This window comes from Ranitomeya imitator, chromosome 3 (genome assembly GCF_032444005.1).
Source record: "Ranitomeya imitator isolate aRanImi1 chromosome 3, aRanImi1.pri, whole genome shotgun sequence".
Taxonomy (NCBI): domain Eukaryota; kingdom Metazoa; phylum Chordata; class Amphibia; order Anura; family Dendrobatidae; genus Ranitomeya; species Ranitomeya imitator.
In genome coordinates, this window is record NC_091284.1 from 231,083,669 (window position 1) to 231,205,564 (window position 121,896).

The 121,896-nt window shown below is 43.7% G+C and overlaps 2 protein-coding genes across 2 annotated transcripts in view; both read left to right on the plus strand.

The window, feature by feature from the left end:
- The window catches only part of SRGAP2 (SLIT-ROBO Rho GTPase activating protein 2), a 176,383-nt gene extending 176,296 nt beyond the window's left edge, over nucleotides 1-87 (plus strand). Inside the window, exon 23 of the mRNA XM_069756261.1 lies at nucleotides 1-87. This exon is cut by the window's left edge and continues 3,438 nt beyond it. The gene's annotated coding sequence lies outside the window, so the exon portion shown is untranslated.
- Nucleotides 88-36,980: 36,893 nt separating this feature from the next.
- IKBKE (inhibitor of nuclear factor kappa B kinase subunit epsilon) lies at nucleotides 36,981-121,462 on the plus strand. The gene is made up of 21 exons (XM_069756262.1): nucleotides 36,981-37,096; nucleotides 56,975-57,221; nucleotides 68,932-69,072; nucleotides 69,235-69,364; nucleotides 77,400-77,581; nucleotides 78,622-78,782; nucleotides 87,224-87,334; nucleotides 88,276-88,455; nucleotides 88,583-88,779; nucleotides 88,988-89,052; nucleotides 90,380-90,471; nucleotides 94,355-94,456; nucleotides 97,342-97,414; nucleotides 100,670-100,779; nucleotides 102,011-102,087; nucleotides 104,444-104,483; nucleotides 104,574-104,675; nucleotides 109,129-109,225; nucleotides 109,497-109,603; nucleotides 112,583-112,654; nucleotides 120,870-121,462. The coding sequence occupies exons 2-21, from the start codon at nucleotides 57,135-57,137 to the stop codon at nucleotides 120,883-120,885; spliced, it is 2,142 nt and encodes a 713-aa protein (XP_069612363.1). The 5' UTR covers nucleotides 36,981-37,096; nucleotides 56,975-57,134; the 3' UTR covers nucleotides 120,886-121,462.
- The last annotated feature ends 434 nt before the right edge of the window (nucleotides 121,463-121,896 follow it).

Sequence of the window (121,896 nt, forward strand, 5' to 3'; positions counted from 1 at the left end):
ATTTTTGTGCTTTGTATTCTCCAAAATCCCAGAAGGAGGGAGGAGAAGTTATTGTGGGACTCCTCAATAAATTGTGTTTTTAGATAACAGGTGAGTTGGGTTCTCATTTACATGACACCATGTATGACAGATTCTAGATTTGTTTTTTTGTAATAATGAAACCTCATTGAGTTAACTTTGTGTCAACCAATTATATGGATTATTGGCCTGGCAAATGTGCGGACTAAAAAATGGGTGTACACTGCGTTTTTTTGTTTTTTTTTGGGGGTGGTCAAAAATGAGTCTAGCGGAAACTGCTTCTGTAAACGCTCCTTCCTGGGAGTTTTTGGAAGAGTTTTTAATTTCCTTTAGAAGTGTTTTTAAATTGTTTTGTAAGGTTAAAGGGTACCTGTCACCCCCAAAATCGCGGGTGAGGTAAGCTCACCATCATCATGGGCTTATCTACAGCATTCTGTAATGCTGTAGATAAGCCACCGATGTAACCTGAAAGATGAGGAAAAAAAGAGGTTAGATTATACTCACCCAGGGCCTGTCCTGCTCCAATGGGTGTCTCAGGTCCAGAACAGCGCCTCCCATCTTCATTCCATGACGTCCTCTTCTGGTCTTCACGCCGCGGCTTTGGTGCAGGCATACTTTGTCTGCAAAGTACTGCAGTGCGCAGGCGCCGGAAAGGTCAGAGAGGCCCGGCGGCTGCGCACTGCCGTACTTTGCTCTGCCCTCAACAGGGCAGACAAAGTACGCCTGCGCCGGAGCCGCGGCGTGAAGACCAGAAGAGTACGACATGGAATGAAGATAGGAGGCGCCGGAGCGGACCTGAGACACCCATTTGACAGGACCGCCCCTGGGTGAGTATAATCTAACCTCTTTTTCTCCTCTTTCAGGGGTTACATCCGGGGGCTTATCTACAGAGTTACAGAATGCTGTAGATAAGCCCCTGATGACGGTGAGCTTACCTCACCATCGATTTTGGGGGTGACAGGTTCCCTTTAAGATCTTGCACTGTGCAAAGAAAAAAGCATGGTTTTACAGTTCTAGCATTGTGGATGATATTCAAAGAAATCTTATGCCCAATGTACTTCTTTTTTACAAAGTGTAAACTTATCTGTAGTGTGTATAAAATATGCATTTCTCTTGCGGGTACACGGAATTATATTGTGCAGATTTTCCACGTAGAATTGCATAACATGTAGCTAGGCCAGAGGTAAAAATACCTATACGCTTCTTTAGTGTGTTTCTGCTCTGGAAATGTACTAAAAAGCCAAATAGGAAGTCCAAAAAAAAAAAAAATCAAAGCTACTTTATTTAAAACAGGACATACCAGAAAGAAACAAGAACAGCACCATCAAATATGTGATTAAAATGCATGTAAAACAACAACATTGGAACAACACAAGAAAAGAGAAAAAAAAATCAAATTGGACATTATTTTATACAAAACACCCAAAATGGGCCAGATAAAATTGTTGGCACCTTTTTCAAAAATTTGGGTAAACAACTTTGTTTCAATCATGTGATGCTCGTTCAAACTCCCCTGTGGCAAATAATATGTGGGCAATATGAAAATCACACCTGAAACCAGATAAAGAGGATAAGTTGTCTCAATCTTTGCATTGTTTGTCTGTGTGTGCCTCACAAAGCATGAAGAAGAGAACTGTCTGAGGACTTGAGAACCAAAATTGTTAAAAAAAATATTAACAATTTCAAGGTTACAAGCCCATCTCCAGCTCTTGATGTTCCTTTTTATCCAGCAAGATAATCGGTAAGTTTAAGTTTACAACCCATGGAACTGTAGCTAATCTCCCTGGACATGGACGGCAGAGAAAAATTGATGAAAGGTTGCAACGCAGGATAGTCCGGATGGTGAATATGCAGCCCCAATCAAACTCCAAAGAAATTCAAGCTGTCTGCAGGATCAGGGTACATCAGTGAATGAAATGAAACGCTATGGCAGGAGACCCAGGAAGACTCCACTTCTGACACAGAGACCTAAAAAGGCTAGACTGCAGTTTGCCAAAATGTACATGATTAAGTCAAAATCCTTCTGTTAAAGCGTCTTGTGGACAGATGAGACCAGTATAGAGCATTTTGGTAAAGCACATCAATCTACTGTTTACTGAAAACTCAATGAGGGCTACAAAGATAAGAACACAGTACATACAGTCAAATAGGGTGGAGGATCAAAGATTTTTGTGGTTTTGCTGCCTCTGCTACTGGAAATTTTGACTGTGAACAGGGCGTCATGAAATCTGAAGATTACCAAAGCTATTTGGGTCGCAAAGTAGTGCCCAGTGTCAAAAAGCTGGGCTTGCATCCTAGGTCATGGGTCTTCCAGCAGGACAATAACCATCAACTTCAAGAAGCACCAAGAAATGGATGGAAACAAAGCGCTGGAGAGTTCTGAAGTAGCCAGCAAAGAGTCTGGATCTAAATCCCATAGAACACCTGTGGAGAGAGCTTAAATTTGTTGTAAGGAGATTGTGTGTGTTGTTTCTATACTCACAAAGGCAATAAATCTGTAATTGCAATAATTTTCTGGGAAAAAGACTTCATTTTCTGGAACAAGGGTGCCAACACTTTCAGCCATGAGTGTATATTCAGTAACATCTTTAAATTCTGTTTATCTTTCCATTGGCAAATAGACGTGGAGATGGTCACTATTGGACATATAGGCTAGTGAGCAGATATCAGCAATAAGGAAGCCTTTAGGGTATGTGCACACGCTGCAGATTACTCTGCGGATTTTTCCAGACTGATTTTGGTAAATCCGCAGGTAAACCACACTGTGGATTTCCTGGAGAATTACTGTGGATTTACCGCATTTGTTTTTTTGCGGATTTTGTGTGGATTCCACCTGCGGTTTTACACCTGCGGATTCCTATTATGGAGCAGGTGTAAATGCTGTGGAATCCGCAAAAAGAATTGACATGTTGCGGAATAAACAACGCTACGTTTCCGCACGTTTTTTTCCGCAGCATGTGCACTTTGGTTTTCCATAGGTTTACATGGTACTGTAAACTCAGGGAAAACTGCTGCGAATCCGCGACGTGTGCACATACCCTTAAAGAGTTTTTCAGGATTAGAAAAAATGGGTCTCCTTTTTATACAGAAAGCGTGGCCTCTGTCTATAGGCATTGCCTGATATTGCAATTCAGCTCAGCTCAACTCAAATGAATGTGACAGAACTGTACTAAGACACCACCTCTGAGCAGACAGACCAGTCCTTTAAAAGATGATGTAGAACTTTGCACAGAATTTATTTTCTTATTTGCTTCCTAAATGTAACGTACAGCAACTTTCTAAATGGTATTAGTTAAAAATTGCCTGCTGCTTTTTCAAATGGAATTGTGACGCAGTGTGACTTCTCATGGACAAGCCGTGAGTCTGGATAGTCAAGTAGTTTGTAGTCAAAAGCCAGATAGGTATGTCATAATCAGAAGGAAGAGTCAAAGCCGTAGTCAAGTCCCTAGGTCAGAATACCAGGAGGACCGTGGATCAGGAAAAGGGGTTAAACAGACGGATGGTCAGAATGAGGTCCAAGGTCAGGCAAGATCTACAAACAACGCAAGGCCCAGAGAGACCAACAACACAGTAGCTGAATGTTTGTCTGGCAGAGGTCAGAATAACAGCCCAGTTAAGCAGCCTGGCAATCACCAGGGACAATGAACAGCTGGAGACAGCCAGCGCCTCCCAGTCTCAGATTGGACTGCCGAACTGTCAATCAACACACTGACCGCTCAGCATGCCCCTGCACTAGACTGGACGACGGAGTATAAGATCTAAAATAAACACTTTTCCTTTTAGGGGATTTGAACTTATGATTGTTGTTCACTTTTACGATACACTACAATACTGGGTTTAATAGAAGTATATTCATATCAGAGATAGGGGTCTTCTGTAGACCCTGATATGCAAGATTGCCTTGTGCAGGCGTGTACTACGGAGGACAGAGAATGAACTTCAATCCAATATTGCGGCCAGCATGCAGCCAGCGGGTAAGGAAAGGGTGAATCAAACACCCAAAAACTCCGCCCATATGACCCAAAACCAGTCCCGCCAAATTCAGGTGTCAGGTTCCCTTTAACACCCTGGGATCGTATAGCATGGGAAGGCGTGATAGGGTCTCTTCTGTGGCCTAACAGTTTGCAAACTCTTAAATGCCACAGTTCTGACTGAAAACAATCTAAGAGGTTAAACTGTTGTGATGAAGGGGCTTTCCACTTTGTAATCACTTATGAGCCATTTTATTTAATCAAGTAAAATAAAGCCAGATCGTACTCACTGGGGCTGGAGTCCATTCTCCGTCACTGCTCCAGTCTGTGCTTTAGCTGCTGTGCACATCAACGCTACAGCCAATCACTGAGCTAGGGACTCTTCTGATTGTAGATGGCAGACAAAAACCTAGAGAAATGAACTGGAATATAAAGTGGTATGGTGCATGATCACATTGGCCACTAGACAGAAAAAACCTTTAAAAAAAAACAAAGTGAGCAAATACCCTGCAGTAAGTAAATAGCAATAGTGATGAAAATAATATAGGGTACTGGGTCAACATAATTTTGATGAAAAAACAAAAGTCATCCCACCACGTCGGGATGGTCCTAAGCTCTAGTATTAAAACCTTATGCGTTAAATTTTGTAGATGTGAATCCCCTGTAGACTGTGAGCCCTCGTGGGCAGGGTCCTCTCTCCTCCTGTACTTGTGTGTGCCTTGTTTTAGTCATGTTTATTGTACTTGTCTAAATTTGCCCCCCCTTCCCCCGCTGTTCTGAAAATACCAAGCTTCCTCGTTGGCTGTCGCTGCTTCCTGTTCTGGCTGCATCTTCTCCTGTATGCGGTCACGTGGGGCCGCCGATTACAGTAATGAATATCCAGACCAGAAAAAGAAAAAAAAAAAAAAAAGTGAGCAGCACAGCTCGACTTAGCAGAGATTATAAACTCAATGTGGAGAGTTTCCCAACAAAAGGTAGTCCGATCAGGTGAAAGGCGGTGCTTGCGTGAAACAAAGTGTCCATGTAAATAACAAAATAGAAAAAACGCAATAGCACTCACCAATCAGTGGCAATTCAAACGTCCTTTATTAGAACATGCAGCAAATCATCTTCACGGTTCAAGGGAGGGAGTGAAAGTAGGAGTGCGACAGGCAAGACGACGACTATCGTTTCGCGCTAATACCAAGCGCTTCCACGGGTCCTGTGGGAGGTGGAGCCGCATATTCATTACTGTAAATGTAGCACTGTCCCCTGCACGGCACACGGACTGCACACGGACAACGTCCGTGTACGGTACGTGTTTTACACGGACCCATTGACTTTAATGGGTCCGTGTAATACGTGCACTCCTACAAACATTGACATGTCTCCGTGTTTGGCACACGGAGACACGGTCCGCAAAAAATCAATGACATCTGCACAGATGCATTGATTTTTATGTGTCTACGTGTGTCAGTGTCTCCGGTACGTGAGGAAACTGTCACCTCACGTACCGGAGACACTGATGTGTGAAACAGGCCTAAGACTGAGTGATTGGTGGTAATGTGCACTGTAGTTGTGATGTGATAGTTGTAGCCAAACACTGAGACTAAAGCAGTGGCACAAGCCAGTGCTGAACTCATGGATAGGAAATGATGTTATTTTACTTTATTAAAATTGTTTAGAGGACAGTTTGTTGATTGTATAAAGTAAGTGCACTGCCTTGTAGGGGTTTTAGCTGCTATTAGAATTGCACTATTCCGCCCACTGGTTTTGTATGACCAACTATGTCTTTCACATATAATTAACTGGGTGTGTGAATCTTTCAGAATTTCCCATATTTCTGCATAAATTTGACCTAAAACTGAGATTTTCATACAAGCCCTAAATGCCACAGTACTGTTGCAGGATTTCTCCGGTAAAGGGGATCCTTCCCTATCCCTCACATTAGGGGGTGTCCTAATCTGTTCCTGTGGAAAGGCCGTGATCATGTGCCTTGCTATGCTCCTGACTTACCCTTATCTATTTCCTCCCCCCACAAGGATGATGTGAGGTTGAAGTGTATAGGATTACACCAGTCAGACAAGGGAAGACAGAGATAATTGAAAACTGCACTCATACAAAATAAAATACACTCACCCAACAGAGTGGAACACCGGGGAGAGTAAGGGTACCGTCACACTATACGATTTACCTACGATCACGACCAGCGATATGACCTGGCCGTGATCGTAGGTAAATCGTAGTGTGGTCGCTGGGGAGCTGTCACACAGACAGCTCTCCAGCGACCAACGATGCCGAGGTCCCTGGGTAACCAGGGTAAACATCGGGTAACTAAGCGCAGGACCGCGCTTAGTTACCCAATGTTTACCCTGGTTACAAGCGTAAAACTAAAAAAAAACAAACAGCACATACTTACATTCTGGTGTCCGTCAGGTCCCTTGCAGTCTCTGCTTCCCGCACTGTGACTGCCGGCCGTAAAGTGAAAGTGAAAGCACAGCCGCTGTGCTCTGCTTTCACTTTACGGCCGGCAGTCACAGTGCTGGAAGCAGACGGCAAGGGACCTGACGGACACCAGAATGTAAGTATGTGCTGTTTGTTTTTTTTTAGTTTAACGCTTGTAACCAGGGTAAACATCGGGTAACTAAGCGCGGTCCTGCGCTTAGTTACCCGATGTTTACCCTGGTTACAAGCGAACGCATCGCTGGATCGCATCGCTAGATCAATGTCACACACACCGATCTAGCGATGACAGCGGGAGATCCAGCGATGAAAGAAAGTTCTAAACGATCTGCTACGACGTACGATTCTCAGCAGGATCCCTGATCGCTGCTGCGTGTCAGACACAGCGATATCGTAACGATATCGCTGGAACGTCACGAATCGTACCGTCGTAGCGATCGAAATGTTATAGTGTGACGGTACCCTAAGGTAGGTAAAACCAAATAGGAGAGGTTGAGGATGAACCTGCAAACATACGCCACGTAGAAATCACCAGAACAACTCTCCAAATGGCAACTCTAAACACCGAACAACTCCAATTCCAAAACAGACAAATGAACTATCCTTGGCAATTCTCGAATGCCAGTAGCAAGAATATATAGCAGAGTAATTCATGATAGAGAGCTCACTGAACTAATTAACCTTAACAATGCCAGAGCAAAGATAACCTGCACTGTTTAGTACAGTGTTCCCAACTCCAGTCCTCAAGAGCCACCAACAGGTTATGTTTTCAGTATTCCTTTCGTATTGCACAGGTGATAATTGCATTGCCTGCACAGGTGATAATTGCATTACCTGCACAGGCAATAATTCCACCACCTGTACAATACTAAGCAAATCCTGAAAACATGACCTATTGATGGCTCTTGAGGACGGGAGTTGGGGAACACTGGTTTAGTATGATGGTGAAGCAGTTCTAAGCAGTACAGGAGTTCCAGGAGAACCTCTAGGATGCAGATCATTTGAAGGTGAAACTGGAATTGGTTTTCAATTAATGGGATGACAATCTGGTGTGAGTGGGCAACTTGTTTCATTTAAAAAACAGGTATATCAAAGTCTGATCTTCACAATGCATGTTTGTGGAAGTGTATCATAGCACAATCAATGGAAAAAAGGTTACCTAACCAACTCTAAAGACTTTGGACTTTACCAAACGGGAGGCAGACTGTTATGACCTGGTGGTTAGGAGCACTCGGCACGACCTGATAGTTAAACTTACACAGGACAAGCTCTGGGAGGTGGGAGCTCTGCTGACCGCAATCCCTAATCCTATCACAACAACTAAAAATAGCCGTGGAGCGTTCCTGACTCTCCCTAGACGCCTCTTCACAGCCTAAGAGCTAGCTAACCCTAGAGATAGAAAATAAAGCCTACCTTGCCTCAGAGAAATTCCCCAAAGGAAAAGGCAGCCCCCCACATATATTGACTGTGAGTAAAAATGAAAGTCACAAACGCAGAAATGAAACAGGTTTCAGCAAAGGGAGGCCAGACTTACTAAACAGACAGAGGATAGGAAAGGTATCTTTGCGGTCAGCACAAAAAACTACAAAAGACCACGCAGAGTGTGCAAAAAGACCTCCTCACCGACTAACGGTGCGGAGATGCCACTCTGCATCCCAGAGCTTCCAGCTAGCAAGACAAAATCATGATAACCAGCTGGACAAGGAAACAATGAACAAATAATAACTATCAGGAACTTAGCTTTTGCTGGAGAACAGAGGTCACCAGAAAGATCCAAGAGCGAACTGAACCAATGCAGGAACATTGACAGCTGGCATGGAGTAACGATCTGAGTGGAGTTAAATAGAGCAGCCAACCAAAGGATAAACCACGTCACCTGTGTAAGTAACCTCAGAAGCAGCAGCTTCACTCACAGCCACCAGAGGGAGTCCATGGACAGAACTCGCCGAGAACTAACTAATGTAATAGATAAACCATTATTTCTTATTTTTAGGGACTCTATAGCGACAGGGTCTGTTTCGCAGGACTGGCGCATAGCAAATGTGGTGCCAATATTCAAAAAGGGCTCTAAAAGTGAACCTGGAAATTATAGGCCAGTAAGTCTAACCTCTATTGTTGGTAAAATATTTGAAGGGTTTCTGAGAGATGTTATTCTGGATTATCTCAATGAGAATAACTGTTTAACTCCATATCAGCATGGGTTTATGAGAAATCGCTCCTGTCAAACCAATCTAATCAGTTTTTATGAAGAGGTAAGCTATAGGCTGGACCACGGTGAGTCATTGGACGTGGTATATCTCGATTTTTCCAAAGCGTTTGATACCGTGCCGCACAATAGGTTGGTACACAAAATGAGAATGCTTGGTCTGGGGGAAAATGTGTGTAAATGGGTTAGTAACTGGCTTAGTGATAGAAAGCAGAGGGTGGTTATAAATGGTATAGTCTCTAACTGGGTCGCTGTGACCAGTGGGGTACCGCAGGGGTCAGTATTGGGACCTGTTCTCTTCAACATATTCATTAATGATCTGGTAGAAGGTTTACACAGTAAAATATCGATATTTGCAGATGATACAAAACTATGTAAAGCAGTTAATACAAGAGAAGATAGTATTCTGCTACAGATGGATCTGGATAAGTTGGAAACTTGGGCTGAAAGGTGGCAGATGAGGTTTAACAATGATAAATGTAAGGTTATACACATGGGAAGAAGAAATCAATATCACCATTACACACTGAATGGGAAACCACTGGGTAAATCTGACAGGGAGAAGGACTTGGGGATCCTAGTTAATGATAAACTTACCTGGAGCAGCCAGTGCCAGGCAGCAGCTGCCAAGGCAAACAGGATCATGGGGTGCATTAAAAGAGGTCTGGATACACATGATGAGAGCATTATACAGCCTCTGTACAAATCCCTAGTTAGACCGCACATGGAGTACTGTGTCCAGTTTTGGGCATCGGTGCTCAGGAAGGATATAATGGAACTAGAGAGAGTACAAAGGAGGGCAACAAAAATAATAAAGGGGATGGGAGAACTACAATACCCAGATAGATTAGCGAAATTAGGATTATTTAGTCTAGAAAAAAGACGACTGAGGGGCGATCTAATAACCATGTATAAGTATATAAGGGGACAATACAAATATCTCGCTGAGGATCTGTTTATACCAAGGAAGGTGACGGGCACAAGGGGGCATTCTTTGCGTCTGGAGGAGAGAAGGTTTTTCCACCAACATAGAAGAGGATTCTTTACTGTTAGGGCAGTGAGAATCTGGAATTGCTTGCCTGAGGAGGTGGTGATGGCGAACTCAGTCGAGGGGTTCAAGAGGGGCCTGGATGTCTTCCTGGAGCAGAACAATATTGTATCATACAATTATTAGGCTCTGTAGAAGGACGTAGATCTGGGGATTTATTATGATGGAATATAGGCTGAACTGGATGGACAAATGTCTTTTTTCGGCCTTACTAACTATGTTACTATGTTACCATTCACGACCACAGGAGGGCGTTCGACAACAGAATTCACAACAGTACCCCCCCTTGAGGAGGGGTCACCGAACCCTCACCAGAGCCCCCAGGCCGATCAGGATGAGCCAAATGAAAGGCACGAACTAGATCGGCAGCATGAACATCAGAGGCAAAAACCCAGGAATTATCTTCCTGACCATAACCCTTCCACTTGACCAGGTACTGGAGTTTCCGTCTCGAAACACGAGAATCCAAAATCTTCTCCACCACATACTCCAACTCCCCCTCGACCAACACCGGGGCAGGAGGATCAACGGAGGGAACCATAGGCGCCACGTATCTCCGCAACAACGACCTATGGAACACATTATGGATGGCAAAAGAAGCTGGAAGGTCCAAACGAAATGACACAGGATTAAGAACTTCAGAAATCTTATATGGCCCAATGAAACGAGGCTTAAACTTAGGAGAGGAAACCTTCATAGGAACATGACGAGATGACAACCAAACCAAATCCCCAACACGAAGTCGGGGACCAACACAGCGCCGGCGGTTAGCGAAACGTTGAGCCTTCTGGGACAATGTCAAATTGTCCACCACATGAGTCCAAATCTGCTGCACCTGTCCACCACCGTATCCACACCAGGACAGTCCGAAGGCTCAACCTGCCCTGAAGAGAAACGAGGATGGAAACCAGAATTACAGAAAAAAGGAGAAACTAAAGTAGCCGAGCTGGCCCGATTATTAAGGGCGAACTCAGCCAAAGGCAAGAAGGACACCCAATCATCTTGATCAGCAGAAACAAAGCATCTCAGATATGTTTCCAAAGTATGATTAGTTCGTTCGGTTTGGCCATTAGTCTGAGGATGGAAAGCCGAAGAAAAAGACAAATCAATGCCCATCTTAGCACAAAAGGACCGCCAAAACCTCGAAACAAACTGGGAACCTCTGTCCGAGACGATGTTCTCTGGAATGCCATGCAAACGAACCACATGCTGAAAAAACAATGGCACCAAATCAGAGGAGGAAGGCAATTTAGACAAGGGTACCAAATGGACCATCTTAGAGAAGCGATCACAAACCACCCAAATGACCGACATCCTTTGAGAAACAGGGAGATCAGAAATAAAATCCATGGAAATATGCGTCCAGGGCCTCTTCGGGACCGGCAAGGGCAAAAGCAACCCACTGGCACGAGAACAGCAGGGTTTAGCCCGAGCACAAGTCCCACAGGACTGCACAAAAGAACGCACATCCCGTGACAAAGAAGGCCACCAAAAGGATCTAGCCACCAAATCTCTGGTACCAAAGATTCCAGGATGACCAGCCAACACCGAACAATGAACCTCAGAGATAACTCTACTAGTCCATCTATCAGGGACAAACAGTTTCTCCGTAGGACAACGGTCAGGTCTATCAGCCTGAAACTTCTGCAGCACGTGCCGCAAATCAGGGGAGATGGCAGACAAAATTACTCCCTCTTTAAGAATACCCGCCGGCTCTGGAACACCCGGAGAGTCAGGCACAAAACTCCTTGACAGGGCATCAGCCTTCACATTCTTAGATCCCGGAAGGTATGAAACCACAAAATCAAAACGGGAGAAAAAGAGCGACCATCGAGCCCGTCTAGGATTCAACCGTTTGGCAGACTCGAGATAAGTCAAATTCTTGTGATCCGTCAAGACCACCACGCGATGTTTAGCTCCTTCAAGCCAATGTTGCCACTCCTCGAATGCCCACTTCATGGCCAACAACTCTCGATTGCCAACATCATAATTGCGCTCAGCAGGCGAGAATTTTCTAGAAAAGAAGGCACATGGTTTCATCACCGAGCCATCAGAACTTCTTTGCGACAAAACAGCCCCTGCTCCAATCTCAGAAGCATCAACCTCAACCTGAAACGGGAGCGAAACATCTGGCTGGCACAACACAGGGGCAGAAGAAAAACGACGCTTCAACTCCTGAAAAGCCTCTACAGCCGCAGAGGACCAATTGACCACATCAGCACCTTTCTTGGTCAAATCAGTCAACGGTTTAGCAATACTAGAAAAATTAGCGATGAAGCGACGGTAAAAATTAGCAAAGCCCAGGAACTTCTGCAGGCTCTTCACAGATGTTGGCTGAGTCCAATCATAAATGGCCTGAACTTTAACAGGGTCCATCTCGATAGTAGAAGGGGAAAAAATGAAACCCAAAAATGAAACCTTCTGAACTCCAAAGAGACACTTTGACCCCTTCACAAACAAGGAATTCGCACGAAGGACCTGGAACACCATTCTGACCTGCTCCACATGAGACTCCCAATCATCCGAAAAGACGAAAATGTCATCCAAATATACAATCATGAATCTATCCAGGTACTCTCGGAAGATGTCATGAATAAAGGACTGAAACACAGATGGAGCATTAGAAAGCCCGAATGGCATAACCATGTACTCAAAATGGCCCTCGGGTGTATTAAATGCTGTTTTCCATTCATCGCCCTGCTTAATTCGCACAAGATTATACGCCCCTCGAAGATCTATCTTGGTGAACCAACTAGCCCCCTTAATCCGAGCAAACAAGTCAGACAGCAGCGGCAAAGGATACTGAAATTTGACTGTGATCTTATTAAGAAGGTGGTAATCAATACAAGGTCTCAAAGAGCCATCCTTCTTGGCCACAAAAAAGAACCCTGCTCCCAATGGTGACGACGACGGGCGAATATGACCCTTCTCCAAGGATTCCTTTATATAACTCCGCATAGCGGCGTGCTCTGGCACAGATAAATTAAACAGACGGCCCTTAGGAAACTTACTACCAGGAATCAAATTAATAGCACAATCGCAATCCCTATGAGGAGGTAGGGCTCCGGATTTGGGCTCTTCAAATACATCCCGGTAATCAGACAAAAACTCAGGGACTTCAGAAGGAGTGGAAGGCGAAATTGACAGCAATGGAACATCACCATGTACCCCTGACAACCCCAGCCTGACACAGACATAGATTTCCAATCCAATACTGGATTATGGACCTGTAGCCATGGCAACCCCAAAACGACCACATCATGCAGATTATGCAACACCAAAAAGCGAATATCCTCCTGATGTGCAGGAGCCATGCACATAGTCAATTGAGTCCAGTACTGAGGCTTATTCTTGGCCAAAGGTGTAGCATCCATTCCTCTCAATGGAATAGGATACTGCAAGGGCTCCAAGAAAAAACCACAGCGCCTGGCAAACTCCAAGTCCATCAAATTCAGGGCAGCACCTGAATCCACAAATGCCATAACAGAATAGGACGACAGAGAGCAAATCAGAGTAACAGACAAAAGAAATTTAGACTGTACCGTACCAATGGTGGCATACCTAGCGAACCGGTTAGTGCGTTTAGGACAATCGGAGATAGCATGAGTGGAATCACCACAGTAAAAACACAGCCCATTCCGACGTCTGTGTTCTTGCCGTTCAGCTCTGGTCAAAGTCCTATCACACTGCATAGGCTCAGGCCTATGCTCAGAGAATACCGCCAGATGGTGCACAGCTTTGCGCTCACGCAAGCGCCGATCGATCTGAATGGCCAAGGACATAGACTCATTCAGACCAGCAGGCGTGGGAAATCCCACCATGACATCCTTAAGGGCTTCAGAAAGACCCTTTCTGAAAATTGCCGCCAGGGCACACTCATTCCACTGAGTAAGCACAGACCACTTTCTAAACTTCTGACAGTACACCTCCGCTTCATCCTGACCCTGACACAAAGCCAGCAAGATTTTCTCTGCCTGATCCACTGAATTTGGTTCATCATAAAGCAATCCAAGCGCCAGAAAAAATGCATCAACATCACGCAATGCAGGATCTCCTGGCGCAAGGGAAAATGCCCAGTCTTGAGGGTCACCACGCAACAAAGAAATAATGATTTTTACTTGTTGAACGGGGTCACCAGAGGAGCGGGGTTTCAAAGCTAGAAACAGTTTACAATTATTTTTGAAATTCAAGAACTTAGATCTATCCCCAGAAAATAAATCAGGAATAGGAATTCTAGGCTCTAACATCGGATTCTGAACCACAAAATCTTGAATGTTTTGTACCCTTGTAGTGAGATGATCCACACAAGAGGACAGACCTTGAATGTCCATATCTACACCTGTGTCCTGAACCACCCAAAGGTTTAGGGGAAAAGAAAGACAAAACACAGTGCAAAGGAAAAAAAAATGGTCTCAGAACTTCTCTTGTCCCTCTATTGAGATGCATTAATACTTTGGGCCAGCTGTACTGTTATGACCTGGTGGTTAGGAGCACCCGGAATGACCTGATAGTTAAAACTCACACAGGACAAGCGCTGGGATATAGGAGCTCTGCTGACCGCAATCCCTAATCCTATCACACACACTAGAAATAGCCGTGGAGCGCTCCTGACTCTCCTTAGATGCCTCTTCACAGCCTAAGAGCTAGCTAGCCCTAGAGATAGAAAATATAGCCTACCTTGCCTCAGAGAAATTCCCCAAAGGAAAAGGCAGCCCCCCACATATATTGACTGTGAGAAAAGATGAAAGTCACAAACGCAGAAATGAAACAGGTTTCAGCAAAGGGAGGCCAGACTTACTAAACAGACAGAGGATAGGAAAGGTATCTTTGCGGTCAGCACAAAAAACTACAAAAGACCACGCAGAGTGTGCAAAAAGACCTCCGCACCAACTAACGGTGCGGAGATGCCACTCTGCATCCCAGAGCTTCCAGCTAGCAAGACAAAATCATGATAACCAGCTGGACAAGGAAACAATGAACAAATAATAACTATCAGGAACTTAGCTTCTGCTGGAGAAGACAGGTCACCAGAAAGATCCAAGAGCGAACTGAACCAATGCAGGAACATTGACAGCTGGCATGGAGTAACGATCTGAGTGGAGTTAAATAGAGCAGCCAACCAAAGGATAAACCACGTCACCTGTGTAAGGAACCTCAGAAGCAGCAGCTTCACTCACAGCCACCAGAGGGAGTCCATGGACAGAACTCGCCGAAGTACCATTCACGACCACAGGAGGGAGTTCGACAACAGAATTCACAACAGCAGACAGATTGTGTACAAATGCAGGACATTCAAGACCATTATTTCCCTCCCCAGGAGTGGTCAACAAAGAAAAATCACTCCAAGAGCAAAGTATGCAATAGTCCGCGAGGTCACAGAGGAACCCAAAGTAACCTAAGCAGCTAAAGGCCTGTCTGACATTAGCTAATGTTAGCCCCTTCACAACTGATGATGTATATTTAAAGGGACACTGTCACCTGAATTTGGAGGGAACAATCTTCAGCCATGGAGGCGGGGTTTTTGGGTGTTTGATTCACCCTTTCCTTACCCGCTGGCTGCATGCTGGCTGCAATTTTGGATTGAAGTTCATTCTCTGTCCTCCGTAGTACATGCCTGCACAAGGCAATCTTGCCTTGCGCAGGTGTGTACTATGTAGGACAGAGAGTGAACTTCAATCCAATATTGCAGCCAGCATGCAGCCAGCGGGTAAGGAAAGGGTGAATCAAACACCCAAAAACCCCGCCTCCATGGCTGAAGATTGTTCCCTCCAAATTCAGGTGACAGTGTCCCTTTAAGTAATCAGTCGTGTGCCTGACTTTTATGTGGGCTTTGGCGCTGAGCCTGTATCTTTCCTCGCACTTGATGGCTGCTTCTAACAACTGACAAAAAAGGTGTTTTCTGGCCACTGACATCAAGCCCAAGGGTTACTAATGCAGAGGTGTCTATAAGACACCCCCATTACTAACCCCATAGTCATATTGTAAAAAATACACAGTCATAATAAAGTCATTTAATTGAAAGTCACAAACTTTCTAACATAGCGAGCAATAACTTCAGTGAGGTGACTGAGGTTCATCATCAATGAACTCCGGTGACCTTCTTCACATCAGTGCTAGACATTAAGTGTAATCGCTCTTATGTCTCAGTATGTTCTGGCTGGCTTGCTGAGCGGTCGCATCATGAGGTTTGGATTATGGTACGTGGGACAGCATCACATAGTGATTATCGGCAGACAGATAAGGAATAAGGTAGTTTATTATTTTTTATAATAAATGGGTAAAAGAGAGTTGGAAGTGTTTTTTTTTTTCAAGAAAAGGAGTCTGTCTTTCTATCAATTAAAGGACTTTATTCTGGTTTGTGTAGTTTTTACAATATGACTATAGGGTTAGTAATGGGAGTGTCTTATAGACACCTCTCCATTACTAACCCTTGGACTTGTTGTCAGCAGCCATAAAACAGCTGACATCAACCCCAACACTATCATCCCACTTGCCACCGCACCAGGGCAAGTGGGAAGAGTGAGGCTAAGCGACAGAATTGGCGCATCTTATGGATGCGCCATTTTTGGGGCGACTGAGGGCTGATGTTCTTAGTCTGGGAAAAGGCCAATATCCACGCCCCCATCCTAGTTTATTAATATCAGCCGCAGCTGTCTGCCTAGCCTTTGCTGGATATTAATTATAGGGGGTACCCCACATAATTTTTGGGGGGTTACCCCATTTGAATAACCAGTAAAGTAGACAGCTGGGAGATTTTAATAGCCTGGGAGGTTTCCATGTTTATTACCCCCTTCCCAGGCTATAAACATCTGCCCCCAGCGGTCGCCTTTGATTCAGCTGGTTATTAAAAATTAAGGGCACCCTATGCCATATTTTTTATGTATTTAATTATGAGCTAAATTCATGAACAGTAAGCTGCACTGCACTGATTATATATTTCAATCACATCTATCTATATCTAAGATTTTTTTTATTAGTTACTAATATCTTGAAATTACTTATCATATGGATTCTAAATGAGAAAATCGCATTGTACCTGCATGACACTCGTCCTACTTTTCAGGAACAACATTGAACTTATTTTATTAATGTTGATGAGTGTGAGCCCTAAAACTGTGATTATCATTTCAATAGAACTTCCCTCCCCTATACATAGAATTTTAAAGGCACCAACTGACGTTTCCTATCTGTAATGTGAAAATCTGTCTTTATTGAAGATTTTGAAGTGAAAGTTTAATCACGGAGCAGGAAGAAACCGATTTCTCTGATAAGATATAATGCAAAGTTTCTTATTTTCATGTGTACTCTTTAAACATACAACACAGGGCCCACAGTAGACACTCCACAGAGTGGGCCACAGGGAAAGGTGCGATCTAAAAGTCGGATCACTAGTGGGTGTAGTTACAGGGACTCTTGCCTGCTTGCTTCAATTTCTGCAATATTGAGAAACTGGGCCCACCATTGTGCTAAATGTCAGCAGAATCTTCAATCTGTAATGTTTAGAGGATTTGTTACAAAACAAACACAAAAAAAAACTGGCACATTTTTTGTTGTGTGTCTGGATCCCAAACCAGGGATTCAAGCTTCAGGAGGCTAATTTGCATATTCCAGGTGCCTTCTGGGAGAAGCGAAGTCTCCCTAAGCTAGAAGATCGTTGGGTACAGCCGGGACCAGCTGCTTCGAAAGCATCACCAAACCAGGGATTCAAGCTTCAGGAGGCTAATTTGCATATTCCAGGTGCCTTCTGGGAGAAGCGAAGTCTCCCTAAGCTAGAAGATCGTTGGGTACAGCCGGGACCAGCTGCTTCGAAAGCATCACCAAACCAGGGATTCAAGCTTCAGGAGGCTAATTTGCATATTCCAGGTGCCTTCTGGGAGAAGCGAAGTCTCCCTAAGCTAGAAGATCGTTGGGTTGAATTTTTGCCTGTAGGACATTATTGCAAGAGAGCTTGGCTGAGTAGATTACACAAGAAGGAAAACACACAGCAAGTCAGCAGGATCTAGGAGCAACATGGCAGATGTGACAACCTACATGGTGAGCTGCAGCATGTGCTACATGTTCACAGATCGACCAGAAGAAGAATCCAATTTCACCTGTCAGAAGTGTAGACTAGTGGCCCTTTTAGAAGAAAAGGTGCGGGGTCTGGAAGAAAGAATAGCAACTTTGAAACTCATCAAAGAGAATGAAGACTTTCTAGACAGAACAGAAGCATCTCTACTGGTCACAGAAGGTGCAAAAAGTGTCAGAGAACCTCCAAAAGCAGATGAGTGGAAGCATGTGACCAAAAGAAGCAAGAAGACCATGGAGAAATCACCAACCACACAACTGAAGAACCGATATCAAATCTTTGTAGAGGATGAAGATGGCACACCTAAGAATGAAGCAATACCAGCAAGCAAAAAAGAAAAGGGCACACAGCAACAAGTGACAGCAAAAAGTACAGCCAAGAAGCAACGAAGAGTGGTGGTGGTGGGAGACTCACTACTGAGAGGCACCGAAGCAGCCATCTGCAGACCAGACATAACTGCAAGAGAAGTATGCTGCCTTCCAGGTGCGATGATCAAGGATGTGACCGATAGGATACCAAAGCTCTTCAGCTCCAAGGACGTCCACCCATTTCTTCTGATACATGTTGGCACCAATGACACGGCAAGGAAGGACCTACCGACAATCTGCAAGGACTTTGAAGAGTTGGGGAAGAAGGTAAAGGAACTGGATGCACAGGTAGTTTTTTCTTCTATCCTTCCAGTAGACGGGCATGGCACCAGGAGATGGAACAGGATCCTTGATGCAAACAACTGGCTAAGACGATGGTGCAGACAACAAGGATTTGGATTCCTGGACCCAGGTGTGAATTACTGGTATGATGGACTCCTCGCCAGAGACGGACTACACCTCAACAAACCTGGGAAACACACATTCGCCAGAAGACTCGCTACACTCATCAGGAGGGCGTTAAACTAGAAGAAGAGGGGACGGGAAGAAAAACATTAGACTCGAACAAAGACGACCCAGGAAAACATACTCAGAAGGGAGGTAAGAACATTTCTAAAACAATCCACAGTGAGGAGATTGGAACAAAACAAAATCCTCTAAACTGCATGCTCGCAAACGCCAGAAGCCTGACAAACAAGATGGAAGAACTAGAAGCAGAAATATCTACAGGTAACTTTGACATAGTGGGAATAACCGAGACATGGTTAGATGAAAGCTATGACTGGGCAGTTAACTTACAGGGTTACAGTCTGTTTAGAAAGGATCGTAAGAATCGGAGAGGAGGAGGGGTTTGTCTCTATGTAAAGTCTTGTCTAAAGTCCACTTTAAGGGAGGATATTAGCGAAGGGAATGAGGATGTCGAGTCCATATGGGTTGAAATTCATGGAGGGAAAAATGGTAACAAAATTCTCATTGGGGTCTGTTACAAACCCCCAAATATAACAGAAAGCATGGAAAGTCTACTTCTAAAGCAGATAGATGAAGCTGCAACCCATAATGAGGTCCTGGTTATGGGGGACTTTAACTACCCGGATATTAACTGGGAAACAGAAACCTGTGAAACCCATAAAGGCAACAGGTTTCTGCTAATAACCAAGAAAAATTATCTTTCACAATTGGTGCAGAATCCAACCAGAGGAGCAGCACTTTTAGACCTAATACTATCTAATAGACCTGACAGAATAACAAATCTGCAGGTGGTTGGGCATTTAGGAAATAGCGACCACAATATTGTGCAGTTTCACCTGTCTTTCACTAGGGGGACTTGTCAGGGAGTCACAAAAACATTGAACTTTAGGAAGGCAAAGTTTGAACAGCTTAGAGATGCCCTTAATCTGGTAGACTGGGACAATATCCTCAGAAATGAGAATACAGATAATAAATGGGAAATGTTTAAGAACATCCTAAATAGGCAGTGTAAGCGGTTTATACCTTGTGGGAATAAAACGACTAGAAATAGGAAAAACCCAATGTGGCTAAACAAAGAAGTAAGACAGGCAATTAACAGTAAAAAGAAAGCATTTGCACTACTAAAGCAGGATGGCACCATTGAAGCTCTAAAAAACTATAGGGAGAAAAATACTTTATCTAAAAAACTAATTAAAGCTGCCAAAAAGGAAACAGAGAAGCACATTGCTAAGGAGAGTAAAACTAATCCCAAACTGTTCTTCAACTATATCAATAGTAAAAGAATAAAAACTGAAAATGTAGGCCCCTTAAAAAATAGTGAGGAAAGAATGGTTGTAAATGACGAGGAAAAAGCTAACATATTAAACACCTTCTTCTCCACGGTATTCACGGTGGAAAATGAAATGCTAGGTGAAATCCCAAGAAACAATGAAAACCCTATATTAAGGGTCACCAATCTAACCCAAGAAGAGGTGCGAAACCGGCTAAATAAGATTAAAATAGATAAATCTCCGGGTCCGGATGGCATACACCCACGAGTACTAAGAGAACTAAGTAATGTAATAGATAAACCATTATTTCTTATTTTTAGTGACTCTATAGCGACAGGGTCTGTTCCGCAGGACTGGCGCATAGCAAATGTGGTGCCAATATTCAAAAAGGGCTCTAAAAGTGAACCTGGAAATTATAGGCCAGTAAGTCTAACCTCTATTGTTGGTAAAATATTTGAAGGGTTTCTGAGGGATGTTATTCTGGATTATCTCAATGAGAATAACTGTTTAACTCCATATCAGCATGGGTTTATGAGAAATCGCTCCTGTCAAACCAATCTAATCAGTTTTTATGAAGAGGTAAGCTATAGACTGGACCACGGTGAGTCATTGGACGTGGTATATCTCGATTTTTCCAAAGCGTTTGATACCGTGCCGCACAAGAGGTTGGTACACAAAATGAGAATGCTTGGTCTGGGGGAAAATGTGTGTAAATGGGTTAGTAACTGGCTTAGTGATAGAAAGCAGAGGGTGGTTATAAATGGTATAGTCTCTAACTGGGTCGCTGTGACCAGTGGGGTACCGCAGGGGTCAGTATTGGGACCTGTTCTCTTCAACATATTCATTAATGATCTGGTAGAAGGTTTACACAGTAAAATATCGATATTTGCAGATGATACAAAACTATGTAAAGCAGTTAATACAAGAGAAGATAGTATTCTGCTACAGATGGATCTGGATAAGTTGGAAACTTGGGCTGAAAGGTGGCAGATGAGGTTTAACAATGATAAATGTAAGGTTATACACATGGGAAGAGGGAATCAATATCACCATTACACACTGAACGGGAAACCACTGGGTAAATCTGACAGGGAGAAGGACTTGGGGATCCTAGTTAATGATAAACTTACCTGGAGCAGCCAGTGCCAGGCAGCAGCTGCCAAGGCAAACAGGATCATGGGGTGCATTAAAAGAGGTCTGGATACACATGATGAGAGCATTATACTGCCTCTGTACAAATCCCTAGTTAGACCGCACATGGAGTACTGTGTCCAGTTTTGGGCACCGGTGCTCAGGAAGGATATAATGGAACTAGAGAGAGTACAAAGGAGGGCAACAAAATTAATAAAGGGGATGGGAGAACTACAATACCCAGATAGATTAGCGAAATTAGGATTATTTAGTCTAGAAAAAAGACGACTGAGGGGCGATCTAATAACCATGTATAAGTATATAAGGGGACAATACAAATATCTCGCTGAGGATCTGTTTATACCAAGGAAGGTGACGGGCACAAGGGGGCATTCTTTGCGTCTGGAGGAGAGAAGGTTTTTCCACCAACATAGAAGAGGATTCTTTACTGTTAGGGCAGTGAGAATCTGGAATTGCTTGCCTGAGGAGGTGGTGATGGCGAACTCAGTCGAGGGGTTCAAGAGAGGCCTGGATGTCTTCCTGGAGCAGAACAATATTGTATCATACAATTATTAGGTTCTGTAGAAGGACGTAGATCTGGGTATTTATTATGATGGAATATAGGCTGAACTGGATGGACAAATGTCTTTTTTCGGCCTTACTAACTATGTTACTATGGATAAGAGCAACCATGAAAGCAAATTTCTGTTCCAAAGGGCACGAGTCTCTAAGAATACAGAAGGGCAAACCAGAACTCTAGTACCCCCTTGTGGCTACAGTGTAAACTGGCATTCCGACAAGACACTTGACATAACACTGACACCTCCTAAAAATCTTGAACTTTAATGTGGGTGCTATTACCTTGGTATTGTTGTATAATGCAAATAGAAAAAGTCTCTCAATTGGCTTCATAGTGAGATGGAGTATGCTGTACGTCGGGACTCGTGACAACCCCTGCACTTGTCATTGCTCTGTTCACCATTCACAAAAATGTCTCTCTTCTCCCACATATGGACATGTATAACTGCAGAGGCCCTTGCTCCTCTGGACATTCACGGACTCCCCTTTGCTTGGTTTCTGTGTAGTTCTTTCTAGGCTTACTGTCAAACTATACTGGTAGCCAGTGGCGTAACAAGAGTCCTGTGAGCCAAGATGCAAAATATGGACCGGGCCCCCACCACCACTTTGGGCAGATCTATGGGCTCCTGTAATAATGTCATGTAATTGCCAATATTCTGTAATAATGATCCCCATTCAATAATAATGTCCCCTATCCTGGCACCTATTCTGTAATAAAAATGTTCCTCATTCTGGCACCTATGTTGTAATGCCCCCATTCTCTAGTAATGTTCCCCATACTGTAATAATGTCCCCCTTCCTGTTATGTTACCCATCCTATAAAAATGTCTCTTGTTCTTGGCTCATATTATAATAATGTCCTTTTATTTGTATTTTTATCACATTTATTTGTTATGTAATGTTGGTATTTGTGCAAAATTTGTGTCCTAATATTTTATGTACTGCTCTTTGTATTGCTGCTGTAATATCGTAATTTCCCCCAGGATCAATAAAGTGTATCCTACCATATTATGTCCCTCATCCTGGCCTACAACCTTTAATAATGGACCCCGTTTAGCTATAATGTTCCCCATAATATAATGGCCACCATCCTGTAATGTCCCCCGTCCTGGGCCCTTTCTTGAATAATGGCAACCATAATGTAATATTGATTCCCCACCTGGCACTCACTTCAAACAAATTTAAAACATACGGCAGCAGCGGCTCAGTATTTGGGTATCAGGTGCAGTAATAGGGACACATACGGCAGCAGCGGCTCAGTATTGGGGTATCAGGTGCAGTAATAGGGACACATACGGCAGCAGCGGCTCAGTATTGGGGTATTGGGTGCTGTAGGACACACATGGCAGCAGTGGCTCAGTATTGGGGTATCAGGTGCAGTAATGGGGACCCATACGGCAGCAGCAGCTCAGTATTGGGGTATTGGGTGCTGTAGGACACATATGGCAGTAGCCGCTCAGTATTGGGGTGTCGGGTGCTGTAGGTCACATATGGCAGCAACGGCTCAGTATTGAGGTATCGGGTGCTGTGGGACACATGGCAGCAGCGGCTCAGTATTGGGGTATCAGGTGCTGTGGGACACATATGGCAGCAGCGGCTCAGTATTGGGGTATCAGGTGTAGTAATAGGGTCACATACGGCAGCAGTGGCTCAGTATTGGGGTATCAGGTGCAGTAATAGGGTCACATATGGCAGCAGCGGCTCAGTATTGGGGTATCAGGTGCAGTAATAGGGACACATACGGCAGCAGCGGCTCAGTATTGGGGTATCAGGTACAGTAATAGGGACACATACGGCAGCTGCGGCTCAGTATTGGGGTATCAGGGGCAGTAATAGGGACACATACGGCAGCAGCGGCTCAGTATTGGTGTATCAGGTACAGTAATAGGGACACATACGGCAGCCGTCGCTCAGTATCGGGGTGTCAGGGGCAATAATAGGGACACATACGGCAGCAGCAGCTCAGTATTGGGGTATCAGGGGCAGTAATAGGGACACATATGGCAGCAGCGGCTCAGTATTGGGGTATCAGGTGCAGTAATAGGGACACATACGGCAGCAATGGCTCAGTATTGGGGTATCAGGTACAGTAATAGGGACACATACGGCAGCTGCGGCTCAGTATTGGGGTATCAGGGGCAGTAATAGGGACACATACGGCAGCAGCGGCTCAGTATTGGGGTATCAGGTACAGTAATAGGGACACATACGGCAGCCGTCGCTCAGTATTGGGGTGTCAAGGGCAATAATAGGGACACATACGGCAGCAGCGGCTCAGTATTGGGGTATCAGGTACAGTAATAGGGACACATACGGCAGCCGTCGCTCAGTATTGGGGTGTCAGGGGCAATAATAGGGACACATACGGCAGCAGCAGCTCAGTATTGGGGTATCAGGGGCAGTAATAGGGACACATATGGCAGCAGCGGCTCAGTATTGGGGTATCAGGTGCAGTAATAGGGACACATACGGCAGCAGTGGCTCAGTATTGGGGTATCAGGTACAGTAATAGGGACACATACGGCAGCTGCGGCTCAGTATTGGGGTATCGGGGCAGTAATAGGGACACATACGGCAGCAGCGGCTCAGTATTGGGGTATCAGGTACAGTAATAGGGACACATACGGCAGCCGTCGCTCAGTATCGGGGTGTCAAGGGCAATAATAGGGACACATACGGCAGCAGCGGCTCAATATTGGGGTATCAGGGGCAGTAATAGGGACACATATGGCAGCAGCGGCTCAGTATTGGGGTATCGGGTGCAGTAATAGGGACACATACGGCAGCAGCGGCTCAGTATTGGGGTATCGGGTGCAGTAATAGGGACACATACGGCAGCAGCGGCTCAGTATTGGGGTATTAGGTGTAGTAATAGGGACACATACGGCAGCAGCGGCTCAGTATTGGGGTATCAGGTGCAGTAATAGGGACACATACAGCAGCAGCGGCTCAGTATTGGGGTATCGGGTGCTGTAGGACACACATGGCAGCAGCGGCTCAGTATTGGGATATCAGGTGCAGTAATAGGGACACATACGGCAGCAGCGGCTCAGTATTGGGGTATCGGGTGCTGGAGGACACATATGGCAGCAGCGGCTCAGTATTGGGGTGTCGGGTGCTGTAGGTCACATACGGCAGCAGCGGCTCAGTATTGGTGTATCAGGGGCAGTAATAGGGACACATACGGCAGCAGCAACTCAGTATTGGGGCATCATTAGGATGAAGGGTTTGTGCAGGTTGGAAATAGATGGTGATGGGGCTGGAATATGAGAAGTGAAACGTGTCTTTGTTGTATTCTCTGCAGCAGAGTTCGGGCTGGAAGAAGTTGCCATGTCGGTCTGGGCCAGATGGAAAAGACGGGAGAAGTGAACGATTCCATCAGAAAGGACGTCAGCGGTAAGACACCATCTGTAACTGTGCAGTGATCTCTTATACTGTATGTTCTGTAGGGCTGGTATTTACCACTGACCGTATGGCGGTAATATCAATATTGGTCTTTATATAGAGATTATTTTCAGTAACAGCGCGGTCATCTGCTGAGGCTCTCCTCCAGTATTAGGGCACGTCACCGTGCTGTAATCAATGTTACCTGGTTAGGAGCCTATACAGAAGCTTCGCCCCCCCTAGCCAAAAGCCTAGCTACACCTATGCATCACTGTCATGTGCCCCCAGTCATGTGCACGCCGACGTTTGACCTCTGATTGGTCAGCAGCATGCATTGCCATGAACAGACCCGGTGGGTTTCTGAACTGCAATACACTTCAGCTGAATGTTCGTCCAAGGACAAGTTGTGCTGGCCTCAGCGGACCCCCACCCGCAGGAGCCCTGTTGTGACCTCTGTATCCGCAGTCGTTGTGCCCCTATTAATAACTGATTAAAAAAAAACACACCAGAAGAAAGGTCATGTCACTTCTTTTAACTGGCTGACGTTTTTAGAAACTTTAAGCATTGAAAAGACTCTCAAAAGCCTGAACGTATGAACAGCAAGTCATATTAACATGGAAATGCAGATGTTCATTATTTTGAATCTTTTTTTTTTATAAGTTTTTCAGGTGATTTGATTGGCTGCTGCTTTTGCAAGTTTTCTTTACATTTGACAGTTTTTTAAAGATTTACAGTATGAATGCCAAACTTTACAAAAGCTTTTTGCAACGTCTTTTACTAGTCCTGGTTCATTGCATGCATTATAGTTCAGAGCAGCATTCACAATTCTGCTGTTTGATATTGGACACTGTAAAATCGTTTGCTTAGCTGAGCTCATATATTGCAGAGCTTAAAGGGACACTGTCACCTGAATTTGGAGGGAACAATCTTCAGCCACGGAGGCGGGGTTTTGGGGTTTTTGATTCACCCTTTCCTTACCTGCTAGCTGCATACTGGCTGCAATATTGGATTGAAGTTCATTCTCTGTCCTCCGTAGTACATGCCTGCGCAAGGTAATCTTGCCTTGCGCAGGCATGTACTACGGAGGACAGAGAATGAACTTCAATCCAATATTGCAGCCAGCATGCAGCCAGCGGGGAAGGAAAGGGTGAATCAAAAACCCCCAAACCCTGCCTCCATGGCTGAAGATTGTTCCCTCCAAATTCAGGTGACAGTGTCCCTTTAACTCCTTCACGACTTTGCAAATTTCTGTTTTTGTTTTTTTTTTCGTTTTTAACTCCCCTTCTTCCAAGGGCCTTAACTTTTTATTTTTCCGTCAATATAGCCGAATGAGGTTTTGTTTTTTTGGAGGACGAGTTGTACTTATTTTGGGGCACTTTGCTTAATGAAGTCTAGTTTCTTAACTGCTTTACTACAGCTGAACCTATTCTACAGTTTCACTGCTCATGTCACATGACAGAACTGTTAGGTCGGGAATTTCCCACGTTACTATTCACAGGTTCTGTGGGTTTAAAGCAATAGTAGATTGAATGTTTCCACCTTCCTGTTCAGTCCTGTTGGGGCAATATGAGGAAGTTCTGCAGAAGGACTTAACTCTTCCTTGATACTTATTAACAGTTGGGATTTCCTGCTTCGACAAGTCAGATTCATATTTGTGACCTGATTCACTAAAGCTTTTGCATTCATTTCTGGCCGCAGCCCCGTTATCACAACACAGGATTTGATCATTATGGACAAGTGTCAGATAACATTGGACATCAGATCCTAAAGAGCTTAGAAATGAGTTCCTCTGCAGATCAGTAGCTCTTGAAAAGTCTGACCCTCATCCCTCCAAGTAAAAAGACAGTAAAAAGACTACTTATTTAGGAAACAAATTAAGTACAATATATAAATTGAAAATATTACAGCAGAAATATGCCAGAAATATAACCCCCTGCTATAGATGCTTCATTTTTATTTTTGCTATGCTTTGTTATTGCTATCAATCTGACAACTTATCTGCTTCATCCTCAGGTATGTCTGCTGGCTGCACCCCAAATCCCATCACCATCTCCCAACTATCCTGATCTTCCTCACCCAAATATTCCTGGTATGTCTGCTGGCTGCACCCCAAATCCCATCACCATCTCCCAACTATCCTGATCTTCCTCACCCAAATATTCCTGGTATGTCTGCTGGCTGCACCCCAAATCCCATCACCATCTCCCAACTATCCTGATCTTCCTCACCCAAATATTCCCCCCCCCCCTGTGTCTGTGACCAGTCTTCCTGCTGCCCCTCCCTCCTGATCACACCTGGCCTATTTCCTGAGCACCTAGCCTGTTATAAATTCAGAGACATAGGTCTGTCTGGACCATGGTCTGTCTCTAAAAGGATAATTGAAAATATTACAGCAGAAATATGCCATAAATGAGCCAGAAGTGAACAGAAGGTAAGACTAACCACTGTTAATAAATGTACTAAATTTCTTTCCCTTTCCGCCACACTTATTCTTATCATGCTGACATACGCTCTAACAGTTTTGGCTCCCTTACTCCTCACTCTCCTTCACTATCCTCAAACCCCAGCACCCCCAAACCAAGTAATAATCTCTCCTTCCCTCTTGCCTCCCCACCTGACCTCCTCTGCTGACCTGCTCCTCAACCTCAGATCTCTCCTAATAAAACACAAAACAAGCCGCCCACTCTCCTTCTCCCACCTGCTCTGTCTCTCTCTGCTTCTCCTCACTGCTGGAGACATATCTCCCAATCCTGGTCCCCCACATCTCATACCTCCTACCCCCTCCTATCGCTCTCAACCCAATATAAACACCCGAAATCTTGCCCACCTCAAATCCGTGCCCATGACGCCCACCCCCCTGCACCCTCTCTCTGGATCACTATAGAATGCCCGCTCCATCTGCAATAAACTTCACGTGATTCACAACCTCTTTACCTCTCGTAATCTTTTCTTTCTGGGCATCACCGAAACATGGCTGACACCCTCTGACACAGCCACCCCTGCTGCACTATGTTACGGAGGCCTCCACTTCACCCACACTCCTCGCCCTGGCAACAAACATGGTGGAGGAGTGGGCCTTCTCCTTTCTTCCAACTGTACCTTCAACCCAATCCCACCTCTACCCTCCCTTATCCTCCCCTCTTTTGAAGTCCACTCTGTCCGCATCTACTCCCCCTACAACCTCCAAATTGCCATCATATACCGACCTCCGGGCCCGACCACTGCCTTTATTGACCAATTCTCCACCTGGCTCCTACACTTTCTCTCTGCTGACATTCCCACCATCATCATGGGTGACTTCAACATCCCCATTGACACCCACCAGTCAGCAGCCTCCAAACTCCTGTCCCTTACTTCATCCTTTGGACTTACTCAGTGGTCCTCCTCAGCCACCCACACAGACAGACACACATTCAGGTACCGTCACACTAAGCGACGCTGCAGCGATACCGACAACGATGTCGATCGCTGCAGCGTCGCTGTTTGGTCGCTGGAGAGCTGTCACACAGACAGCTCTCCAGCGACCAACGATCCCGAAGTCCCCGGGTAACCAGGGTAAATATCGGGTTACTAAGCGCAGAGCCGTGCTTAGTAACCCGATGTTTACCCTGGTTACCGTTGTAAATATAAAAAAAAAACACTACATACTTACATTCCGGTGTCTGGTCACGTCCCTTGCCTTCAGCTTCCCGCACTGACTGTGAGCGCCGGCCGTAAAGTACAGCAGTGACGTCACCGCTGTACTTTACGGCCGGCGCTCACCAGTCAGTGTGGGAAGCTGAAGGCGAGGGACATGAACAGACACCGGAATGTAAGTATGTAGTGTTTTTTTTTTTTTTTTACATTTACAACGGTAACCAGGGTAAACATCGGGTTACTAAGCGCGGCCCTGCGCTTAGTAACCCGATATTTCCCTGGTTACCAGTGAAGACATCGCTGCGGGAGATCCAGCGACAAAATAAAGTGCTGGACTTTCCCCAGCGACCAACGATCTCCCAGCAGGGGCCTGATCGTTGGTCGCTGTCACACATAATGATTTTGTTAACGATATCGTTGCTACGTCACAAAAAGCAACGATATCGTTAACGATATCGTTATGTGTGACGGTACCCTTAGACCTGGTCTTCACCCGTTTATGCTCCTTATCTAACTTCACAACCTCCCCTCTCCCTCTATCTGACCACCATCTACTCACTTTCTCATCACTGTCCTCCTCACCTGTCACCGATATCCAGCACCATGCGCACCCACGCAGGAACCTCGCACACCTAGACACCAACACACTCTCTGACTCTCTGTCGCTCTTGCATCAGCTATTGACATGGTCGCCCCTGTCATGCATAGCAGAGTCCGACAAACCAATAGACAACCCTGGCACAATAACATCACTAAAAAGCTTCGGCAAGTATCCAGAATTGCAGAACGGCGTTGGAAGAAAACGCATTCACAAGATGATTTCACTGCACTCAAACAAGCAACACTGGCATTCAAATCAGCTCTCACCTCTTCTAAACAGACCTACTTCACAACCCTCGTATCTTCCTTATCCCACAACCCCAAACAGTTGTTCAACACTTTTAACTCCCTCCTCCGCCCACCACTGCCCCCTCCGAGTTCCCTAATTGCGATACGATACACTTTATTGATCCCGTGGGAAATTATAGTATCACAGCAGCACAACTTAAATCATAAAAATCATAAAAGAATTACATAGTTGACATGACAGTAGAGTTGACAGAAGAACATTATACATTATACATTAGAATAGGACATACACAACGAGTGAACTGAAATGTAGAGAAATAAGTAGACATTCACCTTGGTGGTTTAACCCTAATGTTATTGTTGTACATTCCCATGGCAGTTGGCACAATCGATTTCCTATATTTTTCCTTCTTACACCTCAGAAGTATTAGCCGGTTGCTGAAGGTGCTCTTCTGTCTCATGAATAGCTCATATAGTGGATGTGCATTATTGTTCATAATCGCCATACACTTTTTCAGAGTTCTTTTCTCCACTACCTCCCCAAAAGAGTCCAGATTACAGCCCACAGCAGAACTTGCCTTCTTGATAATCTTATTCAGCTTATTAGCATCAGAGGCCCGCACACTACTACCCCAGCATGTGATTGCAAAAAAGATGGCACTTGTCACTACAGATTGGTAGAACATTTCTAACATTTTGCTACACACATTAAAAGACCTCAGTTTCCTTAGGAAATACAATCTGCTCATCCCCTTCTTGTAGACAAACTCTGAGTGGCATCTCCAGTCCAGTTTGCTATCCAAATGGACCCCCAAATATTTGTAACTCTCCACCTGCTCTACCTCCTGACCAGCAATAGTGATCGGTAAGCATTCCATTCCATCTTTATCCTGCTATAGTTCGCCACCAACTCCTTAGTTTTCTTGTTAAATTGTTGCTGAGGACTTTGCCACGCACATCAAAAATAAGATAGACCAAACAAGGCAAGTCTTTGTTGTCCAACCACCTCAACCAGTGGCGTAACTACAAAGTTAGGGGCCCCGGTGCGAACTTCCAAATGGGCCCCCCCCCCCTGCAGCCCTGCCATACAACTCAATGTAACCCCCATAGAATAATGGCCACACATGATGCTCAATACTGTATAACGGCCACCACACATGATGCTGCATACTGTATAATGGCCACACATGATGCTGCATACTGTATACTGGCCACACATGATGCTCCATAGTGTATAATGGCCACACATGATGCTCCATAGTGTATAATGGCCACACATGATGCTCCATAGTGTATAATGGCCACACATTGCTCCATACTGTATAATGGCCAGACAGTGCTCCATACTGTATAATGACCACCCACACATAGTGCTCCATAGTGTATAATGGCCACACAGTTCTCCATACTGTATAATGATCCCACATAATGCTCAATACTGTATAATGACCACAAATGATGCTCCATACTGTATAACGGCCACACATGATGCTCAATACTGTATAATGACCCCCCTCCTGTATGCATGGCTCATCTCCCTCCTATCCCATATACATAGCTCATATTACCCCTCCTGCATGCATGACTCATATCTCCCCCTGTATGCATGGCTCATATTCCCCCCCTGTATGCATGGCTCATATTCCGCCCCTGTATGCATGGCTTATATTCCCCCCTGTATGCATGGCTCATATTCCCCCCCCCCGTATGCATGGCTTATATTCCCCCCTGCATGGCTCATATTCCCCCCTGCATGGCTCATATTCCCCCCTGCATGGCTCATATTCCCCCCTGCATGGCTCATATCCCCCCCTGCATGGCTCATATTCCCCCCTGCATGGCTCATATTCCCCCCTGCATGGCTCATATTCCCCCCTGCATGGCTCATATCCCCCCCTGCATGGCTCATATCCCCCCCTGCATGGCTTATATTCCCCCCTGCATGGCTCATATCCCCCCCTGCATGGCTTATATTCCCCCCTGCATGGCTTATATTCCCCCCTGTATGCAGGCTTATCTCTCCGCTCCTGCTCGGCGCGCCGGCTTATGTCCTCCTTCATCCCCCGTCCCCCCGGCCCTCATACTCACCTGTCTTCCCACTGCACGGCCGTGCCGACATCCCTCGCGCTCTGTCCCGACTCCAGGCGGCGGCGCCGGCGCAGCACCTTCTTCCTGCTTGAGCGGTCATGTGACACCGTTCATTAAGATCATGAATATGCGCATATTCATGATCTTAATGAGCGGTGTCACGTGACCGCTCAAGCAGGAACGAGCTGCAGTGCAGACGCCGAGACCATCGCTGGAGCAGGGTGAGTATTCAAGGCAGCGGCGGCGGCGGGGGGGGGGGCCCTGGAGCGGGGGGAGGCACTGCCAGTCCGAGCCTGCCTGCCGGGCCCGGGCCCCTGACCTGCCGGGCCCGGTCGCACTGGCGACCGCTGCGACCGCGGTAGTTACGCCACTGACCTCAACCCCTTTGTATGCCAGACCAATGCCCAAACCCCATAACTTCACTCTCCAAAATCTCTGAAGGGGAGCTTGCTCATCTTCTCTCCAAATCACACCTCACCACTTGTGCACTTGACCCCATCCCATCCCACCTCCTCCCCAACCTCACCACCACACTAATCCCATCCCTAACCCATCTCTTCAACCTTTCACTAACTTCTGGTACCTTCCCTTCTGCCTTCAAACATGCCACAATCTCACCTATCCTCAAAAAGCCATGCCTTGACCCAAGGACTATGTCCAGCTATCGCCCCATATCTTTGCTCCCATTTGCTTCCAAACTCCTTGAGCAGCATGTCCATGCTGAACTTTCCTCTCACTTTGCATCTAACTCTCTCTTTGACAACCTACAATCTGGTTTCCGTCCCCACCATTCCACTGAGACTGCCCTGACCAAAATTACTAACGACTTACTTACAGCCAAAGCTAACAGACAATTCTCTATACTCCTCCTCCTAGACCTGTCCTCTGCCTTCGACACAGTTGACCACTGCCTCCTACTACAGATCCTCTCTTCTTTTGGTGTCAAAGACGTTGCCCTATCTTGGATCTCCTCATACCTTGCCAACCGCACATTTAGCGTTTCCTACTCCCGTACTACCTCTTCATCTCGCCCCCTCTCTGTTGGAGTCCCCCAAGGCTCTGTCCTAGGACCCTTACTCTTCTCAATCTATACACTCGGCCTGGGACAACTCATAAGGTCCTATGGCTTCCAGTACCATCTATATGCCGATGACACTCAGATCTACCTCTCTGGCCCAGATGTCACCTCTCTGCTCTCCAGAATCCCAGAGTGTCTATCGGCCATATCCTCCTTCTTCTCCTCTCGCTTCCTCAAGCTCAATGTGGACAAATCTGAACTCATTATCTTTCCTCCATCACACATATCTTCCCTACCTGATCTATCTATCAAAATAAATGAAATCACACTTTCCCCTGTCCCCAAAATCCGCTGCCTCGGAGTAACCCTTGACTCTGCCCTGTCCTTTAAACCGCACATCCAAACTCTCGCTACCTCCTGTCGCCTCCAGCTCAAAAATATTTCCAGAATCCGTCCTTTCCTCAACCCACACTCTACCATAATGCTCGTGCATGCCCTAATCATCTCCCGCCTAGACTACTGCAACATACTCCTCTGTGGCCTACCTTCTAACACTCTCGCACCCCTCCAGTCCATCCTTAACTCTGCTGCCCGACTAATTAATCTCTCTCCTCGCTACACTCCTGCTTCACCTCTTTGCAAATCCCTTCACTGGCTCCCAATTTCCCAGCGTATCCAGTTTAAACTACTAACACTGACCTACAAAGCCATCCATAACCTTGCTCCTCTGTATATTTCCACACTAATCTCTCAATATCTTCCCTCACATAATCTCCGGTCCTCCCAAGACCTCCTCCTTTCCTCCACGTTTATTCGCTCCTCACTCAATCGCCTCCAAGACTTCTCCCGAATATCACCCATCCTCTGGAATTCAGTGCCCCAACACATCCGGTTATCCACTACTTTTGGATCCTTCAAAAGAAACCTGAAAACCCACCTCTTCAAGGAAGCTTACAGCCTGTAAAGACCACACGGCCACCTCAACACCATTGGAGCTACTGCAACCCTCGACCTACTGTCTCCTTCCCCATAATCCTGTAGAATGTAAGCCCGCAAGGGCAGGGTCCTCTTCCCTCTGTACCAGTCTGTCATTGCTAGTTTTGTTTACTGTAAGTGATATTTTTATTTTGATGTAACCCCTTCTCATGTACAGCACCATGGAATTAATGGTGCTATATAAATAAATAATAATAATAATAATAATAATAAAGTAAAGAATTCAGTCCTAAGTGTAAAAAGGAGCTAGCTGTGTCGGTGTTCAGCAGAAGACAGCCCAGAATATTATCTTAAAATATTGCTTAGATGAACGTTTCTTTATTAAAACCCCCACCCTAATTAAATCCATGCATGACTTGCATGCATCTATGGCATAATATAGCCCCTTCTGTAAATTATAGCAATATTTATAATAAAGTTCATTATTTCTCATACTATAAACCACAGCTGGTGATTTTCTTTCTTTACCATAATGGGGACATAATTGTAATGGGAACATGTAAAGATCGTCTTCAAGAAGTAGCCTTCCGGCATCAGAAAGGTGTGTGCCTAGCCGCCAATATAATCTAGCCTGTCAAAGCACGGACATCACATCTGAAGGTGTCCTGTGGTATCTGGCACCAAACGATGGAAGCAGATTTTGTATAGTGGTTTCCATTTTTCAGATAATCTTACACCCTGGATGAAGTTTTTAGTTACTGTTCCCAGGTTCATTGCCAAGTCTCCTAGTGTCCCAGTATGGGCTGTGGTGCTGACGCCATGTCAACAGCGTGGTCACCAACCATTGAGCTCAGCAGCCCTACTCCTGCAGATGGAATGCCCTTTCAGAACCGCTGAGCTCACTGTTTGGCTGATGCACTGTCAATGTGACGTCAGGGCCAATACCGGGCACCAGAGACTCCATACTGGACCCGGGGACAGTGAATAAAGTGCATTTGGCACAGAGAACAAGATTGTCTGAAAGGGAACCACACTTTTAAGTCCTGTAAACTGCAAGATGAGGCTTGCAGAAAGGATGCAAGCATGATGAGGGTTTTTTTTTTAAACACAAACATCGCTACTTTATAGACGCATTAAAAAACTATAATGAATCATTGAGATTATAACTATTGCAGGTCTACCTCTTAAAATTCTGATATGGACACATTAGCAGCAATGACAGGAAATGGTAAAATGATGAAAATTACAATCAAAATAATCTACACTACTTCCTCCAGCTTAAAAAGAAATCACGGACGCATCTATTTTTTTTCCATGCCCTATTTTCAGGGTCTATCCTGGAATTTCTAGACTGTTGGGGCAACCCCGGCCTGTAGGGATCTGACTTATTTTTCCAGCACACAGATGCACAATCAGATTGAGATCTAGGAGATTTTGGAGGCCAAATCACCACCTTAAACGTTGTCATGTTCCCATTATCCTGCTAGAAGAGGCCACTGACATTAGGGAAGAACATTGCAGTATCAGGGTATACTTGGCCTGAGTCAGGGCCGGACTGGCCATCTGGCAATTCTGGCAAGTGCCAGAAGGGCCTGTCTGATCATGGGCCACCTTGTCTGCTACTTTGTTAACAGAATCAGTGTTCTCAAGACACCCATACTGTTAAGGCTAGGTTCACATTGCGTTAGTGGGTGTTCGCTAACGGAATCCGTTACATGGCAAAATTGGCGCAATTAACGCTATGTAACAGATCCGTTAGCGCACCCATTGACCGCAATGTGCTAACGCATCGCTAACGCATCGCTAACGCATGCCATTTTTGGCATGCGTCAGCGATGTCCCGTTATTTTCGGACGGACCTCGAACGCTGCTTGCAGGGTCCATTCTTCGCTAGCGCAGATCGAGCATCTGCACTAGCGGGATCGCCAAACGCAATACCTTTTTGGACATTGCGTTAGCGCATTCCGTTAGTGTATGCGCTAAACGGATTGCACTAACGCAATTTGAACCTAGCCTTAGAGTTGTGATGGAGGTATCATAAGAAATATTGGTCTTGTAGTAAATCTTGCTTTCCTCCACACAAGATAATATTAGTAATATATCCCATCTGGTACTTGGGACGGGGACAACATGGGCCTGTGTGGTTTCAAATGCCAGGGCTGAATATCAGCCCTAGTCCGTACCTGGCGCTGAGTGATGTATATGTAGATGATATGTGTAACATCCACACAATTCCAGGCCCCATTGCTTACTGGCAGAGCATTGTCCAGAACGTTACACTGCATTCTTCCAATATTGCATCCTGGAGCCACCATGGACCAGAACTGATGCTCACTCGCCCAATGTAGGCACTTGATAGTAGTGGACAGGGGTCATCATGAGCACTCTGCCTGGTATGCAGCCAAGCAGTCCTATACCCAGCAACCATCTAATACTTTTCTTCCATAGTCTTTTCCATAATTGATACTATAGGATTTTTTTTTATAGGACCGAACCAGTCTTCAGTCACCATGCACATCAATGATTGCTGCCAATGGTTTTAATGTCATGAGTTATTACTGTATACTTTTGAGACTGAATATTTCTTACTGATACCTGGAATAATTTGTTCAGCCCTGAATATTGCATTTTTAGGTGTTTATTCAGCTATTATTCAAGGGCAAATTGTAAAGATTTTGGTGCAAGGTTGATAGGGTAATGTTAATAAGCTGGTTAACACACAGAAGGAAATTTCTTCTGAAAACAAGGCCGATGACGGTGCTTAAAAACCAGGCCAATACTAGAAATCTTGCAAAATCTAAATAGGGTATGACTGCTACCTCTGCAATCCCTGTAGCTAGAACCCTGGTTCCTTCCCAAAAATGAAGGATCCGTTTATGCCTTCCGACTTGTTTCAGTAAATGACTTCTAAGTGTCTTGTCTGCTTATCGGTGGTTGTTTAACAGCCTGTTTATGCAGGTAGCCCGCTTCGTCAGACGGCCTTCCAAATTGGACCAATATCGGAATGCAGTGCACGGACTGGTTGGCGGCTCTCCCGACCCGAGTATGACAGCTCCATTTATTTCTATGCTCGAGTTGGGAAAGCCGTCAGCCAATCGGTCCATTGCATTCCGATCTTGGTGTAATTTACACGGCTGTCTGATTGCCCCCTTAATCCCATGTGTAAATTATCAATGATTGGAGCAACAGTATATATAAATCAGTGTGACCACTATGAGGAACAGTAGAGATTTAAGTATTGTTCACAATACTTTCCATTAGGTTTTCTAGTATTTGTAAAAGAAAGAAAATGTGCCTGGGCCGGATATTTTCTACACCTATACAAGCTGGAAAGTCAGGCATCATATAGAGAGATGAAAACTAGTAAAAGGAAGCACTGAACAATACCAGTGTTCTGTAAAGCCTGAAAAAAAGTGATTCATTGGAATGTAACTTCTCTAGTTTGAGTGCTCTGTCCCTTTAAGAGGGTTGTCTCTGTTGATGAAACAAAAGAGAAACAAGGAAGTGAGTGTATTAGTGTGGATGTGACCAAGTGTTAGAGTAAGGGACACGGGGAAGCTGAGAAGTCCTAGGACAGAGATCTTCTCCTTGCTTATATGTGCGTCCACCATAAAGGTGAGTACTGTCCGTTCTCCCTGTGCCCTCCGTAGGATCCGGTGTCCCTCTACATGTCTGCACACAGAAGGTGGAGATGAGTTGTTACTATGTTCATTGTAGTTACATTTTGGATGATTTTTATCATTATTGTTTTATTTTCATTGAAGTCACATATTAATTTCTTTTTCAAATTCAAGTTTTTTATTTTTGTGTTTAGAAAGTACAAGAAAATGCAATACAAATAGTACAGGGGGTAAAATATAACTATAAATCTATGCATAACAACAGTACATTGGGGGTATAGGGAAAGTTTTCCATCAATATCCCGATCAAGCATGTGTTTTTCCATATGAAAGATAGAGAGGGAGCCGACCACGGCAGACCACCAATCAATAGAGTGTGATTATGAGCATTGTTGTGATGACATCCCGGTAATCTTAGTTGGGGGCTAGATGGTAGGCTTCAGAGTTTTGGAAATCTGTCCAATCCCTCCAAATCACATAGTATCTATCTACATCAGCCGGTGAGAGGGCAATTAGATGCTCTATCATATTCATTTATTTTTCTTAAAAGTTTATCTCCCTTAAAAGTGTAAGAAGCCCAGTGTGCATGCAGTTAACCCTAACATCCGACTACAGTAGATCCCGCTCATGGAATACTGAGGGCTGAGTCTATGATGCCACTCATGGTGTCTGATATTGGCGTCCAAGCAGGTGCAAATAAGTGGGTTCGTTGGCTCTGTGCTCCTAATCTGGCACTGAGAAGGCGCACTTCTTCATTTTAAATGTGTTTATTCCTCCTGGCACAACAGAGGTTAGTCGGCCATGTTGTAAATCCCTGTGCTCACAGCTGAACTCGGTTAGCCACTCCTTTCCCCTGTATAATCTGGGCTTTGTTCCTCATGGTGTCTGATATTGGCGTCCAAGCAGGTGCAAATAAGTGGGTTCGTTGGCTCTGTGCTCCTAATCTGGCACTGAGAAGGCGCACTTCTTCATTTTAAATGTGTTTATTCCTCCTGGCACAACAGAGGTTAGTCGGCCATGTTGTAAATCCCTGTGCTCACAGCTGAACTCGGTTAGCCACTCCTTTCCCCTGTATAATCTGGGCTTTGTTCCTCATCAGAGCTAGCATTTGCTGCATGGCTAACAGAGGGAGAGGAGTTCATATAAGAAGGAGTGCTGGAGGAGTTATCAGTGACTGTTGCTTGACTTGCATGTGTGGTAATTCCCTATTCTTCTCTATTTTGGTTTATTCTCCTACCTCCACTCCCCGGGGCATTCCTCTGTTATATGTGAGTGAATATTTTGTATGCCTGGAGTTTTCTGTTAACCCTTGTCTGTGTTGCCTTTTTTGTTGGGTTGGTGTACTACAGTACACAGTAGCGCCCCTCTTCCCTGGGTGGGAGAAGAGAACAGACGGAGGGCTAACTTGGGAGATAAGGCAAGGGTGGAGGCCCTGGCATCTTCACTTTCAGAAGTATCCTGGGGAGTAGGGCGAGTTAGGGCGTCCCATAGTGTTAGGGACAGGGAAGGAGCACCTGGTCCCAGGTCACCCAACAGCTGTGTACTGACATTAGCTATAACCGTAACCATTTTTTTCTGATCTATTATGCATCCAATTGCTGCTCTGACACTGAAAGAATTGACGTGCCACAAACTGGAAATAAACGATGATTCAAATCTTCAAGAAAAAATTAAGCAGCACGTGCTTGAGATTTTAAAAAGTGTAATTCACTTTCCTAGTACAGTAACGCACTGCATTTGTTTTCCCCTCGACAAAAACACATCACGTGAACAAGCCCTAAAAAACTTTAGACAAAGTTAGTTTTCCATTTCATATTGCAATTTGTGAATGGAGGTTGAAAAAGAAAGTGTAGTGGTTAATGTAAGTGCACAACCATTATTTCAGGGCTCTGCTGCTTTATGCCTTGGTGATTAGCTGGCATTCACTCTGCCAGTTTACACTATCACAGCTCTTATATCTATCTATGCAGAAGCCCCCAGTTTGCTCTTTATGAGCTTCATATTTCAACTGCACTGAAATCAGAGCTCCACTGACATTGGAGCTTTCCTGACGTGGGGGGAGGAGTACGGGATAAAGGAGGTACAGCAGCAAGAGGTTATGTAATTAAGAGCTTAGCGCTGGAGCAGAGGCGCATCTACAGAGTGACGGACGGTGCTTTCCCTTTCTTTTATGCGCTGCACTTATCAGACAGGTCAGTGTCTGTCAGGGAGACAAGGTTTGCATTGCATTGTATGCATCGCTGTGCTCCTCGGGGGAGGAGTACGGGATAAAGGAGGTACAGCAGCAAGAGGTTATATATTTAAGAGCTTAGCGCTGGAGCAGAGGAGCATCTACAGAGTGAAGGACGGTGCTTTCCCTTTCTTTTATGCGCTGCACTTATCAGACAGGTCAGTGTCTGTCAGGGAGACAAGGTTTGCATTGCCTTGCATGCATCGCTGTGCTCCTCGGGGGAGGAGCAGCTCTCTGAGCACGCTCCTAGATCAATCAGCACATAGCAGGGAAGGTCTGACCCTGCAGGAGGTGGCGGGAGAGCTGCCTCAGGACTATAAGATACAGGCACTTTTTAACATTATTTTTTTCTTGCTGAAAAGTGAGTCCTAGCCCACGTATACACGTTAAGTATTGGTTGAGTTTTTTACCTCAGAATTTGTGAGCCAAAAGCAGGAGTGGGTAAAAAATGCAGAAGTGGTGATGTATTTCTATTAGGCTATGTTGACAAGCTGCAATTTTGCAGCATTTCAGCATTTTTTTCACCAGGGAAAACCTGCTGTCTTGGCAGAAAAGAATATACTTACAAAAATGCAAGTTTTGCTGCATTTTTGCTGCTTTTTATTGCTGCGTTTTTGTTGTCACTTGTGCATGAGGATAAGGTTTAGTGGCCCCCAAAAAGCATGATTTAACTTCCTTAGATTTTTGCAGGAGAAACACAACAAAAACAGATACTTGCATTTTTTGTTGCGTTTTTGCACTTGCCTATTGTTTCCTATGGGTGAAAAAACGCTGCCATTACGCAGAAAAAAACGCCGAAAGAAGTGACGTGTCGCAGTTTGTAAAAGTGCAACAGTTTTCAAAATTGGTGGAGAAAAAAAAAACCGATGTGTACATGAGATTTCTGAAATCTCATAGACTTTGCTGGTACTGTAAAACGTAGCTTAAAATTTGCTTAATAAAAGTCTGCAAAAATGCAGCATGTGAACAGAGCCTTATACTTTTCCTCTGACTCTCCCATTCCTGATTTTGGCTTACAAATACTGAGGTAAAATACTGTTGTGCGCTTAGCCTTATGGTCCTAAAAATACAGTATATTTTACGCACTGGTCCCGTTCCGGATGCTTTATAAAAGTGCCACAGGCTTTGTGTGTTTTTATTTTTTTGTTTTTACGGACATTTGGTAGTTTATGGCAATAAGAAAATGTCTTAGCTGCTGGAATTTAGCCTTTTCGTTTTTAGTAGTCCTCTTTTTTCTTGTATACCTCACAACATTTCCAAGTGTGGTGCGAATCTTCCCTGAGTTACATGTTACAGTACATACACAGATATATTTAGGCTCTGCTCACACTTCTATTTAGCTTTTCCTTTTCTACATTCTGTTTAGGATCTATGTGGGGTTCCTCTGGTTTCCTTTTTGTTTATTTTTAGAATGGAAGAAAAATCTTTGCATTCAGGTTTTTTTTCCAGTCTAAAATTATATAAAAATTGGAAATTTGAGTTACTCAGCATAAATCAATGAGACCCTCTGCTTCCATTTGAAACAAGACTGCACAGGATGCTAATCCCATTTATCTTTTGTAAACGGAGAATAGAAATAGATAGCATAATCGGGCATGTGAATATATCTTTACATATACAGTGCATAGGCATAGTTTTCAATATACAGTACATATACATATTGGCACATTATTACACATCAGCATACAACCATAGACATACATAAAACTTAATATATTCACATTTATAGGTATACTACTGTAGATGGTGGCTCGATTCTAATGCATCGGGTATTCTAGAATATGTATGTAGTTTATTTATGAAGTTTTCAGAATAATGCAATTTATACACAGGATTCCGCCGGCCGGGCACGACCAATTAGCGAAGCGTGGTTCAAATTCCGTGCCAATTCGCGGCCGGACTGCGTCTGTCGCTGATTGTTCGCGGCCGGCCGTGCCCAATCAGTGAAGCCAGGGCCGGCTCCAGGTTTTTGAGGGCCCCGGGCGAATGAGTCTCGGTGGGCCCCCCTCTTTAACACATACCACGATTCATGATGCACAGATACAGCAGAGAAATATACCACAGCCAAGTAGTGTATAACACAGCCCACGTAGCATATAACACAGCCCACGTAGCATATAGCACAGCCAAGTAGTATATAGCACAGCCATGTAGCATATAGCACAAGCCACGTAGTGTATATAGCACAGGCCACATAGTATATAACACAGTCCACGTAGCATATAGCACAGCCCACGTAGCATATAGCACAGCCATGTAGCATATAACACAGCCACGTAGCATATAAAACAGCGATGTAGTATATAGCACAGCCCATGTAGTATATAGCACAGCCCACATGGTCTATAGCACAGCCCACGCAGTGTATAACACAGCCCACATAGTATATAACACAGCCCACACAGTGTATAACAGCCCACATAGTATACTAGAATGTGGCCCGATTCTAACGCATCGGGTATTCTAGAATATGCATGTCCCCGTAGTATATGGACAATGATGATTCCAGAATTCGCGGCAGACTGTGCCCGTCGCTGATTGGTCGAGGCAACCTTTATGACATCATCGTCGCCATGGCAACCATTATGACATCATCGTCGCTGTGCCCGTCTCTGATTGGTCGAGGCCGCCAGGCCTTTATGACATCATTGTCGCTGTGCCCGTCGCTGATTGGTCGAGGCCTGGCGGCCTCAACCAATCAGAGAGCCGGGATTTCCAGGACAGACAGACAGACGGAAAAACCCTTAGACAATTATATATATAGATAGCACAGCCCACGCAGGGTATAACACAGCCCACGCAGTATATAGCACAGCCCACATAGTATATAGCACAGCCCACATAGTATATAGCACAGCCCACGTAGTATATAATACAGCCCACGTAGTACATAACACAGCCCACGTAGTATATAACAAAGCCCACATAGCATGTAGCACAGACACGTAGTATATTGCCCAGCCATGTATATTGCACAGCTCACGCAGTATATAACACTGCCATGTAGTATATTGCCCAGCCACGTAATATATTGCACAGCTACGTAGTATATAGCACAGCTCACGTAGTATATAGCACAGCTCACGTAGTATATAGCACAGCTCACGTAGTATATAGCACAGCTCACGCAGTATATAACATGACCACGTAGTATATTGCCCAGCCACGTAATATATTGCACAGCCTACGTAGTATATAGCACAGGGACGCAGTATGTAACACAGCTCACGCAGTATATAACACAGCCCACGTAGTATATAGCACAACCCACGTAGTATATAGCACAGAGACGTAGTATATAACACAGCCAACGCAGTATATAATACAGCCCACATAGTATATAATACACTCGCGAGACCGCTACGTCATCATCTCGTGAGACCGCAATGCATGGCCCGAGCGTCGCGAGGATCGGGAAAGGTGCCAGAAGGTGAGTACATAATGATTTATTATGTTTTTTATTATTTATAACATTAGATCTTTTTACTATTGATGCTGCATAGGCAGTATCAATAGTAAAAAGTTGGTCACACAGTGTTAATAGCGTTAACGGACTGCGTTACACTGCGGCATAACGCGGTGTAACGCACCCATTAACCCTGTGTGAGCGCTGACTGGAGGAGGCACTGACAGAGAGTAGGAAGGGATGAATTCGCGGCCAGCCGCGACCAATCAGTGACGCGGGATTTCCGTGACAGACAGACAGACAGACAAACAGACAGAAGTGCTTCTTAGATGATTATATAGATAGATTTACTCCAGTATATACATAGTAATACACACAGGTCCATAGGGTTGTTTATAGCTACCGTATTTTTCGGACTATAAGACGCACCCAGGTTTTAGAGGTGAAAAATAGGGAAAAAAATATTTGAAGCAAAAAAAAAAAAATGTGGTAAAATTTAATACCATACTATTATATGTGGTGTTATTATATATAATAGTATGTAATTATGTTGGAAGCTACGGGTAGAAGATGGTGCTGTGGGACCAGTGTGGTGTCTGTAAAGTACTTAGTGAAGACGCTGGAGGCTGAGTACAAAACTGGGGGCACATGGCTTATATTTAAAGCACCACTCCAGAACTGAAAAATAACACTGGAGTGCTGATTTAAGATCCCATTGGGAGAACTATAACTCCCAGCATGTCCTGCAGATCCTATGGCATGCTGAGAGTTATAGTTCACCACAGGAGTGGCAGAGTGCTTTATTGTGTGTTGTAGTGACTAACCTTTATATTGTGCCAGCCAGCCGCATGGACCATCCCATGAGAGCTTTCCCTGCCTTCCCACAGCCCAGGTGTCACGATATGGTATGAAATATCATATAAGTAGTTTCTCTTGTTAGCAGGCTGCGGGCTAAAAAGCCCCCTTCCCTTTCACTGAGCCAAGAGCTGCCTTGCCAATGTACATGGGGGAAGAGCGTTTTATTGCCTAAAGGAATTTTTACGACCAGGTTAGAATCTTCCTCCAGCAAGAACTGGATTCTAAGTCTCTAGAACACATGGAAGTTCTTTGTTTTGTTTTTGTAAGATATTACGCAAACCGTTTACGTTAAGAACACGAAAATATGTATTTTTAATCTCCCTCGGTGGATCTGCCCATCCCTCTAAACACGGGCTTCTAACTCCATCTGGTAAAGAAGTAGGGATTTCCCTGTAAATATGTATCCCAGATAGGACATATTTGATCTCATTAGAATGCCCACGTTAATCTGAGATCAATGCTGGGTTTGTTATGACTATGACATTTTTTGTAGCGGAGTTATAGAAATTAGATATAGGTTAGGGTAAAACTAGTTAACTGAAGAGGTAGGAAGGACGAGGTGATCCAACCGCTTTCTGGGATGTTACAGGCTGCAGCTATAACTGTCTGCCCAGATGCCCAGCTCAGTCTTCTTGTCTTTTTCCTGGAGAGCCCGGAGCACGTCCCATGAACTGGGACGTATGGAAAATCCACTAGCCTGGGTGCCTCCAATGCTTTGAACATGTGAGTGTTATCTTTTCTCCTGTAATCCCTTTATGTTATAATTACCTTGTAAATATTTGCAATTGTCTCATTTGTAACATTATTTGTAAAATATTTTGATAAAACACTGCCTGAAACTTTTGATGGGGTATATTATTTAATACTAGTTCGTTCTCCTGTTCTAAACCGTACCCTAAGTCTCCTGAAGGGAATTACGCTACTGTTGTTTTTGGGTTAGCTTCGGACCCGTTTAATCGAAGCTGGTGGCAGCGACCGTGTGCAGGCTTTTGGGTGATGCTGTAGCGACTGCGGCGTTGATAATTATTGTTCCTGCCTGAGTGGGAGTAGTTTATTGCATCACTGCAGCGTGCCCAATAGCCAGTACATAGCAGGCAGTCTTTCTGGTGACTAATTACCCCAGGTGCAGTACCACATCTGACCTGAGAGTAAGGGGGGCACCAGAGAGCTGCAAGTTTTAAGTGGAACTGTAAGCGGGATATACATAAATCCCTGCAGTTCGTGGTATATTGCAGAGCAGTGGGATACCTAGAATAAGCCCCTGCTGTAAACTAAGAGGTCAATAGCCTTGTGTGTGTTTTTTCATCACATTGTGAAGTGGAGGGATAACTAAGATAAGCCCCCCTGCACATGTGATAGCCATCTGTTGGCCTAAAGTCACCCCAACCCATAACGTAGGGGTGACGGTCACGGTGTAAATCGTGACAAATTGGTGGCAGCGGTCAGTGATTCCTGATATGATATTTCATACCATATCGTGACACCAGGTCATAAGAGGAAGCATGCAGATTCTAGTGGGGAGTCTGAAGGACCTGTGATGACATCAGAAGAGGGAGGGCTCTGTGCTGACGTGATGCTCCAGCCCACCCACTTCATGACATCACACAGGTCCTTATGCCTCAGCATCCAGCACAGCCCAGGCAGGTATGCGGCGATCTTGTCTCCCCTGGCCCCTGCTGCTGCTGCCGCCTCCTCCACCGAACACAGAACTCCCCAGCTGCTGCAGGAATCCAGATGGGGAAACCATTTGTGTCCCTGTTTCAGTGAAGGACCATTCATGTGCTGCTCCCTGCTGACTGCTCAGCTGACAGGTGGGCGGGGAAGCGGCTAATGAATATTCACTGCACTTTAATCATGGGGACCACTGGTTTCCCCAGCCCAGGATTCAGGCAACTGGGACATTTTTCTGCCTCCTGCAAGTGGGATCACAGTGCGATCCCACTCGCTGCTGCCCCCTCCCCACATGCTACATTCTGACCATAAGACGCACCCACACTTTCCTCCCAAATTTGGAGGAAAAAAAGTGCGTCATATGGTCGGAAAAATATCGTATATGTTTTACATATACATAGACATACACAGTCATGGCCAAAAGTGTTCATTTCAAAAACCTGACCGGCACATCCAAACATAGACTAAGTGTGAACAGGTGCTGAACCTAGAGTCGCCAACTCGTATACAGTCAAGTAAATAAAGCAGCACACTGCAGCGCTAAAACATGCAACCATGAAACATGAAAATTGAACTGCATTACTGCACTAGAAATATGAAAAATGAGAGCGTTTAGCGCATAAAAATGGCCAATTTTATGTGTACCTGGTAGCCCCTTTACGGCATCTCTCTTATACCAGGTCCTAAACTTGCCTTACCTCGCTGAGAATAAACGTCTCCATCTGAATGGGTACATGTGAAACCTCTTCCTAGACTAAAATTCTCTCTCTCTATGGAGGGGTATTGGACCTGCTGTAATTAAAACACCTGTGGCTAGGAGGCGGAGTGCACGATCAGAAGGCTAAAGAATGCATTTCAAAAACCTGACCGGCACATCCAAACATAGACTAAGTGTGAACAGGTGCTGAACCTAGAGTCGCCAACTCGTATACAGTCAAGTAAATAAGGCAGCACACTGCAGCGCTAAAACATGCAACCATAAAACATGAAAATTGAACCTGTGGCTTGTTTTAATTACAGCAGGTCCAATACCCCTCCATAGAGAGAGAGAATTTTAGTCTAGGAAGAGGTTTCACATGTACCCATTCAGATGGAGACGTTTATTCTCTTCGAGGTAAGGCAAGTTTAGGACCTGGTATAAGAGAGATGCCGTAAAGGGGCTACCAGGTACACATAAAATTGGCCATTTTTATGCGCTAAATGCTCTCATTTTTCATATTTCTAGTGCAGTAATGCAGTTCAATTTTCATGTTTCATGGTTGCATGTTTTAGCGCTGCAGTGTGCTGCCTTATTTACTTGACTGTATACGAGTTGGCAACTCTAGGTTCAGCACCTGTTCACACTTAGTCTATGTTTGGATGTGCCGGTCAGGTTTTTGAAATGTATTCTTTAGCCTTCTGATCGTGCACTCCGCCTCCTAGCCACAGGTGTTTTATTTACAGCAGGTCCAATACCCCTCTATAGAGAGAGAGAATTTTAGTCTAGGAAGAGGTTTCACATGTGCCCATTCAGATGGAGATGTTTATTCTCAGCGAGGGAAGGCAATTTTAGTACCTGGTATAAGAGAGATGCCGTAAAGGGGCTACCAGGTACACATAAAATTGGCCATTTTTATGCGCTAAACGCTCTCATTTTTCATATTTCTAGTGCAGTAATGTAGTTCAATTTTCATGTTTCATGGTTGCATGTTTTAGCGCTGCAGTGTGCTGCCTTATTTACTTGACTGTATACTAGTTGGCGACTCTAGGTTCAGCACCTGTTCACACTTAGTCTATGTTTGGATGTGCCGGTCAGGTTTTTGAAATGTATTCTTTAGCCTTCTGATCGTGCACTCCGCCTCCTAGCCACAGGTGTTTTAATTACAGCAGGTCCAATACCCCTCCATAGAGAGAGAGAATTTTAGTCTAGGAAGAGGTTTCACATGTACCCATTCAGATGGAGACGTTTATTCTCAGCGAGGTAAGGCAAGTTTAGGACCTGGTATAAGAGAGATACCGTAAAGGGGCTAGCAGGTACACATAAAATTGGCCATTTTTATGCGCTAAACGCTCTCATTTTTCATATTTCTAGTGCAGTAATGCAGTTCAATTTTCATGTTTCATGGTTGCATGTTTTAGCGCTGCAGTGTGCTTCCTTATTTACTTGATGGACAAAAGTGTTGGCACCCTTGAAATTCTTCCAGAAAGTATTTCTCCCAGAAAATCATTGCAATTACACATGTTTTGTTATACACGTTTATTTCTTTTGCTTGTATTGAAACAACATAAAAAAAAAGAAAAAAAAAAGTGAAATTTGACATCATTTCACACTAAATCCCTGGGCCAGATAAAATTTTTGGCACCTTTCCAAAAATGTTGGTAAGCAACTTTGTTTCTAGCATGTGATTCTCGTTCAAACTCACATGTGGCAAGTAACATGTGTGGGCAATATGAAAATTACACCTGAAACCAGATAAAAAGGGGAGAAGTTGACTCAATATTTGCATGGTGCATCTGTGTGTGCCACTCTAAGTATGGAGAGCAGAAAGAGGAGAAGAGAACTGTCTGAGGAGTTGAGAACCAAAACTGTTGAAAAATATCAAGAATCTCAAGGCTACAAGTCCATCTCCGTAGATCTTGATGTTTATTTGTCCGTGGTGCGCAACATAATCAAGAAGTTTGTAACCCATGACACTGTAGCTAATCTTCCTGGACATGGGCAGCAGAGAAAAATCGATGAAAGGTTGCAACACAGGATAGTTTACATGGTGGATAAGCAGCCCCAATCAAGTTTCAAAATTCAAGCTGTGCTGCAGGCTCAAGGTGCATAAGTGTCAGCGATATCTATCCATCGACATTTGAATGAAATGAAATGTTAATGCAGGAGACTCATGAGGACCCCACTGCTGATAGAGACATTAGAAAGCTAGACTGCAGTTTGCCAAAATGTACGTAAATGAAAATCCTTCTGTGATAGCAGATTGTGGACAGATGAGACCAAGAAAGAGCTTTTTGATAAAGTACATCATTCTACTGTTGTCTAGAGATGAGTGAATATGCTTGGGTTCCCTCTTATTCGGCAAGCTATAGCGCTTGCCGAATAAGCTGCAGAGGAAACCCGGCTTCCTGGATCGCTCCGGCCGATCAGCGCCACAGCTGCATGTGTCACGGCTGTGTCACAGTCATGACACATGCATGGAGAGCCCAACAAACAGGCTCTCCATGCATGTGTCATTACTGTGACACAGCCATGACACATGCAGCTGCGGTGCCGATCAGCTGATCGGCTGGCGCAATCCAGGAAGCTGGGTTCCCTCTGCAGCAAATTCGTTCATCTCTACTGTTGACCGGAAATGGAATGAGGCCTACAAAGAAAAGAACACAGTACATATAGTTAAATATAGTGGAGGTTCAATGATGTGGGGTTACTTTGCTGCCTCTGGCACTGGGTGCCTTGACTGTGCGCAAGGCATCATGAAATCTGAAGGTTACCAAAGGATTTTGGGTTGCAATGTAGTGCACAGTGTCAGAAAGCTGGGTTTGTGTCCTAGGTCATGGGTCATCTAGAATGACAATAACCCCAAACATACTTAAAGAAGCACCCAGAAATGGATGAAAGCAAATTGCTGGAGAGTTCTGAAGTGGCCAGTAATGAGTATGGATCTAAATCCAATTGAACACTTGTGGGGTGAGGTCAAAATTGTTGTTGGGAGAAGGCACCCTTCAAATATGAGAGACTTGGAATTTGCAAAAGAAAGTTTGGAGTTTGCAAAAGAAAAGTGGTCCAAAATTCCCACTGAGGGATGTAGAAAGCTTGTTGATGGTTATAAGAAGCAAACGGGTATGCAACCAAATATTAACTTTTGTCCATGAGTGTATATATTGATATCATTTACATATACACATTATTTACACCAACAGTGGAGGATGTTCATAATTACACTGGGTAGGACTCGATCAGATCTTATTAAGCCAGGAGAAGTTCAGAGAGTGACAGTGGTGTGAAACTGGAACTTCTTTGGTAGCCATCAAAGCGCATGGCATAGCACGTCCGGACTGTTAGCATCAGATGTTCTGTGCACTGTGCTGTCATATGCAAAGTTTTGTTGCTTGGGCAGGCTTCCAATGACAGTAATAAAATCTGGGATTGTGGCACTGTTATGGATGATATATGCTACTTATAGGTGCATCAAAGAAGTGTAGATAATGAACGGTTTGGTCGCCCAAAATCCTCACTGGATCCTCCGGCCCAAACCACATATATTATCTGATATCCCTGCTGTAAATATACACCGAAGGACTGGAGTAGGGAAATGTACCCTCCTGCTTCCCACTCAGCTCACTGCTGGTATTGTTATACCACCACCACAGAGAGGGGGGAGGGGGTTGGTTTATAAAAGAAGCTTTAATCTCTTTCAACCACTGAATCGTAATGACATTGAAGATGCCCAATACAAATGATGAGAGAGGGAACATGACTATCCCAATTAGTCAGAGGGTCACCCACCCTACAAGGGTCATGTACCCTACATTCAACCAACTCCTATAAGTGCACAACTGGAGTGCATGATGCAGGCATGCCTTCTTCATATTCTGTGATCCCCTGTCATGTAGTGACTAGGGACTGTGGTTGCCTACTCAATCCCTCGAACTAGGGACGCCCTAGTCTATTCAGATTTCTTCTGAAGGTGGAAGATGTTGTGGTCACGTGCCTTGCTATGCTCCTATATTAACCCTAATCTCACCCACTCAGGGAGCTGTGAGGCCAAAGTGTGCAGAATAACACTAACCAGACAAAAATGCACAGGGATAAATGAAAACTAAAATCATACAAAATACACTCACCAAACAACAGAGTGGAACAAAGAGGTGAAACCAAATAGGAGAGGATGAGGATGTGCACACAAACAAACTGCACGCAATTATCTTCTGAACAGCTCTCCAAACGATTACTCCTAACACAAACTTCACTTCCAACTCTAAACCAGGCAGTAAGAACTTTCACTGGCAATTCCTAAGTGCCAGTGGCAAGCATATGTAGCAGGAGTGGTTAACACTGAACAGCTTACATAATTCAGGTTCGAGAGCTCCAGGAGATCAACTGAACTGATTAATTCTTGCACTACCAGCAAGGAAAAAAGATGCATTGTTTAATAAGATGGTGAAGCTGTTCTAAACAGCGCAGAATTTCATGAAACCAGATGCTGCGATCTTATGGCCCTTCTCTGTCACGGTATCTGTTGTGAATTCTGTGGCTGAATTCACTCCTGTGGTCACAAGTGGTACTGCAGCTTCTGAGCTTCCTCCCTCAGGTGTTCTGGTGAGCTCGTTAACTGCTTCATTACTTAACTCCGCCTGATGCTGCTATCCTTGCTCCTTGTCAATGTTTCAGTGTTGGATCTGAGCTTCTCCTGATTGTTCCTGTGACCTGCTGCTCTGTATAGCTAAGTGCTTTTTGCTTTTTTGTTGCTTTTTTTCTGTCCAGCTTGTCTTTTGTTTTGCTGGAAGCTCTGAGACGCAAAGGGTGTACCGCTGTGCCGTTAGTTCGGCACGGTGGGTTTTTTTTGCCCCCCTTTGCGTGGTTTTGCTTTAGGGTACTGTTGTGAATTCTGTGGCTGAATTCACTCCTGTGGTCACAAGTGGTACTGCAGCTTCTGAGCTTCCTCCCTCAGGTGTTCTGGTGAGCTCGTTAACTGCTTCATTACTTAACTCCGCCTGATGCTGCTATCCTTGCTCCTTGTCAATGTTTCAGTGTTGGATCTGAGCTTCTCCTGATTGTTCCTGTGACCTGCTGCTCTGTATAGCTAAGTGCTTTTTGCTTTTTTGTTGCTTTTTTTCTGTCCAGCTTGTCTTTTGTTTTGCTGGAAGCTCTGAGACGCAAAGGGTGTACCGCCGTGCCGTTAGTTCGGCACGGTGGTTTTTTTTTGCCCCCCTTTGCGTGGTTTTGCTTTAGGGTTTTTTGTAGACTGCAAAGTTCGCTTTACTGTCCTCGCTCTGTCCTAGAATATCGGGCCCCACTTTGCTGAATCTATTTCATCCCTACGTTTTGTCTTTTCATCTTACTCACAGTCATTATATGTGGGGGGCTGCCTTTTTCTTTGGGGAATTTCTCTGGGGCAAGTCAGGCCTATTTTTCTATCTTCAGGCTAGCTAGTTTCTTAGGCTGTGCCGAGTTGCCTAGGTAGTTGTTAGGCGCAATCCACAGCCGCTTTTAGTTGTGTTTAGGATAGGATCAGGTGTGCAGTCTACAGAGTTTCCACGTCTCAGAGCTCGTTCTTGTATTTTTGGGTATTTGTCAGATCACTGTGTGCGCTCTGATCGCTAAGCACACTGTGTTTCTGGATTGCCTTCATAACACCTGTCATTAGCAAACATAACAGTACAAGGAGCCTAACTAATGATTCTCAATAGAGGGAAAGAAAAAGTTCTGACATCATTTTTTTTTTTTTTCTGCTCTGTGTTCACTTTTTTTTTTTCCCCTAGACATTTGGGTGATTCTGGACACAGGTGTGGACATGGATATTCAGGGTCTGTGCTCTTCAATGGATAATCTCGTTATAAATGTACAAAAAATTCAAGATACTATTGATCAGAAATCTATGTTAGAACCAAGAATTCCTATTCCTGATTTGTTTTTTGGAGATAGAACTAAGTTTCTAAGTTTCAAAAATAATTGTAAGCTATTTCTGGCCTTGAAACCTCATTCTTCTGGTAATCCTATTCAACAGGTTTTGATTATTATTTCTTTTTTGCGCGGCGACCCTCAAGACTGGGCATTTTCTCTTGCGCCAGGAGACCCTGCATTGAGTAGTGTTGATGCGTTTTTCCTGGCGCTCGGATTGCTGTACGATGAGCCTAATTTGGTGGATCAGGCTGAGAAAAATTTGCTGGCTTTGTGCCAGGGTCAGGATGATATAGAAGTATATTGTCAGAAATTTAGGAAATGGTCAGTACTCACTCAGTGGAATGAATCTGCGCTGGCAGCTTTGTTCAGAAAGGGTCTCTCTGAGGCTCTTAAGGATGTCATGGTGGGATTTCCTATGCCTGCTGGTTTGAATGAGTCTTTGTCTTTGGCCATTCAGATCGGTCGACGCTTGCGCGAGCGTAAATCTGTGCACCATTTGGCGGTACTGCCTGAGGTTAAACCTGAGCCTATGCAGTGCGATAGGACTATGACTAGAGTTGAACGGCAGGAATACAGACGTCTGAATGGTCTGTGTTTCTACTGTGGTGATTCCACTCATGCTATTTCTGATTGTCCTAAGCGCACTAAGCGGTCCGCTAGGTCTGCCGTCATTGGTACTGTACAGTCCAAATTCCTTCTGTCCATTACCTTGATATGCTCTTTGTCGTCGTTTTCTGTCATGGCGTTTGTGGATTCGGGCGCTGCCCTGAATCTGATGGATTTGGATTATGCTAAACGTTGTGGGTTTTTCTTGGAGCCTTTGCGGTGTCCTATTCCATTGAGAGGAATTGATGCTACGCCTTTGGCCAAGAATAAACCTCAATACTGGGCCCAGCTGACCATGTGCATGGCTCCTGCACATCAGGAAGTTATTCGCTTTCTGGTGTTGCATAATCTGCATGATGTGGTCGTGTTGGGGTTGCCATGGCTACAAACCCATAATCCAGTATTGGATTGGAATTCCATGTCGGTATCCAGCTGGGGTTGTCAGGGGGTACATGGTGATGTTCCATTTTTGTCGATTTCGTCATCCACCCCTTCTGAGGTCCCAGAGTTCTTGTCTGATTATCAGGATGTATTTGAAGAGCCCAAGTCCGATGCTCTACCTCCGCATAGGGATTGTGATTGTGCTATCAATTTGATTCCTGGTAGTAAATTCCCTAAAGGTCGATTATTTAATTTATCCGTGCCCGAACACGCCGCTATGCGCAGTTATGTGAAGGAATCCCTGGAGAAGGGACATATTCGCCCATCGTCATCACCACTGGGAGCAGGGTTCTTCTTTGTAGCCAAGAAGGATGGTTCGTTGAGACCGTGTATTGATTACCGCCTTCTTAATAAGATCACTGTTAAATTTCAGTATCCCTTGCCATTGTTACCTGACTTGTTTGCTCGGATTAAGGGGGCTAGTTGGTTCACTAAGATAGATCTTCGTGGTGCGTATAATCTGGTGAGAATCAGGCAAGGAGATGAATGGAAAACTGCATTCAATACGCCCGAGGGTCATTTTGAGTATCTAGTGATGCCGTTCGGACTTGCCAATGCTCCATCTGTGTTTCAGTCTTTTATGCATGACATCTTCCGTGAGTATCTGGATAAATTCCTGATTGTTTACTTGGATGACATTTTGATCTTCTCAGATGATTGGGAGTCTCATGTGAAGCAGGTCAGAATGGTTTTTCAGGTCCTGCGTGCTAACTCTTTGTTTGTGAAGGGATCAAAGTGTCTCTTCGGTGTGCAGAAAGTTTCATTTTTGGGGTTCATCTTTACCCCTTCTACTATCGAGATGGATCCAGTTAAGGTCCAAGCCATCCAGGATTGGATTCAGCCGACATCTCTGAAAAGTCTGCAAAAGTTCCTGGGCTTTGCTAATTTTTATCATCGCTTCATCTGTAATTTTTCTAGCATTGCCAAACCATTGACCGATTTGACCAAGAAGGGTGCTGATTTGGTTAATTGGTCTTCTGCTGCTGTGGAAGCTTTTCAGGAGTTGAAGCGTCGTTTTTGTTCTGCCCCTGTGTTGTGTCAGCCAGATGTTTCTCTTCCGTTCCAGGTCGAGGTTGATGCTTCTGAGATTGGAGCAGGGGCGGTTTTGTCACAGAGAGGTTCTGATTGCTCAGTGATGAAACCATGTGCTTTCTTTTCCAGGAAGTTTTCGCCCGCTGAGTGTAATTATGATGTGGGCAATCGAGAGTTGCTGGCCATGAAGTGGGCATTCGAGGAGTGGCGTCATTGGCTTGAAGGAGCTAAGCATCGCGTGGTGGTATTGACTGATCATAAGAACTTGACTTATCTCGAGTCTGCCAAGCGCTTGAATCCTAGACAGGCCCGTTGGTCGTTATTTTTTGCCCGCTTCGACTTTGTGATTTCGTACCTTCCGGGCTCTAAAAATGTGAAGGCGGATGCTCTGTCTAGGAGTTTTGTGCCCGACTCTCCGGGTTTATCTGAGCCAGCGGGTATCCTCAAGGAAGGAGTCATTGTGTCTGCCATCTCCCCTGATTTGCGGCGGGTGCTGCAAAAATTTCAGGCGAATAAACCTGATCGTTGTCCAGCAGAGAAACTGTTCATCCCTGATAGGTGGACTAATAAACTTATCTCTGAACTTCATTGTTCGGTGTTGGCTGGTCATCCTGGAATCTTTGGTACCAGAGAGTTAGTGGCTAGATCCTTCTGGTGGCCATCTCTGTCACGGGATGTACGTACTTTTGTGCAGTCCTGTGGGATTTGTGCTAGGGCTAAGCCCTGCTGTTCTCGTGCCAGTGGGTTGCTTTTGCCCATGCCGGTCCCAAAGAGGCCTTGGACACATATTTCGATGGATTTCATTTCTGACCTTCCCGTTTCTCAAAAGATGTCAGTCATTTGGGTGGTCTGTGATCGCTTTTCTAAAATGGTCCATCTGGTGCCCTTGGCTAAATTGCCTTCCTCCTCTGATTTGGTACCTTTGTTCTTTCAGCATGTGGTTCGGTTGCATGGCATTCCTGAGAATATTGTTTCTGACAGAGGTTCCCAGTTTGTTTCAAGGTTTTGGCGAGCCTTTTGTGGTAGGATGGGCATTGACCTATCCTTTTCCTCGGCTTTCCATCCTCAGACTAATGGCCAGACCGAACGAACCAATCAGACCTTGGAAACATATCTGAGATGTTTTGTTTCTGCAGACCAGGATGATTGGGTGTCCTTTTTGCCGTTGGCTGAGTTCGCCCTTAATAATCGGGCCAGCTCGGCTACCTTGGTTTCTCCATTTTTTTGCAATTCTGGGTTCCATCCTCGTTTCTCTTCAGGACAGGTTGAGTCTTCGGACTGTCCTGGTGTGGATTCTGTGGTGGATAGGTTGCAGCAGATCTGGACTCAGGTAGTGGACAATTTGATCTTGTCCCAGGAGAAAGCTCAACTTTTCGCTAATCGCAGACGCCGTGTGGGTCCCCGACTTCGTGTTGGGGATCTGGTTTGGTTATCTTCTCGTCATATTCCTATGAAGGTTTCCTCTCCTAAATTTAAACCTCGTTTTATTGGTCCGTATAGGATTTCTGAGGTTCTCAATCCTGTGTCTTTTCGTTTGACCCTCCCAGACTCCTTTTCCATACATAATGTATTCCATAGGTCGTTGTTGCGGAGATACGTGGCACCTATGGTTCCATCTGTTGAGCCTCCTGCCCCGGTTTTGGTGGAGGGGGAATTGGAGTATATTGTGGAGAAGATTTTGGATTCTCGTGTTTCTAGACAGAAATTCCAGTATCTGGTTAAATGGAAGGGTTATGCTCAGGAAGATAATTCCTGGGTTTTTGCCTCTGATGTTCATGCTTCTGATCTTGTTCGTGCCTTTCATGCGGCTTATCCTGGTCGGCCTGGGGGCTCTGGTGAGGGTTCGGTGACCCCTCCTCAAGGGGGGGGTACTGTTGTGAATTCTGTGGCTGAATTCACTCCTGTGGTCACAAGTGGTACTGCAGCTTCTGAGCTTCCTCCCTCAGGTGTTCTGGTGAGCTCGTTAACTGCTTCATTACTTAACTCCGCCTGATGCTGCTATCCTTGCTCCTTGTCAATGTTTCAGTGTTGGATCTGAGCTTCTCCTGATTGTTCCTGTGACCTGCTGCTCTGTATAGCTAAGTGCTTTTTGCTTTTTTGTTGCTTTTTTTCTGTCCAGCTTGTCTTTTGTTTTGCTGGAAGCTCTGAGACGCAAAGGGTGTACCGCCGTGCCGTTAGTTCGGCACGGTGGTTTTTTTTTGCCCCCCTTTGCGTGGTTTTGCTTTAGGGTTTTTTGTAGACTGCAAAGTTCGCTTTACTGTCCTCGCTCTGTCCTAGAATATCGGGCCCCACTTTGCTGAATCTATTTCATCCCTACGTTTTGTCTTTTCATCTTACTCACAGTCATTATATGTGGGGGGCTGCCTTTTCCTTTGGGGAATTTCTCTGGGGCAAGTCAGGCCTATTTTTCTATCTTCAGGCTAGCTAGTTTCTTAGGCTGTGCCGAGTTGCCTAGGTAGTTGTTAGGCGCAATCCACAGCCGCTTTTAGTTGTGTTTAGGATAGGATCAGGTGTGCAGTCTACAGAGTTTCCACGTCTCAGAGCTCGTTCTTGTATTTTTGGGTATTTGTCAGATCACTGTGTGCGCTCTGATCGCTAAGCACACTGTGTTTCTGGATTGCCTTCATAACACCTGTCATTAGCAAACATAACAGGTATCCCCATGACACCCACTTTTTCTTTTGCATTTTCCAGCTTGGCCCCCCCTGCACTGAGCTGAAGCTTCCGGTTTATTGACGCGTGCACCTTTCACATTTTACTTCGGTGTGAGCGCTTTTCCGTACTGTAGGGGAGCGCTCATTACAATGCACTGTATAGCCAGCCACTTATATATGGCATGTAGAAAACTGGATAGTCAGATATTTTTCTTCATGAAATTGTGCCTCCTGGATTTTATGTTAAATGGCGCCCTTGGGTAGTACCTACTTTCATCTAGCCCTTTTCCTGGCCCTGTTTTAATTTTATTCTTTTAATTAACTGAAATGCATTGCTCATTTACTCTTCACATATATTGTATTTTTTTCAGAATAAGTATCAACAGCTGCATTGGAATAATCCGCTTCTGCTTGGAATCTGCCTGAGCTAATAGGATCCACAGTAAAGTACTTTGATGTATTATCCGAGTTGCGTTTTTCCTCATACTTTACCACAGATTCCCATTTAATAAAGAGGCTTCATTTTGGAAAATGCCAAGTACCCCAAATTACCTGTGGGAGCTGGAAGATATATTGGGTCAAGGTGCTACTGCCAGTGTGTACAAGGCACGGAATAAGGTAGGAAACGTTTATACACCTAAAATAGTTAAAATGCTATTCTAAAGCCACAAAGTACAGTAGCGAAGCAATCCATAACCACATGTAATATTTGTATAAACAAGAAATACCTTGACTGCATGTACTTCATCAGTACAATTAGCACAGGCGATCCATGTTCATTAATTTGGCCTATTCATTTTGTATGAAATGGTACAAACCATGGCAGTTTATGAAAAAGCTGTGTGAAAATGCCCTATGTGGCCTTACCTGGAGAGTTAAAGTCTATGGACAGCTCTGCCCTGAATTTGTTATTGTTCATTTGCATTTAAGAGGTGTAGTTTCTAAAATGGAGTTACTACAGAGACGTTAAGGTGGGTTTCCACTAGCTGGCCGGCGGCATCAAGCTGCAGCCGAACAATCAGTAATCATTAATCAATCATTCAGTATGCTTAGGCTGCCTTTGTTCTCAACAGCACACAGGTCCTGTTTACCCAGGAAGATGTGCTGCCGAGTACGATGATTTTTAAGCGAAGCAAAAGATTATTTTTACCTAACAAAAAAGCATTTTGGTCATTCGTCAGGTGATCGGCAGCCTGTCGACACTGACCCATTTTCCTAGGAACTTTCACTCCTAATACGTGTCCAGTGTAAATAGATCTCTACTTTTTAAATTCAACCTAGAGCTTCTACAATTGTTAGCCTATGTATGCAAATTATGAAAATAAGTCTCAGATGCATGAGGTGCTCTTTTACTCCTTCTGAGCCCTGACATATCTCCATCTAGAAGATTAGGGCCCCAAGTAGGGTGTTTCTAAAACTTTTGACTTGTCTGCAACTTGGCAGCAAAATCACAGCTCTAAAATAGTCACATCATAACAAGTCGCTGACAAGTAAGATTTCTGGTGTAGTAAATGCTGCTGGTCATCATGAATTTGACCAGCAGGTGTCGCAATGCCCTGATACGTACCCATTCCAACCCAGCTCCACTTTGTCGGAACTGGAGTGAGAATGGCGTGAAAACAACAGGAGTTGTATTTTTTTGCACAACCTCACAATTTACAAAAAATGTGCAACCTTTCTAAGTGTTTTTTTGCCAGAAATCTCTTGAAAAAGCTGTAACGAATTGCCCCATACTTTGCAGATCTGTATAAAGATACACAGCACTACTGATGCATTTATATTTTTGCTATGTATGTACATAGGTGAGATATGTTTTTTTTTAGTGAAAAGAAAAGTTGGATATGTAATAAAAATCTCATTCTAGCACTGTTTTTCTGCCCTTTAGGAACAATGAAAAATGTAATTGTTCAGTTGCAGTGAATTGCAGTCAAAGTTGGGGAATTGCTTAATGATCTTTGTCACAGTTCACGGGGAAGATGCCCTTATCTTCCCCACCACTCACACCAATTTGTCATGAACCGGGGTTGTTTGGTTGCCCCTGGTTCCTTTCTGAAGGGGATTTATCTATATCCCACTTCCCAGTCCCGGTTTGGAACTCCGCAGGGGGGAGGGAGTTGCACAGAATTAGAATTCCAGCCTTCTGCTGGCAGGCACCGGAAACTGCAGCTGAGAGCTCTGTAGGTGTAATTGAAATAATCAGAAATTCTTCCTATTTCTCTTGCACCACTCCAGTCTGTCCTCAACTCTGCTGCCTGGCTAATCCACCTCTCTCCTCGCTACTCACGTAATCTCCGATCTTTCCAAGACCTCCTACTCTCCTCCACACTTATTCATTCCTCACACAACCGCCTCCAAGATTTCTCCCGAATATCTCCCATCCTCTGGAATTCCATGCCTCAACACGTCCGACTGTCCACCACCCTCGGCTCCTTCAGACGGAACCTGAAAACCCATCTCTTTAAGAAAGCCTACAGCCTGCAATAACCATTCTGCCGCCTCACCATCGCCAGAGCCGCCGCCTCGCCCCTACCTTCTGTCTCTTCCCCACTATCCCATAGAATGTAAGTCCGCAAGTACAGGGTCCTCTCCCCTCTGTACCAGTCTGTCAATGTAAACCTGCTTACTGTAATCGATATCTATAACCCTGTATGTAACTCCTTTCTCATGTACAGCACCATGGAATTAATGGTGCTCTATAAATAAATAATAATAATAATAATAAAAATAATATTTCCTGACGATCTTTATTATACTTTATTATTGATATCTATGTAATGATCCATTATCTGTGAGTGGATGAGGGTTATGTGGACTGCACTCTTTTTATGATTCAGCAATAGAATACCATAACTCAGTTTAAATGGGTTGTCCAGTTTTAAACTACAAGTCTGCAGTCACCTTATGTGACTGCAGACTTGTGAATCCATACATCACGCACAAACGTGCTGACACTGGGGGAGGAGAATGGGCGTGACCACAAGTATGTGATTTCTGTACATTTGGTCACTTGCCAACTAGTCTGTATCAGGCCTCACTCAAGGCAAGTGTATTGAGCAAGGCTACATACAGTCTAGTCGGAATGTGTCTGGAAATGTATAAATCGCATATTTGCGGTTACATGAACGCTCGCTGCCAGCTCTGAGGAATCCTGGTAGTGCATGAGGATTCACAAGTCTGCAGTCACATAAAGTAAGTACAGACTTGTAGTTTAAGACCGGACAACCCCTGACACACATTCTGGGAAAACAAACCAAGAAATGCTATACATTAGAAGTTGTCACCTAATACAGATGCTTCTCATAAAATTAGAATTTCATCAAAAAGTTAATTTATTTCAGTTCTTCAATACAAAAAGTGAAACTCATGTATTATATAGAGTCATTACAAACAGAGTGATCTATTTCAAGTGTTTATTCCTGTTAATGTTGATGATTATGGCTTACAGCCAATGAAAATTCAAAAGTCATTATCTCAGTAAATTAGAATACTTTATAACACCAGCTTGAAAAATGATTTTAAAATCCGAAATGTTGGCTTACTGAAATGTATGCTCAGTAAATGCACTCAATACTTGGTCAGGGCTCCTTTTGCATCAATTACTGCATCAATGTGATGTATCATGGAGATGATCAGCCTGTGGCACTCCTGAGGTGTTCTGGAAGCCCAGGTTGCTTTGATAGCAGCCTTCAGCTCGTCTGCATTGTTGTTTCTAGTGTCTCTCATCTTCCTCTTGACAATACCCCATAGATTCTCTATGGGGTTAAGGTCAGGCGAGTTTGCTGGCCAATCAAGCACAGTGATACTGTTGTTTTTAAACCAGGTACTGTGTTATGACCTGGTGGTTAGGAGCACCCGGAATGACCTGATAGTTAAACCTCATACAGGACGAGCTCTGGGATGTGGAAGCTCTGCTGACCGCAAGCCCTAATCCTATCACACACACTAAAAATAGCCGTGGAGCGCTCCTGACACTCCCTAGGCGCCTCGTCACAGCCTAACGACTAGCTAGCCCTAGAGATAGAAAATAAAGCCTACCTTGCCTCAGAGAAATTCCCCAAAGGTAAAGGAAGCCCCCCACATATATTGACTGTGAGTAAAGATGAAAGTCACAAACGCAGAAATGAAACAGGTTTCAGCAAAGGGAGGCCAGACTTACTAAATAGACAGAGGATAGGAAAGGTAACTTTGCAATCAGCACAAAAACCTACAAAAGACCACGCAGAGTGTGCAAAAAAGACCTCCGCACCGACTCACGGTGCGGAGGGGCCACTCTGCATCCCAGAGCTTCCAGCTAGCAAGACAAAATCATGATAACCAGCTGGACAAGAAAACAGTGAACAAATAATTACTATCAGGAACTTAGCTTCTGCAGGAGAAGGCAGGTCACCAGAGAGATCCAGGAGCGAACTGAACCAATGCAAAAACATTGACAGCTGGCATGGAGTAACGACCTGAGAGGAGTTAAATAGAACAGCCAACCAAAGGATAAACCACGTCACCTGTGTAAGGAACCTCAGAAGCAGCAGCTTCACTCATAGCCACCAGAGGGAGCCCATAGACAGAACTCGCCGAAGTACCATTCACAACCACAGGAGGGAGTTCGACAACAGAATTCACAACAGTACTGGTACTTTTGGCAGTGTGGACAGGTGCCAAGTCCTGCTGGAGAATGAAATTTCCATCTCCAAAAGGCTTGTCGGCAGAGGGAAGCATGAAGTGCTCTAAAATGTCCTGGTAGACGGCTGCGCTGACTTTGATCTTGATAAATCTCAGTGGACCTACACCAGCAGATGACATGGCTCCCCAAACCATCACTGATTTTGGAAACTTTGCACTAGACCTCAAGCAGCTTTCATTGTGTGTCTCTCCACTCTTCCTCCAGACTCTGGGACCTTGGTTTCCAAATGAAATGCAACATTTACTTTCATCTGAACACAACACCTTGGACCACTGAGCAATAGTCCAGTTCTTTTTATCTTTGGCCCAGATAAAAGACGCTTCTGGCGTTGTTTATTGGTCATGAGTGGCTTGACACAAGGAATGTGACACTTGTAGGCCATGTCTTGGATACGTCTGTGCGTGGTGGCTCTTGAAGCAATGACTCCAGCAGCAGTCCTCTCCTTGTGAATCTCCCCACAATTTTTGATTGCCATTTTCTTAATCCTTTCATGGCTGCGGTTATCCTGGTTGCTTGTGCACCTTTTTCTACCACACCTTTTCCTTCCACTCAACTTACCATTAATATAATTGGATACAGCACTATGTGGACAGCCAGCTTCTTTAGGAATGACTTTTTGTGGCTTACCCTACATGCGAAGTGTGTTAATGATTGCCTTCTGGACAAGTCAGCAGTGTTCCCCATGATTGTGGAGCCTACTGAAACTGTGAGTAGGGCTGAGAAGAGCTAAACTAGTCTTGTCTCTGGCTGGTGGTATACAGTGGCTTGTAAAAGTTTGGGGATCCCTTGTCAAAATTACTGTTTTAGTTAAGCAAGTTGAAGATGACATGATCTCTAAAGATGTTAATGATGACATTTCCTTTGTATTTTAAGCAAAAAAAAATATTGTCATCTTTTACATTTTAAAAATGACTAGAAGGAAAATGGGCCATTGCAAAAGTTTGGACACCATTGGAGATTTGTGTGCTTCAATAACTTTGACCAAGGTGTCAGGCCTTAATTAGCTTGGTAGGGTAATGACTTGTTCACTATCATCATTAGGAAAGGCCAGGTGATGTAAATTTCCCACCTTTATAAAAACCAAGCCTCCTCTAACCTTGTGCCAAAAAACAGCAGCCATAGGTTCTTCTAAGCAGGTGCCGAGAACTCTGATAATGAAAAATGGTAGAGGCCCACAATGCAAGAGATGGCTATAAGAAGATAGCAAATGTTTTTAAGTTTTTTTTCCTCAGTTCGAAGTGCAGTTAAGAAATCACAGTTAACAGGAACAGTGGAGGTCAAGATAAGGTCTGGAAGACCAAGCAAAATTTCAGGGACAGCTGTTCTTAGGATTGCTAGAGAGGCAAACCAGAACCGTCACTTTATTGCAAAAGACCTTCAGAAAGATTTAGCAGACTCTCAATTTGTCTCATACATTAGTCTACTGTTCAGAGACACATGCACAAATATGGTCTTCATGGTAGATTCATCAGTAAACCTCTCCTGTGCACACACCAGAAAATTGAGCATCAGAAGTATGCAAAATAATATCTGAACAAGCCTTATGTATTTTGGTCTGGTGGACCGACAAGGTTAAAGTAGAACTCTTTGGCAACAATGATCAAAGGTATGTGTGGAGAAAAAAGCACAGAATTTCAGGAAAAGAACATCTCGCCAACCATTAAGCATGGGGGTGGATCAATCATGCTTTGGGGTTGTGTTGCAGCCAATGGCACAGGGAACATTTCATGGGTAGAGGGAAGAATGGATTCAATTAAATTTCAACAAATTCTTGATGGAAACATAGCACCATCTGTAAAAGAAAGCTGAAGTTGAAAAGAGGATGGCTTCTACAAATGGATAATTATCCTAAACACAAATCAAAATCCACAATAGAATACCTCAAAAGACGCAAATTGAAGGTTTTACAATGGCCCTAACAGTCCCCTGATCTGAACTTCATTGAAAATATGTGGCTTGACCTCAAAATAGCAGTGCATACAAGGCGACCCAGGAATCTCACAGAATTAGAAGAATTTTCAAGGAAGAACAAATGGAAATCCTTCAAACAAGAATTGAAAGACTCTTGGCTGGCTACAAAAAGTGTTTACAAGCTGTGATACTTTCAAAAGGGGGTGCTATTAGGTACTAACCATAAAACAACCAAGAAGCAATAATGTAAGATCCCAGACAGGAGAAAAACCATACAGAACAAGGATCTCTAAAATATAACTTTTAATGAACCAACATTAAAAACATGTTCAAATTTGTAGACAGGAATATTTAAAAAATAAAAAAATATTAAAGAAGGGAATAATCATCAGGGAAGAATTATTAAAGTATATCTTAATAGGCCTTATTGGGTCATTATGCTGAAAACTGCCTAACAGTGGAGGTTGGCCCCCTAGGTTTCTGCAGGTTATGCCCTCACTCTTTGACGGCTCACCCTGATTTCCCTAGTAATCCCTAAACAGAAAAAATGTGTCAAAAATGTGATTACTAGGGACATCAAGGTGAGCCATCGAGGAGTGGGGGCGCCAACCGCAGTAACCTAGGATGCCAACCTCCACTGTTAGGTAGTTTTCAGCATAGTGACCCATTAGGGCCTATTAGGATACACTTTAATAATTTTTCCCTGCTGATTATTCCCTTGTTTAATATTTTTTAAATATTCCTGTCTACAAATTTGAACATGTTTTTATTGTTGTTCATTAAAAGTTATATTTTAGAGATCTTTGTTCTTTATGGCTTTTCTCTAGGTACAAACCATGCAGGGTGCCCATACTTTAGCATCAGTCCATTTTTCTTTTTCTAATTTTTAAAATGTAAAATATGAATATATATAGATTTTTCTTTGCCTAAAATACAAAGGAAAGGTGTCATTTTTAACTTTAGGCCTTTTAGAGATCATTTCATCTGTAACTTGCTTAACTGTTCACAATGACAGAAATGTTAACCAGGGGTGCCCAAACTTTTACATGTCACTGGATTGCCTCTGAAACACCAGGGCGTTTCAGAGAAAAACATATCAGCCAGGTTGAGATTCATGCTATCGCCGGGTTGGGCAGCATGAGGCGCCTGACAGGTTCCCTTTAACATCTAGTCAGTAGCAGTTCTAGGGAGGTTGTTGGACTGGTCGTCTTGTCACCAAGTGCTCCATCAGCAGTATACACACTAAGGGACAATACACACTAAGGGACTATGCTATACAAAATAAGTGAGTACTCTAGCTACTAAGGGACTGAGCTATACATAATAAGTGAGTACACTAGATACTAAGGGACAGTGCTATACATAAGTGAGTACACTAGATACTAAGGGACTGAGCTATACATAATAAGTGAGTACACTAGATACTAAGGGACAGTGCTATACATAAGTGAGTACACTAGATACTAAGGGACTGAGCTATACATAATAAGTGAGTACACTAGATACTAAGGGACAGTGCTATACATAAGTGAGTACACTAGATACTAAGGGACTGAGCTATACATAATAAGTGAGTACACTAGATACTAAGGGACAGTGCTATACATAAGTGAGTACACTAGATACTAATGGACTGTGCTATACATAACAAGTGAGTACACTACATACTAAGGGACTGGCTATACATAATAAGTGAGTACACTAGATAATAAGGGACTGTGCTACACATAATGAGTACACTAGATACTAAGGGACTGTGCTATGCATAATAAATGAGTACACTAGATACTAAAAGACTGTGCTATACATAATAAGTGAGTACACTATATACTTAGAGACTGTGCTATAGATAATAAGACTACATCCCTGTATCTGTGTGCAGTGTTGGTGTGCTGCCGGCTTTTACAGACGCATTAAGCATGTCCAGAGGCATAGCTAGGGTTTTGGTTTAGGGGGCGAAACTTCTGAGTGGGCCCCTAACCAGGTAACCTTGATTACAACTCGGTGACTCCCCCTAATAGCAGAGGAGAACCTCAGCAGATGATCACGCTATTACTGAAGATAATCTCTATTTCAAGACCAACATAGATATTACCACCATATGGTCAGTGGTAAATACCAGCCCTACAGAACATAAAAGAGATCATAGCACAGTTACAGATAATGACTTACCGCTGACGATCTTTCTGATGGAATCGTTCATTTTTCCCGTCTTTTCCATCTGGCCCAGACCGACATGACAACTTCTTCCAGCAACGACTCACCTGCAGAGAATACAACAAAGACACATTTCACATCTCATATTCCAGACCCATCACCATCTATTCCCAACCTGCACAAACTCCTCATCCTGCTGATACCCCAATACTGAGCCGCTGCTGCCCTACGTGACCCTATTACTGCACCTGATACCCCAATACTGAGCCGCTGCTGCTGTATGTGTCCCTATTACTTCACCTGCTGTGTGGTTCTCTGTGCCTTCTAAATTCTAAAGCACCCCTCTATAATATAGTAATGCCGGGTGCAAGTGCCCTAGATAACAGTGCCCACATTTTGCCCCCTAGAAAGTACGTAATATTGCCCTGTGTGACCCTTTAATAGTCACAATAACCTGAGTTCCCCTATAACAATAAGTGCCCACTTCACATTGAATAATGTCCCGAGTCTGCCCCCCTGTACAGCTTCCCTATACACAGTATTATGCTCTCCTATACATACCATGATGCCTCCTCACTGTAATGTACCCCCACACAGTATACTGACCCCTTAGTAGCCCCCAAACTGTTTGATGGCTCCAGCACTGTATGATGGCCCCTTCACTGTAATCCCCACGCTGTAAGATGGCCCAATAGATGGCCTCCATATAGTATAATGCACCAGATAGTCCTCAATATAGTATAATGTACTCCCCATTGGCAGACTCTATAGCACAAGGCAGCACCCATAGGCAGACCCTGAAGTATAAGGCAGCATCCCCATTGGCAGATCCTGTAGTATAAGGCAGCACCCCTATAGGCAGACCCTGTAATATAAGGCAAAACCCCATAGGCAGATCCTGTAATATAAAGCAGCACCCCCATAGGCAGATCCTGTAGTATAAGGCAGCACCCCCATAGGCAGATCCTGTAGTATAAGGCAGCACCCCCATAGGCAGACCCTGTAGTATAAGGCAGCACCCCCATAGGCAGATCTTGTAGTATAAAGCAGCACCCCCCATAGGCAGATCCTGTAGTATAAGGCAGCACTCCCATAGGCAGATCCTGTAGTATAAGGCAGCACTCCCATAGGCAGATCCTGTAGTATAAGGCAGCACTCCCATAGGCAGATCCTGTAGTATAAGGCAGCACTCCCATAGGCAGATCCTGTAGTATAAGGCAGTACCCCCATAGGCAGACCCTGTAGTATAAGGAAGCCCACATAAAAAAAGTAAATAAATACTCACCTCTCTTCCTCCTTGCTCCAGCAGTGCTCTGAGCTCCCGCTCATGTCCTGACAGCGGGCGCCGGGTGGTGACGTCACCGCACCCACTGTCAGTGTCGGCGTCGGTGACGTCAGACGCTGACAGTGGGGTAATGGGAGAAGGAGAACTGCGTGCTCCTTCCCTCATCAATGAGGTCAGCTGTATCGGCTAAATGCTGATATAGCTGACCTTGCGGTGACGGGCAGGGGGCCCACTGCTGGCATCAGGCCCGCCCTGTCTGCTCAGGGGCTCATAGTGGCCGGGCAAGAGCAGGCAGACCGATTCTCTCTGCTCTGCCGCAGTTACAGTAGCGTACTGAGCATGTCCTATTCTGATCCTCAAAATCGGATCAGAAGACGACATTCTCTGACTGTCACAGATCTCATTCTCAGATCCGTGATTTTCATGTATGAGTGAATAAACCTATAAAATTCTACAAGCCCGTGTGCCATCCGATAAAAAAACCTGGAAGCACACGAACATTTCACACAAATGTGATAATGTAGAATAAGAGATTTCACAGATAATATTATCACTCCACGTCACACAGTGCAGATACAGAATAATATTTACATACAGGCACTTATCGCTGACATCTCATCTTATTAGAGCCACTTTCTCTTGTTTGTTCTCCATCTGGTCAGACCTTCATGTTGGCATCTTCCAGACACGACTCACCTTGTCACAATCTTTGCAGCCCTGAAAATAACAAGGTCACATACATTGCATAAATACATGTGTCTCCTCCCTGAATACATATGTGTACACCACCATTAATATACTATTAGCCACACACCATTAAAAATATAACGTGATAAGCAGCACTGTGACCCCATTACCTATAATCTCTGACTTCCAATAATATAAATTATTCAGTCTGTGATTCTCCCCTATTACTTGTAAGGCTATGTGCACACAGAATATATGCAAGGTTTTACAGTACAGGAACAGTGAATGAGATCCCTGAAGTCTCATTCACACGCTGCTTATTTTTTCCTTGCAGATTTGCAGAAGATTAAATTCTGCATAATATCAATTCTTGCAGCGTATTTCACTCATACTAATGGGGAAAAATACGTGACAAAAGCATGGAAAAAATGTGGAAAAAAATAAATGTATTTTACGCAACTTTCTTCATTCCAACACATTAGTACATGCAGCAGAATTTTCTTCTGCAAATCCTGAAAGTGTGCACATGGTCTTAGTCCCTGTCCTGTGTGTCCCCATCGTTCATGATAAGTCCTTGATAGCATCATAATGAATTTGGTAGTGGGAGAAGACACCATAAGGTTCTGAGCATCCTCCGCCACCTCTTAATTCATTACAAGTCCCTGACAGTGTCTTCTCCCACCTTTCAGTTCATTGTAAAGTGTCCTATGCACCTCACCCCCTTCTCTCCCACTCCCCAATAAATTGATAAGTCCCCGATAGCATCACAATGAATTGTGAGATGGGGGAGGATGCTTTCAGGGGTTTAGCACCCTCATCCACCACCCAATTCATTTACCTCCATATCTATTGTCCTTCTCCCCTCCTCTTGTTCATATGTCCATTTTAAGTCCCCATTCCTCCCACATCCCTCATTGTCCTCCTCCCCCCGCATCACATCATTGTCCTCTTCCCCAACTCCATCATATCCCTGTCCATCACCTCCATCATTGCCTTCTCCACTACTCCCATCATTGCCCTCTTCACTACCTCCATCATTGCCCTCTGTACCAATCCAATCATTGCCCTCTCCACCACCCCAATCATTGCTCTCCCCATCACCTCATCATTGCTCTCTCAACCACCTCCATCACTACCCTATCCACCACCTCCATCATTGTTCTCTTCACCACCTCCATCATTGCCTTTTCCCCACAACCCCATCATTGTCCATTCCACCACCTCTATCATTGCTTTCTCCCTCACCACCTCCACCATTGCCCTTTACACCACCATCATTGTCCTTTCAACCACCATCAGATTGCCCTCAGTGTTAGCCGCTCTGCAGAGGCCCCCCTTCTCTACTTCCAGACCCCGATGCAGGCACACCGGCTGCACATGCGTTGTGTCCACCCCTGCCTTAAGAATTACTCTTCATCAGATGGAATTGAGAAATTTGGGAGGTCCAAGGGACTTCCTCGATTGTGACATTTAAAGCTAGAAAGAATGCAGATAATGTAAGATAAAATGTGAATTCACTCAAAGCTTTTATGATGGACCTCAAACCCTTTGCATAAAGCATATATACTGTCATAGTAATGAACTTCATACTTTGTGTTCTGTCCCTGCAGAAGTCTGGAGAGGAAGTGGCAGTGAAGGTGTTCAATAACACAAGTTATCTCCGGCCATTTGAAGTACAAATGAGAGAATTTGAGATGCTGGGGAAACTCAACCACATCAACATTGTCAAGCTCTTTGCTGTAGAGGAAACAGTGAGTTGTTGCCATAGCCTTCCTAACCAACATTAGTTCTGCTACCACTCATGCCTTTTACTTGTTTAGTCTCTGCTTAAATACAAGAAAACAATTATCTTAAACTTTACTTTACATCTAGTCATAGAATTGTTCTAAGCTCATACTTCTACCTTTTCCCAGGGCACCACTAAGCAGAAGGTGCTTATCATGGAGTACTGCTCAAGTGGGAGTCTTCTGTCTGTTCTGGAGGAGCCAGAGAATGCTTTTGGACTTTCTGAATCAGAGTTTCTGATCGTGGTACAGTGCGTGGGTGAGATTCACAATAAGACAAATTTGTATCCTGTGGGTCACTAGATTTGTATCTGACTCTATGTTTAATGACCTGTAAAAACACAAGTGTTACAAATAATAATTAAAGTAGAGAGGGAACGGTCTGTTATTCATCACTGTAAGTATTGCCATCTGAAGCCTATTATTCTAATGAGAATAACCATAATTCTCAGCTTCCTGTAACAGAATCTCACAATATTACACAAGGGCAAAATCAAAACTCGATTTTAAGATATCTTTGCTTCAGCGGCAGCGCAAAACTCTATCTGACTAAGTAAAAAATTCACCTAATTGTAAAAGTTATTCATTTTATTCAATTAGTTAAAAGCTTACCTAAAAGAAAAGCAACCCAAGAAGTAATTTATTGGTTCTTGTAGAGGGAAGTGTCCCAATATATCCCCTTAGTGACAGAGCAAATTTGCTACTTAATGACTAAACCAATTTTTACAATTCTGACCACTGACAATTTATGTGGTTATAACTCTGGAACGCTTTAACGGATCCCGCTGATTCTGAGAATGTTTTTTCGTGACATACTGTACTTCATGTTAGTGGTAAAATTTCTTCAATATGACTTGTGTTTATTTATGAAAAAAATGGGACTATGGCGGGAATTTTGAAAATTTTGCAATTTTCAAACTTTAAATTTTTATGCCCTTAAATCAGAGAGATATGCCACACAAAATACTTAATAAATAACATTTGCCACATGTCTACTTTACATCAGCACAATTTTGGAACACATTTTTTTTTGTTAGGACGTTATAAGGGTTAAAAGTTGACCAGCGATTTCTCATTTTTACAACAGCATTTACAAAACCATTTTTTTTAGGGACCACCTCACATTTGAAGTCACTTTGAGGGGTGTACATGACAGAAAACACCCAAAAGTGACACCATTCTAAAAACTGCACCCCTCAAGGTGCTCAAAACCACATATGACGTTTATTAACCCTTTATGTGCTTCACAGGAACTGAAGCAATATTGAAGAAAAAAATGAACACTTTTTTTTTTTTACAAACATTTTACTTCAGAACCAATTTTTTTTATTTTCATAAGTGTAAAAACAGAAAATGAACCTCAAAATTTGTTGTGCAGTTTCTCCTGAATATGCCGATACCCCATATGTGGGGATAAACCACTGTTTGGGCGCACGGCAGGGCTCGGAAGGGAAGGAGCGCCGTTTGACTTTTTCAATGCAGAATTGGCTGGAATTGAGATCGGACGCCATGTCGCGTTTGGAGAGTCCCTGATGTTCCTAAACAGTGAAAAAACCCCACAAGTGACACCATTTTCAAATTTAGACCCCCCCAAGGAACTTATCTGCATGTGTGATGAGCACTTTGAACACCCAAATGCTTCACACAAGTTGATAACGTAGAACCGTGAAAATAAAAAATCATATTTTTTCCACAAAAATGATCTTTTTGCCCCCAAATTTGTATTTTCCAAAGGGTAACAGGAGAAATCAGACCCCCAAAGTTGTGCAATTTGTCCTGAGTATGCTGATACCCCATATGTGGGGGTAAACCACTCTTTGGGTGCATGGCAGGGCTCAGAATGGAGGGAGCACTGTTTGACTTTTTGAACGCAAAATTGGCTGGAAACAATGGTGGTGCCATTTCGCGTTTGGAGACCAGCTGATGGACATAAACAGTGGAAACCCCCAAAACAGTGGAAATCCCCCAATTCTAATTCCAACCCTAACCCCAACACACCCCTAATCCCAACCCTAACCATAACCCTAACCACAACCCTAACCCGAAAACACCCCTAATCCTAACCATAGCCCTAGCCCTAACGCTAGCCCTAGCCCTAACTTTAGCCCAACTCACTTTAGCCCAACCCTAAACCTAGCTTTAGCCCAACCCTAACCCTAACTTTAGCCCAACTCTAAAGGCCCCTTCACATTAAGCGACGCTGCAGCGATACCGACAACGATTTGGATCGCTGCAGCGTCGCTGTTTGGTCGCTGGAGAGCTGTCACACAGACCGCTCTCCAGCGACCAACGATGCCGGTAACCAGGGTAAACATCGGGTAACTAAGTGCAGGGCCGCGCTTAGTAACCCGATGTTTACCCTGGTTACCATGCTAAAAGTAAAAAAAAACAAACACTAGATACTTACCTACAGCTGTCTGTCCTCCAGCGCTGCGCTCTGCTTCTCTGCTCTCCTCCTGTACTGTCTGTGAGCCGGAAAGCAGAGCGGTGACGTCACCGCTCTGCTTTCCGGCTCACAGACAGTACAGGAGGAGAGCAGAGCACAGCGCTGGAGGACAGACGGCTGTAGGTAAGTATGTACTGTTTGTTTTTTTTTACTTTTAGCATGGTAACCAGGGTAAACATCGGGTTACTAAGCGCGGCCCTGCGCTTAGTTACCCGATGTTTACCCTGGTTACCAGTGAAGACATCGCTGGATCGGTGTCACACACGCCGATCCAGCGATGTCTCCAGGGAGTCCAGCGACGAAATAAAGTTCTGGACTTTGTTCAGCGACCAACGATCTACCAGCAGGGGCCTGATCGTTGGTCGCTGTCACACAGAACGATTTCATTAACGATATCGTTGCTACGTCACAAATAGCAACGATATCGTTAACAATATCGTTATGTGTGAAGGTACCTTTACCCTAACTTTAGCCCAACTCTAACCCTAGTGAAAAAACGTAAATAAATATATATTTTTTATTTTATTATATTTTCCCTAACTAAACTAAGGGGGTGATAAAGGAGGAATTTATTTACTATTTTTTTTTATTTTGATCACTGTGATAGGGTCTATCACAGTGATCAAAATGAACCAATAGGAAAAATGTCCTACACTATGTCCCCAAGCAAGAATGCGTGTGTCGGCAAAGTGATGTCATGTTACCGTGCTGGCACTCATTACCTGCAAGCACACATGCATGGGGCATGTCCACATCATTCGGTGTGAGCAGCGCTCAGTCTCTATCGTCCCTCAGCCCGTAGCCCCTTGGGGTCCCCTGCATCTCTTAGCTCTGTCGTAGCCCCTCTCTCAGCCCTCAGCCCTGCTCTTTCTCGACCCTATCTCCTATCTGCTCTCCTGCACTGTCCCTGTGCAGATGCACCATCAGCATTCTCATCTTGCTCCCCATACAGCCCCACGTAGCATATAACAGTCCACGTAGCATATAACACAGCCCACGTAGTATATAGCAGCCACGTTATATATCACACAGCCACCTAGTATATAGCACAGCCACGTAGCATATAACAGCCCACGTACCATATAACACACCCCATGTAGTATATAGCATAGCCACGTAGTAAATAGCAGCCACGTAGTATATAACACAGCCACGTAGTATATTGCACAACATACCTAATATATAGCACAGTCACGTAGTATATAGCACAGCCTCGTAGTATATAGCACAGCCACATAGTATATAGCACAGCCACATAGTATATAGCACAACCACGTAGCATATAACAGCCCACGTAGCATATAACACAGCCCACGGAGTGTATAGCACAGCCACATAGTATATAGCACAGCCACGTAGCATATAACAGCCCACGTAGCATATAATACAGCCTACGTAGTATATAGCACAGCCACGTAGTATATAGCAGCCACGTAGTATATAACACAGCCACGTAGTATATAGCAGCCACGTAGTATATAACACAGCCACGTAGTATATAGCACAGCCCATGTAGCAAATAACACAGCTCACGTATTATATAACACAGCTACATATTATATTGCAGTGTGGGCACCATATCCCTGTTAAAAACATAATTAAAATAAAAAATAGTTATATACTCACCTTCTGGCGGCCTCCGGATCCAGCCCAGGCCTTAGCGATGCTCCCGCCAGCTCCCGTGCCCAGTGATGATGTAGCGGTCTCGCGTGATCTTACGTCATCTGGGGTAATTTCGCAAGGCATTACTAGGAACGGGAGCATCACGAGGAGCGGGAAGGCTGAAGGGCTGCCGGAAGGTGACAATAGCACGTTTTTTAATGTTTTAAATTATTTTTAACATTATATCTTTTTACTATTGATGCTGCATAGGCAGCATCAATAGTAAAAAGTTGGTCACACTTGTCAAAATGGGCCTCCCATCTCGCTAGGGCCCCGGCACTTGGCCGGGTGCGCCTGGTGCTGACGCCGACCCAGCACAGCAGTCTCAGACCTCCATACTGGGCTAGATTAATCCATAATTATCCAGCACATCTTCTTGATTATAAAAAAACTTTTTCTTTATTCAAATCCTGTTAAAAACATTCTTGGAGTTCAAGACAGAAAGGGCTAGCTAATCCCACATGAGAATAAACCTTACTGGGCTAGGTATCATCCCCGACCCCTGCAATATATACCCTTGTATTAACCCCCTAGTTGCTTTTAAGCCCTTGATCTCCGATGGGATAGTGAGTGATAGATTGGTAGGCTGTAATTATTGTGGGTGTGTTTTTAGGTAGTATGGGTGGGAAATATAATTAGGTAATTGCGGGCTTAATTTTATATTAGGATTGTGTGCTATTATTTTTTCTGGTATTAGTGTGGTAATTTAATAGTATAATAACTATAGACTTGTGTGTAATAAATATTCTCTATTGATACACAGTTCCATCTCAGTTAGTTGCCGATCATTCATATATTATATAGCAAAGGAACCGGAGATTGTTAAGGCATGAGTTATTAGCCAGATATTCGTTATTGATAGTCAAGCCTGCCATTAATTAATATCAAGAATAACCCTTTAACAGTCCTAGAATAAAGGGACAATATCCCAAGGAGCAATTGGGGATAATAGATATGCTAGTTCACACCCTAATTTCACATCCACATTTGGGTATAATGGATATTCTAGTTCAATCCCTAATACATCACTTGGAAAACATTCGCTACTAAACCGTGGAGTTTGGCACCCTACTAGGTAACGTAGTGGGCACCCTCACTTGGCAATGTCTGTCACTTAAGTAGTCCCTAACAGGCCCTTCTTACATATGCATCATAGTATACTTCCCAAACAAAAGGGGATTCATGAACTTTTCTTTGTTGTGTATCGTGCCCCCACGATCTCAGTATCTCAATATGTTTCCCCCAAGGATAAGCAAGGTTCATCAAGAAACTAAATTTCAGAAATGGGCCCAATTGCTTATTTTCATCTGTGAAGCAAACAAGTGGAGGTATACATAGTAACATAGTAACATAGTAACATAGTTAGTAAGGCCGAAAAAAGACATTTGTCCATCCAGTTCAGCCTATATTCCATCATAATAAATCCCCAGATCTACGTCCTTCTACAGAAACTAATTGTATGATACAATATTGTTCTGCTCCAGGAAGACATCCAGGCACCACCCCTTCCGATTAGGCCCATTTTGGGCGGTATACTATGATCTATTAGTTAGTAGGGAGAATTTAGGGACAATTTAAAGGACAGCCGTAGCCGAGTTGGGGCTCCAAAATTGTTGCCTATCAGGGTGCCAACCTCCATGGTCTGGTAGGTGATAGTTTTCTAGGCACTTATTAGGACGTTAGTTAGAATACCCATATTGTTCCAATAGACCCTTGGGATATTGTCCCTTTATGCCTAATGGATTACTTTTTCGATTACTTCACTTTTGGGTATGCTTTTAAATAATTTAATAAAATGCATATGTTTTAAAATAAGAGTTTGTTTAGTATTAGAATGCAACACCCTACAATACTGTATCAATGTTCCTTGTCTCCTTGTAAGTTAAATGTAAAATGTTAAGTGTTATAGTAGACACAACCATTATCTTTGAGTTATTGAAGGGGTTGACTGACTTAAGAAATCTATTTTCAAATACAATATTACTGAAATTGTAGTCGTTACTTGTTAATTAGGCATAAATTGACGTTTTTCATGCAGTACCAACATACATTACCCATAATAGCACAAAGAATACTTTTTGTTCTGTAGGACTCAGCATGTCCATATATCTTAATAGATAGTCCATTCATTTTAATGGAACTGTAGAATTTTTCATTTCCCTGTGGTGGAACTGCAGGACACTTGAACACTTGCAATATGATTTTTCCACAAAGTCTCTACAGTAGGACACCCTGTGATCGGCCTTTTAACAAAAAGGAATTTCTAAAGCATACCAACTGCTTTATTAGTTTAGTTATATTATCATTAAATGGCTTTTATGGGCAAATAACATAGCTAAATATAGTGAACTCTCTTTATTAGTTATTTTCATTTACACATAGGGTAATAATGGAACATTATACGTTCAGATTTTCTTTATCTCATTACATTAAGGGACACCCAAACTGTGGGGATTGGCCCTCTAACTAGAAGGCGATATACCGTATATACTCGTGTACCAGTTGACCCGAGTATAAGCCGAGGCACCTAATTTTGCCTTGAAAAACTGGGAAAACTTATTGACTCGAGTATAAGCCTTGTATTCATGGCTCCTTATCCCCATCCTTGAATACATGGGCTCCTTATTCGCATCCTTGTCTGCATGGCTCCTTATCCCCATCCTTGTATGCATGGCTCCTTATTCCCATCCTTATATGTATGGCCCCAGGAGAAAAGCATAAAAAAACAAACCTCCTACTTACCTCCCCTACGCGCCCTCAAAGCATTTCGTTCTGGTGCCAGCAGCTCCTGTGGCCAGGGGATCACATGTCCCTGCTCATTAAGGTAATGAATATTCACCGCTCTCTTAAGGTACCGTCACACATAGCGACGCTGCAGCGATACCGACAACGATCCGGATCGCTGCAGCGTCGCTGTTTGGTCGCTGGAGAGCTGTCACACAGACAGCTCTCCAGCGACCAACGATCCCGAGGTCCCCGGTAACCAGGGTAAACATCGGGTAACTAAGCGCAGGGCCGCGCTTAGTAACCCGATGTTTACCCTGGTTACCATCCTAAAAAGTAAAAAAACAAACGCTACATACTTACCTACCGCTGTCTGTCCTCGGCGCTCTGCTTCTCTGGTCTGGCTGTGAGCGCCGGGCAGCCAGAAAGCAGAGCGGTGACGTCACCGCTCTGCTTTCCGGCTGACCGACGCTCACAGCCAGAGCAGGAGGAGAGCAGAGCACAGCGCTGGAGGACAGACGGCTGTAGGTAAGTATGTACTGTTTGTTTTTTTACTTTTAGGATGGTAACCAGGGTAAACATCGGGTTACTAAGCGCGGCCCTGCGCTTAGTTACCCGATGTTTACCCTGGTTACCAGCAAAGACATCGCTGAATCGGTCACACACGCCGATTCAGCGATGTCTACGGGGAGTCCAGCGACGAAATAAAGTTCTGGACTTTCTTCCCCGACCAGCGATCTCCCAGCAGGGGCCTGATCGCTGCTGCCTGTCACACTGGACGATATCGCTAGCGAGGACGCTGCAACGTCATGGATCGCTAGCGATATCGTCTAGTGTGACGGTACCTTTAGGCTGGTTTCACACTTGCGTTTTAAAACGCATGCGTTTTAAAAAAAAAAACGCATGCTGGAAAAACGCATGTAAACGCGTGCAAACGCTGCGTTTTTTAGACGCATGCGTTTTTGGATGTGGTGAAAAAAACGCGGGGTTTTGACGCGTTTACATGCGTTTTTTCATGCGCTTGCGTTTTTTAAACGCATGATGAGAAGTGTGTGACAGCTGCCAATCATCAAAATCAAGTAAAAATCCCACTATAAACAGAAAAAGCTAGGGTTAGTGTTAGGGGTAGGGATCCTAACCCTAACCCTAAAGGGATCCTATCCCTAACCCTAGGGATCCTAACCCTAACCCTACCCCTACCCCTAAAGGGATCCTAACCCTAACCCTTGGGGTTAGGGGTAGGGTTACGGTTAGGATCACTAGGGTTAGGGGTAGGGGTAGGGTTAGGATCCCTAGGTTTAGGGTTAGGGTTAGGGGTAGGGTTAGGATCCCTAGGGTTAGGGGTAGGGGTAGGGTTAGGATCCCTTTAGGGTTAGGGTTAGGGTTAGGATCCCTTTATCCCGTTCATACTGCATTATAATTGTGATTTTCACGGGGCACAATGTGTTTGTTTTGTTCTCAGTGGCAGGGATGAATCACTTACGTGAGAACGGAATTGTGCACAGGGACATTAAACCTGGGAACATTATGCGTTTAATTGGAGAGGATGGTCGAAGTATTTACAAGCTGACTGACTTTGGTGCTGCTCGACAGCTTCAAGATGATGAGACTTTCATGTCTCTTTATGGAACTGAAGAATATTTGGTAGGCGTTTTTCTTTATAAGTAAGATCATGGCTTGTCTGCATATGCTATTTTATTTTTATGTGAGCCAAGTGTTAGTACAGTTGTCCCTGAAGTTATAATGGCCTCAGATTACAATGTTTTCCACACATAATGGCTTTTCTTGGGCTACTGTAACTTACAACCTCTTTGAATATCCACATTGTGCATAAAAAAAGCATACTTGCCTTCTAGACCAGCCCTTCTTCTTCGCTCTGTATTCCTCGGGGGCTGGCCAATGGTAAACAACGCCTTTTAAATGAACCAATCACTGTGGGCCATACTAAAACACCTATGTTACAAAAGTGTATGACTGTCTATTAGTGCCGCTCTATAGAACAGTACTACATGTTGTATACTGCCTTCTAACAGTGCCAGGATGAGCAGCTCCTTTGGATACCAGCTGAGGGTGGCTGCATTTTATTTTATTTTTTTGTACATTATGTTCCTGCGGTCGGATCCCTACCAATCAGACACTTGTCACTTTTTTCTATGTATAGATAATAAGTTTTGATTTTTGGTCAACCCTTTTGTCAAAGAAATTATTTACCCAGTGTCCAGTGGATATTTCTGATTTTTATATGCAAGGACTAAGGGTATGTTCGCACAACATCTTTTTCTATCGGATTCCACCTGAAAAAGTGCTTACAATATATTAAAAAGAATGCAGATATGTGCAGCAATATCAAAGCGACTTGCTGTGCATATGTTCAGTCTTTATGAGCGTCTTTTACCCACTTCAAGCTTTGAAAACAATGAAGCGGGTAAAAAGAAGTGACACACATATTCAGTTTTAAAAAAAAAAGAAGATGTTCCAGGAAAAACACACTACAGATGTAGTCACCTTTTTTTCTTTTCAGTCTTCATTTTGCCTTTTTTGGGGGTTGGTATTTGAGGACAATGATTATTTTTTTTCTGTAGAGGATTGCTATAAACCAGACAAAATCCCTTTATTCAGTAAGTTAAGGGTTACCAAATATGGAATTTCCCATTTTCATGACCAAAGTCTTATTTCCTTTAAAGCATCCTGACATGTATGAAAGAGCAGTCCTGAGAAAGCCCCATCAGAAGGCTTATGGCGTCACAGTTGACCTGTGGAGCATTGGAGTCACCTTTTATCATGCCGCCTGTGGCAGCCTGCCCTTCATTCCTTATGGTGGACCTCGAAACAACAAGGAGATTATGTAAGGAAACGTTTCTTAATGATTTGTACCCTTTATATTGGACTGATAATGTCTGTGTATCTAGAGTAAAGGTACCTATACACTAAACGACTTACCAACGATCATGACCAGCGATACGACCTGGCCATGATCGTTGGTAAGTTGTTGTGTGGTCGCTGGGGAGCTGTCACACAGACAGCTCTCTCCAGCGACCAACGATCAGGGGAAAGACTTCGGCATCGTTGAAACTGTCTTCAACGATGCCGAAGTCCCCGGGTAACCAGGGTAAATATCGGGTTACTAAGCGCAGGGCCGCGCTTAGTAACCCGATATTTACCCTGGTTACCATTGTAAAAGTAAAAAAAAAAAAACAGTACATACTCACATTCCGATGTCTGTCACGTCCCCCGGTGTCAGCTTCCCGCACTGACTGTGTCAGCGCCGGCCGTAAAGCAGAGCACAGCGGTGACGTCACCGCTGTGCTCTGCTTTACGGCCGGCGCTGACAGTCAGTGCAGGGAAGCTGACGACGGGGGACGTGACAGACATCGGAATGTGAGTATGTAGTTTTGTTTTTTTTAACTTTTACAATGGTAACCAAGGTAAATATTGGGTTACTAAGCGCGGCCCTGTGCTTAGTAACCCGATATTTACCCTGGTTACAAGTGAACACATCGCTGGATCGGTGTCACACACGCCGATCCAGCGATGACAGCGGGTGATCAGCGACCAAAAAAAGGTACTGATCATTCCCCAGCGACCAACGATCTCCCAGCAGGGGCCTGATCGTTGATCGCTGTCACACATAACGAGATCGTTAGCGGGATTGTTGCTACGTCACAAAAAGCGTGACGTTGCAACGATATCGTTAACGGAATCGTTATGTGTGAAGGTACCTTAAGACCTACTGTTTATAATGCAAAGTCACAGCCAGTCTCGTAATCTTATCATAAAGGTACAGATTGTAGATGGCCATGATTGGGAAGATTTCTCCATAACTGTAACTACATGGGAAAATCTAATAACTAAATGGAATTTTGGTGAGATGTAGATACAAGCAGAGAGAAGGTTGGGGTCAATGCCTCTATACCAATAATCACCAGTAAACATAGCTTATTGATGGGCATGCCACCTTAAAGTTCCCTGTGTAATCTGAAAACAACATGATTTAGGGTTTGAGACCCTGATTCCAGCGATGTGTCATTTTACTTGGCTCTGTGTTGTTGTTTCAATAAAATGAGCGTTTTATAAGTAGGAGATTAACACTACAGGACTAGATGTCTCAAGCCATATAGTCCACCATGGTCACGAGCTCTGTGTAACCCTGATCCCACAACTGATCAGCATCTTTCTGCCTATGCAGAATGTATTCAGAAAGCTGCCCATCAGTGGTGTACAGGGGGTAATACAGAGCTCAGCATTCAGAGAACTGCTAGATGTGCAATACAGAAAACAATGACTGTAACAAAATGACAGCAAGCAGCACAGTAAGTGATTCATCTTTGGAATCAGGCTCTCTGTACTTACCTCATGATGCTATCAGATTATATAGCTAGAGCATGAGGTAAGGACATATTTCTTTTAAGATTAGTATACAAATTCAACATCAGACTATGGTTCTTTTGCCAAAAACAAACAATGAAGGTCACAATTTCCATCTATATAATAATAATAATTATTATTATTATAATAAAAAGAAGAACTTGGGCATGCCCACTGTAAATTGCATTCAATGTCAGCTCATCAATGAACATGCATATTAATGAAGTGTAAGGCTCTGTTCACATCAAGTGGATCCAGTATTGAAAAAATCCTGGATCTGTTACAAAATGGACCAAAAACGGACAATATGGTTTTCGTTTTGCATCCATTTTTGTTCATCTATTTTTAGTAAAGGTGTCTCTGGACACAAATAACGATTCACTATGATGCATTTACTATAAACGTCAATGTTGAAAAAATTGATCTGATTGTTTTTAATTTTTATTTGGCCCAATAGAAAAGTTGTGCAGAATAGAATTTTTTGATCCAGCTAAAAAAAATGGATTATAGTTGTATTTGATTTTTCATTTTAGGACATGTCCATCCCTATTTAATGAATGGATCCTGTTCTGGGTCATTTTATTTGTTTTTGTCACCCCAAAATGGATGTAAAAATGTAAAATAACTACTGGGCATATTAACACTGCCTATATAATGTGAGTCTGTTATGTGGACAGTACTTGTACAGGGGCCCCTGAGTTTGGGCCATGGAGTTAGCTGTTGGTGATGGTGAAGGCTTGCATGGGCAGTCAGGTAGCCGGATCAGAACAAGGAGGGCTGTAAAGATACAAAATCAAAAGACTGAAGACTAGTAACAGAAAGGGCCAAGGTCTTTAATAGGAAAACCCACTTGCGCAACAGATGAAATCTAAAGATGTAAAGCAGGAATCTAGAACTATATCTGGCAGTTCCCAGTAGCAAGCTGGGAGTATTAGTAGGGTGTTGGGCAGGCTAGTGGCCTCTGGAAGCTCCCTGTAGTAAGCTGGGAGTATTAGTAGGGTGTTGGGCAGACCTATTGACCTCTGGCAGCTCCCAGTAGTAAGCTGAGAGTATTAGTAGGGTGTGGTGCAGACCTATTCACCTCTGGCAGCTCCCAGTAGTAAGCTGAGAGGATTAGTAGGGTGTGGTGCAGACCTATTCACCTCTGGCAGCTCCCAGTAGAAAGCTGGGAGTATTAGTAGGGTGTTGGGAAGACCTATTGACCTCTGGCAGTTCCCAGTAGTAAGCTGAGAGTATTAGTAGGGTGTGGTGCAGACCTATTCACCTCTGGCAGCTCCCAGTAGTAAGCTGAGAGTATTAGTAGGGTGTGGTGCAGACCTATTCACCTCTGGCAGCTCCCAGTAGAAAGCTGGGAGTATTAGTAGGGTGTTGGGCAGACCTATTGACCTCTGGCAGCTCCCAGTAGTAAGCTGAAAGTATTAGTAGGGTGTGGTACAGACCTATTCAACTCTGGCAGCTCCCAGTAGAAAGCTGGGAGTATTAATAGGGTGTTGGGCAGACCTATTGACCTATGGCAGCTCCCAGTAGTAAGCTGGGAGTATTAATAGGGTGTTGGGCAGACCTATTGACCTCTGGCAGCTCCCAGTAGTAAGCTGGGAGTATTAGTAGGGTGTGGTGCAGACCTATTGACCTCTGGCAGCTCCCAGTAGTAAGCTGGGAGTATTAATAGGGTGTTGTGCAGACCTATTGACCTCTGGCAGCTCCCAGTAGTAAGCTGGGAGTATTAATAGGGTGTTGTGCAGACCTATGGACCTCTGGCAGCTCCCAATAGTAAGCTGGGAGTATTAATAGGGTGTTAGGCAGACCTATTGACCTCTGGCAGCTCCCAGTAGTAAGCTGGGAGTATTAATAGGGTGTTGTGCAGACCTATGGACCTCTGGCAGCTCCCAATAGTAAGCTGGGAGTATTAGTAGGGTGTTGGACAGACCTATTGACCTCTGGCAGCTCCCAGTATTAAGCTGGGAGTATTAGTAGGGCATAAGGCAGACCTATTGACCTCTGGCAGCTCCCAATAGTAAGCTGGTAGTACAAAAATATTTACATAGTAACATAGTAACATAGTTAGTAAGGCCGAAAAAAGACATTTGTCCATCCAGTTCAGCCTATATTCCATTATAATAAATACCCAGATCTACGTCCTTCTACAGAACCTAATAATTGTATGATACAATATTGTTCTGCTCCAGGAAGACATCCAGGCCTCTCTTGAACCCCTCGACTGAGTTCGCCATCACCACCTCCTCAGGCAAGCAATTCCAGATTCTCACTGCCCTAACAGTAAAGAATCCTCTTCTATGTTGGTGGAAAAACCTTCTCTCCTCCAGACGCAAAGAATGCCCCCTTGTGCCCGTCACCTTCCTTGGTATAAACAGATCCTCAGCGAGATATTTGTATTGTCCCCTTATATACTTATACATGGTTATTAGATCGCCCCTCAGTCGTCTTTTTTCTAGACTAAATAATCCTAATTTCGCTAATCTATCTGGGTATTGTAGTTCTCCCATCCCCTTTATTAATTTTGTTGCCCTCCTTTGTACTCTCTCTAGTTCCATTATATCCTTCCTGAGCACCGGTGCCCAAAACTGGACACAGTACTCCATGTGCGGTCTAACTAGGGATTTGTACAGAGGCAGTATAATGCTCTCATCATGTGTATCCAGACCTCTTTTAATGCACCCCATGATCCTGTTTGCCTTGGCAGCTGCTGCCTGGCACTGGCTGCTCCAGGTAAGTTTATCATTAACTAGGATCCCCAAGTCCTTCTCCCTGTCAGATTTACCCAGTGGTTTCCCGTTCAGTGTGTAATGGTGATATTGATTCCCTCTTCCCATGTGTATAACCTTACATTTATCATTGTTAAACCTCATCTGCCACCTTTCAGCCCAAGTTTCCAACTTATCCAGATCCATCTGTAGCAGAATACTATCTTCTCTTGTATTAACTGCTTTACATAGTTTTGTATCATCTGCAAATATCGATATTTTACTGTGTAAACCTTCTACCAGATCATTAATGAATATGTTGAAGAGAACAGGTCCCAATACTGACCCCTGCGGTACCCCACTGGTCACAGCGACCCAGTTAGAGACTATACCATTTATAACCACCCTCTGCTTTCTATCACTAAGCCAGTTACTAACCCATTTACACACATTTTCCCCCAGACCAAGCATTCTCATTTTGTGTACCAACCTCTTGTGCGGCACGGTATCAAACGCTTTGGAAAAATCGAGATATACCACGTCCAATGACTCACCGTGGTCCAGCCTATAGCTTACCTCTTCATAGAAACTGATTAGATTGATTTGACAGGAGCGATTTCTCATAAACCCATGCTGATATGGAGTTAAACAGTTATTCTCATTGAGATAATCCAGAATAACATCCCTCAGAAACCCTTCAAATATTTTACCAACAATAGAGGTTAGACTTACTGGCCTATAATTTCCAGGTTCACTTTTAGAGCCCTTTTTGAATATTGGCACCACATTTGCTATGCGCCAGTCCTGCGGAACAGACCCTGTCGCTATAGAGTCACTAAAAATAAGAAATAATGGTTTATCTATTACATTACTTAGTTCTCTTAGTACTCGTGGGTGTATGCCATCCGGACCCGGAGATTTATCTATTTTAATCTTATTTAGCCGGTTTCGCACCTCTTCTTGGGTTAGATTGGTGACCCTTAATATAGGGTTTTCATTGTTTCTTGAGATTTCACCTAGCATTTCATTTTCCACCGTGAATACCGTGGAGAAGAAGGTGTTTAATATGTTAGCTTTTTCCTCGTCATCTACAACCATTCTTTCCTCACTGTTTTTTAAGGGGCCTACATTTTCAGTTTTTATTCTTTTACTATTGATATAGTTGAAGAACAGTTTGGGATTAGTTTTACTCTCCTTAGCAATGTGCTTCTCTGTTTCCTTTTTGGCAGCTTTAACCCCTTCATGACCAGGGGATTTTTCGTTTTTCCGTGTTCGTTTTTCGCTCCCCTCCTTCCCAGAGCCATAACTTTTTTATTTTTCCGTCAATTTGGCCATGTGAGGGCTTATTTTTTGCGGGACGAGTTGTACTTTTGAACGACATCATTGGTTTTAACATGTCGTGTACTAGAAAACGGGAAAAAAATTCCAAGTGCGGTGAAATTGCAAAAAAAGTGCAATCCCACATTGGTTTTTTGTTTGGCTTTTTTGCTAGGTTCACTAAATGCTAAAAATGACCTGCCATTATGATTCTCCAGGTCATTACGAGTTCATAGACACCAAACATGACTAGGTTATTTTTTATCTAAGTGGTGAAAAAAAATTCCAAACTTTGCTAAAAAAAAAAAAAAAAAAAAATTGCGCCATTTTCCGATACTCGTAGCGTCTCCATTTTTCGTGATCTGGGGTCGGTTGAGGGCTTATTTTTTGCGTGCCGAGATGACGTTTTTAATGATAGCATTTCGGTGCAGATACGTTCTTTTGATCGCCCGTTATTGCATTTTAATGCAATGTCGCGGCGACCAAAAAAACGTAATTCTGGCGTTTCGAGTTTTTTTCCCGCTACGCTGTTTAGCGATCAGGTTAATACTTTTTTTTATTTGATAGATCGGGCAATTCTGAGCGCGGCGATACCAAATATGCGTAGATTTGATATTTTTTTTATTGATTTATTTTGATTGGGGCGAAAGGGGGGTGATTTAAACTTTTATGTTTTTTTTATTTTTTTCACATTTTTTTAAACTTTTTTTTTTAACTTTTGCCATGCTTCAATAGCCTCCATGAGAGGCTAGAAGCAGGCACAAGCCGATCGGCTCTGCTACATAGCAGCGATCTGCTGATCGCTGCTATGTAGCAGAATTGCACGTGTGCTGTGAGCGCCGACCACAGGGTGGCGCTCACAGCGACGGGCAATCAGTAACCATAGAGGTCTCAAGGACCTCTATGGCTACAATGGAGACGCATCGCCGACCCCCGGACATGTGACGGGGGTCGGCGATGACGTCATTTCCGGCCGCCCGGCCGGAAGCGGTAGTTAAATGCCGCTGTCTGCGTTTGACAGCGGCATTTAACTAGTTAATAGGTGCGGGCAGATCGCGATTCTGCCCGCGCCTATTACGGGCACATGTCAGCTGTTCAAAACAGCTGACATGTCCCGGCTTTGGTGCGGGCTCACCGCGGAGCCCTGCATCAAAGCAGGGGAGCCGGCATCGGACGGTATAGTACGTCCGATGCCGGTAAGGGGTTAATTAGTTTTTTAGATAAAGTATTTTTCTCCCTATAGTTTTTTAGAGCTTCAATGGTGCCATCCTGCTTTAGTAGTGCAAATGCTTTCTTTTTACTGTTAATTGCCTGTCTTACTTCTTTGTTTAGCCACATTGGGTTTTTCCTATTTCTAGTCCTTTTATTCCCACAAGGTATAAACCGCTTACACTGCCTATTTAGGATGTTCTTAAACATTTCCCATTTATTATCTGTATTCTCATTTCTGAGGATATTGTCCCAGTCTACCAGATTAAGGGCATCTCTAAGCTGTTCAAACTTTGCCTTTGTTTATTTCTATTTCTTTAATCTTTTTGAAAGTCACCAATATTTCTAACTTTAGTCTAGCTGATTCCAGGATTAGACTGTGGTTTGGTATGGGGTTCTGGGTCAATGAGAAGGACTGAACCTCTGTTGGCGCAGTGAAACTGTTCTGTTCCCACAGACATAAAATGGTGCTTTGATCCCTGGATGACTGATGTATTAAATTCGTTATATCTACAATAAATGGCTATTATAGTCATTACATTACAAGCTTTCAGTGAATCAGCATAATAGTGCCCTTCAGCTGCTTATTTCTTATAATGGGACTATTAAGTGTTTTATTGTTTAAGTGGTTTATTACTTGTCCTCTACAGATTACTTTCATCTTTTTTTTAATAGAGTTGTCATTATGGATGACCATATAACAAAGTATTTAAGTGGTGCTCTATATAGTCATTGCTGCCGTTATTAGTTTTTCCTCCCTCTCACCATATGAGTGTGGTTTCATAAGGTGACCATTGTCCTACTGAAGATATATCTCATATGTTATGTATGGTAGAAAACACGGCACTCAATAGGTATGAGGAATGGTGGTGCTCAAGTAGGGTGTCCACCCCGTAGAATATAGATGAATAAACTTGGCACTCAGAATGCGAGGAACAAGGCTTCTAATTTTATTGATGCATCCAGACACATGAACAATGCTAAACGTTTTCGGTCCACACCGGACCTTCGTCAGAGCGTATTTTTTTGGCAATGACTGGAACTAGAAGCAAACAGGAGGCACAAAGGAGCGTCCAAGAGAAGAAACGCTGCGGCGGGTGCACTGAAGGCTGGAGGAGCGGGACCCACAACACACGAGAAAAGCGCCAAGGCTAGGAGCAGAGCCTAGAGGGAGAAGCAGCGCTACGGGTCCGGAGCAGGAGCGTCGCTCTCTGCTGCCGGGCATAGTGCTCTCTCCTGCTCCGGACCCGTAGCGCTGCTTCTCCCTCTAGGCTCTGCTCCTAGCCTTGGCGCTTTTCTCGTGTGTTGTGGGTCCCGCTCCTCCAGCCTTCAGTGCACCCGCCGCAGCGTTTCTTCTCTTGGACGCTCCTTTGTGCCTCCTGTTTGCTTCGAGTTCCAGTCATTGCCAAAAAAATACGCTCTGACGAAGGTCCGGTGTGGACCGAAAACGTTTAGCATTGTTCATGTGTCTGGATGCATCAATAAAATTAGAAGCCTTGTTCCTCGCATTCTGAGTGCCAAGTTTATTCATCTATCATTCATATGTTATGTATGTAAGACTGGCTACCATAGTTGAATATTTTGTTATTTATTTTTTTAGAACCCAAATATATTAAAATATTGTAATGCCACGCAATAAAAAAAGGAAATGTGAATATAGCATTACTGATGCATGTCTCTTATTGACATTCAGGCACAAAATTACAGCAGAAAAGCCACCAGGTGCCATTGCAGGAGTGCAACGGAAGGAGAAGGGACACATTGATTGGATTTTTGAATTGCCAGTTACTTGTCGTCTTTCTGAGTAAGAGCTCATATTAAATGTTTGATTCACAGAATGTCTATAATACAGGAATACTAATGGAAAAAAAAATTATTATAGGGGTTGTCTTAACTGGATAACTCAATTATTCAAGCCATCAGCTGCTCATTAAACATTATGCTGCCGAAACCCTTATCACTTGGTGAAAACTGAGAATAGACACTCATTTTGGCTTTTTTCAGAACTCTATGTTGGAGTTTGTCTTGAGAACCTTCCGACACATACCCCTGACAGAATGCTTCACCAGGTCTGACTTTTTAAGGCATACAGTGGAATGCGTCTCATACTGTGGAATACTTCTGTTCATCACCTCATCACCACAGTATCCTCACCTTAAAATTTCCCTCAATAGTAGAATTGGTGCGAAATGATCCGCTCATCCCATTCTATCCGATTATGACAGTGGTCTGTGGTCGCTGGACTGGAGCGGGAGAACCGCCTATTACCTGATGGCATCCGTGGCTCTTCTTTTGATTAGCCAGCCTGGTGTAAGCTTACCGCTAAGACATGATTCATATTTAATGTCCCACCAGGTTGGCTAATCAAAAGAAGAGCCGGATGCCATCATGTGAAAGGTGATTCTCCCACTCATGTTCAGAGTTCACAGACAACTATTACAACCAATTGCCTGGGATGTGTGAATCAAGTTACACCAACTCTACTCAACAGGATTCACCATCCTCTATCATTGATATATATGGAACCTTTATAATCTGTAAGCCCAACCATATCCAGATTTTCTTAACCTCTCAAAAAATCTTTTATGATCTAACTAAGTTTCTTTATCATTTTGAACACAGTTTGCTCCATCCCTAATGCTCAACTTCCTGTCATCCATTTCTGCATTATAAACCTGCAATACTTTTATTCTACAACCACTAATGGTCAACATAGCCTTTTATTGTTCTCCTTTTGGTTTACAGAGGATTGAAGACACAGTTAAAAGCCATCCTTCCAAATATTCTGGAAGCTGATCAGGAGAAATGCTGGGGCTTTGATCAGTTCTTTGCTGAGACCAATAACATTCTAGAGATGATGGTCATCCATGTCTTCTCCCTGCCACACGCCAAAATGCACAAGATTTACATACATCATTATAACTCGTAAGCTAAGCCAAACCAGCCATATATGAAAAGATATTCTGTACTACTGTATACATCCCCCTATATATATTTTTACTTACCTTTGTTGTTTTTTAATGTCTACTCTTTGTATTTTTTGTTGCAACAGATTGACTATATTTATGGAAAATGTGTCCAAGCAAACTGGAATTTCACCTGAAATGCAGACCTATTTCTATGAAGGCCACCTGTATCCCATCAGTCCAGCCTTACAAGTTCAGCACCTTTCTAAGACAACAGAACAATATCCATTCATTTTAACTGGTTGCGAGAGTGAAGGTCCAGTGGGAGTGACCTACAAAGATCGTAAGTTGAGGAGAATTCTATAACCACTGAATTGTTGTTGCCTTTACCCTTGTATAACATTGCCAAGAACAACACATTAATGTCAGCAGATTAAATCTGCCGATGGTCTAATGTTTATGGGGTCCCCTCCCTTCCAATCAGGTGCTGGAAAAAATGAGGATTTGTCGTATCAGCCAAGTGATGAACTTTACTTGTTTCTTCTTTCCAGCTGCATTTGATTTTCCCAGGTTTTTGCCATCCATTGACGTCGCCATTGATTGTTCTGATGCAAAAGTAAGTAATAATTATCTCATATTTTTGCAAAGGTTATTATAATATAATAACGTGAATTCACAAAGAAATCTTACCACATGGTGAAAAGTTCGTAACAGTGGCATTAATACATAGTGATGCTAACAAAAGATGGAAAAAGTCAATGCCTATACAGTGTGGAAAATAATTATCTGATACACTGCCGATTTTGCAAGCTTTCCCACTTATTTTTCAGACTATAAGATGCACTTTTTTCCCCAAAAGTTTTTGGGGAAAATGTGGGTGCGTCTTATAGTCGGAATGTACTTACCAGGAGTGTGGCTGCAGCAGAAGTTGGGCGATTCTGCTGGCCTGGACTGGGAAGAGGGGGTGTTTGGCGGCCCGAAGCTGCAGGCCGATGATCTGACTCCCATACGGCAGCATTTGGTGGTGCGGGGGCAATGCCGACATTTTGTCAAAGCCCGGAGCACCCAAGCTTCCATTACTGCAATGCGGTGGCTCCATGGAAATGGCCGCCAGAGGCGATGCATGTGCAGATTGAGATCTCAGCAACGCGATGTCGTTCTGAGATCTCAGGAGAGGAGACCTCGGTGTCGAGATCTCAATCTGCGCATGTGCCGCCTCTGGAGCAATGGATGTGCGGGGGCTCCAGGCTTTCACAAGATGTCAGCAGAGCCTTCGCTTGACTGAGCCCCGCTGAACCTGCTGCAGCAGTCTGGGATGCGAGTCAGATCCTAGCTGGACCATCAAGTGTAAATATGAGGTGAGAGATTCCCTTTAATATTGTTTAATCAGAATATTTCCTAAATTCATTATATGGGCCAGGGTTCACTTTTTTTTTATACAGCGCTCCAAATCCTCAGTTCCCCTTACTCAAAATGGCATATTATTATGCTATCTTTCCAGCAACCACTAGGGGGCACTCATTGCGAAAAATATCTAATGTTACTGTAATATTGCTGATATTAGCTAATTAGTGGGAAAGGAATAGTCAGAATGTAATACTCTCCTACAAGCAATGAAAAGTGTGAGGAGAGGGGAAACGAGCACTAAGCCTTCTGAAGAAGCGGCGGACCCTTTATTGTTCTTTGGTCTGTTGTCCTATACATGTTGAAAGGTCTAGAATTGCACCTATATCCTATAATAAGCCTTATTATAGTGATGGAATAATGCCCACACTTGGCATGGCTCCTTTCATATCTCCTGTTCAGTCCTATATTGTTGTTGTGATGAGATATATTTCAGCTATTGCAACGTGTGACGTTTTAGATGTGATTTAAAACTAAAACTTGTCGGCGGATTCTCTACAACCTAAACAACTCCGACCCAAATGTTGGTGTAATTGCAGAATGCGGTCAGTGCCGTCTACCAGACGTTGCGAGTGACGCAGTCGCTGTTGACATGTCAAGAATCTATATTCCGAGGAACGTATTGGCTCATGTAAGTGACTCGCATTATATTACTATTAGTTATTATGCAAGAGAAAAAAAAAAATCGAACAAAATAAATGTAAGAATGAAAATGATCGCCAGCTAGTGCTGCACTGGTCTTATATTTACTGTATGGCTGAGAGGAGAAACAAGGAATTTGGAGCTCTGAAACTGAATTTTAGACCAAATTAGATTGAGGGGATTACCGTAATTGCACGTGCGCCTGTTTTTTGTCTAATTTTTGGTGTTTGGACCTGTGCCTCTAATTCCTCCCGCCTCCCCGCTACATTGGAGACCGCAGTTGCTACTGATAAAATTCTATCTTGGCAATGAAAAACTTTGTCTTCATTGAACTTAGATTTTGAGAGTGAATAATCAGACCAGGAGACGGAAGAAGCAGATTTTTCTAATAATATATATTACAAAGCTGCTTACTTTCACATGTACATACACATCAGACTAATGTCGGCTGAATCCACCGATATTGACGGGTTCTAATGTGCATGGGGGCACGGGCCGACTGATGGTCAGGAGAGAAGTCCGATTTTGGACTGCTGATCGCTTTGCTCGCCTCTCTCATACACATGTATGGGAGAATCGGCAGAGATGGCTGTTGGCCGAAGCATCACTCAATCAACAAACCTCTAATATGTATATTCAGTCATCTCATTAAATTAAATATTAAAGGCTTCTCTAACTGTGAAGGCTCTTTCACACGTCAGTGTTTTTCTCGTACATAAAAGCGGTCCGAGTTTCATCAGTGTTTCTGATCAGTTTGGTCAGTGTGTCTGTTTTTTCATCAGTTTTGTCAGAATTTCATCAGCTTTTTTCATATTAAAAAAAACCCAACAGATGAGGGTTTCTCAATCTTCTCATATCAACTAGTCCTTGACAAACAAAAAGCACATGGATAGCATCCAAGTGCTGTCCATATTTTTCACGGATCAATAGACTTGCGTCAGCAAGTTTTCATAGAAACATAGAATGTTAGAGTTGGAAGGGACCTTCAGGGTAATCAAGGCCAACCTCCTCAATGCAGGGCAGGATTCACTAAACCATCTCAGACAGATGCCTATCCAGTCTCTGTGTGAAGACTTCCATTGAAGGAGAACTCACCACCTCTCGTGGCAGCCTGTTCCACTCATTGATCACCCTCACTGTCAATTTTTTTTTTTAACATCTAATCTGTATCTTTTCCCTGAAGAAATTTTGCTTCTGTGTGGACCTCTCGTTCCAAGGAAATAATCAGAAATGTGAATAACCCCACAGACTATCAAAGGAATGAGTTTAAATCTGAGAAATACATGGATAGAACTCGTACATGAAAAAATGACATCTGAATGAGCCCTAAATGAGTATTTCATTTCTTTAAGGCATTTGCTTAGAAATTACGCTGGGTTTTAAACATTGAAATCACTGGGTAGTATTGTGGCAAGTACAGGTGCTTCCCACAAAGTTAGAATATCATCAAAAAGTTCATTTATTTCAGTTATTCAATACGAAAAGTGAAACTCATATATTATATAGAGGCATTACGCACAGAGTGATCTATTTCAAACTTTTATTTGTGTTAATGTTGATGATTAAGGTTTACAGCCAATGAAAACTCAAAAGTCATTATCTCAGTAAATTAGAATACTTTATATCATTTAAAATCCAAAATGTTGGCCTACTATCATGTATGTTCACTAAATGCACTTAATACTTGTTCAGGGCTCCTTTTGCATCAAGTACTGCATCAATGCGGCGTGGCATGGAGGCGATCAGCCTGTGGCACTCCTGAGGTGTTATGGAAGCCCAGGTTGCTTTGATAGCAGCCTTCACCTCATCTACATTGTTGGGTCTGGTGTCTCGCATCTTCCTCTTGACAATACCCCATAGATTCTCTATGGGGTTAAGGTGAGGCGAGTTTGCTGGCCAATCAAGCACAGTGATACTGTTGTTTTTAAACCAGGTATTGGTACATTTTTTTTTGGCAGTGTGGACAGGTCCTGCTGGAGAATGAACTTTCCGTCTCCAAAAGGCTTGTCGGCAGAGGGAAGCATGAAGTGCTCTAAAATTTCCTGGTAGACTGCTGCGCTGACTTTGGTCTTGATAAAACACAGTGAACCTACACGAGCAGATGACATGGCTCCCCAAACCATCACTGATTGTGGAAACTTCACACTAGACCTTAAGCAGCTTGGATTGTGTACCTCCCCACTCTTCCTCCAGACTCTAGGACCTTGATTTCCAAATGAAATGCTAAATTTACTTTCATCTGAAAACAACACCTTGGACCACAGAGCAACAGTCCAATTATTTTTCTGCTTTGCCCAGGTAAGACACTTCTGGTGTTGTCTATTGGTCATGAGTGGCTTGACACAAGGAATGTAACTCTTGTAGCCTATGTCCTGTATACATCTGTGTGGTGGCTCTTGAAGTAATGTCTCCAGCAGCAGTCCACTCCTTGTGAATCTCCTCCAAATTTTTGAATGGCCTTTTCTTAACAATGCTTTCAAGGCTGCGGTTATCCCGGTTGCTTGTGCACCTTTTTCTACCACTCAACTTTCCATTGATATGCTTGAAAACAGCACTCTGTGAACAGCCAGCTTCTTTAGCAATTACCTTTTGTGGCTTATCCTCCTTGTGGAGTGTGTCAATGACTGCCTTCTGGACATCTGTCAAGCTAGAAGTCTTCCTCATGATTGTGGAGCCTACTGAAACAGACTAAGGGACCTTTTTAAACACTTAGGAAGCCTTTGCAGGTGTTTTTGTGAATTATTCTAGTTCACTGAGATAATGACTTTTTGGTTTTTATTGGCTATAAGCCATAATCATCATCATTAACAGAGATAAACACATGAAATATATCACTGTGTTTTTAATGACTCTATATAATATATGAGTTTCACTTTTTGAAATTGAAGAACAGAAATAAATTAACTTTTTGATGATATTCTAATTTTGTGAGAAGCACCTGTATATGAGAATGACATGGCAATGCCGTGAGTGGTTTACTGCAACATACTGCAGGTCCACTACAAGTATAGAAGAAATATAAAAAAAAACAAATGAAGTTTTTAGCTAATAAAGTATAATTTTTAATAGGATTATATTTGTAAAATATTATTGGAGTAGTCAGAAAAACATACAAGAGGAAACATTTCAGCACACTTCATCCTAGCGGTGCATATAGTGAAATAGAATAGATACATAAAAAGCATAAGGTTTACAAATAAGGGATACAGTGGCTAAAGGACCTACATTTTAAACATGAACCCATTCAAGTGTATATGGAAAAAATATGCCTTTACCCATAGTAAAGTGACAGCAAAAAAACTTTACGTATAAAATCCACATCATGATTTCACTTCTTAAAAGGGCACATAATGGGAGAGAAAATCAAAAACTGTCTAATAGCAAAACTGGCTTAGTTGCCAGTAGCGTAAGGGTAATGTAGGGGTGAAATTACAAAATACTGATTGTCACCAAATATCCACAATAAACACTTTAATTGTATGATTTTGTGGCTTTGTTGAACTTGTAAAGAATTTTTTTGCCACCACGTAGTAATGCACAAAGCCGGGTCATCACAGATGCATAAATCCACAACACGCATTTCACGTATAATGATCTTGCATCCTCAGGGGTTTCATAAGAAACACAGGATTTTTATATGATTTACCTGTACATGCTGCAAAACTGTGTCAAATCATTTTTATGGTTAGTTCCCAGCTACGTGACACATTACCGCCCAGCATCCCTAATGTGTGACTCCAGCCTAAGTCATCTCAGATACATATTTTAAACAAATTGTTTTTTTTGTCAATTTCCTGTTGAATGCTGAGTTTAGTCTTATCAGTAGTTCATGAATGTGCCCAAATTATCTGGCATTATCTGTCTCTTTACAGTGAAAATCTGAAAGCAGAATGCCACAGGGTCATTGAGAAGAAATCAGCAGTGATGACATACTATAACTGCATGTGCAGCATTGAAAGCAGAAGTACAAGACTGTAAGGATGCAATGCTGTGTGGGTTACCTTCTAAACTGTCAGAACTGGCAGCAGTATACAACAGGCCAGTACCATTGACACTTCAGATTTTTGGGATATACACATTGAAGTATATCTTACACTCCCTGACAGAAGTTGTCGCTTATCCATGTTATGTAAATAAAAGCTTATAACCTGACATTAAATTCATCCATTGGCTATATAAATTATTCTTTTGAAAGCTGAAACCCTCCGAAATGTGGTTTTGGTTAAGAAAATAAATTGGCATCAATGCAGAAATATTGCTCAGTTAATGAACACAGAATGGTCAGATTTTGGCAAGACAAAAGTTTTGTCGCCCACAGAAAGTAATGTGATATTCAAATAAATAATTAACTTAAAATACAAATATGTTGCATAACATTGGAGAATGAAGTTGTGGTGCTATTAGAGTCATATTTAATATTTTGTGGGACTTCCATGAGCTTGAAGGACTGCATCCATGCGGTTCAACAATGATTCATTCAATTTATTAATGAAGTCATCAGGAATGGCAAAGAATGCAGTCTTACATGCTGCCCAGAGTTCATCTAGATTATTTTGTTTTGTCTTCCAAGCTTCCTCTTTCATCCTACCCCAAACATGCTCAATGATGTTCATGTCTGGTGACTGGGCTGGCCAGTACTTGAGCACCTTGATCTTTTTTGCCTGGAGGAACTTTGTTGTAGAGATGGATGTATGAGATGGATCACCATCCTGCTGCAGAATTTGACCCCTTTTATGATCTGGAATATAAGAGGTAGCTAATACTTCTTCATATTTTAGGTTATTGATATTGCCTTCCACCTTGCAAATGTTTTGCACACCCCCATACTGAATGTAACCCCAGACCATGATCTTTCCATCACCAAATTTAACTGTTTTCTGGGTGTATTTTGGATCCATACGGGCTCCAGTAGGTCTCCTGCAGTATTTGTGGTGGCTGTGGTGTAATTCTACTAAAGATGCATCAGAGAAATCCACCTTCTGCCACTTTTCCAGCATCCATCTGTTTAGCAGGCTGTGGGACTTTGCAAATGCCACACAGGTTTTTATTTGCCTTTTGTTTAGTGCTGGCTTCAGGGCACTGATTCTTCCATGGAGGCCATTTCGAGATAGAATCCTACAAACTGTTCTAGTTGACACAGGGACTTGAGGTGACCAGGCCAGTTGGAGCTCTGCTGCAGTGGAAGAGGGGCTTGCTTTGGATTTTCTAAACAACAAACGTTCCTCCTGAGCAGTTATCTTGCGGGGTCTGCCGGACCTGGGCTTGTCAAACACATCTCCAGCCTCTTCAAATTTTTTTTAATTCTTTGTACTTGACGCTGAGACACATTAAAGGTGCCAGCCACCTCTGCAGTGGATCTGGTCTTCAGCCTCTTGATACTCCTGGCTTTGGTCGCAGGGTGGATTTTTGGCAAGTTGTCAGAGCGCAAGTTGCAGTTCAAGTGAAGGTCTGGGGTGCTGGGTTTCTTTTTATATACACACACTAATTAACCGATCATTTACTGAGCACAGGTGAGGATGTAAACTAGGATTGGGTGCATTATATGACCAGGCGACAAAACTTTTGTCTTGCCAAAATCTGACCATTCTGTGTCCATTAACTGATCAATATTTCTGCATTGATGCCAATTTATTTTCTTAACCTAAACCTGATTTCGGAGGGCTTCAGCTTTCAAAAGAATAATTTATACAACCAATGGATACATTTAACATCAGGTTATAAGTTTTTATTTACATAACATGGATAAGCGACATAACTTCTGTCAGGGAGTGTATACACAGAGTTGGTGTGAATTGATTTGTAAGACCCAGTTGGGCAGCCAGATCAATAGACTGTGACTACTGGACAGATGAGCCCTGAGAACCACCTATTATTTGATGCCATCCGCAGGTCTTTTTTTATTTAGCCGGCTGGGCGCTATGTCACCGTAGAAAAAGCAATAGTGTGCAAAAAACACACCATATATATACCCTCTGGCTCAAGACAGAATCAGCTGTGGAGGATATCCACTAATAAAACATAACTTTTAATATTAAATGCTAAAAACTGCACATCCAACAGGACACAAACGAAAAAAAAAAAAAAAAAAAAAACTCTACCAGAGACTGTGGACACAGACGGTCATCTCCAGCGTGGGTTACCTAGCCACTGCAGGCCCCACAATTTAGACGGACTTACATCTCTGTGCCCGTTGGCACTTTTTTCCATATGACTCCCCTGATGATTCTCCATGACCGGAGTTGAAACGCGTAGGGAGGAAGATTCTACGTTTCAAGAGGTTTTGGGACTCTGCCTTTACACATATTGGGTGGGCTGGTCCCTTAGAGCAAGGTCCATTTGGGGCCTGTCCTTGTCAGGACAGGAGTTACAGAGGGGTTACAGGGTAGACATACTACTTCAGCCCTGCCCCTCCTCATCTAATTGGATCTCTACTGTGTCGTACGGAAGTATACAGTGTCCGGCAGCTTGGGTGAGATCCAACCATTCTTTTTTATTGAGCACTGGTTCACCTGAGCACTTTGTATGTTTTTTTCGTTTGTGTCCTGTTGGATGTGCAGTTTTTAGCATTTAATATTAAAAGTTATGTTTTATTAGTGGATATCCTCCACAGCTGATTCCGCTATGTCACCGTTACAGATGCCAGGCCCATCAGGTAAGAGGTGGTTCTCTGGGCTCCATGTCACAGGGTAATAATGCAGCACAGCCTAAAGACACCCCCAGAGAATTCTGTGAGCATTGCCCGCTTGGTAAAAACCATATTAATTAGCATACTGAGTGCACATATTAAACACATATTTGTCACATTTTTATAGTGAATTGATTGAAATAAATTAATCTAATTCTCATTTTTGTTTTACAGACACAATGCTGCCTATAAGGAATCTGCCACTGACAAACTTGATCAAGAAGACTGTCGGAAAAAGCTGCAGTTAGTAAGTTTACAGTTCTAGAATATTTTCCTAATCTTTTAATTTATACTTTGAATTTAACTACACAATATACAATATACTAATTTGGCACCACACCCATAATGTTCTGTGGGGTCACATAAGAGCATATCTCACAACTTTCCCGCCCCTAAAAAGTCATTTTCCTGCTATTAAAGCTTCTAGATTGCCCTTTTATTGCTCCCATAAAGTATGATGCCAACAAAGTGCCCCCTAAATACAGCAAGATATCCCCACAGTGACTTCCTCCACAGTACACTCCACATGAATGGCATGATGACCCTATGGTACCCCTCTTCAACTCCCCTGACAAAGTATGGTGACCCCAACACAGTATGATGCCCCAACTGTTATACCCATACGGCCCTCCACACAGTATAATGGGCCTCACACAGTCTTTCATACAGTATAATGATACCCACATAGTCCTCCATTCAGAATAATGGTCCCGCATAGTCCTCCATATGGTGTCGCAGGCCAAATACAATCACCCTTCCGGCCAAATTACACCCCTCTGGGAATTTATCTACAGGTGTAGGGGCGCAATTTTGACTCCATGGATGTTTTCCAGAAACAAGCAGCAGTGGATGGTGCTGAGTGAAAGTTGCAAATCTGCTATGGTAGTGCCCAGTACATTTTAGTTACCGGTACGATATGTCCAGCTCGTGTTTTGGAGACATGCACCTGTAAATTAGGCGGGCTGTCAATGCTACAGAAATGCAAAATATGTGGACTCTAAATGTGGTTTAAGCACACTGGGGCTCAGAAGGGAGGGGGCATTTGGATTTGGGAGTGCAGAATTTGTTGAATTTCTTTTGGGGGTGAGGGGCTTTAGCACTTTTCCAGAGCCTTTGTGCTACTAGTAATTTGGAAGCCCCTTATATTTCTGTTAACAGATGACTATCCTGAGTGGGGATTTGCATTTTTTTGGATTGAGTTGAAGCTTTTATTGGGAACATTTTACATATCACTTGGGATCACATTTATCCTGCCCTCTACGCTGAGCACTTACGTCCGGGTTTTCACCTAAATCTTCGAATGATGGATTCAGATGAAACTCTGAAGGGATCAATTCACTATAATAAGGCAGCAGAGTTACTCTGGACTCTGCCTGGCCTCTGTTCAGTGGTGTCCTTCTTTTCAGAGGTACACAGAACTGTGGCCGACCGTGCTTTTATACATGTTAAAAAAGAGGGACAATGCCGCTTCATAGGCCAGAAGGCATCCACATGTCTCCATCTGCCTCATTATAGGGAATGCTTTGCAGGGGTTCAGTCTGAATCACGTATTTCAGAGATGTACACAGATGAAACCCCAGTGTAAGCGGTCAGCGTAGAGTGCAGGATAAATGTTAGCTGAGCAGCGATCTTTGAGAGTCAAAATGAACAAACCAACAGCAGGAGAAGAATTGGTTTTATTTATTTTTATGCCGTTCCTCATGTGGTATAAGTGATTAGGCAGTCGCCTAATATTCTTTGGATCAGAGTGATTTCATCAATATCAGATTTATATTAGGTTTTTATGTTTGGCTGCTGTAACACACTAGAAATGCTATTTTTTGCAAAAACTAGCTTTTACATCGCCATATTTTGAAAGCTATAATTGTCCTATATTTCTACTGACAGATTCATGCGAGAGCTTGTTTTTTGTGAGACGGGTTGATGCTGCTATTGGTACTATTTTCAGGCACAACTTTTTTTTATCGCTTTTGATTCTGATTTTTGGGGTCAGAATGAAAAAAACAGCAGTTCAGGGTTTTTAAAAAAAATGTTATGCTGTTCGTCATATGGTAAAATTGATAAGGCAGCTTTATTCTTCGTGTCAGTAGGATTACAGTGATACCACATTTCTATCTTTTTTATGTTTTGTCACTTTTACAGAAAAAATATTATTTTTGCATCGCTATATTCTGAGAGCTATAGCTTTTTCTTATTTCTCTGCTGGAGCTCTATGGTGGCTTATTTATTGAGGGACAAGATGTCGTTTTGAGCAATTCCATTTTTATTTCCATTTGGCATTTTGATCACGTTTTATTCCACTTTTTGTTTGGTGGTATGATAAAAAGCATAGTTTTTTGGCACAATTCTTAATTTATTTTTTACTGAAGAGGTTAACTAGTGTGACAGTTTTATAGGCTGGGCAGTTCTGGACGTGGCGTTACCAAATACGTGTACTTTTTTTTCTCTTTATACATAAATGTACGTATTCAATGGATATAATATAATTTTTATTATACCTGTCAGTATTACACTGACAGAAGCCTCTTAGACCATGCTCTCAGCATGGTCTAACAGGTTTATCGTAGCTTGACCCGGAGGTCGTCATGATGACCTCGGGTTAGAATGGCAACGATCTGGCCCACGCCATGATGTTGCGGGGGTGCCTATCAGACTGGAGAGAATGAGCCCCCTCCCTCTCCTAGCCTCCCAAATGCTGCAATTGATATTGATTTAGGGGGCTAAACAGCCAGAGGTGGTGTGGGCACTGCTCCTGGCAGCAACAGCTGAGGTGCCGCCAGTTCCTCTGCCACCTACGATCGCCATGACATACCCATACGTCAAAAGGCAGGAACCGCTATCTGTTGGATGGGTTGTTACTGACATCTGGTGAGAATTTGTGTCAATAGCACCATATTAACTTTGAAAATGTTTAGATGTGTTCAATACTTTTTTCAGATAGCTTGGTGTTCTGTAACTCTACTTTCTAGAAGGCACAGTTTAGAGGACACAGTGGGTGCCACTAGTTAGCTAGTTTTCTTTTTTTTTATGTATGAGAGCTAATTTGCATACTATTTTCCCATGAAGCATTGGCAGTGAGACTCATTACACAGCTGGTCTCTTAAGGGAGAGACACTTTCCCAACAAAGTTGGAGGTTGGATTAGTTTTCATTCAATCCTATGTAATATTGTGGTAAAGATCACAAAACCTTCCATCAATGCAGTAAAAGTAATTTGGCTTTCTGCTCTTCTTTGACATCTGATGGAGGGCTGATGCCTCACGGTCATTTCTATCTTGGGCTTCGAGACTCTAATCTCAGTAGTGTTATATCTTTACTGCAGATGTTGTAGAGTGAGTCTTGCACTACAAATTCTGGGACATTTCAAGGTACGAGTAGACCAAAGGACTTTCTTGTGAATTTTGATAAATTGATTTTTCGGATGTTTTATGTACCATTATTTAATCATAATCATATTGTCAGACAGATTTGTAAAAATATACCGATCTCTCTGTTACCTGCAGATAAGGGACACTCTGTCCAGTTGTTCTCACAGCCCACATAAAGAAAGCAAACTGGGCTTCTTGCTTTTAGAGGTTACAAACTACCAAGATCACATTCGTATGGATACCAGGTAACAAACAGGAAACCACAATCACAGATCTATGTGTTGTATCGATTTCAAAGAAAAAAACAGCTCTGTGAGATTCATATGCAAGTATTAAGTATCTTTCAGCATTGTTTCAAAACAGTTTTATTTATTACATACCTTAAAGGGAATCTATCGCCAGGTTTTTGTTACCCCATCTGAGATCAGCATGAAGCAGAGGCAGAGAACCTGATTCCTGCGACGTATCACTTTCTGCGGTACTTTCTGTAGTTTTGAAAAAATCCCTGTTTTATCTGTTGCAGATCTATCTGTTCTCTGATCGCTGAGCTCTGTATAACTCCGCCCACATCACTGATTGGCAGCTTTCTGTGTACACTTTGCATAGGCAGAAAGTTGCCTATCCGCGATGGGCGTGGAGTTATACAGTGCTCATAAATAAGGAGGACCACATGGCAGCATCATCAAGTTTTGTTTTACTCTAATGCTGAAATTCTTTTCTTTTGACATAGGACTGTTTGGAGCACTAAACCCCAGCTGCATAACCACATTCTGGTGGTTTAGTGGGTAACAAAGCAAGGGACAGGTTCCCTTGATCTCAAGTAATTTTGTTGAGTTCACAAATGGATAATTTATGGATTTTACATTTTTTACATTTTTTAATGGAAAATCCACACAGTATCAGCAAAGTGGATATTTTTGGTTGCTTTTATTTTTATGCCGTAAATTGACCTGTTTCGCCGATTTCCTTGCAAGTCAATTTTGCCTGTGCATTTGCTTAGTTTTTTTAAAGGAAGATTTTTCCCATAGACATGATTTCGGTGGTTTAAATGCAATATTGTGGATTTTGGTTTTTTTTTGCAACAAAGTTTAGAAAAAGAAGAATACAATCAGCTCTGCTGTTCGGTCTTCTGGTCTTAACAGGGTCTCCATGTCAGTCTCGGCGCCACCCGGCCTCCACTGGTGACTTGTTGTACCATATGACAGTTACAGCCAATCAGAGGCTGTTCTTGTCCGAAGTGCTGAAACGGGAGTTGGGATGTGCTGCGTTCAGCATGGAAACCCTGTTAAGAAAAGAAGATTTACCAGTGGAAGTGAGTATCTTTTTTTCATAAAGACGTAGCCAGTCTGCATGGAAGTCTGCAGCATGATTTGCATTATTTTTTGTGGGTCTGTCACTATGGACAGTACACGTAAGTGGGTATAAGCGATGCAGAAAAGGACGGAGAATAAATAGCTGTTTTATTTTTGCATCCAGCACTGATCGTATGAAGCACTGTCTCCAAAAAATGCAGCTGATCTTCAAGCATTTTAAGAAGCAAAAACATCATCCAAGTGAGTTAATATATGCATAGATTTCTAAATTATACAGGATTATGTATGTTGTTCATTCTATTTTAAGGAAAATCCAGGATTTTCAGATTTTTATCAGCACTGGAAATGTCCTGCATGTAATAAAACAGCAGAAAATTATACATTCCTGGTCCCCAATATTGCCAAAAATGTCCTATCTGTGGTCATTTAAAGCATTACTCAAACTTCTTAGAAATTCCTGTATTGGCACAACTGTTAAGCGTATTCAGTCACCATGAACAGCTGATCGGCAGGGATGCCGGTGTCAGACTCCGACCGATCAGACATTAATGACCTATCCTAAAGATAGGTCATCAATGATAAAGTAGTGGATGACCACAATGTAGGAGAATGTATGATTCAGATTTGATTTAGGCCTAATTCACATTGGTTGTATACATGTCTGTGAAAACTAGAAGGTCAATTAGCTATTAAGCCCCCCATACACACTAGACCAATGTTGGCTGAACCCGCTGCTATTGATGGGTTTAACCGACAGCCTAATGTATATGGGGGTCTCGGACGATTGATTGCCGGGGGAGTTAAGGATTTGGCATGTCCAATTTCTGTTTGCCAATTATTTTATTCTCCTGAAGAAAAGCTACTTCCAGAGATGTTGTACGATCACTCTTATATATGGGAGAGATGGATGAGATGGCTCCTGGCCAGATGATTGGCGCCCAACAGCCATCGAATGTGTTTGGCAGGCTTTGGAATCATTTTTTTGGTAACATATTTGGCAACAAAGGACTTTCACTCCATATAGAGGATCAGGTTCATATCTGCCGTTACAGTAGAAAAAATGAACTGCCCATCAAAGCTCTAAGTAATTATTCAGGTTTCCTCACCCATGCATAAGTCAAGTACTATCATAGTGCATGGGTCAGACTTCCTCAACAAATCCACGTCACTTCATAGTCTCTGACCCTGCATGTCTTAGCTGTAGACTCTATTTACCATTAGATCATTAATGGGCCTAGTTTAACCTGAGTTTACCAAAAATCTGGAGGGGAGGGATTGATAGGTCCCAATACCAATCTGTGTGCCACTTCAGAAAAATCTAGGCTCGGAGATAAAAGTATGACAATAACTCAGCAAACCAATTTTGCTGAGAAACCGAGTGTTCCTGGATTCCTTTTATCTCACTCAGGAAATCTCCTTCTCCGGGCTCTTATTATCCACAGTACATAGTGACATAGCTATATAGTTAGAACTGTTGAAAAAAACACCTGTCAATGTCTGTCAAGTTTATCTGCGGGATGGGTGAGGAGACTGAAGGAAAGGTATGGGTAAAGATACTACCATAATATGGGATATTATCTGCCCTAAAAATACTAATTATTATGTCAGAGCAGCATTATTAATACATATTAAAAAACATTCATATATTTTGGAATCAAATACAGAAAGTCCACATATATTGGTCATATGGTAAGAGTACCGCATGCGTGTTACGCTGCTCCTTTAATTCTTATGACACAGAAGTTTTGGGGACAATGGAAGACTGGGGACCCTGGTCATGATGGCTTCATGCCTTATTTTAATGGCTGGCGAGAACCTATGCAGCAACACCCCGCTCCTCACAGGTCCAAGGGTATAGAAATTTAATTTGAGGGTCACGAAGACGGTAGAAATTAGTGGTGTTGGTAACAATACAAGCTTGTGCTCATCTTCACCAATGGGCATAATTGGCTAGTGCTTGTAAAAACAAACAACATTCCATTTTACAGTTTATGATACTTTTTCCCTACTCCCCTGATAATTATAGTTTTATTTTTTTGTGCCTTATTGCCTAGGTTATCGGCCACTCCTGTATTCTGGCAGCGGTGATCGAACATGCACAGTGCTTACAACATCTTTTCAATAGAGCTTGTAAGTGCTGCACCAGATTGCAGGAGCGCATTGCAAGCTCTTGATCTAGCTAGCTTTAATGGTAGGTCGCAGACAGACGGCCGTATGTGAGGATCACATTGCAATGCTTGGACTGGCTGTCTCTCCTGACCTGAGCTCGACAGCTGCAGAGAAATATATGCTGTCATACATATATCATCATCGCAAGAGTTATGCGGCAGTCTGTCTCTGCCCTCACAGTGCTCCACATAGAGCAAAATCGGAGCGAACGCAGTTCAAGCCAGTGGCGCAAACATGCACTGCCCTGACAAGTGGGAGAATATAACTTAATTCTCTCCTTTTAGCCACTGATCCATTAAACCGGCTACAAAGAATATAAACACTATGTACGCGTACATTGCCACTATATCTGCAGGGCATCTGCATTTTTGGAGGTGACTTGTCCCCTTTAATACAGAACGTAGATGGTTTTCTTTTTTCGTTTCAGGGCTGTCGTACAATGAAGAGCAGATACACAAGCTGGACAAGTGAGTCACTGAATGAAGCTTTTTCTAAAGTAAAATGGCCCCTTTCTCGTGTAATATCTTACTTATTCTTCATTCTAAATCTATTACCAGAATAAATTTAGCAGATTTAGCCAAGAAAGTCTTGAAAATATTTCAAGATGATGTCGTGGAGAAATATCGAGTGGCTCTGTCAGGACACAGCGGCAGGATGAGGTACAGTTGTGTAGTGATGCCAATAACCAATGTCTTACTCTAAAGCAATTGAGTAAATCAGTCTTTTCACAGTTAAGTGTTACAATTTCCAATTTGGTAGGTAATGTGTGTTTTCTTTCATCATTATGATGTTTTTTTCTGGGTAATGTTTGTGACTTTGGTTCGTATCATGTACAGAGAGATTAATTTTTTTATGACAGTTTGTTAGCAAAATGCAAATTTATGCCAACAATTTTTTTCTGTTGGCATCTAGTATGATCTGTTCACTGTTTAGTCTTCATCGTATTCTTCACTTTTCTCATGTACAACTAAGTATTTAATTTGGTCTAGAGGAACGTAAGGTTTAGTGATTCCCTAGTGATTAGGCTCTAGGTTTTTGCCACCTAATCTGAGAGCAGCATAATGTAGACACCGAGACCCTGATGTGTCACTTACTAGGTTGCTTGCTGTAGTTTTGTTAATATCTCAATTGTATTACAGGAGATTATCACTAGAGGACCAGTAAATCTGCTGTAATTTAGTTCTCCATATTTATGAGCTTTGTATAACCCCGCCCCCACCATTGATTGGCAGCTTTATATGTACCCTGTGCATAGGCAGGAAGCATCTAATCACTGGTATTCACGGGGTTATACAGAGCTTAGTATTTGGGGAACTGGACAATCAGCAGCAGATAAAGCTGATTTTATCATACAGCTCAGTAATTGACACATTGCTGGAATCAGAGTCTCTTGCCCCTTATATCATGCTGCTCTCAAATGGTGTACCAAAAACCTGCTGACAGATTTCCTTGACATTCCATCAAAATGTCTCCATGAAAAGTGTCTCTGAATTAATATATTATCTGAAGGGACACAGATTACGACAATGTAATTATGTCTGCAAACATCTGTAAATCGAGGGTGTTGTTCAAGATGCAGCGGAGTCACAGAAAAGAACAAATTTCCACATAGTTCACTGTTAGTAACCCTTTAGTCCACTGTCAGTAACTATTTTACTTAGACTAGGTTCACATTGCGTTAGGGCAGTCCGTTTAGCGCATAGCGCTACGGACTGCGCTAACGCAATGTCCCAAAAGGGATCGCGTTTGCCAATCCCGCTAGTGCATTGGGCAATGGCGGCGTTAACGGACTACGTTACACCGCGTTATGCCGCGGTGTAACGTAGTCCGTTAAATGGGTTCACATAACGTAATGTGAACCTAGCCTTAGGAACAAAGATATTCCTACTCGGTTTTGATATATGCACAAAGGAAACACACCAAACAAACATTTTGCCAGAAAGCTATATCCACTGTGCCGGACAGCTCGGCACCCAAGAGAACGGTTTCTGCTATTTACTCTATGGGAATTTACCTGTTGCCATGCCCGTCTGAACCGGCTGATGTTACCTTATTACACCTTGAGAGTAAACGGGTTTAATTAAGTGAGTGCAAAGCACGGGCTCGCCTGCGGTCTAGCAGTGGTTGACAATCTTAAGAATAGATATATATATTTCTGATCCTATTTCCCAACCAAACATTCCACTGCCGTCCCCGTATAAACTCAAGAAACTGGAGGAAACGTCTGTCCTCGATTTATATGGAGAATATTATAAAATTAACCAAATATATATAGACATCAGAGAAAGTGCTGTAGACAAAGTCTGTTGTAACGGAATCACTGCTCCACCTTATATTGTCCTACAGAGTGACCCCTCTTCCAGCAGAACAGGGAGGGAAACACAAGTCCTTCCTAGAGTTCACTGTGTGCTGTGTCAGCACCTAAATGTAGCATAGAATCCTTATTTACTGAACAGCACAAAAACGTAGTGATCATTCTAGGGTTTCTGGCCATTAATTTCGGTAGGAAAACGTGGTCCATATAATCAATATACCTAACTACTGTATATATTAGTGTATAAGCCAAGTTTTTCAGCACTTTTTTTGTGCTGAAAATGCCCCCCTTGGCTTATACACTAGTCATTGTTCCAGAAGACAGCGGTAGAGGGGGAGCAGCGGAGCAGCGGGTCACTGGAGGCAGGAGCCGGCTGCTGTGACTAACTCCTGTGGTCACTGCTAGAGGGAAATAAATATTCACTGCACTGGCAGTGAATATTCTTTTTTCTTTTAGTTCGCACAGTGTCAGCCACAGCCGCCGGCTTCCAGCAGCTTCCGGGCTATCACGGGTGCACCCTACTTAAGAGTTATGAATATTCACCTCTCTCCACTACCATAGGCATGGAGAGAGGTGAATATTCATTCCCTTAATGAACGGGAACACGTGATCGATCGGCCGTAGGAGCTGCTGGCAGTGGAACAAGATGTTGCGTGCAGGGAAGATAAGTAGGATGTTTTGGTTTTTTTATGCTTTTCTGATGGAGGCCATGAATACAAGGATAGGAATGAGGAACCATGCATACAAGGACAGAGATGAGGGGCCATGCATACCAGGACAGGGATGAGGAGCCATGCAAACAGGGATGGTGATAAGGAGCCATGCATGCAAGGATAGGGATTAGGAACCATGCATACCAGAATAGGGATGAGGAACCATGCAGACAAGGATGGGGTTAAGGAGACATGCAAACAAGAGTGAGGATAAAAAGCCATGCATACAAGGATGGGGATAAGAAGCCATGCGTACTAGGATGGGGATAAGAAGCCATGCATACAAGAATGGAGATGAGGAGTCATGCATACAAGGATGGGGATGAGGAACCATGCAGACCAGGATAGGGATGAGGGGACAATGCATACCCGGCTTATACTCGAGTCAATAAGTTTTCCCAGGTTTTCGTGGCAAAATTAGGTGCCTCGGCTTATACTCTGGTTGGCTTAAACATGAGTATATACGGTAAATAACTAAAGGTTTTGTTCCGGCTGTGTGTCTCTTAGCGGCAAAATATGTTGTGTTGCATGCACGTTTACTTATTGCGACATTGCAGTGGGCTTTTAGCATTTCTTACCACCGGGTCTACTCTGAATGACACAATCAGGTCACGCAGGCAGATGCAGAGTTCTTCCAGTCGGTGAGCAATACCGAGGAGGGTTGTGCTATAATGCTTCCACAGGATGCGGTACCTTTCACTTCACAGGTACCGGGTCCCTTCTATTCTTTAACTGCTTTTCCAGCAGGAATTCCCTCACATCCGGACAGGTTCAGATACCATTTCAGTTCAGCTTCAATGTGCCGCTGCTCTTTACTCAATCGGGTGCAGCCACAAAGGGATGTCACCATATCTCTCTCCAGCACAGCCTCATACACTCCTCATTCCTGCAGGCTCTGCCCAAGATGGGCGCGCTTCCTCTTCCTGTCTTTCACTTTTATAAAACCCTCCCTTTCACATCTTACAGATATATCACAGTCTCTTAACCATGTTCAAACAACTGCGACATCTTGTGGCTAGTTAACAAGATTAACTATAAAGAAATAAATCTATGAACAACAAGTACAAAGATTATTCAGGAGTGAGTACAATTACATTTATCTTCAAATATACCACCCGGTGAGCCAACATGCACTGTTTTGTATCACATCTGCCAGACTTCTAAGCTTAGAAAAATACTGCAGCCATTGTTCGCATTGCTTCATTAGCTGGCAGAGCTCAGACCATTTGCAGACTAAAGGTACTGTCACACATAACGATATCGTTAACGATATCGTTGCTTTTTGTGACGTAGCAACGATATCGTTAACAAAATCGTTATGTGTGACAGCGACCAACGATCAGGCCCCTGCTGGCAGATCGTTGGTCGCTGGGGAAAGTCCAGGACTTTATTTCGTCGCTGGATCACCCGCTGACATCGCTGAATCGGCGTGTGTGACGCCGATTCAGCGATGTCTTCACTGGTAACCAGGGTAAACATCGGGTTACTAAGCGCAGGGCCGCGCTTAGTAACCCGATGTTTACCCTGGTTACCATTGTAAATGTAAAAAAAAACAAATACTACGTACTTACATTCCGGTGTCTGGTCACGTCCCTCGCCTTCAGCTTCCCGCACTGACTGTGAGGGCCGCCGTAAAGCAGAGCACAGCGGTGTCGTCACCGCTGTGCTTTACGGCCGGCGCTCAGTCAGTGCGGGAAGCTGAAGTGTGAATCCATGACATTATACCTGAGGAAGACTCTAAGAAGTCGAAACCGGTTGTATTTTAGTTTGAAATAAAAATCATCCTTGAATCAGAATATCGAGTTCCATCATCATCCTTCAGGAGCGCATATTGCTGGGAAAAACATCCACAAAGTGTTATCACTATGGCATGAGAGAGGAGTTGTTAATCCTCAAATTTATTCATACTGACTTTTGAGTCTCTTCTAAGATCAGGGACATCGGCTTCTTTCTCATGGAGATTTTTCCCTACTTGTGATCAACTACATGTGCGGTTTATAGCCTTCTTGACTGTGGGAAACTGATAAAGAAATCTCTTTATTAAAAATAATAATGAAAATGAAAGTTATAATTGTTTTATCCTAGGACAATCAATGAAATTCAGAACCACTTAGGACTCGTGAATGGATATTTGGCAGCCTGTGTTCAAGACCTCCAGATCTACGAGGAGTCTGTTAACAATGTACAGTAACTATAGTTTTTAACTTTACCTGATTGGGTTATTTTGTTATCTGTCCTACGTAACTGAAGCTGATCGTACAAAACCATACATATGAGGTTTGGCATGATTAAATTGAGGTAAAGCTTGAACATAGTGGGTATTCAGTCCATTCTCTGTTATTCTGTAGAGTCAGTTCATTTGTAACTAGCACAAGTAGACAACTAGTTTGTGTAGTTTGGTCTTTTTAACGGTGCTAAAGTTACAAAAGTAATATTTTTTCTTATTTTTGCAGATTGTAGACAGATTAGCCCAAAGACTGCAGCAGACCTGTTTATTACAACCAAATCATAGCCCTGTCCTCTCATACAGTGGTCCGGCGCAACAGGAGCTAACACTTAGGTGAGTTAGTCCAAAGGTGTGGCCTGGTGAGCTCTGGGGGGTTATAAAAGCACTCCTTCCATCAAAGTTCTTTATCCTCTTAATATATTGCAATCATCATATTAAATAACACTGTGTACTTACAATTGCTCATTTTGCCTTTCTACCCAGCTAATTCTTCTCTTTTCCATTAGATCTATGACATCATGTGATTAAAAACTGACAAGCTGAACCCTTCCTAAGCTCTATGTACAATCATGAAGTCTCTTTTTCCTGCATGAGTCATCACTGCAAAAATCCCTGGCAGGAGAAGCAGGGTAGATCAGCTGGGTCAGGAGTTGAAGAGGGGAATGATTCATGCAGGGACAAGAGACATAGGCCATGTGCACACGTTCAGGTTTTTTCGCGGTTTTTTTTGTGCATTTTTTCGTGCTAAAAACGCTATAAAAACTCATTAAAAACGCATACATTATGCATTCTATCATTTAGAATGCATTCTGCATGTTTTGTGCACATGGATGCGTTTTTTTCCACGAAAAAAACGCATCGCGGTAAAAAAAATGAGCATGTTCATTATTTTTGCGGATTTTCTGCGTTTTTCCCGCAATTCTATGCATTTGGGAAGAAAACGCACAAAAACGCGTCAAAAACGCGTCAAAAAACACGAAAAAAACGCAAGCGGATTTCTGGCAGAAATGTCCGATTTTTGTCAGGAAAATTTCTGCAAGAAATCCTGACGTGTGCACATACCCTAACTGTTTCCACACAGAGCAGTAAAAAGAGAAGAATTAACTTGGTATAAAGGTAAAATAAGCAATTGTACATACAAAGTGCTATATAATATGATTGCAATACAGTAGGAGGATAAAAACTTTGATGTAAGTGCTTGTTTAACTTAAAAATACTTTTTCTTTTAACTCAAATTGGTTTGTGTAATATTAATATTACTTCAAAGCTGGGCTTTTATTATTTGGGCTAATTTTGTAAGTTCACATTGGGCAAAATGGTATGAGATTTTGTTTATTATAATAGGACAGTTCATATTTTGAGTCTATCATTATTGTAGGGGCAAGATCTGATAATATGCACTATCTACTGGTAAAAACCTTCAAGCGTTACTAGTATATAATAAAAAAAAAACAGTACATTGAATTCATGAATATCTATGTCTACATGTTAACATCATGACAGTTTTAGGTTTGGTCCATTCTGTTGACCTAAATTCAAAGTCATCTGATGCAGAGTTTAATTGCATAGAGGAAAATAATGCAATACCGACTGCCTTAACTGGGGCAAGAATAGGATTACTGACTATTTCATAGTGCGTTTAGTGTAGGGAATCTGTCACCAGGTTTTTGCTACCTCGCCTGAGAGCAGCATGAGACAGAGACCCTTATTCCAGGGTCAGTTACTGGGCTGCTTACTATTTTATCATTGTGAGAATAGCAGTGACGCGGGATGCAGTGACGAGCAGGAGGCAGAGCAAGAGTTAAAGGGTTTATTACAGGGGTTACTTCACGCAGGGAGAGCAAGGGTTAAGAGGAGAGTTAAACTAAATAATACATCAGGGTAACGACAAACAGTTATGAAACAGGTACACTTATCAGTCTGATGGGTTCTGGCCTGTCGAAGCTTGAAATCCCACGGTGGCCCCGTAAGCGACGCGCGAAGTCTCTGGCCTGATCCTGAAGAAAGTTGATGCACTGCCTCATGACGGGCGTGGCGTATCCTGGCTCTCCGAGGCAAGGCCCTGGAATACCGGGATGATGGCCGTGCTGGGAAGTTGTCTGTGGTACCGCCAGACTGGGACTCAGTTCAAAGGCATAGGCGGGGATGACTCTACCCGGCTCTGGATGACTCAGTGGGTCTGACTCAGGCCGCGAGCCCGTGGCAGAAGGCGGAACGGTGCGGGAAGGATTCCCCGAGACTGGGGTAAGTGGGCACACAGATATACGTTTCTCACAGTCAGTCTGTTCAAGGACAGAAGTGCTGCAGCGCAGGTCTGGCCTATTGCGTAGCTCCACGGAGAGTGAGTGAACCTTCTCCTGCTGCGCGCTCTGTCTTGCCGCCGACTGACTCGCTTTCCCGTGCAGTCCCTTTTATCCCAGACACGCCCCCTACAGTCGGGTGCAAATGTCTGTCCGGGTCAGAAAGCTTTGCCCCCGGCAACAATGGTGACAGCCCCCATAGTTCCGGAACTAACACAAGAGAGGTATTACCAGCGTGGTCCGTCTTCCTACATCAGCAAGAGATTATCATTACAGGATTAGAAAACCTGCTGTCATGTAGTCCTCCATAGTCATGAGCTCTGTATAACTCCGCCCTCACCACTGATTGGCAGCTTTCTGTGTACACTGTGCAGAGATCTTTCAATCAGTGGTGTGGGCGGGGTTATACAGAGCTCAGCATTTAGAGAACTGCTAGATCTGCAGCAGATAAAACTGCGATTTTATCAAAACTGAAGAACTCAGTAAAGAAAGTGACGCATTACTGGAATCAGGGTCTATGCCCCTACATTATGCTGCTCTCAGATAGGGTAGGAAAAACCTGGTGAAAAATTCCCTTTAACTGTGTGCAGTGGGTTTTGGCTTGCCCTATTGGAGACTGCGGGCATCCAAAATGTTATCTTTAAAATGTTTAAATCTGCTATAAACTTTGGAGCCATGTATCAAAATGGGAGCTTGAAGATATAGGAAAGAAAAAATGATCACCGGATGGAATGAAAAGTATGAAATCAGTCTAATACCCACCTCAGTTCCACAGACAGTAATGGAGAATACTTATTTGACTTATTTTTACTAGAAGTTTCAGAGTTAGATTACATTTCTTGCTCTGAAATAGATTTCTTGCTATTATTTTTTGAAGATCTATTCCCCAGGACTGAGCACAGAAAGTAACCACCCAAGTTTGGTCACAGTCTTAGTATGTTTTTTTAATATGCAGCCGTGTATTTCTTCCAATGATGATCCTAACTTATGAAAATTGTGTCTATTTTCCAAGAATGCTTAAACTACGAGACCAGATGAAGACTGTCTCTTGTGAGCTAGAAAAAAACAACACTATTATAGAAAGGTAACCCTGTGTTTTAGTTCCACCTGATTTTGTGATACTAACGGTGCTATCAATTCCAATTTATAGAATTTTTTTCTTCTAGAATATGAAATTAATACAGTCACTTAAAGAGTCTCTCACCCCTAATTTTGTTATGAAATGATCTATGCGGTGATACAGGGGAGTTAACTCCTTTAAAAATCATACCAGCGGTGTACCTGTTACCGGTAAACCGCCTGACAAAAAAGATCTTTGAATTCACATACAAATAAGGGGGCTTCAGTGCACCATTGGGGTGGGCAAGAATTAGGTACCCAGTTATACCACCTCATTTCGTTTGTTGAGAAATTTTCCCTGCTTCTAATTGACAGCACTCGCTTCCGAGAGCGAACACTGTCTGAACTCTGCCTCGTTTGTTCACATGCGCACTGACGCTGCCTGAGCCTGGCCGCACACAGTCTCATTGCTAGTGTGAGCAGGCGTATTCGCCACCCTGGATTCTCTTTGCAGATTCCACTCGCTACAGTAAGATACCTGGAAATGTAGCAAATGGTGTCCGCAGGGAGGAGTGCATGCTGCTACTAACAGTGTCTGTGTGTTCCAGGTTCAGGCAGTGTCAGTGTGCATGCACACAGGATATATTCTACACTCCATAAAATGTGAAAAACTAAAATTGTTGCTAAATTTTTGCTGAACACAAAATGTATGACCTTTGGCATTTTCATGCCAGTGGACAGTGCTGGGCTGGGACTGGGTGTGGCATAGCTGGGCCGGGACTGGGTGTGACATAGCTGGGGCGGGACTGGGTGTGACATAGCTGGGGCGGGACTGGGTGTGGCAGAGCTGGGCCGGGACTGGGTGTGACATAGCTGGGCCGGGACTGGGTGTGGCAGAGCTGGGGCGGGACTGGGTGTGGCAGAACTGGGCCCGAACTGGGTGTGGCAGGGCTGGTCCGGGACTGGGTGTGGCAGAGCTGGGCCGGGGCTGGTTGTGGCAGAGCTGGGCCGGGACTGGGTGTGGCAGAGCTGGTTCGGGGTTGGGTGTGGCAGAGCTGGGCCGGCTGGCTGTGCAAGAGCTAAGCCGGTCCTGGCTGTGGCAAAGCTGGGCGGGTGAGGCAGAGCTGGGCAAGGACTGGGTGTGGCAGAGCTGGGCTGGCTGTGGCAGAGCTGGGCCGGGACTGGGTGTGGCAGAACTGGGCTGGGTGTGGCAGAACTGGGCCAGGACTGGGTGTGGCAGAGGTTGGCTTGGTGTGGCAGAGCTGGGCCGGGGCTGGGTGTGGCAGAGCTGGGCTGGCTGTGGCAGAGCTGGGCCGGGACTGGGTGTGGCAGAGCTGAGTCGGGGCTGGGTGTGGCAGAGCTGGGCCGGGGCTGGCTGTGGAAGAGCTGGGCCAGGGCTGGCTGTGGCAGAGCTGGGCCGCTCCTGGCTGTGGCAGAGCTGGGCTGAGTGTGTCAGAGCTGGGCCGGGACTGGGTGTGGCAGAGCTGGGCTGGCTGTGGCAGAGCTGAGGCGGGACTGGGTGTGGCAGAGCTGGGCTGGGACTGGGTGTGGCAGAGCTGGGCAGACTGGGTGTGGCAGAGCTGGGTCGGGGCTGGCTGTGGCACAGCTGGGCCGGGGCTGGGTGTGGCAGAGCTGGGCCGGGGCTGGGTGTGGCAGAGCTGGGTCAGAACTGGGTGTGGCAGAGCTGGGGCGGGACTGGGTGTGGCATAGCTGGGGCGGGACTGGATGTGGCAGAGCTGGGCCGGGACTGGGTGTGGCAGAGCTGGGTCGGGTTTGGGTGTGGCAAAGCCTGCAACCTAAATTTAACAAAAAACTTATGCAGAGATGTTACTGGACTGGTGTAACATTTCTGGCAAGGTGCATGGAGGCACAAACAACTGATAAGATGCACCAAATTTATTAAGTGGCATGTGCCTCTGAATAAATGCAGTGCATTTTATGCCTCAAGGCCCATCAAGACTGACGTTTGAAATGCCTGTATTAATGAATCGGGCCTTCAATTTTTACCAATCTCTAAGGGTGGTTTCACATTTGCGTTTTTTTTTTTGCGTTTTTGCGGTAAAAAACGCAAAAAAAGCATGCGTTTTTTTCCCTATACTTAACATTAAAAACGCATACGTTTTTTTGCATGCGTTTTGACGCGTTTTTGCAACGCATGCGTTTTTCTCTGCATGCGTTTTGTTGCAGAAATGCAACATGTAGTAATTTTAGCGGCGTTTAGCGGCGTTTTTTTGCCGCGAAAAAAACGCATGCGTTTTTTTCGCGGTAAAAAAACCTATTGATGTCTATGTAAACGCATGCGTTTTTATAGAAAAACACAAGAATACACACTTATAAGCCATCCCCCAACCCTAACCCTAACCCTAAAACACACTCTAACCCAAACTGTAACACAAACTGTAACACAAACTCTAACTCTAACCCTAGGGATCCTAACCCTAGCCCTAACCCTAGCCCTAACCCTAGGGATCCTAACCCTAACCCTAACACAAACCCTAACCCTAAAACACAAACTGTAACACAAACTGTAACACAAACTGTAACACAAACTCTAACACACACTCTAACACACACTCTAACACACACTCTAACACAAACTCTAACACAAACTCTAACACAAACTCTAACACAAACTCTAACACAAACTCTAACCTTAACCCTAGGGATCCTAACACAAACCCTAACCCTAACCCTAGGGATCCTAACCCTAACACAAACCCTAGGGATCCTAACCCTAACACAAGCCCTAACCCTAGCCCTAACCCTAGGGATCCTAACCCTAACCCTAACACAAACCCTAACCTTAGCCCTAACCCTAGCCCTAACCCTAGGGATCCTAACCCTAGCCCTAACCCTAGCCCTAACCCTAGGGATCCTAACCCTAACCCAAACCATAACCCTAACCCTAAAACACAAACTCTAACACAAACTCTAACACAAACTGTAACCAGAGGCGTAGCTAGAGCTTTTGCCGCCCGGGGCTGTTCCTGAGTTTGGCGCGCCCCCCCCCCCCCCCCGCTCAATACACACAAAGGTTACCAAAAATGGTTTTCCTGTTTTGTAGAACTTAAACTGGGCCTAATGGTGTCACCCCCACATGCCACACCTGTGACTTAATACCACCACACCATGACCAGGCCACATAGTGACCGAATAATACTACATACAAGGGACAAATACCACAACACCATTTCTAGACCACATATTACCACCACATAGTGACTGAATACTACAATACTGATCAGTAATAAAAAAAAAAACACAATACTATCACCATAAGTGCCAGTATTCACAGGAGATCTGTACTTAGTATGCAGTGTCTGTGTAGAGGTAATACAGAGATCACTGGTGACATTATACACAGGACCTCTATATAGTATACAGTGTATAGTGTCAGTGTATAGGTAACACTGACTCACCAGTGACGTCTCTAGGTGAAGTCCTTCATCTTTCATCCAGCACAGACCGCCATCATTCCTTCCAGCCAGGACTCGTTTCTGCAGGAAATAACACAGTTATCTCGAGCTCCGCTTGCAGAACACATTACTTAATTTTTCACAACTTCTACATTACACCACATGAAGATAAAAAGGCGATATAGTGTCACTCTGCACAGTAACAGGACCGCCCCCCCATTTAAAACAGTATACTCAAAAAATAAAATAAATACATCACTGCAGTAATAATATCCCTTAATTATCCCCTATGATAACACTATTCCCCACCCTGGCCCCGTTTATCTCATTCCTGGCTCCAGCCATATGTTCTCGCATCCTGCCCTCATGAGTATCCATTCTACCCCATATGATCTCCCCATCCTGCCCCACCAGCCTCCATCGTATCCGTCCTGCCCCATGATCCAATCCTGCCCCGTGTCTCCAATCATGCCCCGTATCTACATTCTGCCCATGCCTCAAGTCCTGCCCCCAGTGTGTCCAGCATATTACCCCCATGTTGTCCAGCAATCTGCCCCAGTGTGTCCAGCATATTACCCCCATGTTGTCCAGCAATCTGCCCCAGTGTGTCCAGCATATTACCCCCAGTGTGTCCAGCAATCTGCCCCAGTATGTCCAGCACTGCCCCCAGTGTGTCCAGCAATCTGCCCCAGTGTCCAGCCTTTCCCCAGTGTGTCCAGCAGTCTGCCCCAGTGTGTCCAGCATATTACCCCCAGTGTCCAGCATTGCCCCAGTGTGTCCAGCATATTACCCCCAGTGTGTCCAGCAATCTGCCCCAGTATGTCCAGCACTGCCCCCAGTGTGTCCAGCAATCTGCCCCAGTGTCCAGCCTTTCCCCAGTGTGTCCAGCAGTCTGCCCCAGTGTGTCCAGCATATTACCTCCAGTGTCCAGCATTGCCCCAGTGTGTCCAGCATATTACCCCCAGTGTGTCCAGCAATCTGCCCCAGTGTCCAGCATTGCCCCAGTGTGTCCAGAAGTCTGCCCCAGGGTCTCCAGCATTGCCTCAATGTGTCCAGAAATCTGCCCCAGGGTCTCCAGTATTGCCCCAGTGTGTCCAGCAATCTGCCCCATGGTCTCCAGTATTGCCCCAGTGTGTCCAGCATTCTGCCCCATGGTCTCCAGTATTGCCCCGGTGTGTCCAGCAATCTGCCCCATGGTCTCCTGTATTGCCCCAGTGTGTCCAGCATTCTGCCCCATGGTCTCCAGTATTGCCCCGGTGTGTCCAGCAATCTGCCCCATGGTCTCCAGTATTGCCCCGGTGTGTCCAGCAATCTGCCCCATAGTCTCCAGTATTGCCCCAGTATGTCCAGAAGTCTGCCCCAGGGTCTCCAGCATTGCCTCAATGTGTCCTGAAATCTGCCCCATGGTCTCCAGTATTCAGTGTGTCCAGCAATCTGCCCCATAGTCTCCTGTATTGCCCCAGTGTGTCCAGCATTCTGCCCCATGGTCTCCAGTATTGCCCCAGTGTGTCCAGCAGTCTGCCCCATGGTCTCCAGTATTTCCCCAGTGTGTCCAGCAATCTGCCCCATGGTCTCCAGTATTGCCCCAGTATGTCCAGAAGTCTGCCCCAGGGTCTCCAGCATTGCCTCAATGTGTCCTGAAATCTGCCCCATGGTCTCCAGTATTCAGTGTGTCCAGCAATCTGCCCCATACACTCCTGTATTGCCCCAGTGTGTCCAGCATTCTGCCCCATGGTCTCCAGTATTGCCCCAGTGTGTCCAGCATTCTGCCCCATGGTCTCCAGTATTGCCCCAGTGTGTCCAGCAATCTGCCCCATAGTCTCCTGTATTGCCCCAGTGTGTCCAGCAATCTGCCCCATGGTCTCCTGTATTGCCCCAATGTGTCCAGCATTCTGCCACATGGTCTCCTGTATTGCCCCAGTGTGTCCAGCATTCTGCCCCATGGTCTCCAGTATTGCCCCAGTGTCCAGCAATCTGCCCCATAGTCTCCTGTATTGCCCCAGTGTGTCCAGCAATCTGCCCCATGGTCTCCTGTATTGCCCCAGTGAGTCCAGCATTCTGCCCCATGGTCTCCTGTATTGCCCCAGTGTGTCCAGCATTCTGCCCCATGGTCTCCAGTATTGCCCCAGTGTGTCCAGCAATCTGCCCCATGGTCTCCAGTATTGCCCCAGTGTGTCCAGCATTGCCCCCAGACAGTCAGACATAAAGAAAAAAAAAAAAAAGTAAAATCCTCACCTCTCCCGTTCCTAGCGCAGGTCCGGTGCAGCCAGTCAGCGTCTCTCCGGCTCTGCGACGCTCAGGACAGAGAGGCAGAGCGGCGCGCACAGTAGTGACGTCATCGCGCCCTCTGCTCTGAGACGTCGCAGAGTCAGAGGATGCTGAAGCCGCAGGAACCAGGAGAGGTGAGTATTAGAGGCGGGGCGGGGCCCGGGGGTGGGGGGAGCTGGCCCTGGTCGTGGCGGCGGACGGCGCCGCCCGAAGATTTAAAGGGGTGTCTTTTTTTTTTTTTTCTTCTTCTCCTGCAGCGCCGGCCGCCCCCCGCATTGTGCCGCCCGGGGCGGACCGCCCCCCTCGCACCCCCCTTCCTACGCCACTGACTGTAACACAAACTGTAACACAAACTCTCACACAAACTTTAACACAAACCCTAACCCAAACTGTAACCCTAACCCTAGCCCTAACCCTAACCCTAGGGATCCTAACCCTAACCCTTAGGGTTAGGATCCCTTAGGGTTAGGGTTACGGTTAGAGTTAGGGTTTGTGTTAGGGTTTGTGTTAGGGTTAGGGTTTGTGTTAGGGTTAGGATCCCTAGGGTTAGGATTAGGGTTTGTGTTAGGGTTAGGTATTGTGTTAGGGTTAGGGTTAGAGTTTGTGTTAGGGTTAGGGTTAGGATCCCTAGGGTTAGGGTTTGTGTTAGGTTAGGGTTTGTGTTAGGGTTAGGGTTAGGATCCCTAGGGTTAGGGTTAGGGTTAAGGTTTGGGTTAGGGTTTGTGTTAGGGTTAGGATCCCTAGGGTTAGGGTTTGTGTTAGGGTTAGGGTTTGTGTTAGGGTTAGGATCCCTAGGGTTAGGGTTTGTGTTAGGGTTTGTGTTAGGGTTAGAGTTTGTGTTAGGGTTAGGATCCCTAGGGTTAGGGTTAGGGTTTGTGTTAGGGTTAGGGTTTGTGTTAGGGTTAGTGTTAGGGTTAGGATCCCTAGGGTTAGGGTTTGTGTTAGGGTTAGGGTTTGTGTTAGGGTTAGGATCCCTAGGGTTAGGGTTAGGGTTTGTGTTAGGGTTAGGGTTTGTGTTAGGGTTAGGGTTTGTGTTAGGGTTAGGGTCCCTAGGGTTAGGGTTAGGGTTTGTGTTAGGGTTAGAGTTTGTGTTAGGGTTAGGATCCCTAGGGTTAGGGTTTGTGTTAGGGTTAGAGTTTGTGTTAGAGTTTGTGTTAGAGTTTGGGTTAGAGTTTGGGTTAGAGTTTGGGTTAGAGTTTGTGTTAGGGTTAGGGTTTGTGTTAGGGTTAGGATCCCTAGGGTTAGGGTTAGGGTTTGTGTTAGGGTTAGGATCCCTAGGGTTAGGGTTAGGGTTTGTGTTAGGGTTAGGATCCCTAGGGTTAGGGTTTGTGTTAGGGTTTGTGTTAGGGTTAGAGTTTGTGTTAGGGTTAGGATCCCTAGGGTTAGGGTTTGTGTTAGGGTTTGTGCTAGAGTTTGTGTTAGAGTTTGTGTTAGAGTTTGTGTTAGAGTTTGTGTTAGAGTTTGGGTTAGAGTTTGGGTTAGAGTTTGGGTTAGAGTTTGTGTTAGGGTTAGGGTTTGTGTTAGGGTTAGGATCCCTAGGGTTAGGGTTAGGGTTTGTGTTAGGGTTAGGATCCCTAAGGTTAGGGTTAGGGTTTGTGTTAGGGTTAGGATCCCTAGGGTTAGGGTTTGTGTTAGGGTTAGGGTTTGTGTTAGGGTTAGAGTTTGTGTTAGGGTTAGGGTTAGGATCCCTAGGGTTAGGGTTTGTGTTAGGGTTTGTGCTAGAGTTTGTGTTAGAGTTTGTGTTAGAGTTTGGGTTAGAGTTTGGGTTAGAGTTTGGGTTAGAGTTTGTTTTACAGTTTGGGTTAGGGTTAGAGTTTGTGTTAGGGTTAGAGTTTGTGTTAGGGTTAGGGTTAGTATCCCTAGGGTTACTAGGGATCCTATCCCTAACCCTAAGTATTTATGTTTATAGTGGGTTTTCTAGTTAATTTTGATGATTGGCAGCTGTCACACACTTCTCATTATGCGTTTCAAAAACGCAAATGCAGGGAAAAACGCGTCTAAACGCGTTTAAACGCAAAAACGCATGCATTTAAACGCGTTTTTGCATCAAATGCGTTTGCGTTAAAAACGCTGCGTTTTAAAACGCAAGTGTGAAACCAGCCTAAGACAATGTAATTTATGGTTAGAAATTAAAAGTTCTCTTTTTCATTACAACGCATATAAAAAATTTTCTATATTCCTAAATTATTCTAGGTCGTATTACATAGGCCAATGTAAACTATGAGAATGAACCCTTGTTGGATGGAGGTATCTTCAGTTACCATTTTAGAATTTGTAATGAGATCAGCTTTATTTAATTTCAGTAGTGTTAAAGGAACAACTCGCTACATTGTGTTATGTGAAGGCTATAAGGGGTGGTGGATGATAAAGGGAACACTAGACTCACCAAATAGAGAACCTGCCGACCCATGAGCCCTGCACTTGCCATCATACAGGGTAGAAGTGTGACTTGGAGACTGTCTTAGATATAAAATGTCTCGTTAGAGTAATGTTTGCAATTTTAAATATGTATTCTTACTATAAAAATTACATTTTGTCTATTCTTACCTTTCTCAGGATGAATGTATCCTGATCTGCAAGGGCTGGAGCATGGGACAATGGCTGTGTTTGCCTTCACTGTGACCCACCAACTTTGGAAATTTGTTAGAACATATTTAACCAAAGCTGAATCAAATAATGTCACCATGTTTTCATTCCATTTTCCTCATTAACTTGAACATAAAGGAGGAGATCTTCAGCCGGCTAACACTGAGGAATGCTCAGACTTATCCTAGGAGATGACATTTCTGCACTCTGTGCCGTTTCTATTGAGATTAACCCCATTTCTTGGATTGAGCTCAGTCTTTAGGGGATATGGTTTTGGGAAAGCTGTTTACATATTTTATTTTGGTTTTATTTCTTAATCATAATACTTATTCTCTGTGTTTTTTATTTTTGCTGTTTGCCCACCTAATAACATAATTGTGCATTTTTTTTTGCATAAACTCCAATAGTAAAAAGGGCCACACTTACCACAGCGGCCACACTTACATAGGTTGAAAATACATCCTCTTTTAGTAGATTATGTATAACTCACAATGGCATTTGTTATGAATAAAGCAACTAGCCCTTTATGTATATATATATATATATATATATATATATATATATATATAGTACAGACCAAAAGTTTGGACACACCTTCTCATTCAAAGATTTTTCTGTATTTTCATGACTATGAAAATTGTACATTCACACTGAAGGCATCAAAACTTTGAATTAACACATGTGGAATTATATAACAAAAAAGTGTGAAACAACTGAAATTATGTCTTATATTCAAGGTTCTTCAAAGTAGCCACCTTTTGCTTTGATGACTGCTTTGCACGCTCTTGGCATTCTCTTGATGAGCTTGAAGATGTAGTCACCGGAAATGGTCTTCCAACAATCTTGAAGGAGTTCCCAGAGATGCTTAGCACTTGTTGGCCCTTTTGCCTTCACTCTGCGGTCCAGCTCACCCCAAGCCATCTCGATTGGGTTCAGGTCTGGTAACTGTGGAGGCCAGGTCATCTGGCGTAGCACCCCATCACTCTCCGTCTTGGTC

Excerpts from the sequence above, each read along its gene's own strand:
- IKBKE (XM_069756262.1), top strand. The coding sequence starts at position 57,135 with ATGCCAAGTACCCCAAATTACCTGTGGGAGCTGGAAGATATATTGGGT. Across the intron at positions 77,582-78,621 it reads ATGGAACTGAAGAATATTTG|CATCCTGACATGTATGAAAG; the intron begins GTAGGCGTTTTT and ends TTTCCTTTAAAG. Across the intron at positions 109,604-112,582 it reads CAACAGGAGCTAACACTTAG|AATGCTTAAACTACGAGACC; the intron begins GTGAGTTAGTCC and ends CTATTTTCCAAG.